The sequence below is a fragment of the Heptranchias perlo genome, chromosome 36 (assembly GCF_035084215.1).
Source record: "Heptranchias perlo isolate sHepPer1 chromosome 36, sHepPer1.hap1, whole genome shotgun sequence".
Classification (NCBI taxonomy): Eukaryota; Metazoa; Chordata; class Chondrichthyes; order Hexanchiformes; family Hexanchidae; genus Heptranchias; species Heptranchias perlo.
Genome location: NC_090360.1, coordinates 14,762,509 through 14,906,687, shown reverse-complemented (window position 1 = coordinate 14,906,687; position 144,179 = coordinate 14,762,509). Strand labels below are relative to the sequence as shown.

General features: G+C 40.2%; 3 protein-coding genes across 6 annotated transcripts in view; all 3 read right to left on the bottom strand.

The window, feature by feature from the left end:
- The window catches only part of drgx (dorsal root ganglia homeobox), a 12,119-nt gene extending 3,363 nt beyond the window's left edge, over positions 1-8,756 (bottom strand). The window contains exons 1-5 of the mRNA XM_067972366.1: positions 8,701-8,756; positions 7,123-7,210; positions 6,629-6,730; positions 4,510-4,682; positions 4,290-4,402 (exon numbers count right to left, since the gene is read on the bottom strand). Of these exons, the coding sequence (XP_067828467.1) occupies positions 4,290-4,402; positions 4,510-4,682; positions 6,629-6,730; positions 7,123-7,210; positions 8,701-8,756 (532 nt within the window). The remainder of the gene's footprint in view (positions 1-4,289; positions 4,403-4,509; positions 4,683-6,628; positions 6,731-7,122; positions 7,211-8,700) is intronic.
- Positions 8,757-38,973: 30,217 nt separating this feature from the next.
- Positions 38,974-46,260, bottom strand: LOC137303923 (bone morphogenetic protein 2-like). Its single transcript, XM_067972334.1, has 6 exons — positions 46,043-46,260; positions 41,573-41,802; positions 40,903-41,030; positions 40,666-40,776; positions 39,944-40,148; positions 38,974-39,425 (listed from the first exon to the last, which is right to left on the bottom strand). The coding sequence occupies exons 1-6, from the start codon at positions 46,258-46,260 to the stop codon at positions 38,974-38,976; spliced, it is 1,344 nt and encodes a 447-aa protein (XP_067828435.1).
- Positions 46,261-48,294: 2,034 nt separating this feature from the next.
- On the bottom strand, positions 48,295-103,234 carry ercc6 (excision repair cross-complementation group 6). Of its 4 annotated transcripts, none has more exons than XM_067972610.1 (21): positions 103,013-103,234; positions 99,550-99,990; positions 97,004-97,124; positions 95,170-95,275; positions 92,924-93,626; positions 78,919-79,053; positions 77,815-77,973; positions 76,888-77,023; positions 71,969-72,139; positions 68,458-68,634; positions 66,847-66,963; positions 63,038-63,133; positions 62,375-62,593; positions 61,545-61,655; positions 61,249-61,368; positions 60,360-60,454; positions 57,995-58,140; positions 56,591-57,400; positions 55,911-56,112; positions 53,649-53,727; positions 48,295-51,625 (listed from the first exon to the last, which is right to left on the bottom strand). In XM_067972610.1, the coding sequence occupies exons 2-21, from the start codon at positions 99,978-99,980 to the stop codon at positions 51,209-51,211; spliced, it is 4,551 nt and encodes a 1,516-aa protein (XP_067828711.1). In that variant the 5' UTR covers positions 99,981-99,990; positions 103,013-103,234; the 3' UTR covers positions 48,295-51,208. The 4 variants fall into 4 exon arrangements, with proteins under 4 accessions (XP_067828711.1, XP_067828712.1, XP_067828710.1 ...); XM_067972611.1 differs by having other exon boundaries at positions 103,078-103,234; XM_067972609.1 differs by having other exon boundaries at positions 103,104-103,234.
- Between the last annotated feature and the right edge of the window lie 40,945 nt (positions 103,235-144,179).

The following is a 144,179-nucleotide window of genomic DNA, read 5'->3' as shown; positions in this document are numbered from 1 at the left end:
GGGGCTGAGTGGCCTACTCCTGTTCCTATGTTCCTATCTTCTAGAGGTCAATTAAGTGCAGCAAAGTTAAGACAGGGAATTGTCATCTTTACTGAAAGAAAGACAGTATCCCTTTAAATGTCCTTAATCAAATAAGTTAAAACAAACATGACCTAACAGTGCCACTGTAAAAGATGTAACTTAGAAACTTATTATAAAGAATAGAACCATTCTCTTTAATACAATTAATGAAAATATTATTGAATTACAAACAAAATTAATTCAGATGTCACTAGTAAGATTATACTAGTGATAATTCTTTCTCCATTATGCAGAATTTTAATTACTGTATATATTTTAAATGCCATAGTGTCCAAGCTTTTGTCACTGTGGGCCTCTTAGATATATACCATGGAACTTTGCAGGCCACATATAAAGTTTAAATCAATGCCTCCCACTAATTTCCATTTATCTCAGATTGTGGTTACCAATATATGTTGGTGTTCTGATATATCCACCAATGAAGTAGCAGCCTAAAAATCTTCCTCAACATGTCTTACATTGTGGTGCTAAAATGCCACTTTGCTTGAACAGGTATGCAGGATATTATTCAACACAGAATATCTCTTGATCCCATAATTATCATTGCAAACCTACTCTTGACCAGTCAAACATTTTTATGAAACTACAACAATATGGCTCTTCTAATCTAAACTGATGTTGTTTGAAAGTGTCAATTTTACAAAATTCTCTATATTTAAACAGAACAATTCAGCAAGTATGAAATATAAACACAAATAGAACTGACTTGCCTAGGCTTCATGAATACACGTGGCCCATGCTCCACAGTTTGGACACCTCAACCATACCCAGTGCAAGTAAACATTTAGAATAATCAACAAGAGACAGACTCAAACTCAAATGTATGATTCATCACTTTCAAAAACAGCCACTAACCAGTGAACTACAAGACCTTGAATAGAAGTCCATGAGATGCTGAAAAGCAATATGGTCTTTGCAGTTCAATATGATCTTGTGTTTAGGGGGCATCTTTTAACAATGACCAGTAATCATTATATGATTAATTCCAAAATAAATGTGTTTGTTATCCAATGAATTGATGTCCTCCCTGTGGATAATCAGGTTTCATGCTATACTTAAATAATGCTCATTCTTTGTCAGAGATACAAGGGAGAGGAGTAATAACGTTACCAATCAGAATGGGAGTCAAAACCATACAAGGTGTGGATCCCCAAATATTCTTAGTCAATAGGCTGTTTATTGAAAATTACAGAGGATTAAACATCGACTTCCTTGGAATTGAATTATTTCCCACCTGTGCAGCACAGTTGGGAAATGCACAGCTAAACTCATTGTGGGACTATATGACCTGCTGAATATAACTTCGACCATCTCAGACCTCCAAAGCAGAACAGGGCTTCAACGCAACAATATTGTTATAGTTGGCCATTCAAGACTGAACTTCAAAACCTTTGGTAGAAAAACACTAAACTGCTACAAATGGTCATGTTTGAAAGAATCCCAGAATCTTGATCTAAAGCCATATCCATCTTTCCATTAAAAAAAATCCATTGTAGCAGAGTGCAAAAGTTGAATGATACAATCTGGGGATAATAGGGGTGTTGTGAACAGGGATTATTTTAAATTAAATATTCAGCCCCATTTTGGATAGATAATCCAACATTGGCACCAGAAATTTGGTGCCACTTATGTCGCTATTTTATTACCCAGTCTTCTCTTTTACTCCTTTCACTCCTGGTGGTGACCTGCACTAGTTACCCTGCCCCTTCACCTGGGCTTCTCAATGTTAAAAAATAAGCCTGCTCCTTCAATGTTCTCTCCTCTCTTTACCCCAGAGGACACATTTGGGCTTTTTCAGCACTGTTGTGTCGCCACATCCTATGTTTGGATTACACTGAGGGCTCTAATTATCAAAGGTCAGAGCAGAATGGCATTTTTCACCCCAAATTGGTCCACCTCCCAAAAATAGCCTTATTACATTGACTCCTAAATTAACCGGGTGACTTGTCACATTCTAAGTGCTATTCATTGGGTATAAAGTTCAGCTTTCAACAGTATGCGCATTTAACCAATTATTACTTATTTAACGTTGTTGATATTCTGCTCATTTTGTCAACTGTCCATCGTAGTTTGGTTCTGGGCATCAGCACCTTGCTAGGTTTGGCTCACTTAAAAACCTCTGAAGACACGATCACCCTTTCGGGGATGATCTGAATAGAAATGACAAAACGTCACATTATGCTCACTCCTACTTTTTCTTATTAACTGTCTGTGGTCCAAAGCGAACTTACTATTTCACCCACTTGCGGACTGTGTACCCTGCAACACAGTTGTTCATTAGCTACCACGGGTAACTAGAAAGAACAATGGCATTGTTATGAGCAACACATGGATTGTGTATATCAATTTTTCCGGTTGCAGCATCTGTGACAGATTACAGATCTGTTAGTAGTTTAGAGTAGTTTGGGGTTCAGAGTCTGCAGTGTATCTCCACACTAGAAACACGTCACTTGCAGTTAATGTGAAGCCAACATCAAACTTAATCCAATGGGGGAAAAAACTATTGTGGTTTGATTCACTCTGCAGCAGCTAACTGGAGCTGGATGACGAGACGCCGAGATTAACACAAGCTGTATCTAATTCTGCTTGTGATACCGTTTTTTAAAAAAACAATTACGCCTGTTTATTCTGATTTAAGTATATTTAAATATTTTGCTTTGACATTTTAAATGGTTCTCTTTTTCTAGTAAATCTTAATTCTTATATTTCAATGTATAAACGATTAAAGTAAAAACTAAAACTTATAAAAAGCGAATATAAATTCTGTTCTATTTTTGTTATCAAAGTCCAGGCTCATTCCAATTAGGAGATGTCACACTTACTTGATACAAACTCATAGTATATTCACAAATACTTTCTGAAATATAGTTTATTTGTTCTGCCCCACTGGTACTATTATCAATAGCTATGTGTATTTTGTTGATCTATGATGAAAGATAAATCGTGAGAGCATATGCTGACAATCAAATGCATTTTCCAAGTAACAGTGGGTCCGGAGCACATTATGTAACATAGCAACTCCGCCCTCACATCTCCATGTTCGAACTTTTTTTGAGGAGTAACAAGTCGCACGTGATTTTTAAAAAATGTTATCCCTGCCAGCATTCTACGTTTAAAATAACAGCGGGTCACAGATAGTCAGAACTCGGTGCTGCGTTCATAGCAAAAAAAACGCACTGCGTCCTACTGTCACGTTCTGTGTTTGTTTTGGGGGGAACTGTGAGCAGGTTGTGTTTATCACAACAGTAATGGATGGATCGGCGATCAATTTCGTTTACTCCAAGTGAATGATGTGATGACATTTCGGGCCCTCGATGGGGAAACAACAGATGTGAGAGAGAGCCACATAGGGGCGGGGAGACCACCCGTTATATTATCGTTTTATAAATTCCTATTATTAGAAAACCTGAATCACCATAATCGGAATTATGAAGCATTTCTATTCTACTTGAGATACTTTAGTCTAACCACTCCTCTCTCATTCTGCGGGCTGGCACACTCCCTCTTTTGTCAACTAATGATATTCAATGCATTCTATTTCTGCGCTCTTTCACAAATTTGCCTTAAACAGCGTCGGAAGAGATTCCAGTCCAGCCTTAAGGATGCGATTAATGTTCTGCTGAAGAAGAGGAAAATGCCAACCACATCGCATTATATCACATCACCAGGGCCTGGTGTATAAATACTTAATGTCATAAAGATAATATCAAATCTCCCCTTTATCGCTGACAGATTTAATTGACAAGAAAACTTGACATAACTTATTTAAATTGTGTGTATTTCAAACTCTTGGCTTTCAGACAAGAAAATGTCTCAAGCGGGTCAGTAGATCAAGGACAACGAAAGAGGTGCTGGCAGGTCAAACGTGTACTCCTACATGAGGCAAGTCACGGTATTCGCTTTCTTTCACACCAGTGTGCTGAATATCAGCACCCTTCACTAGGTATCTGGGCAGCCAGCGCACCATTGTACCAAATTGGCCTGTTCTGTCAGTATTGAAAGAGGCTCCGTCATACGTTTTTTTTTCTGGTTAATTAAGAGTTTGGTTCAGACTTTGGTGTTTCAATCTGCTCTTAAAGTTTATATCAATTGTTCTTTGATTAAAGTTTAATGTCACCCTCCTAGTTTTCCAACGGGGAGATGTCAATTTCTACCTGGTAATCTACCATACGGGCTGCAGACAAATAACGAAGAAAGACAAGACTCACCTTTTAACGTTGCAACTTGGGTTAGAGCTTGAGCATAAGTGGCATTATTGAGGAGAGTGCTAGGCAAGCAGGAAGGGAAGAAGGGAGCTGTGGGACCCACAGTCCTGCTGAGACTGAAAGACAAACGTAATATTAACGGGACGATTTTGAAAGAAACATATATCTCTATACACAGGCGTGTACATCCCGTGTGTGATGAATTATGATTTTTCCCTCTTACTTTTGTTGCATTTCCAAAGATTCTTTTTTGTTCCTCTGCTGCTCTATCTGGGAGGGGGAATTTAAGTTCCTCGTGGCCGGTGAGCCATCGGCTGCCGCCTCTTTCCCTCCTTCTTGGTCAGAATTCCCTCTCTCTGTTTTTCTCCATTTCGCCCTTCGGTTTTGGAACCACACCTGCCAAGTCAATGTTTAAAAGTCAAACCCAATCTCGCGGTGCCCATCCTCTGCTTTTTGTTTTATTTACTGCCTTTTCCCCGATACGACCTTAATAACCAAAGCTTAAGTCTGAAACAAAAGCCGATTCTCGTGGTGTCAGTTATCTTACGCCGACCCTAAACTTAGGCAAAAAAAAATAATCGCACTACCTCTGTGGGACACATCGGCCGTAAAGTTCTTTCAGTGCCTGTATGCAACGTTATTTGCGAATGTGTTCTCAATATTATGCATGAAATCGGCTATAAAAGTGTAAAATACAAGGGCCTTACTGGTGAGAATCAAAACTTTCTCCCTCCTTCCCACTGACAGTCACATCAATGTCACCAGATTGTTGAACCCAATCGAGTACTGTACAACCCTCTCCCTGATTTCAGATCATCAGAAAGACTCTGATTGGTCCGTTTTTAAAATTTTGTGACATTGACAAGAACGTGCAAGGGGAAAAGGTGACATCACCGAGTTAATAGCCACTAGATTCACGTTCTATCAAAAAGCAATAAATACATCTCAGATTCATAAGCATTAATTTAATCTGGTTTCCCTAAATTTTCCCAGATCCCATAGGGCTAAGGGCAGACCTCTCCCCTATATATGTGTGCAATTTAAATTGCAGTTGGCTTCACAAAGATATTAATGACTTTATAATCATGTAAACTTGGGTCAGTTAAGTGTGGACCAGATGCAGACAACTTCTTGCATCATAATTGAATGAAGGTCGTTGGCTATAACAACATTTAATTGAGCAATTTTTCATTATCATATTTTAATGACTTTCCACTGACAGTTAGCCTGCTACTGAGTAACATGCATGATGAAGTCGTTTATTTCCTATTTAGTGATTGTTTGACAACATCAGCTTCGATTAAGGCTAGGCTTTCTAACGCATTAATCATATTTTAGTGGCCTACAGATTCCGCACAGCGTTTTTTCTTGTTTTGTTTTGGTAGCTTCCCTTTTGTCTCAAAAAAAAATAAAATAAAATGACGATTCAAAAGACCATGCTTTAGTGTTTGCAGAATAATTGTCTCCATTTGCTATCTCACCCTTGCACCTTCCAGCACAAAGTCGTGATCTGCCCGTCCTGAATGTTCCCTAATTGCTACATTTATCTTAATTTGCAGTTTCTTCTTAGGCAGTGGGGACCAGGCGACGTTGAGTGAGCACTTAAAACATATCTAAAACAGGATTCCATTCGAAAATAATAATGCGCCTCCGTGTGAACGCCGATTCATGTCTAGATTTAATAAGCAGGATCCCTTAATCCGTTTATGGAAGAATAATGTGTTTACAATCCCTAATATAGAGCAATGAAATCCATTATCTCGCTGCATTCATTGGGTTTTAAACGATAGTACCATGACCCAGAGGGACTAGAGTCAAACTATTATAATTCTTACAATTACATTCACTCATAGATCTCACCTAGAGCAAATCTGAAAGCGTTCAGAAATGCTTTTGCTTGTGCAATTTCTTATTAAAAATGGTGTGTTCTTTTCTGTACAAATCAAAATGCATTTGTGTTCAAATGTTTGCAGCCAGATAGTTTAAGAACTCGATCTACGATACAGCTTCCTGCTCTTATTCAGCTAAACATGAAAATCAGTTTGGGTTCAAATTTTAAGAGGTAGTTTGGAGCTTTTTTCAAGGCAAGGAAATGGATGTGCATTGATGTAATTTAGTGCCTTAGAGACACGGACAAATTAGTGTAGAACATTATCACTAGTTAATTATGAATGACCGATTAATCAACCTAATCTAATATTCCACATTATGTTGACGTTATTAAAGTGCATCACATAAATGACAGATAGTCTTTCATTTATTTTATCTCCAGCCAAATGTGCACTTTGTACTGACAGTATCAAAAAGTCTGAGCGAGTAGCTCTTTTTAAAAACATGTTTACCTGAACTCTAGCTTCAGTGAGATTTATCTTCATTGCGAGCTCTTCCCTGGTGAATACGTCTGGGTAGTGCGTCTGTGCAAAAACGGCTTCTAGAGCTTCTAACTAGGGGAGGAGAGAGAGAATGCATCTTTTGAAAAAAAAACCATCTTTATATATATCACTAAAATCGTAAACAATGGTGATTCTAAATTTGCTGCGTTTAAGAGGCAATCTGCAATGTATTTGCAAAGTGTCATCAAATTCGCACACATTACAAATGTTCAGGTTTTTGCTAATAGTTACAATTGTTTTTAGATGGTTTGTTTTTAGTCTAAACCTCGGTGAAATATACGTTGCTAAATTTCACTGGGAATGGCAATCAACTCAATTCGCGAAATCCAAAAGTGAGTTTGATTTGTAGCAAACTCAGGGCTAGCGCGGGCCTCTTTAATATAGAGAGTTTGAATGTCACTTTAAATGTAGTTCGCGACAAGATCTATAGAAGCAGGACAAACCTGCTGAAGGGTAAATGTTGTCCTGTTCCGACGTTGTTTTCTACGGAGGAAGCCATCGTCGAAATCGCTGGTGCTGTGAGCACCAAAACTGCCGGAATTCACTGAGAAAGTGAAAGGAGAAACGTTTAATGACTTTGAAATTAAGGCAAAGTTGTTAGATCGGGCTTTTAAAGAGATAAAGTGTACTTTTTTCCCCCAAGATAAAGCAAGATTCGTTTTTTTTTAATAGAACTTCAATATTTGAACCATTAAATTGCAACTAGCCTTAGTTCTGTTCATCCTTAACTTCATTACAAACAGGATAAGTAAGCAACACAGGTCAATGGATGTGTCAGTTCGGTCAGTTCAAAGCTTCTTCAATGTTGTGCTTAATTTATAGTTTTAAAAGGATGGATTTTCACCAGAATACAACTACTGTTGTTAACTGGAAAAACGTCGCTTCTCTCAAAACAAATCCAGAAAATCCCCTCAGTATTTTTCTGCCCATTATCATCTGACCTCCAACTCCTGATAAATCTTCGTAACCTTTAAGAGCTCCGTCTGGCACACTAGGGCCGAGATGCGCATAGAGGCTGATGGTTTCCAATGGATCTCTCCCCCAACCCCCCCGCCCCCGCCCCCCCCCCCCCCCCACCTTGTTTATAATTTGTTTGCAAAATAGCATAAAAGATTCATGCAGGCCGTTTGGCGAAGGGAGGAGCGTGACCACGTTTTAAAGCGTTGATTAGAAGCATGACACCAAACATCTGCGATGGTAAAAGCCTACGTTAACCCTCAGGCAAAAATGAAGGGTTTTTTTTGTATCCACAGAGGGGGGAAGCAGGTGGCAAAACGCTGCTGGGACCGACCCTCTCCTATACAGACTTGTGCTAGTACCAATACACATCACAACATGGACTGTGAGAAGAGCACTCATCTCAAATGTATATCATTACTGACTGCATCAATAATTCTGCAGAATATAGAAACGATTTAAGACAAACCTTTAAGATTATGAATAGAATGCATAACAAACGCCAAGTCAGTTATATATGGGACGAGATCTTGGTACCGCATTTTCATAACCTATTCACACTACGTGTTAATAAACCGACATAAGCTGCAACATTTGGTGATTGTTTTCCGATTTAATATTTGATTAGACGAAAAAATATGTTGAATTTAGTCTGCTGATATACGCACAATGTAAAAAATGCAGTTGCATGTAGTTTTAAACAGTTACAATCCTGCTCTACGTACAAAAGGAAATAAAGAAAACGGCTACAGATATATGGAGATTGAAAAGTTCAGTTGTCATAAGGCGCGATGTGTATTTTAAATAATAATGTTTTAAAAAATCATACATATGTTGTAGGCAGGTTATGGTTTCTGGGACATCTAATGTATTTACTTAAATGCTTTTTGTCACCTAGGTTATCTGTTTATCATCTTCATTCATAAATATATGTATATGTGCATATATGTATGTATATTTATGTATTTATGCACGTGTGATATATTATAAATTATATACGTATACAGCATTGGCGGTTCAGGTGGAAGCATAGATAGTAGATTTATATCTAAATGTACTTACACGAATTTGTCCGACAACACTCCCCGTCTAACTGCGGAGGACAGTGAAAATAGAACATCGTAGAGTCTGCAACACCGGGAGGCTGGGAAAATGTGTGGTGTATCTGAAGAAAAAGAAAGAGCATACCTTCAGCTGGTTTTCACGCGAAGCACCGCTAAAGTTTACATCGCTGGGGCGGAGGGGGGGGGGTGGGGGGAAAGCGCCACGCAGTTCTATATCTGGCATTGGCTGTTTCTGCCACATTGGAGAAAGCACAAAATGAAGTGGTCCGTACCTGGGTATAAACTGAAGCTAAGCAAATAAATGAGGATGTATGTGGCTTTGGAGGAGGCTTCGAGCTCTTACTGGCAGGGATCGCCCAACCCCTCAGCGTGTAACTGACCAGATGTCTTTATCTGTCTGCAACATGCTCAGCCTCCCAGCAACTTGCCTTTATAATCTCACGCATAATTGGCTTTAATCTAATTATTTCCAGCATTGTCTTCTGTGAGTAACTTGGATAGGTCCTTTGGGTTTTGCCAAAATGCGCACGTGGTCCGGAACGTCATTTCTGAGCAAGCAGAGCAGACTTTACTTCCATTTAAAACAAAAAAGAAACATTCCTAATTGTCCTGTGATACTTGCACGTTTCCGAAACGTAAACACACGCTCTCTCTCGCGTTGAAACACTTTCCCTACAACTGAAGATAAAAAAAATTCTTTTGATACCCGTCCTGATTGCACCGAACTAGTTTCATATTTAAAATCAATGCATAATTACACAATGCTTTGGCGATGGGCTTACTGGGAGCCCACACCGCGCACAGGCGTTAGTTTGCGAGCTGTCATACCACCAAATTTTGATTTTGCTCACAGCAAGGGGTGCATCGATTTATGCCGCTTCCCTTCGTAAATGATGTGCAAGGGGACGCTAAAAATTACTTCTAAAACGCATTAGAGGCTGAGAGCAGACATCGCGGTTTCTCTGCCTGCTGCAAATTACGCTTTAAGTACTCGCTGAAATTTTCAAGTCAGGGCGCGGGATTGGGCTAAATCACATAAACTGCAAAAAAAAAAGCAAGTATAATGGTGCATAATTGGTTCTGTAATAGCATTACACAAGGATAATAGCCTGTTACGGCCCCCTGCACTATTAAGTGTTTCCCTAGCGTAAAGCCTTTATGATATTAGGGGGGGAATATAATGATATTTTGGTTATTAAATGCGTGTAATTAATTTATGCACCACTGAAAATAAAGTTGCTTTATGACCTCTGCAAGATGCTCAGATAGAGAACCTATGAGATGCAAGTCAGACAACTGTTGATCAGTCCTCCCCCCTCCTCGATGTTCCCCCTCCCCCCTTTGTATGTATTTTAAGGTTCATTAATAGAAAAATCAAATGATTTGTTCTCTATCTCACTATCGGAACAGTACAAGTGTACAATATAGAGCACAGTCTCCTCGTGGCCTGCAGGCATTACAGCGACGGGGCTAGTGTATCTGCTCATGAATCTTCACCTAATCCACACTATTATTGACTTACCAATCAGCGAGTTTTAACGAGAAGTATAGCATGATTTACGGCTCAATTTTGCTGGTCTAACGAAGAAAATGATGTTTCATCATGGAAGTGATAATTAAATAATAATAATGATTCGAGTGCCCCGGAATACACACTCAATGAATTGGCTCCTGGCCTCATTTTTCTCAGTATCCTGCACTCCAGAAGGCGAGGTGCAAGTTCAGCACTATTTGTGCAATGCTATATAGTCTTCAGGAAAGAAAGCAAGACTTTCTCTGCTGGTCACAGCAAAAAATGATAAATCACCCCTTGCAAACGCATTATTTTTGGTCGTGAAACATATTTAATAGGTGCCCTCATTTTAACAAAACAGCCGTGAAAATAAAATGCCTCTTGACATCAGGTGGATGCAAAAGTTGCCCGTCATGCAATAAACACCGAAATTGTCCCAACAATACTTAATTTCGGCGCGAAATATTTTAATTTTGCAAAACCAAGCCTCCCTTAACAAATGTTTTTTTTTCCCTTCACGTAAATGCCATATTAGTCAAGGTGACTGGCTTTAATTTCTCCTAACCTCTTTATTGTTGGTGCCCTCCAGACTCATAATGTTAATTGGCTTGGAGTACACGGATCAGCAGTTAACCTGAGCAAATAAATCCTCTGTTGCTTTTGTCGTGAAGAAAGTTAGTACAGTGTTGGAATTGTTATTTAATGTTATAATATTAAACCAGTGCCGGCAATGAAATGGCATTTTCCTGCCAACTTTCGAATATGGACAGCCTGGAATTGGTGCTTTGTAAAATGTGACTATTGATAATAAATGATGAAATAGAAACACAATAGTTTTGAAATGTTAGTCGTTTACTACCCTAGCTAATGGAAGCCGTTTGGCATGGCATTCGATTATCTGTGGATTTTATAAGGCAACATATACTTTTAGTTCAAACCAGCCATCAGCTGCAAGGAACCACTGGCGAAAAACTGCTTCTTCGGGGTAACTCACAAGGAAAGGGAACTTTTGTCAATTAAAAGGAATATGATTGTAATGAATTCTGAACATGTCACTAATTTAAATGCGACCAGTATCTTAGTGATTCCTTTTAAAGTGATTGCGCCATCAGCAAACCGTAATGCATTTTTTTTCCCTTTAAAATTATAAACTGATTTTCGATTTGTTTTTTTTAAAGACGAGGGATGACAATGCTTGAGATTGGTAGCTCTCTTCCCAGTGCTAATGTACTGTTGAGCTCTGCTGAATGAGCACAGTTCACATCAGTGGCAACCCTGGATTTCCTTTATATTTGCAATATAGCTTATCCTTCGCCATACCAATACAGTGTGTCATTTTCATTTGCCACTTGCAGCCAGAGCCGAAGTAGTGGAATTAATGGATGAACTGGGGTCAGATTTGCACTGCAGTTCCCGTTGCCACTGTCGACTAAATAAAAACTGGTAGGCTCCACCCAGTTACCTCGGACAATTGTGGGGAGACTTTTATTCTCATTCCTTAGGCTTTAATTCAGATTTGGGGCTGTTTAGATGAAGGGCAGTTCTATAAACAATATAATAATTCCTCATAGCTCATCCTAGACTTTCTGATGATATGGATCACATGAATGGTTGCGAGAGTCGATTCCATATTAGTAGTGCGTCAGAAAGACGATTTCACAAACATTGCTTGATAGTTTTGAAAGTATTTACATTCTGTTCTGCCACAGACTCAGTGTCGACTGCTTCATAGGAACACAGGAACAGGAGGAGGCCATTCAGCCCCTCGAGCCTGTTCCGCTATTCAATTAGATCATGGCTGATCTATATCTTAATTCCATCTACCCTTAATACCCTTGCCTAATAAAAATCTATCAATCTCAGTTTTGAAATGTCATTTATGTTATTGGGTTGTTTTAATAATATTGACGCTTTATGGCTGTGTCCACAAAACATAAATAACGATACTGTGATGTGTTGATCCAGTAGTTGAATTCTATTCTACTAAATAAATCATATAGTTTTTTGAAAGTATGAAATAATTAACTAGTGCTTCCCCCCGTTTATCTAACTCAAACACAAATCTAAAGCCCCTAGTGGTGAATTTCGGTCCATCCCCACGCTCAGGACCGGCTAATGCTCACAAAGCTTGTATTGATGTGCTTAAAACAAAAATAGTATTCTGCATTCTCTCCGAGTCTTTTTTTTTTAATTTGCAAAACTTTCCAATAATTAAATCACCAGAAAACTAAATCTTTGAGGCTATCAGGAAAAGCTTTTTTTTGTGAATAAAGATCTGAGTGTGTACAGTGCCTGCTATTCAATTGGAAAAGCCCGGAGTGAATCAGCGCCTTGGCTGCATATCAGAATGCTAAGTGATTCGCAATGACATCACCTGTCTATTAAAGATGACTGGAAAATAAGACGGTACAACCTGGCCGATTTGACAATGTTGAAGTGCATTAAGTAATCCATGCAACAAAAAAAAAGATGCTTCAAATATTTAAATGACCGCAGCTATATATAAAGTGGAGACACTGCTTCTAGTTTACACAGTCAGTAAAGTTACAGATCACAACAAAATTTCAACGAAGAATCGGCTTCAGGTGACTCCACGTTTTGCGCAATCCACTTCGGGTTCATCTCGTTCAGGATTTTATCTGGTGAGTTTGTACCAATATTGTTGGTATTTGTGGTAAAATTGTGTTTGAATAAAGCAATGTTAAACAAAACCACTTTTGTCCAAGAACGACCAATCTAGAGAAACGCATTCCCTGTAGAAAGATCCTTTGGATCCAATTATACATTCCCTTTTACCCACATAACTTTCTGTACATATTTCCAGGTTGAACTAATTCCCACGTGAAGTGAAAATGAGTTCATAATTATGGAAAGGCATTTCCATTGCTATTGCTGTATTTTGTGCAATTCTGTAATACTTTGATTTTATCATGATAAAATCAAAATATTACAGAATACAGCGTTGGATTTCAATAATAATGGGCAAGTGCTAAAACGAGACTCTTCTGGGCAATTGAAGATAGACAAGTTTATTGAAAGACAATGCTGCCATCAAGCCTTTCAGTGGATCTGTTATCATCAATTCCCCAGTATAGTGCATATCCCCATTATTACTATCCATTTTTATTTGTTTAGTGTGAGAAGATCATTACTAGTTTTGTAGGCGTCACAAACAAAAGCACATCGACTGCTCCTGCAGATTGTTAGTAGCAGTTTGAGCTAAGTAGAAGCTTTATTTCCAGTGTGTCTGATATATTCTCATGCATAAATGTACGTTTTCTAGGAGGTGTGTTTCTGTACCTTTTGTGCACAGAGTACTTCACTTGACAGAGTATGTCAAACACTCTGTCAGCCATTTTCATTGATGTTTAGGTTTTGAGCGATGGAATAAAGGCTGAATGATGCACACAAAAGTTTACATTTCTCTTATGCCTTTTAGTACATTGTAGAGTTCTTGGTTGATTCTCTGCTCTAAAGTGGAAACAGGACTTTGTATTAGTATAATGCCAGATCACAGAGTTACATCGAGCTACATCGAAACTACAGCACAAAAACAGGCCATTCGGCCCAACTGGTCTATGCCGACGTTTATGCTCCACATGAGCCTCCTCCCTCCCTACTTCATTTAACCCTTTCAGGATACCCTTCTATTCCTTTCTCCCTCGTGTGCTTATCAAGCTTCCCCTTAAATGCATCTATGCTATTTGCCTCAACTACTCCTTGTGCTGGGGTATTCGACATTGTTATCACTCTTTGGGTAAAGAAGTTTCTGCTGAATTCCCTGTTGGATTTATTAGTGATTATTTTATATTTATGACCTCTAGTTTTGGACTCTCCCACAAGTGGAAACATTTTCTCTAGTTCTACCCTACCAAACCCTACCTTTATCTTAAAGAGAGATCATATCTCTCAAAAATGTCCCAAAGCTCTTCACGTACATTTAATTATTTTGAATGCAGTCAGGATTGATGTGTTGGTAAACGTAGCAGTTATTTTGTTGCACAGCAAGATCGCACAAAAAGCAATGTGATGAATGACCAGTTAATCTGCTTCGTTGTTTTTCTTGCTGGTGTTGCTTGAAGAGAACAATGGTGATCAGAACACTGGAAGATTTCCCCACTGTTCTTCAAAATAATGCATGGGTTGTTTTTTACTTCAGGCCAACAGGGTCTTGATTCAGCATCTCCTCCTTAGGACGACATCTCCTACAATGCAGCAATCCCTTAGATTATGTGCACTATTCCTGTGGGACTTGAAGGTAAGAGTGCTGATACATACTGGAATATGGGGTACAGTTACACTGTCACTTTTATGTCCGTGCACTGCAGTTTTCAATGCCATTCAATTCAAAATAGCTGTACAACTCAGGAGTCAGGTTTGAATTTGATTCCTGATTTCTAAAACCAGGAGATCTGAAATCCCCTCAATCAGGCCATCTCACATCAATTTGCACCAGGAAGGGTATAACTCTAGTCCAAGCAATCCTTTGGATCACCTAGGTACTTTGTAAATTATAAATGTGCTTTTTGGTGGTTTTAGTGTTGGTAGATAGCAAACACTCCTATCTGCGTTGTCCTAACATGGTGGGGAGTGGAGCTCTGAGCAAATATCCAATCACATGTGTGCAAAGCGCCTTTGCAACTCACCTAATGTGAAGTATAATTAAATATTACATTCCACCAATACTGGTGGAAGACCAGTGGCTGCACTGTAACTGCAGCCTAACAGTTCAAGTGAGTTCAAACCAAATGATTTGAACAGTCCTAATTGGGGTTTTGAGCATTATAAGTTCCAGTTCAGGATTTCTTCCAATTGTTCTGTTTTGTGTTCATGGGAAAAAAGAAGTTTCCAAAACCAGACAGTTTCCTATATGCTGAAATTTGCACCATTGGATTTTAAAATTCTCATCCTTGTTTTCAAATCCCTCCATGGCCTTGCTCCTCCCTCTCTCTGTAATCTCCTCCAGCCCTACAACTCTCTGAGATCTCTGCGCTCCTCCAATTCTTGCCTCTTGCGCATCCCGATTTTCATTGCTCCACCATTGGGGGTCATGCCTTCAGCTGCCTAGGCCCTAAGCTCTGGAATTCTCTCCCTAAACCTCTCCACTTCTCTTCCTCTCTCTCCTCCTTTAAGACGCTCCTTAAAACCTACCTCTTTGACCAAGCTTTTGGTCATCTGTCCTAATACCTCCTTATATGGCTCATTGTTAAATTTTGTTTAATAACGTTCCTGTGAAGTGTCTTGGGACGTTTTATTAAGTTATAGGTGCTATATAAATGCAAGTTGTTGTTGTTGTGAGTGGGATAGAATGCCATGGGATTAACGATTAGCTTATCATATGGTATTGAACCCTGAAGATCACGTGGGATGCTTTCTCTACGATCTTTTTTCCTCCAAAGGGTGTAAAATACCACACTATCAGATCACTGTGTACAGGCTGAAACTAGTAGATTTATTTACAGATAGAGTAAAACACAGGAACGCTAACATACAGCAAAACATAGAGAAAACAATAAACGTAGCATCAGTCAACGGGGGCTTTAAATACCCTTTTTAGAAGTTTTGTATATACTTGCTGGTAAGTGACAGGATGTTTGGATGAGACAATCGTTGGTAGACCTTCGCCATGTGATGTTATACATTGGTGACAGAAACTTCCAGTCCCAACAACCCCCTCCCCCCCCACCACGGAGTTCATATCTCCAGCAACCCCACATGCGGGAAAGTTCTGCACAGATGCCTCATATTGCATTTAGTTGTGAGAGTTACTTTAACCTACATCCATAAGGACTGCAAGGCCATTCACGGCCATTGTGGCTTCATGGACTGCCACCCAAATGTCTAGATGTAGGGATATGACCAGATGTAATCTGAATTTAAGATATAAATCATGCTACTGGAATCCAGTTTAGAATGTTAATAACATCTTGAACATTTAAATGGTGGTTTCCAGGAGGGGATGAAATGATAATTCATCCGTTTCAAGTAATGGAAGAATTCCTCCAACTAACCAACTCATTTATGTTGGGAACTGTCGAGAGAAGTGCCTTACTTATACATGTTTATGTTTCTGCAGCAAGTGTAGGGCAGTATGGAGCTAAAGGGAAGTGACTAAAAATGAAAAAATGTGCACCAGATAAGTAGCAGCTAATTGCTGAAAATGTTTGCTTTCACAGGTCCAGATCTCAGTGCTGCTTGCCATTGCAGTGCATCAAACTACATACGTTCTTGCTAGGTCTTCAGAAAGCTACTAAGTCAAGTTCACATAGAAGGAGTGTATGTTATTTGAGCAAAGCAAATACATTATGTAATTTGTTTTCCCTTGAATCAAGGTGGTCCCTGTCAGCTAGCCATGGAACACTGATACTGGTGGTCAAAGGGATTTGTTGCCATGTCCATCTTAAAGCAGGTTGACTGAAAGTGGATTGAAAACAGGTGATCTGAGTTGAGGGTATCTTCGATGGTGATACACTTAAGTTGTTGTATTGGAATTACTAACATGTCATGACATGGACAGAAGTCTTTACATACAGAAAATAATATTAGAATCAACATTGTCAAACAGAAGGTACAAATGGACAGAAAAGTCCTTTGGCCTCATTCTTGAACTACCCAAGCTACCCTCAGTTTGGTAAGATAATATAATTACACATCTATTTGTGCTTAATTAATTATGGACATGACTAATCAAATCATTCTCTTTGAAAGGATAATTTATTCATGTCTATCTTATTTTTCATAAATTAAAGCTTTGTTGCACTGCTTGGTGACTATGGGAATAAAGAACTTATTGGGCCAGAATTTGCTGTCAAGATGACGGTGAGGTTAATGACGCTCGCCGTTATTTATGCACAAATCGCACCGCAACTTCAGGCGAGGGGAAGATGCGCGGTTAAACACGAATATCCAAGAGTTGCTGTCCGAGATGCGCCACTCCACCGTTAGCTTCACGAAAACGACACCGCCCTGTCTGCCTCACCATTGAAATGCATCGAATGGCGTGAAGTTGTTGTATTTGCGCGGTAGATACGAACTAAACTCGCCAGAGAAAGTTAACTCTTGTCATTTCAAGTCTAAGTACCATTTTAACAATATGATAATAGTTAATTACTGCCAGTCAACCTCTCTGGCACTGAAAATTAATTATTACAAGTGTGGAGTCTCATTCCTTCAGGTAGTAATTGTTGTTGTAGATTTTAAAATGTAAAATTTAAAATTTTTATTTTACTTTTCCTTTCTGTCTCTTTTTTCTCTCTCTCTTAATCCAATCTTTCTTTCCCTCTCTTTATTTTTCTTTCTGTACCTGATTTGACATTGAATTCACCCACTCTAATTTACACTTCCTTCTCAGTCCTTGCACAATTTATTTCACAATCGATCGATCTGATTGATTAAGGAGATACACAGTTGCTTGCCCCGTTCACTCGGGTCCCAGATACCCTGTTTCCCTCATTGCGATGTTATCAGCTCGCACTTTCAGCAACTTGCCACACAAAAATTTAAAAACCTAAACATGCAAGGGCAAATCTAATTAACAGCGGACACAGTTAGATGCCCTGCTGCAGCAAATTATGGCCCAATGTCAAAAGAGCATATCAGAAGTATGGGCTTTATCCATAAAGAGTGAAATGCTGTTTTAAACCATTTGATTCAACAAATGAGTCTGTGTTGCTAGTTAGTGAAAAGTTGATTCAAATCACAAACATAGATTGGAGAACTGAGGTCAAAGAAGAGGGAGGGGGGAAATGTATTTGTGTGCAGAACTGACTGAAATCTGGCTTTCTTGGCTTAATTTCCCAGATTCCAATTCATCACAAAAAGCTAAACCCTAGAAGAGCAGACAGACATGGACAAAATTACAATTGGAAATGACAGATCAAGAAACGGTAAAGATATTCAGGATTTCATCAAAAGAATATTATTGCTCAATAATAAATTTGCATGCGATCTTTATACGGAATGTGTTAGGTAGAAAATACTTCAAAAGGTAATTTATTAATTTAATTAACAGTAAGATATATTCATCTCATTTTCAACTAAATTGATACTGGATAATAACTGTATAATGACTGTACATTGTTCTTCACTGAAACTGTGGAAGGAATTTCTCTTAACTAATGTATTAGTCAGTAGTATGGACATAGTCTGTACTGCACAGATTTTTCTGTTGAGGCTTTTTTCAGCTTACTTTCATCATAAGAATTTAATGACAAGGCTGGACTAGTGCACATCTATAGTGAGATCTCACTCTGTGTCTCCCATTTACTCTCTCTGAAATGAAAGTAACTTTTTAAAAGATAAAACTGACCTAATATTTCCTCTTTTATTTTCTCCTTATTTCTCTGGCTATGTACTTTTCCATTTTATATTGGGTCAGCTCATTGACACAGGCACATCCACATTATCACCACTATTGTAACAACATTAGATGCAGGGAGGATGTTCCCGATGGCTTGGGAGTCCAGAACCAGGGGTCACAGTCTCAGGATACGGGGTATGCCATTTAGAACCGAGATGAGGAGAAATTTCTTCACTCAGAGGGTGGGAACCTGTGGAATTCTCTACCACTGAAGGCAGTGGAGGCTAAGTCATTGGATGTATTCAAGAAGGAGATAGATATGTTTCTTAATGCTAAAGAGATCAAGGGATATGGGGAAAAAGCGGGAACAGGGTACTGAGTTAGACGATCAGCCGTGATCATTTTGAATGGCGGAGCAGGCCCGAGGGGCAGAATGGCCTACTCTTGCTCCTATTTTCTATGTTTCTATGTTTTAACACAGCAGTAATGCTATTTCAGCTTTTGCCACTATAGTGCACATTCTAGAATCCTTATCAGTTTAAGTAAATAAGAACAGGACACTAATAGGGAGTTCCTAATTTTGAAGGATGATTCATTGTAGTAATTCCTAAAAAGCAAAGGATACTTCACACAAACAAATAAAGAGCGTCACAAATACTAACAATAGATAATTTCCTTCAGTAATGTTTCAATCAGAAGAATTAGCAGGCTAATTCCAGTCCCTTTAAGAACTTTAGTGGTCTTGAGTACTTCCATGGTAACTCATACCCATGTACACAGACTACCCTTTTGATGATGTAATTTCTAATTTGCAGCAAGGATGAGGTCAAAGTTTTTTGGGGGGAAATTCCCATGTGGTGAGTTATTCCACTGTTATGTAAAAAAGGATTTGAGCCCGCCAGTGGTCAGGAGAGGTATTTACACAAGAGTTTCCTGGGTCAGCTCACTTGCTTACTCATTGGAGTAGTGATTGGCGTCAATCCCATGTAAAACAAGCTTAAGTGCATGGAAACTGGGGTGCAGTCTTTAAAAAGACAGTTCAGCCCCAGATTACAGCAGCAGACTGGGGACAACCAGGTAAGGAAGGAGCAATGCTCATCTCTCTCACTTGACTCTCAGATAACTTCACTGCTTGTCTTAGCGATCCTTTTATCACACTTTTCAAGAATGTCTACAGCAGAAGTGAGCGGCCAAGCAAAGCAGCGGGGCGTGGTACCCAGGCACAGAAGAAGATTGTGCAGTTTTTCTGACTCAGACCTTCAAGTCCTCCTTGAGGAAATTGAATTAAAGAGGCACACACATCTGGGTATCCATGCCAGCAAACCTGCTAGGCAATGTCACTCATGCCACCTGAAGGGAAGTGGCACTGGCACCGAGTGCCAACTTTCTCCCCTCAGGACTGTCAACCAGTGATGCAAGAATTTCAGTGGCCTTACTAGGACAGGAAAGGACATGTTCCCTTTTCTTCTTTGGCCACCCTGGACACCAGTACACTCTTTAACCTCTAAAAGGAACACATGTACAACTAATCCTCAGTTCAGCAACATATACCTTCCTCTTCAGGTGCTAACAGGCTGCCCAGGAGCAAGCTGCCATGAGACAAGGGTCATCTCAGTGGCATGACCCTTTTGTACAGCATCAGCAGCCAACCACCTCCCATGATCCTGAGCCTCAGGTTGCACCTAGGAAAAGCACTAAAATAGGTGTAGGCATCCATGGTAGCACAGTGTTAGGAAAGACTAGGTTGGCTTGTGTTTGCTTTGGACTTCATTGTATTGAAAGCAAATGTGCACTGACATGGCACTTTGCTATTCATGTTACAGTCTCATGTTACAGGCAAAGCAGCCCGCTTGATTGGCACCCCATCCACCACCCTAAACATTCACTCCCTCCACCACCGGCGCACAGTGGCTGCAGTGTGTACCATCCACAGGATGCACTGCAGCAACTCACCAAGGCTTCTTCGACAGCACCTCCCAATCCCGCGACCTCTACCACCTATAAGGATAAGAGCAGCAGGCACATGGGGACACCACCACCTGCACATTCCCCTCCAAGTCACACACCATCCAAACTTGGAAATATATCGTCGTTCCTTCATCGTCGCTGGGTCAAAATCCTGGAACTCCCTTCCTAGCAGCATTGTGGGAGAACCTTCACCATATGGACTGCAGCAGTTCAAGAAGGCGGCTCACCACCACCTTCTCAAGGGCAATTAGGGATGGGCAATAAATGCCGGCCTCGCCAGCAACGCCCACATCCCATGAACAAATTTTTAAAAAGTCTCACAGGAAAGGGTGCATTTATTTGGTGCTAATTTATTACTCAGGTAATGATTATTGGCACACTGATGTGGGCAAAGAGGGCTGCTGTGTTGTCATGTTGCAGGATTGTCGGTGGATTAAGAGAATGCCCCTTGATTGGAAAGTGGAGAAAAATGAGGTAAGGCGGTGGTGTCAGATGCAGAGAAGGCTTGACTGATGAGATGTCCTCGAATGCCCCTTGTAGCCGACACACTTCTGGATCCAATGGAGATAGGGCCTCCTCTCCAGCAATGCAAAGTCTAGCCCTTCTTGAATGGCAAAGTTGTGAAGGAGACAGCAGGCTATAACTACTCATGACACACAATCTGCAGCATACTACAGGGCCCCTCCTGACTGTCCCAGGCAGTGAAGATGTGCCTTTAAGACCTGATGATCATCATGTAGAGACATGCGCCTCATTGTAGTGTTCCTCTGCTGCTGTTCAGATCTTATTGGGACCATTATCCATTGGGAGCAGAGGGTAGGCTTTGTCACCCAGAAAAGGTCAAGGAGGAATGAGTTTCGCAATGTCAAAGCATCATGACAACTTCCATACACGGTCATTGACATGGGGCGGGGGGGGGGGATCCTCCGCATGTTGTCATACACAATCTACACATCACAGGGAATGGAAGCCTCCCCCCCCTCCCCCACCCCTCCCATGTTGATGTAGTTGAGGGTTGTTTTAGGGGAACATATAAAACGTTGTGTATGTTATTAATTGTAGCCTGGACCTGGGGGAAGCCAGCAACACTGCAAAATGGATGTCCCTATCTCACTGCTACCTTGCTATAATGCCAACAATGATAAATTCCCCAGGTCTCATGTAAAGGGCGTCATTGACCTGATCAATGCATGCCCGTCCTGCTGCCTGGCTGATATTCCACAGATCAATCGTGACCTGCCTGAAATGACACTGTGCCATAAAGGTTGAGCATAGCTGTTACCTCCATAGCCACAGAGGGATCAATGTGTGGGCAGATGAGTGTGGCCACAGGTCCTCCTGCAGTAGATGACAGAGCTTCCCTATTGCCTCGTTGGTAAAGCAGTCTTCTCATGCACAACTCCTCAGAAAGGTCCTCATATGGCCTTTGCAGTCTGCATATTCTATGGGGGGCAATATCTGGTAGCCTGCGTCCTCCTTAAATGCTGCCCGAGTCTCCTTTGCTCCACCCTGTGCTGCTCCTCCTGGCATCTATAGGGAATGTCATACCTGCTCCTGAGACATCTTCAATGCGGGTAGGGGGTGGGGTTGCAAAAATCTCTCTATGGCCTGACTCTGCCTGAAGCAAGTGTAGGTGCCTGTCGGCAGAATGGCAACAAAAAAAATATATTTTCCAGCAGCAGAAATGCCTATATAAACTCTCCAGACTCTTCGGACTTACAAACTCCTTACTTCCGCCTGTATCAGCTGATCCTGGCAGCTGCTGCACCTCCTAAATCTCAGTCAAAGTTACCCCGAGTGCAGTAGGAGTGTAAAACCAGGAAACTCGGAGCTGCCGCACCACTAGGCCTTGTCTTGACATATGCAAACGAGATCAGTCGGGACTCAGCCAGTGGATGGCTGAGAAATGGTCAGGGTTGGCGAGCGAATGATGGAAATCGGGCAGAAACAGGTTCCATCTGATTTTTGTACCTGAAAAGTTTCCTGTGCTTTTTATACACCATGAATGCACCGAAAACATCAAGGAAATTCACCCCCTTGGACTCTATTTTAGGTGATTTTTTTTTGCTTATGTACATCCAGGTAAGGGATGACACCCAGTGTTAGTGACTATTTCCAACTCAATTTTAACATAGGCCTAATAGAGCGTAAAGCTTCTTCTAGTCTGTCCTCAACCTAGGAAGGACAACCAATGTCCCACCAGTCTGAATTTTTCACTTCACAAAACAGCCACTTTCTCTCTGGGACAGAGACGATTTAGTGGCTCTTTGTGCTGAATTATGGGCTGCTTTGTGCTTTGGATCCAAGCCAACTAGGAACTGGGTTCCAACTGCCCAAACACAATTCATGTACAATCCTTACAACCATGCGAGATATTTATCTCATCAATCTGAGAATTTGTACCCGAGTTGCAGAGATGAAAGGACAGTATGCTAGCCCATAATGTCGTCCACTTCCCTGACGATTAATTTAGCAACATGTTTGGTACAGCATAACTGCAGGGAATGAGCAAAAGCAATGTTTGAAATCAGTTCACCTTAAATGATAGTTTCAAATTCTGTGTGGACTGCAACAGCATCTTTCCATAATCAGATACCTAGAGCTCATATCTTTCATTTCTCTTCTGGTTATGTACCTTTGGTCACAGAGAACATTGCTTCAATTTCAATTGAAAAAAACAAGGAGGAGACTTGAGAGTCTCCTTGAAGTTACAGAATGCTCCACCAATTCCAGAATCAAGTCTTTTACAAAAGCAACAATGATGGAAGGATTTGGGCCAAGATTTCCTCATTCCTCTAGATATGCCTCAAATCATGAATCTGACTTGGCAGCATCAGTTGGAAAAGTTTCTCAACTTCCTTACTTGTGTTTGAGGGACACGTGTAATACCGCAAACATGGATGAACAAATCAGTACAAACACAGGTGAGGACCCCAGTGTTTCCAAAAACTTCCAGAACCTCAAAAATATAGATTGTTGTCAAAAGTAGGAAGGAATTTTTACAACCCAGATATTTCTATGACGACGAGAAAGGTAAGATGGGAATTAAACAGGAGATTTTGGAGCCTAACTCTCCTTCCTGTTCCCAATGTCTTATTTATAGGATGACTGGAACATTCACTTTTAACTCTCAAAGAGGGAACAGGCATAACAGCACAGTTTCCTTAACCTCCTTAAAGGCTCCACAAGGTAAGAGTTCCGATACATTAAATATTATATGAACTTCTGAAGAAATCTTTGGCAAACCCTATGCACATTTCAGCTCTTGCCCCCAATCAGGGACTGCAGGAGACGTTTGGGGGTCTTATTTATCTAATCCGTCAGTGTAAATTTATAATGGATGATAAACACAACTCGTAAATCACAACAAAGTTTAAGAAGTGAAGTATTAGCCAAGAAAGCATTTTTAAGCTGAATCATAAATAACTCAATGACTTGCTACCATTAACTAATTTTCGAGAAAGTACTTGGCTTTCTCTAGTGAGCATGAAGTCAAAGTTGTGGTTATTAGATACAGGTTCTGCAGCACAGGAACCGTGGTAGTATAGCCAAACCTGTGACAGAAGGAGAAATTGTTCCCCACTTAGAAACCTTAGACAAAAAATTCAATGTATTTCCTGTTGTATCGACAATCCTTCTTGTCCCAGTTTTCTTGTTTTTACCATTCCCCCACCTTTTAGATCAAATTTCCATTCAACAGAAGACAGATTTGTACATCATTATATCCAATGTATAGTAATGTTTAAATATCAGTGATTGTGTTTTTGGTTTGTTCCTTTCTCATGGAATTTACAACAATTAATGGATCCAAGCAATTGATCAAGAGCTCTTTGAATTGGAGAGATTTTGCTGCATATTGTCAACATTGCTTAAAATAAGGGATCATATAGGGGAAGAAGGGAGCTTTTGCTCCTAATATTGATGCAAGTTTATGCTAATGTTACAGTATGGTTCCTTTGGGGCACATAAGTATTTTAGTATCCTGGAATGCAATCATCCTATAGAGGGACTCTTATTATTACATAGGAATATAAAGTTCGGACAAGAAAAGGCCATTCAGCCCTCCAATCCTGCTCCATCCAGAGACCATGTATGATTATTCTATGATTGACTTCCCCACACACCATCTGTTCATTCCCTCCTTTAAGCAACACAATGCTTCTTTCACTGGGGGAAATTTTTTTTGGATAAGGGCCATTTTTGGGCGCGGGTAGCGTGATGCGCAGGCAGGACGCAAGTTTCAGCCAGCCAGAGGACTCACCTGCAATCAGCGTTCCATTCCGGTCCTTGCACTTGGAATCAATGCAATTCGCACTTTCCATCACCAGGGGGTATCCGATCTCTTAAAGGGAGAATGTTTCTTAGAAATCTCTTAAAGGTAGCTGGTACCTGTTATTTGCTGAAAATAACGGTCAACTGTCTGTACGGAGTCTGAACGGAGATCAGACATCGCACACGTAAAACACAGATGCATCCCTATGTTTACACACTGATGAGTTATGTTAAAACATTGAATAAAGGTTGCACATTACTAAATCCCACATCCTCCAATCTGCATGCCAGACCTCACCAATCTGCCGATCTGAGTTGGTACCAGGCCTGTGAGAGTGCGTGCACCAAGGTTCTCTGCTGATGCACTGGAGACCTTGGTGCGAGAGGTGGACAGAAGGAGGGACATCCTATATCTACAGTGTTGGGGGGGGGGGTGCAAGAGGCCCTCCAAACATATATCCAAAAGGTATTGGGAGGCAGCAGGGGTTGAAGTCAATGCAAGGCACACAGCATCAAGAATATGGATGCAGTGCAGGAAGAAGTTCAATGCTTTGACATGAGTGGTCAAGGTGAGTGAGGTCAACTGTCAAGTGGCATCTTCTACCAACTGCACCATGCACTACACCCCCATCACCCACATACCAACAAACTCACTCTTTCCATCAGTACTCAACTCTTCGAACCAGATGCTTCCTCTCACCCTCACACATTACCACTGTTTCAAGCCGCCCACCCACAACTCACAGGCCACACACACTGGCAGCTATTCAAACATGACAGGCACATCACCCAGACACACGTCCCACTTTCTTGCAGGAGAAGGTCAGGAGGCAGCAAGTGGCAGTGGCATTTAGCCCCTCGAGCCTGTTCCACCATTCAATGAGATCATGGTGGACCTGTGACCTAACTGCATATCCCTTAGCCCCATATCCCTTAATACCCTTGGTTCACAGAAATCTATCAGTCTCAGATTTAACATTCACAAGTGAGCTAGCATCAACTGCCATCTGCAGAAGAGCATTCCAAACGTCTCCCACCCTCTGTGTGTAGAAGCATTTTCTAACTTCACTCCTGCACGTCCTGGCTTTAAATGTTAGGCTATGTCCCCACGTACTAGTATTCAAATATAGGAGACCTCCAAAAACAGTTACAAATGTCTTGGCAGCCAGAAGCAATAATCCAGCCACTAACCTGTAATTCCTGCATGGTCCCTTTAAATAGCGCTGGTCCTCCAGGCACTCTGAGACATGTTCAGATAGTCGGGGTCAAGACTGTGCGTTAAGTTGAGCGTTAAGTCCCAAAATAGTGTCTATCACTTTAAATCTCCGTTGCACACTGATTGAAGCGATTTTCTCCCTACTTTACATGTTTTGAGCATTCATTATCTGCGCCTGTGCTAACTCCTATACCAAGATGGCGTCTGGCGCACGTTACGCTGGAAACGTGCATGTGCATCCAAGACGCCATCTTGGATGTCAGAGAGACCGTGTAGTGCCGAAACAATGGGTGCCCACTATCTCTGAAAAAAAAATCAAACTGGTGTCTACATCTATATAACCCTAAACCCTCCATCTCGACAGATATCAATCCAGGTCCTATTTGAAGATGTCGATTGACCCTGAATCAACTACCTTCTCTGGGAGCCTGGCCCATGTGTCCACAATCCTGTGGGGGGGAAAAAGAAGTTTTTTCTCGTTTCGAGGCTTGTGAAATGTGTACTTGTGTCTTCCAGTCCCATGCACAATTTAAATAACTTGCTAACTTCAATCTTATCCATACCTTTCATTATATTAAAGATGTGCATAATGTCCATCCTTGGTCTTCTTTTTGCTACCGAAAATAAGTTTAGTCTTTATGCCTTTTGTTCATAAGTTTTCCCCCTCCTCCACTCCCTTGGTTAAAATAATTTGGATCACTTTGCTCTCCATCCTTTTTAACATCAAAGAAGTACAAAGCAAGCAAACACTATGACCATAGCTCTAGGAGTAGCCCAAGTATTGTCATTACTCACCCCACCCCCCAGCCTAACTTAAAGAAGTACAACACAACCAGGCAACTGCTCCTCACAAAGCTTTATATTTAGGCACTTCTTGCAACAATGACCCATTATAGGCTCCAATTCTGGAATCCTTGAGTTGTTATGCACTTTCAATGATACTCTCAACGGTTTTTATGGATTCAAACTTCTGCAGTAGAATGGAATAACGCCCAGAGCACTGTGTTATTCAAACAGGCAAATGTTTTATTACTGATTTACTTAAATTAAATGAAAATATTCCAGCAATTCAATCATAGTCAATGAGCTTGACTCTTATGGGACCTCAGCAAATTCCTAAGCAAGCAGTTATGAAAATAGCCTTCATCGCTCTCTTTGTAGTCAAATTCCAGGCCCTCAGCCCAGCAGACTAATGTCTGAAATCTGTAACGAATGTCAAGAATATCCGCTTGACTCCCCAGTCTAAGAGAACTTCAGAAAATACTTCAGATTTCACAGTAGCAGAAACATACTATCAAAACAAGAAGCTCACAGCCAGCCTAAACCTTAGCAGTTGCCATATATTTGGTAGTAGTGACATCCCATGAAAGATTGTTGGTTACCATTATCTCCATATCTTGGTGATTGGTTGACTAAAGCATATACAGAGAGTACAGTAGGCCACAGGAGCAGTGGCACAAATTGTTACCCAAATTCTTCCAGTGGCAAACTAGAACATTATCCGAGTTAGTTCTTTCTGGAGGCCGGTAATTTGTACAGACCAGAAAATAGGATGACTATCCCTGTAATAGGAGAGGTCTTTGAAGATTAGAAAACTGTTGTATATATACAGACCAAAACCCACTGTCCTCGCAAGCCAGTACCAAAAAACCTTGCAGCAACTTAACCAGCATTTAATGTTAGGTGATAAGCTATGAATAGCCAGATGAACCACTTCTCACTGTGGCAAAAGTCAGACTAAATCAAACCTTACTTTAGGTGCATCTATGGTAGAGGGACAATGTGCTGTAAGGAATCAATTACTGTCAAACCCTTCACAGTTGCACTAACAATTGATGTGTACCTACATGGATTGAATGTCTATCTGGATATATTGACACATTGGTGTGGTTCCAAGATCAATCACAATAGCACAAAAGTAGTTGGAATGGGCTAGGCTAGCATTATATCACTACCTGCCATTGCATTTGATTGTTATGGTATAAATTTATGCAGCATAAATTTGGACTGAAAATATCATAGTAATCAAATCAAATGTTTCTCAGCTATACTGTTCACTTAACTTGAGTTGAATTTGTTACCCATGGAGAATGAGTTATTTATTCTTTCACAGGGCTTTCTCTCTCAGAGATGCAACAAATTTGCAGCCCATCAAACTTCAGATTGTAACTCAGCCATTGAATGAGATGGCAGAAAAATGATCAAAATGCAGAGTGAATGTCACCATCATGGCATTCACTCTGCATTTTGATCATTAAAAGGAAGAATTTTGCTTTATGAGACAATGACAGTATTCTGGATCTTCTTGTTTGAAAGCCAAATACGCTCATCCACAAATTTAGGCTAAATTTTCATTGGATTCTAGTTTATAACAATATATACCACTTCATTATGCTATACACAGACATGGTATTGGAATGGACTCAATGTTGTCTATGTCCATTAAATAATTTGAAAAGTCAAATGCTCTCACAGAGTAAATTAGCCTCTAAAAAGTGCTTGTCACAAGTCAGAAGTATAATGCAATTATCTGGTTTTATATGACAAAATAATGAGAATGTTCAGTCAAACTGTTATGTAGACTATACACAAGGTAACGCCTGTCCAATCTGAGATTAGTTGAGTGGATCCTGAAATGTAATCAGGTAACAATTAAACAACCAAAAGTAAGATGAATGATTGTTCCACAAAAGCAATAAAAATCACATGAACTACTTCTAAACATGTTCAGTTTCAGAACATTTGGAAGGTAATATGTGGAGTTACGTTCATATTTTTATATGAATATACAGAACTGGAGTGTGACAAGACAATCATATCTTCAGCAAAAGTCAAGAGGTCCCACTTCCTGAAGAGATACTAAGATGTACATACAGTTCATTGCATTTGCAAGAGATTGAACAAAAGGATCAAGGAAGATTGTTCAACACAAGTATTAGAATTTGTCATTTTTCAAAGGTTTTTGCCAACCCTTCCTCCTCTTGTAGCTCTATGGGGTTGTAGATTTGCATATTAGGGATTTTAATAAAAAATTCAAACATTAATTTGCATCAGGAGTGTAAGGCTATTTTCAAACATTTTTCTATTTAATAATAGTCTTATGTTTAGAAAGGATTGGCATTTATGTGGAAAGGGAGGGATAGAAATCACCATTTGGATACCTCAGGATGCCAAAACACTTCATGGCTGGTAATCTGACTTCTCACATTTGGAGTCTGGAATAATTCACTGTATATGAAGAAAATCACCAATTGATAGATGAATAGTCTTGCACCTACGATAAGCAATCATATATTTCATGTACTACATCACGCAAAACTGAGGATCAACCACAATAAAACTGATTTAAAGTTGATCTTTCATGATACCAACCTTTCAAAGCATCCAGTCACAACAGGTTGGACAGAGGCAGCTGAACATGAAACTTGACTTTTATAGAATGAAAATGATTGGAAACATTGGCTGCAATAAAACAAAATTAACGATTATTTCTGGCATTCACTTTATTCAATCTCTTTTCTGTAGCATTTACATAGTTTATTAAAGTAATTACACCATGTTATACAACCAATAACAATTACATTTTACCTTACACTCATTTTATGTTATTTTCTACTTGTTTTCAATGTTTCTTTCCCATCAGGTATCATACTTAACACTCCTAATTTTAACCTGGTAGAATCCAAATATGTCGATTCTGTTCCATTTTGTCATTTGTAAACTAGATTTTGAATGTATCAGCAGTTAAACTTTTAAGTCATGTTCTTCTTTGTGTCCTGACCTTTTCAAATCATTTGATGAATTTTATGAACACAGACTAAAAACTTGATGGTGTTGATTCTAAAATTCCTCTCAGAGTCCTCTCCACTTCAGCAAAGTTATCACAATTTTGACAACACCCAAAAAGGTCAAAGGATATACAGAGAAACCTACCTTAAAAAGCATCTGTATAGAGAAAGTTTCTGTCTAAACTCATTTCAGTTCCAACAATAAATCAAAGATTCACATTGGAGACTAATTGTATACAAGTACCACCTCAAATCGATAGAAAGACATCAACGTGTATTGCTATACAATGGACTAAATGGAGCAGTAGCACTGTTGTGGGGGAGGGAAAGATGGGAAGTTCTAAGGATAGATTAAAATGAATAGATTTGAATAATAAGTAAAAACAGCAAGAGACTAAGGACAATAAAACCAATGAAGATTGAATCAGTCCACAAGAGGTAAAAATACCTTTTTAGAACATAATTCTTACACAGTTGGATAAGCATTAAGACTTTTGGATGAAATAGTCTTGCTTAGAACTTCACAATGTAATGTTGCACATGGATAACATGAATTTCCAATCCATGGATTTGGGTCTCTAGCCAGAAGTAATGACATGAAAGAATTCTCCTGTACTTAAAGGCCTCTCAGGTCTGAGTTGCCTAATCATGCCTGATCAAAGACTTAATTATGCTATCTATTAGATAAGATGCTGATGGACAAGCATTTCCACTGCATCCCAGTCTCACACACATGGTAATGCTTTGGCACATATAATTTCAGAAACACCTAGAACAAAACATTTATATCCTGACCAATTTTCAGAACAAACAACCTGGCCTAAGTTCTCTGGACAATTTATCTCCAAGCTTCCATTTTAATCTAAATTTTTCAGAACTGTTTGATAAAATACTGGAATTCCCCTATTTCATCCCAGAGTTCAATCCTATGTTTTTCTACTCAATCCCGCCTGTCCCCGCTGGTCTTGCTCATCTTACACTGGAGCATAGTCATTCCTTCTGACCTAACTTTCCAGCCCAGGACCAACATCTGCCTGGGTTTAGAACATTATTCTACACCAAATGTAACTTAGTCTTTCAATACATTATAGTTGTAGTGCCCTGTCTTATGTAATAAATGTATTTTTGTTAACTGTTAATCCATATAATAATTCATATTTCTACTTTGTTAATCTTTATATGTCATTGCATCAGAAGAATGATAGTTTACATCTAATCATGGAAGTAAAAATCTATATATTCACAGGATGAAATCTTTAACCTATCTATGCAGTCCTTTCCAAATTCAAGCTTTTTTTGCTTCTGGTAATTGGCGGGGTCACCAGATCACAAGATAGATCCAGATGAGGAAGACAATCTTGCCCATCTTAGCTCATCTATACAGAAAGACCCTATAGTTTATCATGGCATCCAACTGTTGATTAAATGATTCCAGGGTTTTTGCCTGCACTACTCTACTCATTAGTCTATTCCATGTGTCAATCATTTTTGCATGAAGATTTTCCTGGCATCAATCTTAAATTTGCCTTTTACTCGTTTGAACCTATGTCCCCTTGTCCTACTGTCTCAGCTTAGTTTGAACTTGTATTTTGAATTTGCCTTTTCTACACCTTATACTATTTTATATACCTCTGTAAGGATGTGCTTTAGGACAACAACTAGCACTACTATTTCTGTAAAGTTGCCTTTATAGTTGCATATTGATTCATACAGTAATACAGCTCTTGATTCCAGTGTGGCAGACAGGTCTGTTTCTGCACTGGTCTAGCTAGAAATGTTGCAAGATATATCACAAGAAAATAAGACTGTGAAAGGCCAATTTTGCCCATCTACCTCAGCTTGTCATTTTGATCCAGGTACAGGACCTGCTCAGATAATTTTCACCTCCATCTTACCTAAGTTGCTAAGTTGGTATCCTTCTATTCTTTGAATCAGGAATAAGTCTACTTATTTTTGAATGTTTCAGCAAAGTCTACGTTCATCCTGTTAGGTGACAGTCCATTCCATGCATTAATAACCATAAGTACAAATTATGCTTAGTTAAAAGCTTCCTTTACTTCTAATTATGCTCCATAGTTATCTTCTCCTGATTACGTATAGTCAACTGATCCATTGATACCAACTGTAGAAAGGATACTGGATCATAACTGCGGTAGCACTCAGATCCTCCCCAACACCTATGTGAAGATCATAAGTCATAGTCAACGTTGCCCTTGAATAATATTTCCCCAGTCAGAAGTCAGTTCAAAGTTCTTTGGTCATTGAGGAATAAAAATATAAAATGATATTTGTAAGCTAAAACTCAAGATACTATCTCAAAGTAAGTCAGGAAAGTAGGAGATAAATTATTTAAATGAATGAGAACAGATGCGAGGAAGAACTCCTACACTCAAAGAGTGACAAATGTTCAGAATAATCTGCCAGGCATGCTAGTAGAGACAAAAATATTAGGGACATTGAAAATGGGAGAGTTAGAGTACTAGAGATAAGCATGGATGAGCCTAATGGCTTTTCTTATCCTTGACTTTTCTTGCGTTCCTTGTGCCTCACGACAGATTTCAGACAGATATATATGTCTACCTATAATTAGCTGGCTGGTGAGAGCCAGGTCATAGACCATCACCAAACTGTGTGTACTGTGCAATTACCGTGATCTAATGAATTCTTTGTGACAAATATTTCTGGAGTTCCTTCATCAGCTTTGTGTTCACACCCAAAGATTAATGGGACACTATGGGGTAGAAATTTGTTTTGAGCAGTCGTGCGACATGGCCGGTATTGCATCGGCCGACTGTTGCAAGCCCCGCCTGATATTGAAGGCGATGGAACCGAATGCCGGGAGGCTGATATGAAACCGTCCGTTTTGCTTTACCGTCTAAGATGGACTTACTACCCCTAAGAGTTCTGAGAAACAAAGCATTATCAGGGCTCCCCTGGCGATCCAACTGGCTACGGTACTGGCTAGCTAAACCTCACAGTCTATGTTAAATTAGTTCCCTTAGCCAGGGGGACGGTGGGGACATTATAATTAGCCTCAGTGTCCCTGGCTTATGGGAAATAATATCATCCACCATTCCCATTTCTGAATCATGTTTAAAAACCATTCCTGGAAAGGGTACTTGTGGATATTGGATGAGAACAGAATAGGTCTTAGCTGCGATGCCCCTCGTGGAAAAATTACCTACTACACTCATTCTCTAGGCTTATCATCAAAAATAACCATTTGGTTGAGGTACTAGAGATGAGTGGCACCTATAGTACTGTACTGCTTTCAGGAGAAGAGGAAGGGAGAAAATTGGTAGAAAAAAAACAATGGATTAGCTAGTGTCATGTGAGGGAGCATCCACTGCATTGCTTGGAATATTCTGTATACATTTAGTTTCATGGACAACACTACACAGAAGGTTCCCCATGAACATTTTGTTCCATACAGGTAGTCAAAAGAAACAATGGCTCAGGGTGCTCCCATTCTTAATGAACACATGCCAATAGTGGACACTGGAGTCCATTGATTCATACTGATATCAAAACAGGAGAATGGAGTTGATGGCTGTCTAACTACCCTCTCAATCCAATAGACTTGATCCACTGCAAAACTAACTCATCTCAGGTGCAGCCACAGTGCTACTATTGGCCTTCATACCCCTAGGCCGGGGAGAAAAAACGGCTCCCATGACCCTAGATGGACAATTGCTCATGTGGATGTCAGGTGAGCACTGGACAACGGTTGGCAGTGAGGTACCTGCACCTCTTGGTAAAATAGCCTTCCAAGACACACCAGCACGAAGAATGGTCACGAGGGTGAGGAGTCGGAGGGCTGCCAGCACATATATTGTGGCAAAAGCCAACAACTTCAGGTAAAAAAGTTTTGAACAAAACAAAGTCACAATGGACTATTTAAAGATTACCCCATTATCATATGTTTTGCCTCTTTTTGTTAATTATGAGGCATCATCCATATAAACAATATGATTTAAGAATTAGCTGCACCATATTTTCACAGGGAAAGTGGCACCTAAGTCATCATATTTTGGCATAGCATCTGGCCATACTATCAAAGAAATGGACCTTAATAGCAGACACCCATCCCAAAGGGATATGTCTGAAAGGATGCAGCTCTCATTCCTCACATCATAAATCTTGCAATTCTTCAATTTTGTGATTTATCTTTTACCTTTCACCAGATTTTCAAAGTTAAAAGGTTTACATCCAATCAGTTTACAAAGCAAGGTCCAAAGAAGATCTCGATGACATATTAATTCCATGTCTATTTATTCGTCTATTCTAGTCAAGTCCTGGAATTATGCTTCGCATAAAATAATCCAGTCATAACCCTGTAACCAGCATAGGGCTCAATGTTAGTCCCTTCGTAGTTGCCAGATAGTCCTTACCTCTTGGACAAGGTAAAAGAGACCATATTTCTCCCATGTGCGATTATCAGAAGCTGATTTAGTTAAAATAATCTTTTATCAGGCAAACCTTCTCTAATCTAAGCCTTTATTAGGAGTTATCCTCCATCACATCAATCACAAACCTGGACCTAGTCTTCAAGAACAAATTTTGTAGGAGTGTAATTATCAAGGTTTTAACCTTTCTACTCTAATGGAAACAGTTGTAAATTTCCTAATAAAGCAAGTTCGCTCTGGATCTTCATAAAGGAACAATGAATTCATACAAATCAACTTTATTCACAATTGTTGCATCAGTCTTCACCGGATCCCTCTTAAGTTCCGAGCTTCTGCTAGTCCATCCCATATGTAATCTTTAATTTAGCCAGATTTGAAAATACGTGCTCAGTTTCATGGAGATTAGACTGCAACATAAAGTCCTTTCTTAAGCTACTCTGCAACACCAGAATTTTTTTGTTCATTTCCCTCTCCCTAAGATGTTAATATTGTTAATGTGTGGTTTAAATAGACCTTAACATCACAAATACTCCAGTTGCTGAATACTTTAGTGAGAACAAACCAAGGCAGCATTTTTCAGAATACACTAGAGAAACCAACTCTTGCTCTGTGCTTCTTCAGAGAACGACTGACAAAAGAAATCTGACCAGACCTCAATCAACCATCTGGGTCCAATCCACTGGTCAGAGTTCGCAGGTGCTACTTAAAAGGGCTATGACTTAAAAGGGCTATACTGTTCTTCATTGCTTCAATTATCAGTGGCTGATGATGTGTACAGAACTAGGAAATGAGAACAAGATTATAAACTAAGAAAATAACAAGTTAAATAACAAACCGAGGAATATAATCATACTAATGGTGTCAACAGGCTGCCATACTAGCACAGTGAGCACTTACTTGAGAGAAAGTATTCAATAGGAAATGGACAGCTTCTTCATTTAACAACGGTAATAGCACTTTAATATAGAAAACATCCCATAATTCAACAGTAAAGGAAAACCTGCTTGTTGCTAAGGAAATACAGAAATTTAAAAGAACCAATTGGATCCTAAATGAACCAATAATCAATAAGGCAACCTGAGCATGCTAGAAGTTTCTTTCTACCTTATTTTCTTAGAGCCTTAGTTAGACTCCATGCTTTAAGCTAACAATTTTTAATCGCTTTGATCTAAAATCCACATTCCTGAAGCTGCCTCAAATAATTTAGAACATTAGCTGGACATTTCTACATCTACAACCATCTTAAACCGATTCCTACCCAATCAAAGGTTTAGCAAATAGCTGCTTATCTGCTCAGCAGATCCTAAGCACTGAAGAGATGAAAGTATCACAAGTTAAATCAATGATACTGAAAGCTCCAATGCTACCTCACAGTTTGGAATTCACTTTATCAAAGATGCTTCTGTTACCAAGACCATAACTATTGGATTGACTATCCATATGAAATTTGGACAGGATCTAAAACTTTTCACAAGCTTTACAGGAGCATTTTATTCCTGAGGAATCCTGTTTTTTTCCATTAGTAGTTATAAGGAACAGACCAAACATTTGCAACATCTTATTAAAATGTAATTTGTCGCTATAATTGTAAGAAAGAACTTGCATTTATATAGATCCTTATCACATCTCTCTGGACATCCCAAAACACTTTATATCCAATGAATAGCATTCTGAAGTGTTGTTATGCAAGTAAATGCAGCAGCCAAACTGTGCACAGCAAGGTCCCACAAGCAACAAATGAGAGGAAACGGAACCTCCAACTAGTGAAGGTTCGAGATCCTTGAGGAGGATGAAGGAGACAATGACGAGGAAGAGGAGGCGACATTGATGAGAAGAAGAAGGGAGACATACAAGGAGGAGGCAAGAATGATGAGGAGGAGGGGCTGACAATTATGAGGAGGAGATGTCAACAATAACGAGGATGAAGAGGGAGACAATGAGGAGGAGGAGGAAGAGGGAGACAATAACATTGAGGAGGAGGCCACCATAATGAGCTGGTTGAGAAGGTTTTACTAGAATGATTCCAGGGATGAGGGATTTTAGTTACGTGGATAGACTGGAGAAGCTGGGGTTGTTCTCATTGGAACAGAGGTGGTTGCGAGGACATTTGATAGAGGTATTCAAAATCATGAAGGGTATAAACAGAGTAGATAGAGAGAAACTGTTCCAATTGGCGGAAGGGTCAAGAACCAGAGGGCATAGATTTAAGGTGATTGGCAAAAGAAACAAAGGTGACATGAGGAAAAACTTTTTTTACACCGCGAGTGATTAGGATCTGGAATGCACTGCCCGAGGGGGTGGTGGAGGCAGATTCAATCATGGCCTTCAAAAGGGAACTGGATAAGTACTTGAAAGTAAAAAAAATGCAGGGCTAGGGGGAAAGGGCGGGGGAATGGGACTAGCTGGATTGCTCTTGCATCGAGCCGGCGCGGACTCGATAGGCTGAATGGCCTCCCTCCGTGCTGTACCCTTTCTATGATTCTATGATTCTAAATTACCAGATTTTTTTTGGGTGATATTTGTTAAAGGAGGAATATTGACCAGGACATCAAGAGAACCCCCTGCTTGTCTTCCAATCTTTACTGTCCACCTGAACCATTTGATCAGGCAGTTGGGCCTTCAGTTTAATGTATCATCCGAAGGGCAGCATTTCTGACAGTGCAGCATTCCCTTAGTATTTCATTGAAGTGTCAGTTAATGGAAATATACTATGAATATATGAACTTGTAAATTGTTTTTCATTTAATGCAATGGTAAACCATTATGACCAACCCTCCTCTCTATTTGTGACTCCTTCTGCCTTTTTCTCTCCTGGAAAGTATGTTGGTTCATGAAGTCCGTCCAAAATGTCCAAATATAAGATCAAAGTGCCCTTGGTGTAATCTATGACATAACTTCAAACTATTACTTTTGACTCAAACACTATCCACTAGAGTATTCCCTTCTTACATAGGCTATGTTGTTTATTGACATCCTCAACCAGCAATATTATTGCTGGAGAAGCAAATGTTATCTTTGGTTGAGTTGCTTGGTTAACATTCTGTCAGTGATTGACTCTTTTATTCACTTGAGTTTGTAGTGTGACCAGCTGCTCTGGGTTTTGTTGATAGACCCACAAGTCAGCGTTAAAGCATAAGGTTATACACTATAATGCCTTTTTAATAGGTGTGAGGTGATCTGAACTTTCATTCTTCACTGAAGTTTTGGGTTATGTGCATATAGATGCTGGTATTAAGTCAAATGATGATCCTCCGTCATACTTAGTGGAGAATAGTTAACCATTCCATAAATTCAAGGCAACCAAAACCATACATCTAGGTGACGCCCTCATTATGCACTTAACAGAAGAGACTTCAATAAAAATTAAATAAAAGCAGTATTAGTTTTAAAAACTCTATATATTTGAGAGGGATGCGCGTTTAACAATTATTGGCTTAAACTGAGTTGAAAGCATAACTCATTTGTAAGAAAATGTATGTGAGTTAAGTTGCTAAAATGTAAGACAGAACTGGTTACAGAAGCAATTAGGAATCGCCTGTGCAAATTCAGGAACGTCACTCCAACTATTTCCAATAAATCCCCACCAGCAATATTTCTGCGTGTATCTGGGAGGAACAACACAATCCAACGAGTTTTTGTACCGTACCTGTGAATAGTTAGGTAATGAACTATGAGTAACGAGCAAGCGAATCCGTTCCCTGCAGAAGTATGCAATCACATTATATATGTATTGTCAGTTGTGTGTTAACGTGACAATTCTGCAGGTGTAATACGGAAATACACTATTGTATTCATCAATACATTTGATTATATTGTGGTTAGTGATCATTTGATTTTCGTAAGTTCAGTAAAGATAGTTTTGGTACACATTTTATAACAGAGAACTTCAGAATTGTTATATAGTTTATTCGGGCTGTGCCCAATCATCCTGCAGGAAAAGACAAGGTCCAAACACATTGTAAGTTTAATTATTAGGTTTCTCTTTACAAATACAGTTTTGCCAATGTTCCTTGGGAAAATATAAATAAACAGCCAAAATAGATATACATTATTCCCGAAACTGAGTCGTTAACTTAATCTCGATTGCTAATTGTGATACAAAATATATCTTCTTTCTAACTTGTTCTTTCTTTTGTTTGTTTAAATTATCTCCCTAAGAAAGAATAGTCAAATGTAAAGCTCAAGACGAATACCTGACTGTTAAACAGTCTTTGGACGGAACCAGTGAGAGTGTTTCACTTTGTTTTTCACCTTATGCGAATTTAATCACAATTGGCCAAATTTTATAGCAGAGATGGTTTCCCTGCAAATTGCGCAAAATTAATATTAAGTTGCATAATGTATGTTAATTAACTGTATAAAGTATTAATTTAGCATGTGACAGATGTGACAATTAAGTAAATACAATACATATTCAGCCATTACATTATTAGCATTAAATACTGAGATGTGTGTACAAGTAACAATGATAAAATTAAGAAATTGTGGATGTATTCAGCTAATTAACAATAACTTGGCACATCATCTTACTTTACTTTGGCGGAAAGAAAAAACTTGCATTTATAACGCGTTTGATTGCATTTCGGGGTGTCTTAAAGCGCTCCACATCCAATGAATTAAGTTTGAAGTGTAGTGATTGTTGTTATGTATGTAACAACGACTTAAAAAAATCAACACTGTCTCATCCGATCAAAATCATTCCCTATCAAAAGAACATCCCAAATGAAACCAACTTTATTTACTGGTTCAATGGCTGCTATATTGCAAACACACCATGGGGCCAGAATGGTCAAACGGAAAGAAGCGCTCACTCAATGACATCCACAGCTGACAGCGACCATGTCACCGTACTGTTTAAGCACTACGTTTTCCTCATCGTCAAAATAGAGAAGGTTTATGGACTGCAATGTGTCTGGGACACAGCACGGGGTCCCCACCTCTTTGGAAAGTTTCAGTGCATTGACTATGGACTGTACGGTGGCGTGATTGGTGGCTCTAAAGCCTTGTCCCAAAGGGAATGGGCAGGAGCCTTTGCAGTAATAGGCGCTGTAGCCCCTTGGGGAAATGATCCATGTGGACCAGCCAATCATCTCGAAGTCTACGTAGAGAGTGTGTTTCTGGCAGGGCAGGAGACGACCCGCCGTAAGGACGGGAAGAGCGCGGATCCTTCTACTTATGGTCACCTGGGCTGATGAAGGAATGGCATTTTCACCTGGTAATGCGGAAACAATCGGGTCCTTCTCCTTTGGCAATGTGTTGTCTTCTAAATAAATAAGAACCATTGGCTTTATTACAACACCTCCAACTCACACACAAAAACATACACAATACTAGGAGGGCCAGAGACCAACTCATTAGGAAGGGCCAGAGTTAATCTACCTATTTTCCAGTTATGAACTGTGATTCAGTATATATTATATATAAGACAATGGTTAACGTTAACAGCTCTCTGTATTAAACATTTATCACTATCCACGAACACGTTAGCATTTTAAACGTAAATAGCTGCTTACTACAAAAATAATGTGTTTATTATCACAGCTAAATATTCTTAATTTTAACGTAAATCTGTTAACAGAAACATCAATGCTGACAGTGTCGATGAGTTAAAAAGAATTGAACTGGGGCATTTAAAGCTCGTCAAAAAAGACTTTCTTAGAAAACTCTTGTGCAAATTGCCACTTGCTTTAATCGAGAAAGTTGTAATCACAAAATGAATGGATTAATAATGCACGAGTCTGGAATACTCAGCACTACACCGTGATTGAACCGACTCTTCACCTGTTAGAATACGTGCCATGGAGTTCTCTCGGGACCCTCGCCTTCTGTCATCGGTGAAGAGCACCAGGAAGGGGTGGGAATCGTCCTGATGGTCGCTACTCTTCGCAAACCTGACAGGGCCCAATTCCAGGGAGTTTCCGGACGGGGTACTGGCGATGATCATGAATCCATGGTTCGAGCTACTATTCCTAACCCACTTCCATACCTGGTGAAAATTTGAACAAATCAGTACCAATCACTGTTGCCCCTTCACGTTGCTACAGAAGGTTTCCCACCCCAAACCCTCAGCTCAAAGACTGGGCCTTAGAACATCCCACTATAGACAACACCAACACACGGGGATCCTACAAAACCACCTGCATATATTGCATTCTATACCTGCAAATGTGCAGAGCTAATTGTCTCAAACCTTTGATTCTAAACGCATTGATCGATGTTAAAAATGAGATAAATAAAACTGAGTGGAGGAATAGTAATATTGGATTTCTTTTGTTAAAAGTATTAACCTTGCGTGTTCCGTGTTTCGAATAGGATAATTACACATATAATGTAATTGTATTAATAGACGGCTCTATATGACTGAATCAATGTTTGCAGTAGGCACGTGTTCCCTGGTTATCAGGAAAGAATGAATTCTGTGGTGCGTGATGGTTTCATTAATATTTCGAACAGTGAAAGCTAATCATAAAAGAGACCTGCACGGTGCTGATCCCAATACTCACAGTCTGAGTGACAGTGAATACTTCCCATCCTTCGGTGTACAGAGGGATCATTTTGGAAGAAATCGGGCTGGCTCGAACTCCATTGCCGTCCAGTAACTCGCAAAGGTCGACCTGTGAATTGGAAATAAAAGCAGACATGGAACTCATCGCCCACTCGAGGCTGACAATCGGGATACAATCTATTATAAAATGATCAAGCTGAACAATAACAAAACAAAAGTCGGTGAAGGCGCTCACCCTGCAAAAGTAAGGAGCGTGCTGAGAATGTTCTTTTAACTTAAAGAGCCTCAGCTCAGCCTTGAGGAGCTGCTCGTCCCTTCCGACTGAAGTTACATTGAAATAAAAGTAGGCCTGGTCACCATGAACTAAAGGAAAAGAAAGACATTGGAGTATCAGTGCATCTGCCTGAGTTAGTTTTAAATGACAATTACATTTAAAACCACATTTGCTGTCACGCTGCACACGAAGAATACCGAAAACACTAGCGTCCAGATGTTTACAATTTTAGGGCTGCTCTTCCAGATGTACATCCTACCAGCACCTAGCTAGTGGGCCCCACTGTGTGACACCGCCAAAATATGCACAAGCCACTTACCTACATTTACAAAAATGAAAGATAAACATTTCAGATTAATGTTATTAAAATTTTCATTGATTATGGACTAGGTTGACATTATATGTCGCGCACACCTATATTTTATTCACCCATATTTCAATTTGCCGTGACATAAAAGCCCCAATCACTGTAAAAACCGTTTAAACGTGCTTTCGATAATCTAACGTCTCATTATCCGCTTCCTAGATCAGGAATTTTATTCCATATTCATGAAACTGACCTGAAATTGCCGTTGAAAAATAGTAACTTGAATTATTATTGTGTTTTTTTTACAATGCATATTTTACAAACCTTTATCCTCAAAGCTTCGCACAATGTTTCCTTCCAACAATCCGGGAGTCTTAGTTATGCCATTGACATCTGCAACTGCATTAAAGAGATCCAGCATGTACTGGGGAGGTCTCCTGCGCGGGCCAGCTTTCTGTGGGAATTCTCCCATCTCAAACACCTCATGAAGCCTCCGGATCGCCTCCGAAACTACTTTATCCTTGATCCCTTCTCTCTTCTTCTCCAGTGAGACCCTGAAGGGGAGAATCGATAGCGGCGAGAGCAATGCAATCCAGGGCCAAATAAAGCGCGCTAACATCCTCGGGTTTGGCCGGGCCGATGTTATGGGGAATTCAGAGATAAATGCTGTACCCCAGCCTTTCTGAAACACATCACAGCGCACATCAGTTTCAGAGCAGTGGTTAATATCTTCTCCCCAGTTACACCAGCTAGCTCCATATAAAGCGTTTGGGTAGTAAAAGTGTGTAGGAGCATTGCGTTATTCAGTGTTTTGACGACATCGAAGAAATGAACAAAACATAAAGAACTCTGCAAGCTTTGAGTAAACAGTGTTAATGGATTACATTATTATTGATTAATTGAGGGACTTTGTGTGGGAGGTTTGAAGACCTGTTTTTTAATCACGACAGGAATGGGAATTCGTCCAGTTTAGAATTTCATTTTTTAATCTTAAAAAAAAAGTTTTGTTAACCAAGCGCAATTCATTTTGCAAAATCTCAGCAGCCAATGTTTGTGTCTTAAACAGGGACCTTTACTTTTGATATTTTAGTGACACTGTTCAAATCAATCTCCTGTTTCGTTAAAGTCTTTAGCAGAGAAGTTCTGTTGATTTAGGTTTGCCTTTTATGAACTAAACATTCACTCTGATAAGAAGGTACATTAGCAAGCTATTAATACAGACACTGAGTTTCTTGTCCAACTTATTTAAAAACTCATTTTAACCTGCTGTAGGACAGAAGTGAATTAAATAGACTATTTGGAGCAAAATCCCAGATTGCATCCTGTCCTAGTAAATGTGTAACATTTCCTGCATACGGTCCTTCTCCAGTTTCAAAATACACGTGCAGTATTTATAGAATAATTGTACTATATAAAAGCAATATAAGGTTCATTTGTAGTAGGAACTGTATTGAATTTAATGCGCAATGAATGGATCTTTGTTCCTGTTGCAATTTGTTATGACTCATTTCTGTGGAAGAGAAATAATGCATTTAATCCTTGCTTCATTACAGTGTAACTTTAGCACACGATTTGTGTTGGGGTATTGCTTTGCATTAAAAAATATTCACAAAATATTATCCAGCGTTGCGCTTTGTGCTGACCTTTACAGCATACGTATGTGCTCAATATTGTGTTTGCAACAATCTTTCAAACTGTAGTGATCTTACTGTACCCAGGCCAGATATTATAATGTGTAATCTATTGCAGTGTTATAGCAGACTGTTACACCAAGGATCTATCATGAATTGTACACGAGGAAAATGATAAAGGTAAATGGTTGGTGTAATTGTCAAAGAGGTTGTTAAAGACACTTTTCCTGTTGGGATACACATGCCCTGGTTAATTTCTGTTCATCTCGTTTCCCAGGGAACCTTGTAGTGTTATCTGTGAGCTGCCAGCCCGGTCTTCTAAGAGAAAGCAAACGAAAGAGGCTGATCATTGACGCAAATGAAAACCTGATGTTTGTTGCCATTCTTTCCATCCAGCGTTAGAAAATAATTCTGCAATTTCACGTCAGTTTGCCAATATGTTTCCATTTCTAGTAATTGCATTGATCAGGAAGTAATTTACACGATGAAATTGAGCGAGCTCCTCATCAATATTTCTTGGTGATCAGATTTAAAGGATCGGCTGTACTAAAGTCCTGGATAATATCCAGATCAATTCATTCAATCATTATTTAAACAGATTTGGGGGAATCAAAGGGATCACCATTAATCTTAGTTTGGATAGTGAATATATTATCCTTAGGCAGAGAAAACAGTTCTAAATTTTATCCTATCTTTACGCAAATATGTTTAAATGCAAAAATCCACAAAAATGTACTTTTACAGTATTGTGCCTTATTACTTTAATAACGGTAACTGGGAAACCAAACAATAGCTGAAAGGATAATAAGGAGTCAAAGTGAGAGATCTGTGACAAATTATGTCAACTCTTCAGCGAGGTATTTGGAGTTACACCTGCATTATTTCTCTCTCGAGTGAGAACAGGATTCCATCAACTGACATGGCAAGTTGTAGGTTTAGCACGTTCTGTAACAGCATGTGGAGACATACGGGAATGTGAAAAGACCAACTTTATTTTTCTTGAAAAAAATCTAATTTTGTTTTATATCGTTGTAAAAGTTCTCACATTCGAGACAAAATCAAGACATCAGGGAAAACTCAAATACAGAGATGAAAAGACAAAACTAGCCAGATTAGGCAAACTAAACAACATAAATACAGCACCGAGATGGTACATTTGAGGTTTTTTTACTTGAAGACATGCTTTGAAAATACAATCAGATATTATTGATTCAGGAAAAATGTTTATTTTACGGATTAGAAAACAAAGGAAACAAAAGATTATCCAAACTAATCACAATGCATTAACCTAGCCGTATGATAAAGCTGGTTCTTATTGTTAGGGGCAAGAATGTTTTGTTGATGTTTCTGAAGATACAGGAGGATTCTGAGCAAATCACTTGGATACTTGTTAATTGGGAAATGATCCAAACTACCCTAAGGATATAATTTTTGCGGTGCATTTATTAACTGTGTTTTTTCGCCTTAAAACAAAATAGTTTAAAAGCGATGACGATGTTAGAATGGAAATAATAAGATGTACCAGAGATTAAATATTTGTTATTGGTGTCCAGTTTTCTTTAAAGGTTATTTACCCTCAGTCACGTTGCTGTTTAATTTTTGCCCAGGAAAAAATGTGTATTTTCAAACTCTGTAGAACAATTTAAACTGTGATAGATTTCTCTTTTTGATTTTCTCTTCAGTACGTTTTGCCATTTGTGTTTAAATCACCTAATGTGTAAATTCAAAAGCCAAAGTAAAGCAAATTTAATTTTGTGTTAAACTTTTCTTTCGGAACAGATTCATTAACTAAAGGGCCCATTATATGATTATAAAGCATTATTTAATGTGTGTGTGGCGTGGGGAGAGTAATAAAGGCTCATATTTTCATTAGTACGTTCTCACGAGGCAAACCTAGAAGAGCCTCATAGGCGTGTTGTTGTTGTTTTTCATTAGTATATAACAATTCCGCTGACATAGTTATCTAATCCAATTCCTATTCTATCTCCTAGGTTTCAGAAGCATTTAAAGGTTAGATCTTGGCGGTGTAATCAGTAAAATGTAATTGATAAATAGAAGGTAGTTCAGCAAAATGTAATTACATAGATTGATATTAATGCATCTATTTTGTTGCAGGACCCCAGCAGATAATTCGGATTGTAAATGGCTCACTGAGTCTCGAAATCAAGGTCGAGCTCCATTTCTGTATTGACTTTGTTGTGGTTTTATATGATGCAGACTGGAGAGCGACGATCTGCACTTTATGAACGTTCAATTCGATTTGGCTCTCTGATCCTGTTCAGTACTTGTTCCTGAAATCGATCAATGCAAGTGGAACGAGGAACTGTGCAATGTAAGGAACCTTAGAAATAGATGAATGCTTCTGGTGTTTATGCAAATAAAATAAACTTTAGGTACTACGGCCAGTCTATATTCAATGTACTACTCTGAACCCAGCCAATTAAAGCGGAAGTGTATTTGTCAGTGAAGGAGAAAGAACTTTAAACGTTAAAGAAAGGGCCATCCTTCATGAACAATCTGTACTATCAGGGAATCTCCAAAACCTGCTTTCTTGTCAGACTCCATCCCTTCCCTGATTGCTCATTCAGGCTGTGCCAGACTACGCACAGCCTTGGTGACCTGTTGGACGTAGAGCTGAGCTTCAAACCTCATATCTTATCCATCGCCGGGACTATACACTTCCACTTCTAGTTCAGCCCTTCCTCCACTAATTATCCATGATCGTTGCCACCATACTGGATTTCTCCAATGTGCTCTTTGTCATCCTCCCAATCAACACCTTCCAGAAAAGAATAAAAGAAAGAAATGCAAGCTTGCTCTTCTTTCCAGAAACTCCAACTTGTCCAGAACTCAGCTATCTGCATCCTGCCCAGCAGTAAACCTCACACGCCCATTATCCCATTCATGCAGACCTAGACTGGCTCCCTGTTCCATAAAGCATTATATTTAAAATACTCATCTTCATCTACAAATTTCTCCAGGGCCTCACCCCACCCTACCCTCCATCAGCCTAACATCCCCTCCCATGTCCCCTTTCCCTCTCCTGCACCATTGGTGGTATAACTTTCAGCTCTCTTGGCCCTACTCTCTGGAACTGCCTCTCTGCTTCTCTCCTCCCTCCCTACACAAGCCTTCTCAGAACCCATCTCTTTTGACAAATTACATCAACCATGATGCATTATCCCTCCTTGCCTTCCTCAATCTCTCTGCAACGTCTTCCATTGCTTCTCCTCCATTACCCTGTTCTATGAGACTGCCCTTGAGTGGCCACACTCTCTCCTGTCCAAAAACAGCCATATCTCCAGCAACGGCTTCACTTCCCATTCCCACACAGTCACCCTCAGAGTCCCAAAAGGATTTATCCTTGCCCTTTTTCCTCATCTACATACTGTCCCACAAGTGACATCCTCCTGCAGAAACAGGGTCAGCTTCCATATACGCACTGAGCACACCTAAGATCTACTTCTCCACTACTTCTCTTGGCCCCACAGCCACCTTTATGTTGTCAAACTGCCTGTTTGACATTGTCATGGATTAATCGTAACTTCCTCTAACCAAACATCAGGAAGATCAAAGCCATCATTCTCAGCCTGCGCCACAAACTGTTCCCATGCCACTGACTCCTCCCCTGTCTACACATACAGGCTAAACCAAACTGTGTGAAACCTTGCCATCCTGTTCAACCCAGAGTTGAACTTCAAACCTCACATCTTACCCATCACCAAGACTGCTTATTTTTACCTTCAAGACATTGCCCATTACCATCCTCGGTCACGAGACCCTTTTCCAGTTTTTACCAACCTAGATTTCATTTCTCTAATATCCTTCTCACTGACCTCCCATTCTCCACACCCCATAAGCTCCAATTGGTTTAAAACTCAGTTACCTGTATCCCTGTCTCATACAAAGTCCCCTTACCCCAATCCTGATGGATCAACATTGGCTTCTAGTCCTAATTCATTAAATTTAAAATCCTTGTCTTTAAATCCCCTCATGGCTGCGCTGCAAGCTCTACTCATATCCCCTCTCACACCTTTCAGTCCTCTGACTCTTTGTGCATTCTGCCCTCCCTTCAATCCATCATCATCTTCACTGGAAAGTCCAACTGGTTCTATCCTATTCTGTGGGATTCATAAACTCCTCTGCCTCTCCTCTTCAACATTAAAGACCTTCTCAAAACCTATCTTTTCAACCAAGATTTCGGTCACCCTTACTAATCCCTCCCTCCATAGTTTGATGTTTATTCTCTTATCTATTTCTATTTACTTTTTTCTCTCTCCCTTTCTCCCCTATTAAGTGGGTGGGAGCATTTTCTATGTTGAAGATGTTATATAAATGCACCTTGTTGCTTCTGAAGAAATTTGTTTAGAATTCTTGCAAGAAAACTTCATGCTTCAAATTTTATCCAACACTTTAATATCCACCTTTTGTGGCTAATTAGCAAATCTTTTCAACGAACATGTTTTAAAGTGGGCATCTTCCACTTATCTGGCAGTAGTCAAATGATGTCAGAACCACATCCTGTTGATTAAACTGCATGGGGAACCAAAGGTTTCAAAGGAAGAATTTTAAAAATTAGATTTAATTCCAAAAAAATCCCCTTGTATTTAAAGCGATTGTCATTGTGTTAATAATCATTCTACACTATCTGGTCAACCTTATTCGGACACAGATGCTCTACTTTCCAATATTTAGCTAGTAACAGTGGCTGTTCTGTATATTAATAATGCTAATGGAAATTCTAATTATTAAATGTGCTTGGAAATCAATATGAAAACATTTTAAATGCATTGTTATAGTGATAAACGCATCTCCCCTCAATTATATTAAGTACAGAAATTGAAATTTAATTTAATTCACACATAAAACAGAGTAGTGATTTCATGAAATCTTGTTTGTGGGTCAATAAAAGTCTGTACATCTAATATTCTAAATTTACAGAAATATGTTCAGATATTGTACCCTAATTGTTGGTTTTTCTTGGTGGCAGCATGGAGCAATCAAACTTTCCCCATATTGTTAAACCTGAAGAAATTAAACTGACTTGGCATTTTCAGAATCCATTTCCTTTACCACCTCCTCAAAACCCTTCTTTTTGACAAAGCTTTCAGTTGCCCCTCCTAGTCTCTTCCTCTATGGTTCAATGTTTGTTCCCTTATCTATTTCTATTAACTTTTTTCTCTCTCCCCCGACCCCATAAAACACCTTTGGGTATTTTATACATTAGAGGCATTATATAAATGCACGTCTAAACCCCAAAAAACATATTGACTTCATAAAGACAATTATTTCTGATTCAGACTACTGCAGTGACAACTTTCCCCTCAAACATTTGAAGGTTAGTGTCACGTGAATCTTCCCCTCCCGAAAATGATAGAGACAGCTTTTTGTTTCCGCAAATATGAGAGCGAGCCATTGTATTTTAAATTGCATTACTGCATTTTAATGTTTTGAAAATGCAATTAAAATGTGCAAAAAAACTTTTTCATTGACATTTTACCACATTAATACTGACTGACAATTCAGATATCAGTCTTCTGATAAACCTGGAGCTCTCTTCTGCCAGCAGCACAGCTTGGTTATTACATCAGGGAATTATTTTAATGTAGAGGACACAGTAAAAAGTGCTCACTCTTCACAGCTACATTTTTAATCCAAAAGCAGCAAAATCAACATCCCGTTACTCTTCACTTGCTAAAAGATTTTGATTTAGAGCAAATGGACAAATTCAGGCACTTTTGGAATAAAGTAAAAGGAGTGGGACAGGGAGCTAGTGAAAAATTTGGAGTAACAAATGAATAGGAGGGAATAGGTTAAACAACATACTATGGTCAATTCGAAAAGACCCTGAAGCTTAAAAAGTAACACAAATAAACAGCCAACAATCTCATCATGAACAATGATCAAATTACAACCTTTGCTTTCATTCTGGTGATATCTGTAATTGGGCACAAAATTGTGTTCACCTGTCAAAAATGCTCAACAGATATTCATACTGAAATTATTAGTTCTGTAAAAACCTTTCTGCAATACCCAAATGTTTTTGTGTAAATTGGACAGTGATTATTGTACTTTTATATAGTCATGAATAGTAGCACTTGGAACTGCGGTCAACATTCATTCGGATGTCGAATGTGAGTGTGTGTAGCTTGAGGTCAACATGGGTAAAATTCCTCCTGCTGATAATTTAGTGAAAAAGTTCTAAATGGGCGATTCCAGTTTTCACCTTCCTCTCTCTCATGGATTAGCAACCTGGGTCCTCAAATATATTTATTTACGTAGATATGTTATTGGTTTAGATAATGATTTGTGTTATCTAACTTTTCATTTGAAGGCAAAGGATACTAAAACAAACTGAGGATAATCAGTAGGCAACTATGCAATAAATTCTCTATACAACAGCTTACACTGCAAGAATAAAACAAAAAGTTTGAAAGAACTTAAATCTACAATGAAGATTTTGATAAACATAAAGGGGAGTTTAAAGCTCACAATGCTGTGTGAGCTGTCTCTTAATTGTTTCCAGAATTCAGCTTTAAAGTACTCTTAGCAGGGAGGAAGAACTAAATTCATAAAGCAGCTTGGAAGAGATTGGAACACTGAATCACAAGTATAGGATGAGATTTCATCGTTGTCAGTCAATGTAAGGAGTAAAACACTTGTTCAAATTGTAATTTAATCATCATACATAAGTTCTGTTCAGCATTGAAACATCAATCTATAAAGATATATATATTTTTTAATCCACTCAAAAATTGAAAAAACTAATTATCACTTTTGATGATAATATCTGAAGAAATTGAATGCGCTGTTAAGATTTAATGTCAGTTTTCATTTTTAATGTAAACCAGGTTTTGCATTTTAAATAAAACTTTTCTTACAGTAACTAAATATAGCATATTCTGAACTAGCTTGCTCAGTTAATAACACATATTCTGCCTGAGTCAGATGATTGTGGGTTTAAGCCCCATTACAGACTTTTAACATGATCTAGGTTGACACTGCACTGCAGTACTGAGGGAGTGCTGTATTGTCAGAGGTGTTGAGACGTTAAACCGAAGCCCTGCTTGCCTGCTCAAGTGGACGTAAAAGATCCCATGACACCATTCAAAGAAGTGTAGGAAGTTCTCCCAATGTTCTAGCCAACATTCCTCCCTCTTCCAACACCATCAAAAACAAATTATCTGATCATTGATTCATTTAATGTTGACGGACTCTTGCTGTGCGCTTACATTGGCTGCTGTGTCTGTCCACATAATGGTGACTTCAAAAAGTAAATCACTGGTTGTAAAGCACTTTCAAATGTCCTGAGGGTCTGATAATGTGTTACATAAATTCAAGTTCTTCATTTTTCCCATGCTGCTACTGGGATCTCAGAATAGCATAATGTTGGGGGCTATGACATTTTCGTGCAATGCCCATTTGAACCGTGAAGAAATATCAAGCAGCATAAGCGAAGAGCACTTTTAGCAATATATCAGGATGAAGTACAGGTGGCGGAGCAATGCTAAACGATAAATTAACACAAGACGCATATTAGCATAACATTAAATCTTATTGCCTTATATTGGATTTTTCTACAGCCTATAACCAAAACAAGTGTTAATTTAACTGGAAGGACCAGCGTCCCAAGTTTAAAATCTGTAATTTGAATTTACGTTCTGATTACATTCATTCATTCCCCTAAAACAAATTCAATGTAATGAAAGTACATTTTAAACAAAAAAAATCTACTTTGGCTTATTTAGGATGTTTGTATACATCTAGTTATTAATTATTATTTACAGAAGTATTAATTATTAATAGTAGTTATTAATTGGGCTGTATTAGTTAAACACTCCCCAGCCAGGCAAACAGATCTGTTTCCAAAGAAATCAGATGATCCATGTGAAGATTTTCAAATATCTTGGGATCAAGATTAAATATAGTCATTTTCAAGGAATGGAAGTAGTTACGTGCATTGAAATCTCAGATTTAAACTTGACACACTGCAGTTTTAAAGGTCTTTTCTTCATATGTGAGGTAGGAAGCAACATTTTCTCAACATTAAATCTCCAAGAAACACAACACAAGTTAAAGATCTTTCTTTTAAGTTTATGTCACTGGCTTAAAAGGTATACATTTCAAGTAATTTCTTCAGTATTAAATTTTACTCCTGAACAGGAGCAAATTGAAAGCAGTACGGCATCTTCAAGTTTTTTTGTTCACCTTCTAAAATTTCCCACGGATAATTGAACCTTTTCTATTAAAATTATTGCATTACTTAGCAGCAATTAAACCAAGAGCTCAGTCACACTGCTGACATGATTGACAGCACCACCAGGAATGTTCAGCGAAATTCTGATTTCAGTTTCCAGATTCCGTCCCCAGATGCGTTTCTGTGGAAAGTGCACAAGTTCCTGAGAAGTTCTCGGAAAACAACGGTCTGTGCGGCTGATAGCTTGGACTGGAACTCTTGTAATAGCTCTGCAGTTGTGGCTTGCCCATCGCTACTAGCCTGGAATGCAATGAAGTTCCGCATTTCCACCAACAGGTCATCATGCTCGGTTGGAACCGGGGGTGGCACTGCTGTGGGCTCGGAGCTCTCGTCGCTTTCGAGCCTTTGGAAGAGAGTCAGGTGGTTCCTCGCTCGCATTTTGGCCAGCAGCGAGGAGGAAGATGGAAGTACACGATTCACCTCCTCTTCCGTCGCAACACCACTGAAATGAGATCGGGCAACTTTGTCCTTTTCAATGACAGCAGCATCCTAACCGGAAAAAGTAAATCAAAATAAAAGATCTTCTCGTTCAAATAATTCGCCGCACTCTTGGTCATTAAAGAAAGATATTACATAGAGCGAAGCTTATTTAAGAAAACAAAATAGCAAGTCAAATCTTTCTAAATCCTTGTAGCAGCTATCACAAGAGCTAATGAAATGAGATATTTCTGATATGATCAGACACCGCACTTTCAACTAAAATGTTACGCTGATTCATAGTTTTTAATTCTAGTGACTCATAAATTATCCAAAAAATATTCAGTGTCAGTATTAGTAAAAGTACAGCTCATGTTATGGTTAAAATACTCTTATCACTAGGCTTCACTAGCTATGTGTATTAACGACATCCAGTGGCCTAACATTTAATGCTGTTGAAACTTTTCACTCTGCTGCATAACAGAGCAATGTACAATACGGTCAGTTTAATCAAATACCCCATTTCTAATAGTTTAATCAGAAGTTAAATCAAACCAATAGTGCTTGGTGAAGGTACGCTGGCTACTTCAAGCTACTGACTTGCAGATATCCTGGCATGCTATTTGTCTTAAATAAGGTTAGATCAAGTATCTGTTATTATATAAACTTACTTGCTTTAACTGCTAGCTGAACTATCTGTTTCTTCAATACCCTCAGCAGGTTCCCACATACTACACCGTAGCATAGCTAAATGCAGCTGACTAATTAACACACTGGTCGCCAGTTGTTCAACAAGATACTAACAGTTTAGGGTCAAAGGACACAAATAATTTCAGCACCAGTCTGATATAAGTAACTACACACCCATCTTATCGGCCATTTAATGGAAGCAACATTCTTTCTCAAGACTTCCATGCAGGATAGGCATGGGTATAGAATTTCTGCATCTATACTCAATCTGAAGTAAGATACCTCTGTCCCTACAGCATGGAGCTCATTCAAACTTAGCCTAGGGCTAAATCACCAATGTTTTCCAAATAGGAATTTAAGGGATGTTGGGTCCAATAACAACAATTTACATTTATATATCATCTTTAACAAAAAAAAATGCCCCAAGGCACATCACAAACAGGTATAAGTAAAAACGATAAAATAGGTGTGTAGTTACATATATCAGACTGGTGCTGAAATTATGTGTGTCCTTTGACCCTAAACTGTTAGTCTTGTCGAACAACTGGCGACCAGTGTGTTAACTGGTCAGCTGCATTTAGCTATGCTACGGTGTAGTATGTGGGAACCTGCTGAGGGTATTGAAGAAACAAATAATTCAGCTAGCAGCTAAAGCAAGTAAGTTTATATAAGATGCCAAGCCAAGAAGCAACGGCTGAGGAAGTATGTACTGGGTAATGTGGAGGTAGAAGTGTTTTTGATGATGGGTCGGATGTGGGGTTTCAAGCTCAGCTCAAAATTGAACAGAACAAATGGTGTTGGGTGTCACTTGGAGGTTAATTTGGTCCCCTTAATAGCACAGTAGACAGCCAAAGTCTATCTGGGGCTGGTTGCCAATATTCTCAGTCTAGGGAGGGAAAGAGGTATGTCTTCAGGATGGTTGATATACCTGGATGGCACTGCTAATAAAGGGGTGGGAGAATAACCTCTGTCCCTTTCCTCTGACCTTCAACAGAACCTTTAGGGCAAAGTAGAACTTAAGAAAAAGCAAACAGCTGCTTGTATAAGATTCTGAAAATGTTCCTTTTACTTTTTATTATGCTACCATAACAGTGTATGGTTGTGTTTTTGTGTTTGTATTTTTTTTAAACTGGACACTGAATTTTGTACGTTACTAATTTTACAGTATTATGGTTCCACAAATTTAATTTCATGTCTTGTTATGAGCCCAATGTCTATAATATCCCTGAATTTTTGGCTACTCAAGTCCCAACAACAACCAATTGCACTTTGGGACAATGAACACTGGTTAAAGTGATTGTTATAAATTACTTGCTTTTCACATTACCTCAATTAAATAACATCCTTGTAATAACTTACAAGTATTCTATTATTAAGTGATTAGTCAAAATCACGTCAACTATACCTTGCATTTGTCTGGAATGGATTTGGAAGAAGGGCTGCTAATTGGAATCAGTGGGTTTTTCTTCTGACCAAATCGCAGCCTAGGACATGAGAAAATTGTACAAGATTTTGAACTTTCAACATACATTTGGTACAAATGGTAGCCTGCATAATGCTCACACAGTATGTTTCTAGTTTTACTATGATATTACTCTTTCAGTTCATAAGAATACTGTTTACACAGGGACGTTGTACTGTACTTTCAATTCCATAAGTCCTCTCATCCTAATCAAATTGGTGTTGAAATTACAACATTGCAAAGTAAACAATGTATAAGAAGGAAATATGTAATCAAGAGGATCAGATGACACATAAATGTATAAGCAAAACTCAATAGTTTGTTATCCAAACCTGACCACTTTTTTTCTTACAAAAATACATACTTGTCAATTCATAGGGACAATTTTAATTTGGATCTATTTCACCAGGGTGACTTCAAAGAAACCCAAGAGCGGCTCTGGGATTGTCGGACCTCAGGAAACCCTACTTATATCCAATATAGATTTCCCAAATGCAGCTTTTCCTCCGTCAGGTAGCTTCATAGTATCTTTTGGGTGGGTCTGAAGTCATGGCCCTCACTGTTTGCTATGGCACCACTCCAGGACATGGAGGGATGCTTTCTAGTGATGTCACCAGAGTGCCTTAATAGATCAGGAGACTTGACTCAATGTGTTGTATGCCACAATAAAATTGATTCCTTGACAAGTCTCATTTTCTCCATGAAGCTTGCTACAATTTTGGCTACTTCCCATTACATTTACCCTTGCTCAACACAAAAGTCAGTGTCCATTGGGCATGTATGCACTTCCCATGAGCCAAAATGTGACCGTAAGAACAAAGTAATTGTGATAGTGAACCGTAAGGTGAACGTTGAGCCCCTTTTCTGTTGGGGTATGCACGGAAATGATTTGGGCTGCACACCATCTCTTCCTGATCTCTCTGAATCAGCAAAAGACCACACTAACAGACCATATAGCTCAGGCTAACAACTATAAATCAGGTAAACGTACACAGAAACAAAGGCAAAAGAGTTGGTTAGATAGAGTATAGTATCATACTTCACTTAACTTTATCCTATGTTTCAAAACAATAATTTTCAATGTCTTAGCAGTTCTATTCAGTGACTTTCAACTATGAGCCCCCTGTGAAAAGCTTTACACGAGAAATAACATCACTAAATTCTTGATTAAGCCCCCAACCTGTATAATGGCACAGCAAAATAGGAAACTGAAAAACATGGTCATCAGTCTGGTTATAGCTTTTTTTCCATTTGATATAATAGAAGAGAAAAAGATATCCATCGCAATTAACCAAGACTGTCAATTAAAATAGATTTCAAAGGTATCAATGCTGCCAATCAAAACCAGCATCAAAAACACCTCTGGTACCACCGGGACCAAATACAGATCCACACCTCTCTCAGCCTTGCACATTCAATTAATACATTACAGATTAGCCTAGAGATAACTCTGTAACCTGTGAAGCACCTGGCTTGCATCTTACATGACACTAAAAATGATTTGGTGCCAATGCTAAACTCGAGCAAAAAGTCCTAAAATAAAGTACAACAAAATGCATAATCACTGTAAAAGAATTAAATTATTAAGACTGTAAAGTTTTTCTTGTCGACACGCCTTGGTTGAAGCCAAAATCCATGAATTCATATTTTGTACTGTGGCAGCATTCTTTACTTTAGTTATTGTTTTAAAATAGTTCCTGTAACACTGATGGAAGAGCAGGTGGATAAATTCTTAAAAGTGCTGCTGGCCTGCATTAATTGGAAGTTTAGTAAAATACACTGTTTCTGACCTTTTACTATGCAGGGCAAAAATAAAAGATAATGTAGTTTACAAGTTAAGCTGGTATCAGTAAAAGTAACCAATGTCATCAAAATCCAATTGGTTCACTAAAGTACCTTTAGGAAAGGGAACCTGCCGTCCTTACCCGATCTGGGCCTATATATGACCCGAGTCCCACACCAATATGGTTGACTTTTAACTGCCCTCTGAAATGGCCTACCAAGCCACTCAGTTGTATCAAACTGCTTTCAAGAAGGCGCCTACCACCATCTTCTCAGGGCAACCAGGGATAGGCAATAAATGCTGGCCTTGCCAGCATGCCCACATCCAGAGAACAAATTTTTTAAAAATTAAAAAACAAGTTAAACTAAAATAAAAACTACAAATCCTCCTGTGGAAGAATTATGCAATTGCCAATATCTTACTTTATGCCAGCTGCTGCTCCTGACAGTTGACTGCCGTAGATCCTGGTTGGCGTGCCAGATGATACACCCAGGCAACGCTGTCTTGAGGCCTTTAGTGCTTTCAAAGCCTCCTGTGCAACTCGATTAGCTTCTGCTTCGACTAATACATAATCAGGGTTGGATGACTCCATAATAACATCATGCTTCATCACACTGTGGATTCCTTTATAAACCAGAAACCAAATTAACACCATCATTTTCACAATGGCTACCAACTTTACTGCATTTATGCCATGGATTAAGCTGAACTGTGCAGTGCTAATTATGATTTGTTTAGCCTCACACTTATAAACTTCTAATACATGAAATTAAATGCTATAAAAGGTAAAAATAAAGGTGCACTATGTTACAATACAAATCATCCAGCATCAGGTTCATTCTAATGCACAAATTATATGCTCTCCTGCCCAACTGTGATTTACAAAATCTAACCACAGTGCTAAGTAGCATAATTACATATCTAACAGTGAGCATACCTGACCTACATTTGGAACATTTGATTCAATGCTATCATGTAATGCAAATCTTACTGTCAGACGGCAATATTTTCTCCTTTTTAATAAAACACCAAGAATTATCTTACAACATAAATGTAAATAATAATGTAAACACGTGCACGATAAATATATGACCGGAATTACCAGACTTTTTGAAGAGTTTTTCCAACACATAATCGTCACTCTGCCGGCGGAGTTCCTTCCTTTTCTGCTCTTCCTCGTGTTCCTCCTTTTTCATTTTCCGCCTCTTTACCAAGTGTGGAATGCGCTCACCTTCAAAATATGCATCTTTGTGATGCTTGTGTTTTTTGTGTTTATCTTTGTGTCTGTAGAGTGAAAGGGCTCTATCCTGCTCACCCTCAGTTACCTGATGTTTTGTTTTAGACTGGTGTTTATGATAAAGTCTATGACTCTTGCCAGTTTCAACCAAAGCAGCGCCAGTTGTATTTTGCAATGTTTCTGAATTCAGAGCACAGTGTTTTCTGTCCTCCTCCGTTACAATGTGTCCTAGTTCGTGGTCATGATCAGATAGTCCAGCTTTATTGGTGGATGTAGATTGCATCAAGGTTTTACATTCTGCATTATTAGAATTGCTGTTAGCTTCCTTACACACTGAATCGGTGAGCTGACCACTGCCCAAGTTAATGTTCAAGCCATGATATTCTGTTTGTGAACTAATTGGAAGTTCAGCACCTTTCATTTCTAGTTTTACCTGAGTAACATTTTCACAACTGCTAAAAATATTGTCCTCTTTCGCTTCATTTTGTGAGCCGATAGAAAATCCTCCTGACTGGCTTTCCTCCGAATAGCACTGGATAGGCAAATCATGCGGTAACTTTAAACGCTTGGTGGACTCTTGGTCTGATGGCAAGATTTTTCTTTTCTGTGGAGAACTGGAGGTTCTCCCAGTTTTCTTTCTGTGAGTGGTTGGCACGTGAACATCTGAACCTGTGCCTGACCGAGAACAAACATATGTACTGCCAGTTAATGAAGAGCATGTTAAATAAAATATTCATTACAATATTTGAGATGTGCACTAATACAACCCTCTGCCTCTGTGACTACACTTCAAAAGTAATTAAACGGCTGTAAAACGCTTTGGGACATCCTGAGGTCATGAAACGCACGATGTAAATGCAAGCTCTTTCTTTCTGAGCAAACTTGTGATAATGTTGCCAACAGTTTCTGCCGCCTGGAACAGCCCTCGAGCACAGCCGGAATCTGCTGTTGTAGTCACCCTGTTGCCAACACATTGTGCTTCCTTAACCAACTGATTGTTCAGTTCAATTCCCCCCCAATCTCTCCCATCAAGCACACTGCTGCTGCCCATCACCCACCAGCTCATGGAGCAAATTAACAAGCCACGACTCACGAGTCAACACCGTCCATGCCAATCCTCCTCAAGTCTGTATGGGGATCCACTAAGCACATTCTCCCCTTAAAAAGCCAGATGAGGGACGGCAAGTGTGGTGAATTATGATCACGTTCCTGGTACTCTTATTTCACAATGCACTGGATTCAATTTGTTAACTTTAAATTGGATAATACCTGCAAAAATTGCACTTGTTTCTGTTCCCTGAGAACCATCTGGACTGCTGAGTGTGAAGAGCTCAATAAGATCATTAGATTTGAAAAACCGTCTCTGTTTTGGGTCCTTCAATACGCGATTAGTCAGGAACTGCTTGAAAATTTGCCTGTAACGAAGTGAGAATTACATAATTCATTTAAAGAAACCACAAATGAAAAGATTTACAACTTCCTATAATTAATTTAGTAATAAAAAAGGAAAATTAAAATCACATGCCTCTTAAGTTATACTGCAGTTTTCTTATGAACTATATTGCACTAGAACAAACTAAATGTATTACATGCATTTTAAATGTAGCCACATAACCTTTCCACAACTCATGAACTTCACACTAGTGTGAATTTATAGCATTTTTAAAATGTTCATCTCCCAAAGCTAATACAATATTAATCTCAGACAAAATATTTAAATACGTAGAAAATTACTAAATAATTACATGCAAGAAGTTTCAATTTCCCCCAGTCTACCACCAATTTAACATGGGTCTCTTTTATAAACATTATGCTTTAAATCATATTGTAGGTTGGTTCTAACAGGTGTTCATTTCTCCTATTATTTAGCGTGAGAACTATTCTTTCTACTCAGAAGAGTAGTGTAAATAAGACAAACTTGTTAGTGGCGCGTTATGAGAAAACAAACCACCTGTAATAGCACCATTGCTTTATACGTTGCAATGGTTTATTATTCATTAATTTTATAAACTGAACTCATTTGCGCTTAGCCTTCATTTTGGTTTATTTTACATGAAGGGAACCAAACTGCAAAAAATAAAGAATGATTGCAGGAAAACAGAAATACTGGAAATGTACAGCTGACAACTGAAAAAGAAAGACAGGTTAATGTTTCAAGCGGGTTCCTCAAACAGAACTCCCGATGAAAGGGGATTGGCAGGTGCAGTGGGTAAAGACATTGGCCTTTCATGTCTGGGTCCTGGGTTCAAATAAAACCTCGATTAATGGATGAAAATTTCCACTTCCTGCTGTTTTTAAGGGTCATAAGTTAAATGTGTTAAACCAGACTTAATTTAGGTGTTAGTGAGCACAGACCCACAACACAAAACCATGCCTAATTCAGCACTAATTGGCAATGTCACTCAGAAATGCTATAGGATGGCCGAAATAGGACATGAAAAACTGTCACACTATCATAATAGGTTATTCTTTTCTGGCTGGGCTGAGGCACATTGTTAATCAGAGAATGCTCGATGCTAACAGAGAGCGACTGAAAGGTATGAGTTCCTGGTGAAATAGATCCAAATTAAAATTGTCCCTATGAATTGACAAGTATGTATTTTTGTAAGAAAAAAAGTGGTCAGGTTTGGATAACAAACTAGTTGAGTTTTGCTTATACATTTATGTGTCATCTGATCCTCTTGATTACATATTTCCTTCTTATACATTGTTTACTTTGCAATGTTGTAATTTCAACACCAATTGATTAGGATGAGAGGACTTATGGAATTGAAAGTACAGTACAACGTCCCTGTGTAAACAGTATTCTTATGAACTGAAAGAGTAATATCATAGTAAAACTAGAAACATACTGTGTGAGCATTATGCAGGCTACCATTTTGTAAAATGTATGTTGAAAGTTCAAAATCTTGTACAATTTTCTCATGTCCTAGGCTGAGATTTGGTCAGAAGAAAAACCCACTGATTCCAATTAGCAGCCCTTCTTCCAAATCCATTCCAGAAAAATGCAAGGTATAGTTGACGTGATTTTGACTAATCATTTAATAATATAGAATAATAGAATACTTGTAAGTTATTACAAGGATGTTATTTAATTGAGGTAATGTGAAAAGCAAGTAATTTATAACAATCACTTTAACCAGTGTTCATTGTCCCAAAGTGCAATTGGTTGATTTTGGGACTTGAGTAGCCAAATATACAGGGATATTATAGACATTGGGCTCATAACAAGACAGCTGGGGATTGGAACTCATGTTTTTAGGGGTCCCAACTGAATTATTAATCTACCCATCTCTTCCGGATGCTGATTTACTTGCTGAGCATTTCCAGCGTTTTCTCGTTTTCCTTGCATGTGTGTTTTTCTTTTTATATCGCTGCATGGATGAATGCAGAAAAATACAATTGTATTTATAATTGAAGAATACTTGGGGGAAAATTGAGAGTCAATGTCTTAGTGGTCACCAATGTGAAATTAAAGTTGTTTTGCTAATGCTTGCTAAACCATTAAAAATAAAACAAAATAGATCCTGGGCTAATTTGCAACTTCTACAAAATCAACTGACAGTTTACAAAGTCTAACGTGGCAGGAAATACTCGGCAAGTCACAAAAAGATGTTCCCAGTTGACGACAGACCTGTGGTAGATCTTTTCTTCAATCGTTCCGGCTGTCAGTAACCTGTAAACAGTAACTTGTTTCTTTTGGCCTATCCTCCAGGCACGTTCTCGGGCCTAAAAGAATGAGTATTTAGTGGTCATCATCCACCCCTACCCAGCATTGAGTGAAGAACATCAGAATCTAATGGCAAACATGCAGAGCGCAGGCACAACTCATTTCTTTAAACAGTTATAGTTCCAAGTTATACATTTTTATTGCTGAAACGATGAGCCTTTATTGCAGGGAAACAGTCTACAAGTAGGGCAAAGGTTTACAGTCACATTATAGTTTAGTAATAATTTGTTATAGCTCCACCTGCACAAAGCAGTCATATTGCTACAATTCCAGCAGTTTTTAATTAAGTTTTCTACAAGCTTTATACCGGCTCTAATTGCTGACAGGTGAACAACCATGCCGCATACACCCAACCAAATGTGAATCAGGCAAACTTGTAGGCAACATTTTAATCTACAATACTCTTAACAACAGCGCTAAGTGAGCTGTTTAGTGTCAGCATCAGGTCAGACATTTCAAAGAAATTCAGATTATTTCAGTATGTACTGTTCTTTCCCAGGCATGAAATCTATCACAATCCCTGCCCCAACCAGAACACTAGTTAAAAAGGTGGACAATTGAAAACAGCAATGCCACCAGAGTATTACACGAGGTAATAAAATGCACAGACTGCAGATTTTAGTTGCTGTTCTCAATGTAACACACTTAGCTTGCACTTGTGAACACATACTTGCTTAATAACTGCCCTAAATGCACATGCATGTTTGTGGCATTACGTGGACCACAGATGAGAGATGAAAGCACAGTAAAGCTTCAGTGTTGTTTGCTTTGACACAAAGTGAAAAGGGCCCACCTGTATGTCAGTACTTGGATTCCAGTCAGGGTCGAAGATAATAACTCGGTTTGCTCCTGTCAAGTTAACTCCCAAACCACCAACTCTAGTGGTAAGGAGGAAGACAAATATGGAGGAATTCTAGAACGTGGAAACAGATTTTTGTTTTTAAAATAGTCTTTCGGAAAAAAATGAAAGGCACAATTCATCATCAGAAAAGCAAATGCAAACTCTACATGCATTAACAAGTAGCAAGAACAAAAAGCATTAATGCAGCATAGAATCAAGTCTGCAACATTTTTATAAATAGTTTCTACCTTATTGTATCTAGAAATGAGCGGCTGTCTAGAAGCTATTGTAGTCGATCCATCCATTTTAAAATAAGAATAGCCTAGATTTCGTACAAACACCTCCAGGATGTCCAGCATCTAGTGTAAAGAAGGAAGAAAAAAAACAAACCATTGTGTTTATCTGGTTCATGGAAGTATATCTTTATGAAGTATACATCCATCTTCAAAACAAAATTGAAAATAACAGTGCACATTTTTAATATAGTGCCTGCTCTAAAATTGTCGTATATATTGGGTGCAGAATACAAAATTCACTGTTTGAAACAGGGATACAGATCTGACAGTATATTGTAATGATAGCAATATGGTAAATGTAATAGTTTTGTATAAGATGTCTTTTATTCTTAAAGCTGCTTTCAGTTAAAACCCAAATGAAATGACAAGAATCTGAATATTGATCAATTAAATCCCAGTTGAAAATGTTCCAAAGCTCTTTTTAAGCAACCAGACCTGGCATTCTGTCAACTCTTGCACTGCTATATGGGCAAAGTGTTTGGCGAATATTCAAAAGACACCATGTCCTGACATATAAATGCAACTATGTACTATTTTAAAGAATCTATAGAGGGTACAGTTTGTACACAAACACAGGCAGAGGGGAAGGATTAGCTTCAACTGTAAGTAATGTAAAGCAACTCTCCCAAAGAGAGGGAGTGGATTTTAAAATAGAATCAAAATAATAGGTATAATAGACATCTAATACTTTCTTTTGTTCAGCAGGGAAGAGGCATTAATAAGTGAATTTGTTCTGCACGTAATTGTCAAAACATCCTCGGATCTCCGTTTAACGTGCTGACCTGTCGTGATTGAGAAAAAAGCAACACTCGGTGTCCCTGCTTGTACCACAGTTTTAGCAAGGCATCGACTACGATCATCTTTCCAGACCGCTTCCAATACCCAAAGTGCTCTTCTTCAGTCAGCTGCTCATCAGGCACCCCCTTCAGGATCTTGGGGCCGCCTGAAAAGAGGTCGGGGTGATTGCAGATCTTCCTGAGAGCTATCAGGCCGGAGAATACCTATGTTTTGGGGGACGGGAGGACGGGGGGGAAGGAGAGAGACACTAATCAGCATCTTGACTGTTTGCTCCACTATCTAAACATCGATGTGTCTACGTAAGGACATAAGAACATGCGCGCAAGAGACCTCTGTACACAACATTGGACTATGCAAGTGGGAGGATGCAGTGTGTTTAGACTACACATGTGTCCATTACTGATAATGAACAGCTTCTACGTCAGAGCACTGAATGGAATCCCTTAATTATTTATCAAACACTCGAAGCTCCATTTGTTATCCTCTGTAAGCACTCAGGGATTCATATTAAAGTTAAAGAAGAGCCTGTCATTGCTTCAGCCGTAGACAAAGAGGAAGGTTTCCACCTCACCATTCTTACTCCCCACCCCCCTGTTGAAGTAGGATCAAGCTTCCTTGTTGAATATATTTTAGCAGCAATACCAGACCTGCGTTTCTCTGTTGAGAATCTGATAGACCTCCTTGGAATCTATAAAGGATTGGTAGACTTGGCGTTGTTCTTCTGTTAAGCGACAAAACAGCACCTACAAACAAGGTTAGACAGTCAGTTTGCACAGTTTCCCTTTCAGTGCTCAATAGGACAACCTTGTAATTCGGGGGTTAATGTTTTAGTACAAAAGGCTCTGTGACATGCACTGATTTTCTGTTAGTACCGCTACTTTAATTTCTTCATGAAATCAATAAAATGTCATATTTGCATGATGTAAAGTGCAGATTGGAAAAATGTTGTTCAATCCAAAACTTAATAGAATACTAACATTAGCAGTAAATTAACAGATTAAAAAAGTCAAAAAAGACAAGCAACACAAATTTAGAGCTAGGTGCAACACTGAGAGCTTCTATATGTTCAATAAAAAAGTGATCTATATGACCAGTGCCTTTCAAATCAACCAGTCCTGCCCCACGGATTAAACAACTTAATGCCAAACTGTTTAGATCACATTCCATCAATTGGAATGCCTCTTTGACCATGTTAAACCAGCAAGATTCACAGAAAATTAATGCAGATCAACATGTAACTAAACGCAGTAATACAAAATATGTTTTGTTTGAGGTCTCTCCCACTCCTAAAAGGTTTCTTTTCCCGAGATGTCACTTACTCAAGGAAAAGCAAACAGCTCAAAGTAAAAGAAGCAGACAGTACACTGGAAACGGCTGTTTTGTTTTAATAACTTTCTTTTTCCATTTTTCTGATTATGCATGCAAAAAATGCTTGCATTGCATTAAATAGTGAATAACCACTCAACAGGCAGCAAGGTATGCAGGATGAACCCAACTAAGGTGCAGTGGCTGTAATCTTAAAATAAGATCCAGCTCATTAAATTATAAGAAGTGAATAAAATTATGAGGGGCCTTCATAGGTGCATAAAATTATGAGGGGCCTATTTCTGTTAGTAGAGACATCAATAACCAGGGGGCATAGATTTAAAGTAATTGGTAGAAGGATTAGAGGGGAGCTGAGGAGAAATGTTTCCACCCAGACGGGGGTGGGGGTCTGGAACTTGAAAGGGTGGTAGAGGCAGAAACCCCCATTACATTTAAGAAGTACTTTAATATGCACTTGAAGTGCCATAACCTACAAGACTATGGGCCAAGTGCTGGAAAGATTAGGCTGGATAGCTCTTTTTCGGCCGGCACAGAAACAATGGGCCGAATGGCCTCCTTCTGTGCCGTAACTTATTAGGAGAAGAACTAACCATTCAAGCAGCAGAAGGAAAACCCAAAAGCAATGCAATGGGGCAAGGCTATGAGATCCCCAATACTTCCACCCGGTAATCAATCCTCCCATAAATCCAGAACACAGTAATCACACTAGTGTGTTAGCTCCTGAAATAGTTTCTGGCAATGGAGCAGGAAAGGACTGGAATGGGGAGGGGAGGAGGCGGTGTGCAAACCCCTAGGAAATTTTCTAGGCGCATTTGGGCAGTACAGAATCCTCTCCAATTGCACCATCCTCCATTAAGTAAGGATCAAGACATATCACAGGAATCAGCTGCATGTTGCAAGCAGATGATCTAAAAGCCAATCCATTGGCCAATCAATAGGCTATAAACCTGTAGACTCATAAAATATTGCTGTGGATCCACTATAAAAGAAGTAAGAGCAATCCTTTTAGTCACATGGTGAATTACCTCCCAATACTAAGAGACTCTCGAATTTGTTTACTCAGTTGACAATCCACGCACCTGCCAATAGTCATGCGGGACCACAAAACATTACCCATGAAGTTTTATAAACACAAAGCAAATCTGGTGAAGTTGCCCCTTTTGCAGCCAACTACAGTTAGAAATAGGAGCAGAACAGATGTCCTCCCATTCATTCCTTGAAATATTAATGTTTAAATTCTGCCCCAAGCCCTCTCCCAGGGCTAGGGCTTACTGGATAGCAAAACTGACTAAAAGATGGAGCCTTCCTTTGTCTCTATAGAGGAAGGGAGGTGGGGGGGGGGGGGGGAAGGGGGAAAGAAAAATGCATCAAATGAAAAGCAATCTGCACCGAGATTTGGGATCTTCAATGCAGTGCATTCTTCTGATGGTTTTAAAAAACATTACCAATAAAAAAAATTACCAAATTCCTGCTATAGCCAGTAATGTAATTGGATCCCCCCTCCACTCCTAGCTCCCCAAATCTTCACAATCTACAACATATACCTAAATCCTTTTACCAAATTTCTATAAGCATACAGAAAGCCAGTATTTGAAATACTTGAGTGCAATTTAGGACTATTTATTTAGAATGTGATTGGCAGTAATTAATTCTTGGGATGTGGGCGTCACTGGCAAGGCCAGCATTTACAGTCCATCCCTAGCTGCCCTGAGGTAGTGGTGATACAACTGAGTGGCTTGCTAGGCCACTTCAAACAGAGTTAAGAGTCAACCACATTGGAGTTACATACAGCCCAGCTAACGATGGCAGGTTTCCTTCACTAAAGGACATTAATGAACTAGTTGGGTTTTTATGACAATTAATCAGTTTTGTGCTCATATTTACTGATAGTAGCTTTTTTATTTCCAGATTTTTTTCAAAACTGAATTCAAATTCTGAAACTACCATGGTGGGATTTGAACTCACGTTCTCTGGATTACTAGTCCAGTAACATAGCTGGACCGCACAACACACTTCAGGAAATATTTATATCTTTTTATAAAGTGATGAATTTTATATCCATGGTATAATGCAACAGCATTACTGAATGAAGTGTTGTGCATTATTGATGAACATTCCACTTTGTGATTAGTTCAGTCTTTAGCTTCTGCTTTTAAACTAATCACTAGCTGTTCTATGCAACAAACACCTTTGCTGGGATACATTACTGCCAACTCTTCTTAACAAAAAACTTTTTTTTTAAATAAAAAAATATTAAACTGCACTAATCTTACAGTTTGTGCAGTGTGTTTGATAATGAAATACAAGATAGACTGCTAATTAAAGCATTAACACTCAATTACAAAAAGAACAAGGCTATTAAAGTTATTGGGAAAAAATTAAAAATGATACACTTCCTTTTTAATTCAACTTTAACTGATACAGGCAATTAAAAATTCACAGTGCACAATTTTAAAAATATAATCAGCATTTGTGCTTGCAGATGTAAAGTGCTCTTATTTTAGCAGGATCGAAATCTTTGTTATTTTGCATTCAGTTTTCCCTGCTGTGCTTCACGATGGTATTTAAATATTTAATGCAACTACTGTCACACCAAGCTCCAAGAGAGTTCTGAATGACCCCCAGTGAAGTTCTGGAGGTCATTCCTCCTAATGTTTTGTTCATCTATTTTTTTAAGCAAACCAGTCATCATCTGGGACTCTTGTCCCACCTTGAACAACAGTTCTTTTAAATTAGATTAGCTTTTAATTTTAAATTTAAGATGGCGCAGCCCTTACTACTATACCCCCAAAAGTAATGCAAACAGAATCAACTTTTTCATTCTGAAATGCACAAATCACAATAACACAGATGGTAAATGCACATAAAGTGTGCTTTAACGAATCAGCAACATCCTAGGTGCATTCCCTGAACTGTGCTATCAAATAATTCCAACCAATGCAGTAATTGGCCAGCACTCCCTGCTAAGGGCAGGAAAATTCAGTTTCTGGACAAACAATTTTGTTTTTGCAATGGGGTCAGAGTGTAGAGTGCCCTCATTATGCTACAATATGATAATACTTGGATAACAAACTAGGGACAGCCTGGCACAAATTTACTTTAAGTCGTAAAACTCCCTTATTTTACTCACCTGTTCGTTCTTGTCTGGTAATGCCAGATTCATTTTTACATCTGCTTTTAATCTTCGCAGCAAATATGGATTTATGGTGTCCCGTAAAACACAAGCACATTTATAGGCTGTTTGCACCTGAGAATATTTTAGAATAACCTTTTAGAAAGATACACATGCAGGTCCCAATAATAATAAATTGGCAGGCACGCATTTACAAAGTGTAGTTAAAGCAAAATGTGCTCTAAGAAAACCTAAATCACCATTTAACAGAGTCCTTAGACATAATACATACAGTAAATACATTTTAAGGACACATAATGAAGACATTTTATAAGGCACAATAATAACAAACATAACATCAATCCTGCCTCATGCATGTTTATTTAGCCAAATTAAATTGAGAAATAATGCAGGTCAGGTAATTAATACTGCAATATTACTATTAACTACAATAATCTTCAAGCAGTACTGATACTTCTAGTGGCAAACGTGGCTTTTATGTTTAATTCTTAATGGTACCAGTTCTCCGTTATACTAATGTTTGGTTCTACGTATAATGGTTTAGACTCAACAATAGACTATAGTTCAGAGCTCTCAGGAGGACATGAAATGGAAGTTTTATTAGCTGTGCAAGTCTTACCCTCAGGGACATGGCCCTTTCATCACGGTACGTTATCTTTGTGTCTAATCCTATATCAGCCCAAATGCCATTTATCACTAATCTGAGTGGTCTAAAGATCAAAAGGAAATCTGCAGGAGGCCTACAAGATGCTACACAATACAGAAAGATTAGTGGCCACTTGACGTTACAAAAGTAGGCTTAAGGAAGAAAAAAGATCATTACACGAACAGAAGGTTGTTTTTAGTTTAAAGAACATATGGCAAAGTAATGGATCAGTTGTACAAAGAAGGCAGGTATTAGTACACATGATTCAGGTACCTACTCAATTAACTCAAGAGTATTAACATAAACAATACTTCTATTACTCAAACAAAAACTAATATACCATACCAAAACAAAATGCAACATCAATGTAGGTACAATTACTGAAATACTGGCAAGGTAAAAAAAAAAGCTGCATATTCTGAACAGCAGCCATTAGCATTTAAATATCTGCTGTAATGGAAAGAAAAGAGTTACAGTCAGCATTTCAGAATGGAGACTCTTTAGCAGCCATTATTGAAACCACCAATTCTGCCGAGGGAAGGTAAAGACTACCTATCTACCATCCTTCCCTTCTCTCTCCCCTTGTTTCCAATTTGATACTGGTATTTCCTTCTCTGTTTCCATCTTTTGTCCACTCTCTTTTAAGCCTCATCTTCCAATTTTGCACATATTTTTCCACTTGTACTACTCTGTGCAGCATCCAAAAGATATACGTGAGTTGATAACATGCTTCCTTTCCATTCATATAGTAAAGACTAAAAGTGTGAATGATGGAAATCTAAAACAGAAAAGGTTTGAAATGCACAGCAGATTGGCTAGCATCTGAAATACCCAAAACATGAACCCATCTTATTCTTTTTATTCATTCTATTGCTGGCACACAATAATTGACATTTGATATATGCTAATATATTTTTAAACTCTACACGTGTATAGAATGCATCATTTTCTCTGCCTCGTACCTGGACAGGGGAGGCATTTTGATAGCCTCCCATTGTGATCGGAACAGAAAACTGTTCCATAAAGACTAGCAATGTTCCCAGCTTTCCTGGAAAAACAAAGTCAAACAAGGACCAGAGCTCCTTCAGGTTATTCTGCATTGGTGAGCCGGACAGGATAATGCGATGTGGTGTGCGGAACTGCAAAGAGAATTTTAAAAAATATTTATGAAATCGCCACTTGGCTGCAAAATGCCCACAAGCCTAGAACTTCTGTTTATATAAATGTGCACGGTTTACATTGTTTTGTGCATTCCCCGTTACTTCACCCCATCATCAGTGACCGTGCCTTCAGCCTCCTCTGCCTCATGCTCTGGAATGCCCTCACTCTAAACACTTCCGCCTCTCCACTTCCCTCTCCTCCTTTTAAGACCTCCTTAAAACCCACCTCGTAGATCTTTAGTGCAGCATTAATTTTTCCCTTGCCCCCACGAAGCACTTTGGGACATTTTTCTATGATAAAGGCACTACGCAAGTTGTTGTTATTGTAAATACTAATGTTAAATAATCCCAACAAATCTTTTTCAAAATATTAAATGTTTCCTGCAGTACACTGCATTTTTAAACTTTACCAACACAAACTGGAATGAGTATCCATATCCCATAACAATAGCCCCCAAAAAACAGTTTTAACAAAAAAAATTACACATATCCCATAAACACTGGAAATGCAGTGACTTTTGTATGGTAGGGTTACACATGGGACAGTTTCAATGTACTGGAATCCAACCAATAAACTTTTGTTAGGGTCTCAATAATGGACAATGCGATCAGGTGTGGGTTGATTTACGAGTCGAAGAGTAATCGTATACTTAAAGCCAGTTCCTAAAGAGGCGTGGCCACCCGCCACTTTGCTGTTGCAGGTGATTTTTTTTCCAAAGTTAGACGTCAGCATTTTGCAACAGCCACAAATACAGGACATTTAAAAATACCCAATTCTGTGCCATTTTGAAATCTATCCACACTAAACGTGTTGCTGTTGATTCGCTTTGCTCTCCATCAAATAATAAAATTTACAGCACTGCAGTACAGAAATACTGTGACTGTACCTTTTAATTTTTGCTACTCTCAGGCAAGTAGTATGCATTAACAGCACTGAGTGCAAGATCATTGTGAAACTCACATTAAATAAATCTCTTTAAATATTTATCTACATTAAAACCTATTATGATTCAATACAGCAGTGCCAAAATTAAGTTCATAAAAATACTTTTAAGAAAGAGGTATCAGGATAGGTCAAATAATGGTATATAACCAGATTCATCCATTTGCAAACAGTGACTTAAAGAGGGGACGCTCACCACCTTTTAAATATCAAACTATTATGAAAAGTTGTGATTACCTTTACTATGCATTAATTTTCTTTCCTATAAATTTTATTTGTCCTTTTGTAAATGTTTCTTTATATGGGTAATTAGCTCATAAAAATTTAATGCACTACTTGCTGGAAAGGCACTAGGTATTTCTGAAGTAAAGTTCTGTTGTGTCAGTGGCTGGTTCTTTTAATCCCTCTTCCTGGAATTTCTAGGGGTCAGCAGCAGTGATAAAAAGCTAATACCTCTCCAAATCAGGAACCAAAAAAGAGCAGGATCATTAGGCCAAATGCCATTTTCCTGTTCCTAATATTTCCTATGTTCTTAACTACTATCAACGGTTACGTGATAAATCATTTACTTGAACCATTCAACATGTCGATGAAAAGATAAAAATAAATTACTAGGAGCCATCCAGTGGAGCAGTGTTCTACATATTAACATAAATCTTTACACGTTACAGTGTGTGTTATTACACTAAAAAGGTATGTATCAGCTTTTTTTTTAAAAAAGAAAATGGATCCTAAAGTGATTCTTCCATCTTATGTAAACTTAGAAGATAGGTGTAAAATTCAGCTGTGCAATGTAGGTGAATGAACATTTTATGAAAGTTTCTGAATACATAGGAGTGTTATATGTAAAGATTTCCATTGGTGATGGTTGTTTTGACTCTACTTTAAATAGAAAATATGGCATGTTGCTCAGATAGATTTAAGTGTAGCCAGTAAAAATAACGAACAAATGTACAGGGTAATTTTGTAAATTAAATATATCTAAAGTAAAGGAATGGAATTTTTTTGGTAACATTTTAATAGCTTTCTATCAATGTATACTTAAGCCCTTTCTAAATTTCAAATTTAATGAATCAGGCCATGCAAATCTTCAGTGTCTTATTACACCCAAGGCTGAGCTTTAAACGCCACACCCTATCCATCAACAAGAACACTGGCTTCCACCTTCATTAAAATAGCCTGCCTCTGCCCTTATCTCACCAGCACCAATGAAGCCCTTATGGACACTTTTATCACCTCTAGACTTGATTTTGCCAATGTAATTTCATCCGTCATTCTCCATAACTCCTAACTTGACAAAAATTCAGCTACCTCTCCCCTGTCCGACACTAAGTTCTGCTCGCCCGTTCCCCCCATCGTCAATAACCTTTACTGGCGCCCCAACCCCCTGAATTTAAAATCTTTGTCCTCACATTCAAATCGCTCCGATGTCTCAGCCTAACCTCCATGTACAACCTCTTCCAGCTTTATATCCCCTGCTGCACCCTTCAGTCCCCAGAATCTCATCTGTGTATCTCCCCCTCCCATCACCCCATCATTGGTAACAATTTTACAACACCAAGTTATAGTCCAACAATTTTATTTGAAATTCACAAGCTTTCGGAGGCTTCCTCCTTCCTCAGGTGAATGTTATGGAAATTCACCTGAGGAAGGAGGAAGCCTCCGAAAGCTTGTGAATTTCAAATAAAATTGTTGGACTATAACTTGGTGTTGTAAAATTGTTTACAATTGTCAACCCCAGTCCATCACCGACATCTCCACATCATGCCCATCATTGGTGGCAAAGGGCTACCTCAGCCCTACTCTCTAGAACTCCCTCCCTAAACTACCTCCTTACTCTCGCTTCACATTTAAAATCTTCCTTAAAACCTGTCATTTTGACTAACTTTTCAGTCATCTCTTGACTCTCCCACCATGCTTTGTAAAGCACATTGGGATGCTTTCTACATTAAAAGTGCTATATAAATCTAAGTTGTTGTTGTTGGTTTAATACTGACTGAAGCTTTTATTTCTATTCCTCCTCACACAACCAAGAGGTCAGGCAAGCAATCTGGCCCCAAGCACATTTCAAAATCATTCTGTAGCTGGCCAGTAGGAGGCATTCATCTGTAGACAGCCGACAGAACATTGCCTCCCTGTGGGATGGCATTCGGGAGTCCTCTTGACATCTCTGTTAATGGCCTGCAGGTTTGGCCTACAAGTGATTATAGTCAACATGATGTGGTTGATTCTTAATGACATCTGAAGTGGCTTAGCAAGTCACTTAGTTGTAAACACAATCACTCAGGGATGAGCAACTAATCTGGTCTTACCTGTGCTGCCCACACCTCAAGAACAAATGAAAAGAGGAGAAAAATATTACGAGGATACCTGTTTACATGCAACAGTAATTGCAGCAGTTGGGTTTCGGATTTTGTGCCCTTCATCTAGAATTATATAATGCCAGTTGTAGTGTGCAATAGATTCCTGCATAATCCGGACGTAGGAATAAGAGGTGATCAGAATACCATTACATGCTGCAATTTCTCGAATGAGCCTCTCCTGCAAGATCAAAAGACACTGTGTTGTAATTGCAATAAAACAAGAGATATGTTCATGTAATTCTCACTGTTTTGTATGCACAGAGTGATCACAAAAATCATTATAAAGTGTACCAAGACCTCCATCAGCAGATGTAATACTCAAATCATCTCCCGCGATTTCAAATTAAGTGCTTGTAAAATATGTAACCTCTCCCAGTTTTTGCAATTAATAAGGGACGTCTGCAATTAGCCTAACTCGATGAACACAGTTCTGCTATCATTAAAAGACATTTTGTGAAAGTGCTGCTGTTATTATTGATGCTCTGGAGACCAATCCCTCCTAGAGGGCAAACAGTGGACTGTTAGAAAACAACAGCCATAAATCACACTGTCAGGTACCAGCAAAACAGGACTTAAATGCAGGCACATGAAGGCCATTCACAGCAAACAGAGCATTGGAGGTTCACAGTCATGAATTGCTGAACCTGTAATTAATTTAAACTTCCTTCAAGCAAAATTTTAAATAAACAATGCCTTGTGCTGAAGGAAGAAAACAGGAGTGAGGAAGCTCCGTGCCAAAATAAAAAGGAAGCTGGTCTTTGTAAAACCTTTTAATAATGCACACAACAAATAAAACAAACCCTTTGTTTCATTTTCTGCACTGCTTAACCCTCTAAAGCTGGAGACAATGTTTTTCCATCATAACGGAAAATACAAAAGTGGGTTTATTTCAAGGATTACTTAGAAAGATATGATTAGCATGCTACTCAGTACATTACCTCATTCTAGTTATTTATATTTAAAATCAATTGCATTGGCATATGATAGGAGCTGATCCATATATACACATATACATGGACAGAGTTAGATCAGCAAAACCTAGTGAATATTTCACTGGCAGAAGTATCTGCTTCACAGAATTGTTTTTTACAGAACTCAGATTTCTTCAGCTAAACTCATGCTACTAAAAGCTATTTGAATTGCAGGAGTCCAGCGAATTGAAGCTGGATTCTGTACTTAATCATTGTTGACATCAACTTGAAAACAGAAACACTTCTAAAGAAATTAAATGTTCAAGCAGTCTTTCTGCAGCAAAAATTTTGCCAGGTCAAATAGTACTAACATGCAGAATAATGGATAGCTGGGAACGATTACAAGGCAGTAATCTCATCAATGCAATCAGATGATGTATTAAATCACCATCTGAATATAGAAGCATGAGAAAAGATTTGGAAAATAGTGACCAGGACAATTCCAGGCCCAAGAGGACTACGGTATGAAGAAAGGCTCAAATGATTGAACTTATTTTCACTGTGCAATAGAAGCAAGAGGGAAGACATGATGCAGGTTTTCAGCACAATGTAAGGCATGGATGAAGTGGAAGTAAACTGATCTTGAACAATAAGCATAGGACTACAGGACAGAAGTACAAAATTCACAAGCTTGAAGCAAGATTATAGATCAGAAAAAAAACTTTCCCCCCTCCACAAAGGATAGTGATAATGTGGAACAGCTCCCAGAGAAGGTAGTTGATTTGGGGTCAATTGTCATTTTTAGAAAGGAGCTGGATCAATATCTGAGAAGTGGGATCGAGGGTTAGAGACAACACTATTTGATTTTTTTTCAGGGGTGGTCGGGAAGCAAATTAGTGTTTCCCGAAGTATGGGATCAATAAGTGGTGCAGGAGAAAGGACCATGAGAGAATATCAATTGCACAGGGACTCTGGATGAAGCGGGCTTGATAGGCTAAATGGCCTTTTCTTGCTCTGGATTTTTAAAATCTTTCTCTGAGATGCGATTACAGCCTCATAACTTCTCCCATATATCCATTTAAACAAAAACTTGATCAATTCATAAGGGAGATTCTAGTTTTCTGTTTATGGCCCATTTCACTGTTGTCAGAAAAAATCTCGACATTTGCTGACAGTATGTGTAATCAGTGTCAATGATACCAAAGGGTTAATGATTCAAGTAATGATCAGAATCTTATCAAGTGATAATTAACAGCTAATTACAAGGAAGTAGGGTGAATGTATATTACACAGAAATAATCAACTATATATGGTCAAAAATTAATGGTGCAGGATAAACAAAGGTCTTTTTCACAAGGAGAATGAATTTAATATTCCACTGTTCCCCACCGTGTATCCTGGTTAGATCAGAAGTACATATCTGCATAAACCATTTTAAAACGTGTTCCAAAGTTAGATTTTTGAGTAGCGATAATCAACACTTTGTGATGTCAGTGGAAGCTGCTGCAACAAGCAGTATTTGTGACATAAAGCAGTATTCATTCAGAATGCATTTTGTTACTTTTACCGGGTGGAAAAAGCATAATTGTCACAAAAATGTAATTCCCAGGGCTCCCTGAAGGCTCCCTTTGATCCTTAGTTTGTATTGAGCAAGCTAATTTAAGTCTGAGCAGCAAAAGGGGCATTAGAATTAGCGCAGAGCCCGAGAAAGGGAGGGGCAAATCGGTCGCAGTTACCACCCTCACTGGAAATCCTCATGTGGGCGTCAGGTGAGGACAGGATTGGGCTCGGTTGCCCAGCTCTTGATGGTTACCAAGGCTCACTGATGAGTGAGGTACCAGGGAACAGCTGGTGCCTATGGCACTTTACCTCAGGAAGGAAGTCAACACTTTCAGGAGAGGTGCTGAGAGAAGAAAACTGGGTAGAAAAAAAATTAAAAGGAAGTATCATTTCCTTAACATTTATAAGGCCTGGCTCATTTTATGAAAAGATTTTTTAAATGACTTCAGAAGTTAGCTAAAGAACAACAATTCTCCACTGCACAAGTCAACATATCAGCTCTGATGAAAGGTAACCGACCTGGAACGTTAACTCTCCACGGATGCTGCCTGACCTGCTGAGTGTTTCCAGCATTATCTGTTTTTATTTCAGATTTCCAGCATCCGCAGTATTTTGCTTTTGTTTCTACATACCTTTTATTTGGTTCAGCTACTATTGGAATGACATTTAAAAGATAAACTGCCATAAGGAATACAGTTCCTACCAGTGATTATTCCTGTCGCTGAACGACTGTCACGTGTTAAGAGCCCCATAGGATCAACAATGGAACAGCCAACCCAGCAGGTCAAAGAGCTTAAAACCAAATTCTGCTGGTACTGCAGAAACTATGTTCCACCATTTTAAACTTCAGGACTGAGTGTACAATTGATCACTGGATTCCATACACCTTTTTTGAACGATTGATCCCAATTCTTACAGACAGCAATTAAAAAACTGGCTTCCTAAAAATTACATACTAGTGGAGTGCATTTAAAATAATGGACACAGCAAAGAGAAATTCAAGCAAATGTTTCTGCTGGTATTATAAAGGAAGATGAAATCTTTCAACGTTAGCAAAACGTGAATCTGAAGTACAGCACTTAATTATTTCCGTAGAACTCCACGTTATTTTATACGTCAACTACAATTCTGGAAACTGTGCTGCACTAACACTCACGGCTGGTTTCAACAGTCATGAAACTGGCCAGCACATGATCCATACAGGTGTAAGATGGCTGATTTTAAAAGTGATTTGAAAGGTTGCTTAGGTCTTTTTAAAACAAAAAAAATAAACTTTGGAAGATGCGAATAAAAACATTTTACTGAATAGGAACTGTGAGATGAGATCCAGCATGCACACTTCTCCATTTTAACCCTCTCCTTACACAGCTCAAACTGCACCAGAATGCTTATTTTGCAGTTAATGATGGATTTTAACTGGTCTCTAATCAATAAATGGTTAAACATTCTGATGGATGTAACTCATGTAGCATATATTTACATTGTCCAGTAAATTGGAAATACAGCAGTAAAACATACTGTTATTCGGTATCCCAAATCACTGCCAATTGGATACCAGCAAATGAACATACCAGGTGAAACTAGAATGTTCCCTACTAATCCTTTTACTTCAAGTTGTTTCAAGAATCTCATTGACTTTAGTTGGACTGCCACTGACAAAAGAAAGGGAAAACTCATCAATAAAAAGGCAATTTAATAAGTGCAGTTGTTGGGGTCAGAGCCATTCTGTGCTGAGGGACCTACAAGTCTTCAGATAAGGACTTCCATGTTTAACGAAACTATAGGATGTTATTAACATTTATTGTCCAATACAGCTATTTTTTTGTTAAATCAGACAGCAAAACAATGAAAGTTGTACATCGTGATAAACCAAAATTAACTCTAAATGTACAAGTACAATTTCATGGTCACACCTTTGTGTTGTATTTGAATGTTTTTTAGTCTCCAAATCCAAAAGAGTTACGCAAGACGACAATCATAAAATTGTGGGTAGCACAATACATTATAAACATGATATTTACTCAGTCCCATGCTCATTACAAGTCTGACAAGTTTACTCTATTCCAAGATCACCATAATTTGTACAGTGTACCATCATTAAATTGTTAGTGATGAAGTATTTTACAAATAATTGCAATGTGTGCATGCGCCCTTGTAGATTACTTTATTTTGAGACTGACCTCCAATGTATACTTAAGTTTCCAGACTTCAGTGATCCCTGAATAGGTTTGCATGATTTTGATATTGAAGTAAATACATTAATGAGCAGACTTACATCAGCGTGCCTGGGGCTAGGGTAAGATTACGCATTTCATAAATATCATGTTGTACAAAAGGCTACTGTAATATTCTTATCAAAATTAGGCAATGATCTTCCTACATTTATGAACATCTCAAAGCATTTTGTTGCCTTGTATTAAACACTATCGTGATGCCAGCCTCCAAAAATACCAACCTTCCTGCTGGTGAAGGAACCTGTCTCATGAAGAATCGCCACTCTGAATGATGGCCACCATGTGTGGAATTCTTTCACCCACTGGTGCATCACTGTTGCCGGGCAGACAATAACCACAGGTCCCAAGCCCTCGTACCTTAAATTTAAAAGAAACAACTAAGAAACAGCAACTTTAATATGTTCATATTTCACTAATTCAATATGACAACTTTTTAAAAAATCAGTCTCCTAAATTAAGACACACCGTATTTACTCGATGGTCATACTCAACTATAAATATCACTAGGCTCTGGTACAGGCAAAGGTCACTGCCCTGCAAAAGACCCTGGGATTCTCCAGGGCACAGCGGAGTTATATCCTTACGTAAACCAACAGCTTGCAGAAGAAAAACAAAGAGGTGCAAGTCTGCGGGGGCAGTAAAGTACATCTGCATAATGCAGTCTTTTTAAGCACTGACTGACGGCATCCAAAGATATTCATTATTGTGTAAAAGCTGTGGACATGGTGTGCTGCCAAAGGAGATTTTAATGCAAGATTTAATAAACTAAGCTAACTATTTATATACGCAATTTAAAATTCTGTTTACATAGACTATTGATATTGAGGCATAAGTGAGTTTGCATACAAACCCTATTGCGAAGGGTAACCTTATGCAACTTATCGACCCAGGGTATCACATGTTTCTCTGCTGTAAAGCTAAGTTTTCAATGTTTTGCCATTCATTAAATGTGTTACATGTTTAATTTCCCTTGCCCTTCAGCTCCTACATCTCGTAAAAATTCCCTTTGATGGTCCTACTAAAAGAATTAAAGGAATATTGTAATTGAAATGTCATTAAAAATTCACGAGTCCCTCCTACAACAGCAATACAACTGATGAAATATTAATTGAGCTACACAGACTGACAGTCTGCAGAGGGGCACTTGCCTGTAATTTGAGCCTCGTGTCCTTATCTTGCTGTAGCTTAGGCCTGCCAAGAAGGCAATTATCTCAATGGTCTTGCCCAGTCCCATTTCGTCTCCCAGAATTCCCCCTGCCTGCTGGCAGTGCAATTCCCATAGCCACCTAACACCTGTCTGTTGATACCTGGAAACAGCAAAATGAGATTTGTTTTTACAAAACATAATGGAAAGCATTCATAAATGAATTAACTGTTGTATAATCTCTAATTCAATTCAAAAACAGAAATAATAACATGCTGCAAGCCTGCCGTACCCTAGCAATATTTAGCTCATCATGAAATTTTGATGCAGTGAGACAAAGTAAACAGCTTTTTTTTTGGAAATAAAAAAATACTTGAAAGCGCAATTCATTTGATAGAACACATTACAGAGTACTCTTTGTTCTGTACCCTTTCCATTTTATAGTTTATTTTGTCAATATCGCAAAGTAAATGATGAATCCCGTAATGTTTTATGAAAATATATTACATATTTCTTCAGACTTTATATTTCTTAATAGATTTTAAAAGTGGGCATTGAATTTTTCAACTGAATGCTGCATGATCCATTTCTATTCCACTCAGAAATTGTTATTAATTGTTTCAGTGGTCAATAAAATGAACGAGGAAAATACAGAAGTCTGCATTACTCTTTCCTACAGTTACACAAACTGACAGTATTGAAAACTGCCCACCCTAAGATTGAGATTTATGTATCCGTTTGTCTCACCACTTGACCAAAGCCAATAGAAAATAAATGCATATGCAAACCAATTATCTCAAATAAAATTCAATGGCATTGGCTCTATAACTCCCACTAAGTAAAGATGTAGTATTCAAGGATTAACAATTCATTTGTTTTGCATAACCGAATACATTCCCATGTTAGCCAAGAGCTCAGCCTGACGGCACCATTTACTTTTACTGCTGCTGGTGCTTCTGACCCACAGGCAGAGGAAGAACCCACCCTGTGAGGTGGCACTTCCCGTTCTAGATCGATGCATCCTCTCCCCCCACATTTATATTATAGTATTGCCTCCAGGAATATATATATACATGGGGGAAGTCATCCTTTTCATGTTTGTACATACTTGTATAGCTTTCTCCAAAGGAAACCCGGCACCTTGAACCCCTCATCAAACTCTGCATCACTTTCATCAGACGCAGCACCTTCTCCGTTGGCTGGGCGCTCTTCCTTTTCCAGCAGTCGCTTCCTTTTCCATTTCCTACGTGATGACGAGTTAGGCTATGTTAACATAGAAATAGTGTGGAATCTAACAGTATAGCAATGCCGTTTTCAGTTCATGGCATGTCACACGCTGCTGAAATTAACGACATTGTCCTTCACCCTCACCAGACCGGGAGTAACGAGCTGACCATGGCGCCTCCAAAGTTTTGAGAGCTGCTTTGTTTTACAGGCCAATATTTATCCCTCAACCAACATCACTAAAACAAATTGACTGGTCATTATCACATTGTTTGTGGGAGCTTGCTGTGCACAAATTGGCTGCCACGTTTCCTACATTACAACATTGACCACACTTCAAAAGTACTTCATTGGTTGTAAAGCGCTTTGGGACTTCCTGAGGGCATGAAAGGCGGTATATAAATGCAAGTCTTTCTTTCTTCTTTCTAACAGGAGGCTCACATCCACTTGGACAGATCACTGCTAACTCTATCCTTTAGTAAATGAAGCCATTTACTTTTATGTAACAAAAAAATATTTCCACCATTAAAAACTGATAATTTTTGTGCAGTTCTACGCAGCTTCTACAGCAGTTTAAAAGACACCTCCAATGCTGACTACAGGCTCCATTTCAAAGCTCACAGTGTCCTGGCAATTTCAGATGATCTATTCCAAAGTTAATGCCTCATAAACAGGCTGCACACTGCTGTACAAAACATTAACAGTGCTATTTAACAGGTTCGAAATTTTTTTACTAATGACTTCAGGGCTTCCTTCTGAGTACTGTGTCAGGAAATGTTTCTAATATCTACAAGCGGGAAATGGTGAAAGACAAAGCAGTACACATTCCGACATCTGAGAAGAAATCTCAGCACATCAACAAGTTGGGTTTATATAGCCTTGCAAGGGCTCTAACAGCAATTTATAGACAGCACTGAACAAACAGTTGTGTACCTTGGCATCCCAAAGGGTGCTAATCTGCATTATTTTCCTATAGAGCAGATCCTGTTGCTCCCTGCTGGATATGGAGACCCAAAATGATTTCTCACTGCGGAAGCTGGAAGATACAGTCCTAATAAGGAAGGAGGCGTATTTATTTTAACTTTACCTAAATTGTGCTAGCTGGGGGAAGAGGTGGGGGGAGAAGAGACAGGATGATTACCTTACACTGAACTGACCCTCCCATTCCTACTTTACTTTCTCCTTTTGAGTAAAGGTTACTGTGTGTGATACCGTAGTTTTGTGGAGGAAGTCCGAGATCTTATTTGCATTATACTGTACGCATAAATTCTGTAAGGAATCTTACAACACCAGGTTATAGTCCAACAAATTTATTTTAAAATCACAAGCTTTCGGAGATTATCCCCTTCATCAGGTGAATGAGTGTAATTGACACAATGTATATCCAGTGTACTGGGACGTGCTGTTCTCCGTGACTGGCCTGTTTGAATAACAACGACACCTTTTGATTGGTGTGATGCTGTCCCAGCCTAGTATAAGATGTGCGATTTGAGAACCTTTTCACTCATTCAACTGACGAAGGGGATAATCTCCAAAAGCTTGTGATTTTAAAATAAATTTGTTGGACTATAACCTGGTGTTGTAAGATTCCTTACATTTGTCCACCCCAGTCCATCACCGGCATCTCCACATCATGGCATAAATTCTGAGTTGGGGAGCATGCAGTTTTTGTGAAGATTTAATTTTCAATTGTTTTAGTAAGGTAAAAGACTATGATAAAAACTTGTGAAAATTCAATAGTACAGAACCAATTATGACGGATGAGAAATAACACAGGAGACTTACATGAGAGTAGTATGGAGACACAGCGAACGCAGAGATAAATAGGAGGAGAAAACGGACAGCCAGGAAGAGAGACTGACAGGCAAAACGCAAAAATAAGCAGACTAGGAACAGAGCTACAATAGAGAAACATATAGCTCATGGTATCTTAAAACTCACTGGGGCAGCGCTAATAAAAAAAAAACACACTGAACACATACAGCCACACTAGATTTTCAACACTAGTGCAAAAAACAATCATGGGCGGCAGCAACCATGTAGTCTGATTTTTTTAAAAAGACACCCATAATAAACAGCGAATAGAAAGAGCTCAAACAGCTGAAGTTAGGTTTATAGAATGCAACAGCCCAGAGTTATAATCAAGACAGTGAAAAGCTCAGCTTAGCAATCTCAGCCCACCTAACCTGTAGAACGACTGCTATGCAAACTTATAAAAAGTTATACCAAGAAGCGCTGGCAACTTAAGAGATGTCACAAAATAAAACGGAAAAATAAAATCAGAGGGATTCAGAAATTGTTTTGAGCTAGATACATAAAATGGATAGATGGATGGATGTAGAGCTTGTTATCTAATTGTATACATAAACTAAAAATAATTTCTTTGTGCTCCTACTGAACTTGATCTCTCGGAGGTTTTCTCCTGTATAGGATTTGACAATTATGAATTTTATGTTTGGGTTCTTGTTGCTTTAGGTTTATTTTTAAATCTAGATTTCTCCTCCTTCCAGGTTGTCACACAGTAAGCATCTGCGCATTACCTGCCCAAGATTTTAAGCTTGTGAAGATGGACCAACTTGGGGAGGAGAATGCATTTAAGGGGATGCTAGATAAGTATATGAAGGAGAAAAAAACTGAATGATATGCTGACAGGGTTAGATGAAGTAGGGTAGCAGGAGGCTCGTGTGGAGCATAAACACCAGAATGGACCAGTTGGGCTGAATGGCCTGTTTCTGTGCTGTACATTCTGTGCAATACTTTACCCTACCCCATGAAAATAAATTTCTATACAGTAGTTCAGTCTCAATTTTGCTATTCTCCAGCTACAATCTCCATCGGATTGGAGATTGTAGGCAGTACCAATCAAAGGAAGTGCTTTAAGTTACCACAGACTTTGTCCGAAGGCTAAACAATGTTTAGTTGCAGATCATTTAAACAGCTCTGAACTGCAGAGTTTGATTCTTCCATATCTGTTATGTTTGTAATATGGAAATGGGGGATTGGGTTTCTGTCACCTTTTCATTTCCGGTTTGTATTTATCACCAAGACCGCCTACTTCCACCTCCGTAACATTGCCCATTTTCGCCCCTCCCTCAGCTCATCTGCTGCTTAAACCCTCATCCATGCCTTTGTTACCTCCAAACTGGACTATTCCAATGGTCTCCTGGCTGGCCTCCCATCTTCCACCCTCCATAAACTTGAGCTCATCCAAAACGCTGCTGCCCGTATCCTAACTCGCACCAAGTCCTGTTCTCCCATCAACCCTGTGCTTGCTGATCTACATTGGCTCCCAGTCCGGGAATGCCTGGATTTTAAAATTCTCATCCTTATTTTCATTCCCTCCATGGCCTCGCCCCCTATCTCTGAAACCTCCTCCAGCCCTACAACCCTCCAAAATCTCTGCGCTCCTCAATTTCTTGCCTCTTGCACATCCCCGATTTTAATCGCTCCACTATTGGCGCCATGCCTTCAGCTGCCTAGGCCCTAAGCTCTGGAATTCCCTCCCTAAACCTCTCTCCCTCTCTCTCCTCCTTTAAGATGCTCCTTAAAACCTACCTCTTTGACCAAACCTGCCCTAATATCTCCTTATATGGTTTGGTGTCAAATTTTGTTTGATAATGCTCTTGTGAAGTGCCTTGGGATGTTTTATTAAAGGTGCTATATAAATGCAAGTTGTTGTTGTTGTGTCAGGTTGGTATGAAGGATAAGTGGCAGTGTTCTCAATATGTAATCAACTATTTATAGTTGACACTATAAATTTAATTTATGAACAAAAATAATAGAGGTGAACAAAAATCATGAATTATGGAAACCTGAATTAAAAACAGAATATGTTACAAATAGATGGCAAGCCTGTCAGCAGCTGAAGAGGGAGAAGAGACTTTTGCTTTGGGAAAAAGATAGACGAGACCTTTATCAAACTGATGAAAGCAATGAGAGGAGAAAGAAGGTGAAGGTCATAACCACATTGATACTTATATTACAAAGGGACAGCTAATGGTCTAACAGTCTATAAACAGATTTTCTTAAAGAGATAAAAAATGCTGGATGATATGATATCCCCTCAGTCAAGCTGTGATAGGCATTAGAATGACAAAAAGGGAATAAAACAGTTCCAACATGGGGTGGAACTTCGTGAAATATGAATGAGAGAAAATAGCAGAAAAATGGGAGAGGCTTGAAGCTGCTAAGGGCAGAAAATGCTGGCAAAGCACAGCCTCAGAAAAGAGAAAACCGAATCTGAAAAGTGTCTCTTCCCGCAGAAAAGGAGCTGTGACCATATGAGGACTTTTTTGAGAGGGAGGCCAAGACAGATTTAAAACTGAACAGCAATCGAGCTTTCTGAAAGGAAGTGATGGAAAGAAAGTCCCTGGACATATTCTTTCTATTTTAAATGCCATTTCTGACCCTGGCAATATTGCTCACCTGGACACTAAGGACACCAGTAAGTTTGTCACCTTCCAATCGGTGAACAACCAGCATGGTGCAGTTGTCCATTAACATTTACAACTTGCTTTTCCTACAATACATTGAAAAGAATAGGACTTTGCAAAGATGTATCATAACAATTTAATAAAATTAGAGTGACCATCATGGCTCTAGCAGTAGAGTGTTTAATTCTTAACCTAATTGCTTCCTAGTACAAATCCCAGCCTTGAATATCTATCGTGAGTGTCAGAGACAATTAGATGCACTTCTGGAGGTGAGAGGTGATTGAGAGTATCGTGAGAAAGCCAATACATGGGGTTGATCTATCAAGAAAGGGATGGTTTGTTGAGCCTAATGGTGTTTTTCATTTCTTAAATGTCTTATTTTTGTAGAATGAAAGTTTCACCCATTCTCAGGATTGTGGGCTTGCTGAATAGGGAAAGAGAAGCAAAGCTGGCAAGGAACAGTCCCATTCTGCAAAGAAAACTTTGTCACTTGCTCAAGGTACAGCATTCACATTCCGTAGAGAAACTGTTTACAACTGGACTCTCAACTGAAGGAGGAAAAATGGCTGTGAGCTGCAGCAATGAAGAACTAAACACAAATGGATAGGAAATAAATGTGCCACTCAGATTTTTTTTTACAATACTTTGTTACCGATCGTAATGAAAAAGCTTGTATTTTTTATATAAATGGTGCGAAACATTTTCTAGTCCTCGAAGACCAATAAGGGGAGACTTTAGAGCAGTGAAGGCAGTCATATTGTTTCATTTGCATGTACTGTTCCTTTTAAGAGTATAATATTCTAACATTCATAAGCAGAAACTGCTCCACTATAAAAGGATAATAAGAACTGGAATTTGATTTCTTAAGTATTACATTTGCTGGCTTCATACTGTGTTTTTAATATTGTTAGCATGTTTAGGCAATATCTCATCCATTTAAAACAACACAGCATTCTCAACTGACTTCTCTAATTCAGTATATTAGGATAGTCAATGCAATTGTGTCTCCATCTTACTTTTATGGCATATCTGAGTGGATTTAATTGATGTGTCTTAACTGCCATAATACATGCATCTATTGGCACTTGCATCATCTAGCAAATTAAGATTGATAAAGCTAATTATACACTTGAGTAAGAAATTAAAGGTGTGCACAGAGAGTTTAAGGTAGCTTCCCTCGTCCAATTCCCAGTTAGGCCATTTTAACAAAAGTGCACCCTCACTATTTTTATGCCTCTGCAAAAACTTGCTGCATAATTATTTTCTGAGATAAAAAATAAACTTCAAATAAAAGGAATGTATATTAAAAAAAAATCAGAAAGCTGAAAATGTAGATTGAACTAGTCACTCAAGAGTGGCACAAGCTTGAAAGACCCAAAACTTAGACCTCCCATAACTGAAGTTTTTCTCATGGGTAGAACAAAGGGTACAGCTAATTCCTCTATGTGTTAACACTTCCAAGGGAACGGTGAATCTTTGAATGCTGTTTCAATCTGTTCAGAAACCTTACAACTGCTAAGTAAGAATTTTAGTTGAATCAATTCTATCCCATCTGGGTGGTAAGAGTAAAGTCCACTTCTAAAGGAGAATGATGTGGCATGTATGCATATTAACAGAATATATATAAAATAATGGAATATACATGTACATCAATGGCATATACACGTATGTGTGCATCAATGGCATATACATGAATGTGTGCATCAACGGCATACACATGTATATCAATGACTTATTATGTATATTAATGGCATTGCTGTTTGGCTTCTGTCAGTATATGGGGAAAACTATACTTTTTGTTGCAGACACATCATTAGGCAAGAACAGCAAATGAGATTTGGGGATTTCAATCGATATAACCATACCGCATTGACCAAGTTGGATCTGGCCCTCATATCGCATCTGATAACAAAATCCATCTCTACATCAAATGTTGCGCAGTGTCAGAGACAAGAATTTAATAACTCATGGAAATGGAAAAAAATACATGAACAAATCAACTTTTTTTGTGTGCCTTTAATTCAATATATTTGTCACCGTCCATTGTAAAGCTATTGCTTAAAAATGTTTCTATTTTTGTGGCAAAGCACCTCTCAGTTTATCCAATCCTGCCTGTTCCTGTGCCGGTCTAGGACTAGCTGCAGATATGATGGCATCATATCGAGCTGTATACAATACTCTAGGAAACAAAATGGTGTCTGCAGGAAAGCAGACACAGCCTTAATCAACTTACATATTATGTTTTCTTCTTAAAAGGCAAGGTTTCTATTTTATATATACGAAATGGAAGAAAAGACAGCTGCTTTAAATGAGAAGTTCTAGTAGAAATGGGAATTCTACTTCCACCCATCAACGCTGTTGAAAAAAACGGTTAAAAAATTGCTCAGGATCACAAACTATGGTCTTTGAAGCTATTTTTATACATATAATAAAATTCATTATGATAATTATTGCCATGAGCTATCATTTATCCATAACTAAAGATGCACACTGTGCACAATAAGTACACTATACACAAGGAAGACTTCTGGGAGCACTGTGTGTACTCCATCACTAGAAGGCACTGCTGCCTAATATTAAATTCCTTTTTCAATCTGCAGCCCTCCTATAACAGATGTCATCCAGATTTGATTTTTCCTCTTTTAAAAAAAAACAGCTCTTATAATTGTCATACCACTTGTACTAAAGAGGCAGCTGAACTGGGAAGCAATCCAAATGGCATATCAACTATCAGAAATGTGATGTTGCGAATCAGCATGTTAACTACATAACTAATCATACACTTTAGTTTTCAAGAATAGTTATTTCAAACAATTGATAGAAACTTTAAAACACATGACAGAACTTTAGGACACGGGGTTACAAACTGGGGACCAGGGGGTCTTTGGAGTTATCAGATTTCCATCTTTGCGAGCACTGTCTCTCATGAATTTGGATTTCTATTTGTTTAATTAGCACACTATTTCTGTTTATTGTATACTATTGTAACATAGCACCGTTTTCCTTTGGGTGCCTGACATGGTCTTTTGGATGTTGGGACAGGAATGTGTTGATATTTACAGGCGGTCTCTCACACAGAAAAGTTTGAAAACCATTTCTTTAGGTCACTAATTCACAAACGTCTGAGTTTATATACATGGTATTTGGTTTCTCGGAAGGTCAAAAACTTATTATTTTTCTTTCTCCCAGTTACTAAAGACAGCAACTTTTATTTAAAATGGTTACTAATGTTTTTATTTAATGTCTATTCTGCCTGTGAACTTAATTTAAAATTTGAAAGTCAGTGTTACAGAAGATAGTCAATATCCAGTATACAGCTCCAAGCTTAAAGAGTCAGTAAAAAATATATAATTAATATGCTATTATAAAATAGGAAGCATCAACATATAGTCTTATACTCTTAATTCAAAGTTGCTTAATTCAAATTGTCAATTCTAGTTGAAATTGTGCAAAAAAAGCACCTTGTGCTGTTTTATTCAAATTGCTTAATTTGAACTACTGGATAATTTGAATTTTTTCTGCAAAAACAATCTGAATTAACAGGGGTAGACTGTAGTTGCTACATTATCATAATTGAACTTTCAAAATTAATTGAAAAGTTAAAACTGAAACCCATTTCTAATCCATTACATTCCTTGACTTTGTGCGCTCTTAATGGATAAACAAAGTCTTAATTACAATGCACGAAGCAAAGTAACAGCTGAAACTTCGCATTTTATTCAGACTGACAGTATTTACCAACAGACTTTCAATGTAACTCCACTTTCTAAAGTACATTAGGTTACATTTAGCGTGCTTTTGCCTATTACTTTACTGATCTGTTAAAGCCACTTTGTATCATGGGCACTGATGAGTTTGCTTCATTCTTTCACGGGGATATTTCACAACAGTGGAAAAAAAATCATCTTTTGCATCTCTTATTTTAAAAATGTCACAAATTTCAGGAAAATTGTATGTTATATTTTTGTAAAGTGCTGCAAAAATAAAGTGATTGTATAGCAGCACATGTCATTCACTTATAAAAATCTCAGGTAATTGGACTTTAAAGTGAACTTACTTTTTAACGTGAAATGTACCCAATTCTATTTCTCTAATATCTTAAAATCTGTCTAAAAATCTAAAAATTAGTCTGAATGTGCTACCTGTCTACAAATTCTTAGTTCCTGTTGTCATGTTTTTGTCACACTTTTGTGTTAACTTTTCTATTCTAAATTTCTATGTCCACAATTAGAATGGAACTGCCTATGTAAACTTGTCATGCTGTAATTACACCCTCCCACCAGTGGTCATGCTGTAGTTCCTCAGTTTTGCATCTTCCAACTCCTCAGCCTGTACTGTGCTCCTATGTTCTGCTTCATTAATCGCCATACGTGTATCTATAAATAATACTATAAAATCAAATATATTGTATAAAAATAGGCAGAATGTATGGCTTTAAGATGGGGACTAATCACATCTACATACCCTGGTCCAATTATCTCCACCCTCTCTTCACAATTCACCCAAAAACTACACTTAGTCTTCACTCATTGTGTACAATGACACAGGAGATTGACTAGTAGTATATAATAAATACCTGGAGTGGGGAAATGGCTATAATTCAATCTCAGGTTTTGATAAAACTCAAACCATTTATGCTTTACTCTCATCAAAGTCTTACAATTCCTTCCCACTGCAAAGTCAGTTGTTAATCTCCATTTCACTATAGAAACTGTTACTGCAAACAGTGACTCACCTTTTACACCACAATTTCATTAGAATAGCAGCCTAATTTTGAATGGTTTGAACAATGATCATTTCCTTATCTCACAAAACCTATTTTTGCACATCGCTAAATGGCAAAAGTCTGTTCGAAAGAACTTGCATTATGTGAAACCTCCTTACACCTTCAGAACACCTCAAAGCACTTCACAACCAGTGGATTACTGTAACAGTTACTGTTATGTAGGCGAACGCAGCAACTAATTGCACACAGCAAGTCCCATAAACACCAAATAAGACAAATAATTCAGCAAATCTTTCATGCTAAAATTGGCATTTCACATGACTAAGTAATGGCCACCGAGAAGGCCTTAAAATCCATGTTAAGTTAAAGAAATCCTAATTAACACGCTGGGGATTATCATTACTTAATCAACAATAGACCAGTAGGGATCAGACACATTTCAAGCATCCCCTTCCGGCCAAATAGACCAGTAAAACTGCTAAAAACAATGGGTACATGCCTAAATCACAGAAAATAGATAGATTTTCAAATAGGCTATGTGGTCAATTCCAGCTTCTTCCATGACTTTCACTGCTTCGTTATATTGTGTGACATGCCACAGCCAAAATGGGATACCACCACTAGTTTCTCTCCTTTTTGTACAGAACCCATTTAAATTGCAAGCATTAATAAAACCAGGTCCACGTCAAGTGTTTTAAACAAGAATCCATTCCTACAATTTAAGCAATTTTGTGCATCTATACAAGCACAACATTTTTTTCAGTGCTCATTCAGTTGAAAATAAAATAAAATTACAGAAAATCTCTTTTCATGCAGTCTTCAGAACTGAAACTCTAATCTTCCCATTTTTGGGAAACTCAGAAAGCAACATTTTTTTTCCAATAGGATTACTCCACTGGTTTGCAATTATAGTTATGTAGTAAATAGGCAGAAGTGTAACAGATGAAGTCAGTGTTCAATCAATATCAATGTTGTGACTGGTTATCCATTACAAGCCTCCTCTATATTCAGTCAGAATCTTGATTTTAGAACTATAATTTCAACCTTAGAATACATCTACATAAAGAGTTTGTGACAGCTGATGCAAGTAACGGCAATTGTAATTGGAAACTGTTTGACATCCACTTTAATCAGGATATTTTATTTAAGTACATTTAAACAAAAAAAATGGTTCTTGTTTGAAAACATTAAACTCTGGTATGTGCATGCCAAAAGAGGCATGCGGGTGATGATTTAGGCCCAAAGGAAAGTCAAGTATGAAATAGTTAGTTATATGACAAGCCAGATGTGCACACACCTTCTCAAGTCCATTATGTTAATTAAAGGCTCTACCACCCGGACACATCTGCAATCTTGTATTCACAAGATCGCAAGATAATTAAGGATGAGGAAGTCCAATCAGCCCTTTTTAATTCATCCATCCAAAAAGATCTACAGTCCCTCTGTTTCAGCATCCCATTGTTTCTCAAGCAATTCCAGGGTTTTTGCTTCCACTGCTCCATCTGGGAGTCCATTCCATGTGTTAATCAATCTCTGTGTGAAGAAGAACTTCCAAACAGGGACATAGGAATTGCTAGACGGAAAAAGACCAAGCTCTATCTAGCTCACCTTCTATCCTGGTAGTCGTATGATACAACAATAAAGGAGTTGTTGAGTAATCACAGTAATCAATCTCTATCAATTAGTCTATAACAGACCCAGACTTGATGTGAGGAAAACACCAGTGGTGGACAGCTTTGGGAACCATAGGTCCAAAGTCACCTTTTTCATGCCTCATGTATAAGTCCTAAATTTACCTTTCACTCATTTCAACCTATGTCTGTTGTCCTACTCTCACAATTTGAAGTAATATTCCAGATTCACCATTTCCAAACTCTTAACTATCATGTATCTCCAGAAAATCACCATGCCTCCTTTCCAGACTGAAAAGCCGAATTTTTTTTCCAGTCTTTCCTCATAACTCAATCCTTTGACACTAGGGGCTCGATTTTACCACCCGCTATCGGGTGCGTTCTCGGCGGGGGGGCCCCGAAAATCGGGAAATCCAGGAGTGGGACCGGATCCCGCCTCGATCCCGCCCACTTCCGGGTTCCCCGCTGACGTGCCGGCGTGCGCGCGCAGCCCCCGCTGGTGGGAGTCCCGCAGGCAATTAAAGCCAGCGGGATGCCACTTGACAATATTTAGTTAGGTATTTCAGGTCATTAACTGACCTGATTAAGGGACTATGTGGGATTTTAGAACAACATGGGACTGTTTCCCACACTGGGGGAAACACTCCCAGCTCGAATGGACGTGTTGCAGCTGTCAGCCTGTGGCAGCTGCAAAGGTCCATTTGACAGGTGGGGGGGGTGGGGGGAGACCCTCACCCATTGCAGGAGGCCACTCTGTCACTTGGGACAAAGTTTGGCCTCCACCACCCTCCTCCTGACAGTCAAAGTCACCAACCTGCACACTTACCCCGGGGTCCGGAGACATGTACCTACCTTGCGGACCCCCTCAGATGTACATCTTGCGGATGGGGGCCGCCGTAGCTGCAGTCATGACCTCCTCGGAGGGCGAACCGCATCACCAACCTCACCAGCCTCGCCGTCCACCTCCGACATGTGGAGCTCCACAACAGAGTGCTGTGACACATCCACCTGTACAGCAGGAGGGCTACCGCAGAGATGCGTCGCAGAGGGCACTACCCTCGCCACACGTTCCACAGACCGAGGCTCAGCCTCCTGGACCTCTCTGAGCAGCAGTGCACACGGAGGCTCAGAGTCACTCGACATGTAGCCGTGGACATCTGCAGCCTCTTTCATGCCGAGCTGCTCCTAGCTGGCCCGTGCACCATCTTCCTACCTGTCCCTGTCAAAGTCACCACTGCCCTCCCGAACTTCTCCTCCGCAGCCTTCCAGGGTGCAACCGGGGACATCGCCGATGTCTCTCAGTCGTCTGCGCAGAAGAGCCCTGCAAATACACCCACAACCACTCTGCAGTGACACAATGGGTGGCATCAGTGGTGGGTCCTCATAGTGATACCCAGGAGCGGGCATTATTGCACAAACCGGACAGGATTCACGAAGACATGGCAGTAGTGGTGCCAATATAATGTGTGATGTGAGTTGTTCTGAAATTCAATATAAGTAACAACCATGACAAACCCTCAAACACCCTTGTGCATCCCCTTCATGCTCACGACACGTTTGCCTTACGCTGCCTACTGCCCATATGTGATGCATGCCCTGTGGCTGCAGCACAGGTGGTAGCAGGTTGAGTGAGGCTGGCCGTGAGAGAGATGCACGAGAGGGTGAGTATGGGACAGAGCCATGAGATTGTATGAGGATTGGGTTGCGTGGTAGTGGCGGGGTGAGTACTGGCGAGGTGAGTAGGTGCAGGTAAGATGAGGATGGGGTTTGAGTGGGTATGAGGGGTGATGTGACAGTGTAGTGTTGGCAGTGCCGAAGGAGATGTGGGGTGGGGGCAGTGATGTGGCAGACGGAGTGTAGGGGAAAGACTACGTGTACTCACTGTGGCTGACCTACTGAGGTCATTGGACCGCCTCCTGCACTGTGTGCAGGTGGGCGATATGTTGGTGGCGCAGGTGACCCCCTCTGCCACCTCAAGCCAGGCCTCCCTGGTGGCGGAGGCGGGCCGCTTCCTCCCACCCGCCAGGTGGAAGATCTCTGTCCTCCCCCTCCTCCTCACCCCATGCATTGATACCTGGGGTGAGGCATCATTAAACTGGGAGCAGCCTTCCCCCTGGGCTGCTCCATGCAGTCATCTTTGCTATTTGTTGCAGCATCTGTCAGTGGAGGACTGCCCCTTTAAATAGAGCGCCTCCAGCTGACAGATCTTACTGCGCATGTGCAGCCTGCCCGATGCGCAGATCAGCAGCGGGGGACCCGGAGGAGCAGGTAAGTGGATCCAATTAGTGGTTTGCCTGCTACGATCGCGTGGGAAACCCACTAATTTCACCGGGCGCGTTACCCACGCACCCGCTAGCCCATCCGCCGAGAACCCGCAGGCCTGCTAAAATCGGGCCCTAGGGATCAGTTTAGGAATCCTGTTCAACAAAAGATCAGTGACACTGTAGATACCAACATTGATTAGTTGGACAGAAGATATATGTGTGGAATGATAAAACATAAGCTGAACAAGCTGGATTCAATGTAATATTAACATCTTCTCTTGCATTCAGTGCTTATAATAGGACTAATATCATTTCTATGATGTTTTAAAGAGACAAAATACTGTGGGTGTGGCAGGAAATACCTTTAACCTGGGGTGAAAAAAAAATATTTAACCTATCATACATTTGAAGAGAAATTTCACATATTGAGAGTTGAATCCCGGCTGGCAAATAATGCTTACTGCTGTTGGAAATGCCAGGCTAGACATCTGGGATCAGGAAAGATTCAGACATCTGTTCAACACAATGTGACCTGGCTTCTACCGTATAACATTGGTAAAATGATTCAGTTCTGCCTGGCAGGTTGCCTGCCCCAACAATTCTCATAGTATGGAATTTCTCCTTACAAGATACGAGAAATTAAAAACTTTGTTTTTGTAATAACCTGTATTTGGGATCGGGAGGAGTCCTTTAGATTGAAATCACTTCCCCCAATTTGCTTCTCTTTAATATATTCACATTTTTAATCAATCACGTCAGTCATTAAATCAACATTTAATTCTGAAATATATTTGCTGGAATAGCCCCCTTCATTATAAAATTAAATTCCATTCACCTTAATCTTTTCCTGTATAGCTCCTCATTTCCGTCATCCTTGTGTTTTTTAATTTTGTGTTTTGATTCATCTTCTCCTGAGCTTGGTGAGAAATCCTCATCCGAGCGTCTCGGTTTTTGCCTTTTCTGTTGCACTTTCTTAAGCCGATCATTATCCAATAACTCATCATCGTCGTCATACTCGATTTCATCTGGGTCAAGCAGCTCCTCGTCAGGCACGTACAGCGACTCTTCACTCTCTGAGCCATTGTCTTCTCGCCCTTTCTCTGGCCATTGAGGGGAAGTCTTCTCTGGAACTCTGGCTTTAAACTTGTTCACAAGAGCTCTGCTCTGCAGTTTCTGCAAATGTTTTTTCAGCTTTCGATCAGTTCTCGACATGGCGCCATTTTTCTTGCAGCCACTTTTTAGATTTTGCGCTTTGCCATCTGAAGTCTCGGCTTTGGCCTGAATAGTAGCAGCTGCTTTTTTCTTCTTGGTTCCTTTTTTAAAAGATTTTCTTCGTATTTCACACATCTTTGCCTGGTCAGCCAGATACTTCTCAAAATCTGACGCTTCGTTCAGCATGATCTTGCGAGGTTCATTTTTCTTTTCTTTTTGAGGTATTTTAGTGCCAAAAGGCGTCATCTGTCCCGTACGGATTAAATGCTCCCATTCTGTTTCCTGCACTGGCATCAACATACTTCCCAATGATGAAGGGCCTGGTTCTATCAAGGAAGCCATTAGGAAACCATCAAATCCAACAAGAATTCACCAACTTTTGACAGTATCATTTCTTGCATAGTGCACATTGTTAAAATGTGAGATTTTAAAAAAGTTATAAAGCAAGTATCAACTATAATTTCAAATAATATGCTCTGGGGATACTCTCAACTATCTGTTTACATATGCACATACAGCTCACACTTCATGTAATCATATCACCCATAAATGTGAATGTGTAGAATGTAAAATCTTCAGGCTGCGTTCCCCATTTCAGTCATTCACAGTCACTTGCAATTAGCAGTTCATCCATACATTATATTTTTGTTTTATTGTGAGATGTCAGTTTTGGAAATGGAACATTTTTTCACTCTTTGAATAGAGTGTCAGCAACAATACACCTTAGGTGCAAGTTAAAGGCCCCTCTACACTGCTCTAATGATAACCTCGAAGTCAGCACACCATTTCCTACTGGAAGAGGATACAGTTGTATCTATGCCTATTTAAGATGGGTAATTTGGAGCCGAGTTGTTGCCAGTTGTTATTACAATAACAAGTCATCAATTGCAATTACAGTGGAAACTCCAACATCTGTCATAACAGAGGGGACTTCCCCTGATGGACAATGGGTCCCCAAATTTTGGTCTTGCATGTAAAGTACAGGAATGAAAACCAGTACAGTACAGATAACAAAAGAAACATTATGTGGTTTTATGCATTGAGAAAAAATTGAATAGAAATGAGAGGATGTCACTGATAGTACAACAAAAAATGTCACCTTATGTGTTAAAACTAATAACTCGTAAAAGAGTAAATAATGTAAATTTCAGGCATTATATTATTCTACAGAATGTGATATTTAATTAGAAACTAAATTTTGGCCACTTACCTAATATGTAACTAGCTAGAGAGAGACGGCCCTCAGTGGTGTTGTAATGTTCACCTTTATACATGGGTCATCTTATATACAAGTATGTATGATATGTGGAATAGTGGTCTGATCTTTTAACCCATTGTAAACCAGCACTGCCAGTCATTAACTTTGTGATGCTATTTTTAACAAGTGTCTTAGTATGATAGCTGGAGTGTTTCAGTATTTGCTTCAACAATTTTGTACTTTTGAGATTAATTGTTGAAATTAGCAAGACAAAACCAAATTCCAAAATAAACAAGCATGTTCAAAACATCACAGTCCACAGCGGGATCTCTGTTATATAATACGATATTTTAGTATATATAATTGTGGATGTTACAAGAATTTGCGATACCATCCAACAACACAAGACACTTGAAGTACATGGAAGTAAGCAATCATCTGAAATCACAATTCGCTTTTGTCAGCTACAGTGCAGTCCCCAGGCAACTGCGAAGAGTTAAATGTCAAACATGCAATGGGTTAAATATCAGATATGCAATGGATTTAAATGTCAGCTACACAACTCATTGATCTATTTTTAAAAAATTAGTAGACCTGATGAAAAATTGATAGGTCATAAACTTTACAACAGAGCGATTAAATTTAAGCATCGAGACCGGCCTTCATATTACCTTCATCACAAGATTCGAATTCAGCTTCAAGCTTCTGAATGTCAGCACCACTGAGTACCGCCTGGAGGCGTTTCTGTTTGGCCACTATCTTCTTCAACTGTTTCTCCTTAGGAACAGGAACAAAATAAATGTGAAATTCACCAACGAGAATAATATTCACCCCCCCCCCCCCACCCCAAACAAGGCTATTCTTCAAAAACCCTGGCCAGGTGAAATCAGAGAAATTAAACACACTAAGAGAATTTATGGTGAATGGGCAAGCCTGCAGTACCTTTGGAGTTTACGCCCTAATCTCTATAGGGGTGCATACATATATTGCTCTAGATTAGATGCTCTGATCACAAGTAAGATATGTTGTTTTCTTATTGCTATTTATTTTGTTTTCCGATTTCCCATCTTGTCATTTTCTTATGCCTATTTAATCTTTTGAGCTTATATTTTTCTTCTCTATCTATTTCTATATCCATCCTTTGTATCAATTATCATCTCTTTAGATCAATAATTTTAAAATCTTGACTATAGTTTTTTTTAAACTTAATGAAATTCTGACCAAATTACATCTTCATTTTCTCAACTAACCCTCAATTAGATAGCCCTGGTACACTGGACTCGAGAATATTTTCTGTTGATTAAAAGTTTCTTAGCCCCAGACTGCAGACCAAGGGATTTTTTTGTTCTTGCCCTATGAAGATTTCTTTCCCCATCTCAGAAAATTAACTTCACTTCAGAAACAGTTCATTATAATAGTGTATTATCTACAGTTTTAGAGTTCATATTTAACTGATTAAAAAATCAAATTGCAAAAATGCCATATACAATGGATACAGTCAGCAAAATGTTTTGCTGCTGGGCAGGTAGACAACTATGGCATAGCATAAAGTCCCTTTTTTTGACAGACCAAGGAATGTTAAAGTCATATTTGGAGGTAAGAAAGAAGGAGGAGCCTTGACAAGATAGGACTCATATTTGAAAAAAAAGTTATGTTAAAGTACAGTTCAACAGGCCTGCTTCATTCAGTTGGTAGCATTCTCATTTCTTGTTCAGTAAGTGGGATCAGACTCCACATCCAAGTTTTAAGCTCACAATCTAAGTCTACACTCCTGATGAAAAAGGACTCTTTCATCAGAAGTGTCACCAACACCACCCAAAAGAGTTTAACTGGCCACTCGATTAGAATGGCATAGAATGGCTGCCACATTTCCCTATCTGATGTTCAAAAATAATTCATTGTGTGAAGTACTTTGAGATGTCTCAACATATTATGGAGCTATATTAATGCCAGTCAATTAAATGGCCATATAGCTCAAGTAGTTAAGTGCTCAACTTCTAAACACTGGATTGAGAGACCTGCCTATCACTCAAATTTACTTACATCAGCTATAAGAGCATAAAAATATAGAAGGTAAATTAGGCCCTATTGTGCATCAAGCCTGTGTCTTCCACAGTTTTTCTCAGCTTGAACTCTACCCAACTTATTTAATCTTTTGAGGGCCTGTTCTGAAAAGCTTTTCTTTGCTTCCTCCAAAAGATATAATGAAACTCAAAAATGTCTCTCAAACCTTGCAACTTACATCAAGTTTCATCAATGAGACAAGATGCAGATGCATTGCCTGGGGGTACCAAGTGGAAGCAGCTGGTTACAGAGTGGCATTGGCAGAGATTTGGGAATTTATTAACCTCCTTAATACTGAGGAATCAAAACAGGGGGAGGGGGGAAAGACTTTTGACTAAAAATAATGGAATAAGCAACATTATTTCCAATCTCTAGAAAATACTGAAATCCTCAAAGAATCATGATGTCTAGAGTGTGATGGGAAGCAGAGAAGGGCAGCACCTTGTTTTCTTTCTGTCTTTTCACAGACTCCAGCTTTCTGTTCACTTCTTTATTTATAGCAGCATGAGGAGTCAACTGCTCAATGATCTTATTTGTATGTTTCAGACATGCCGCAGTGGACCTAAATCAAAGATAAATGTATGAATAACTCATGTCTCACAAAATAGAAATGCTTTGTACCAGAAAATGCCCCCTGTTCTACTTTGGTTGACTGCTAGAAGTATTCTATAAGAACTGTAACGAACAATGTCTTTGAATCCTTGGCGATCAATGTCCAAATCTAGTAAATGAAGAGTTGAAAACTGATCGTTGTCAACAATTGAGGATGGATGGATTTATAATGGCAGTAAAATTGGCTTATGCAGTTTAAATCATAATCTGATCATTGAATTCTAAAACACCAAACTATATCTTAGCTCATTTCCATATAATTTCTCTTAGTCGACATCCTAGACTAATGTGAAATCACTTGGGCCTCGTGTTACAGTAAGCTGCATTAATAAATTATTTCAGTCACTCCTTCACACCTGCATAATATCATTTATACAACTCCCATTTATTTATTTTACCATCTAATAGCACACTTGTATTTTACTTTCTTCTCTATCCTTTTTATTAGTCTTGCAGTTATATTTAATTTTATAAGCCTGCTTAATTGAAAAAGACTTAGTGAGCTGGGATGTATTATAATAAATATAATTAATATGACATAGGTTTAAAAATACAGAACACACTAAGTGCAACATTTTGTTCTTTACACATTCCACCAATGTCAATTTTAATTTAGTAAACACTTAAATGATTAATTTTTCTGTCATTTAGAGCATTTATGCAGTGACGGGGCAGTGACAGGCCAACATGACCCAAAGAAATCAGTGAAGATGTTTATAACACGCTTCTGTGGCTAGGTTCTGGTACTAAATTTGTCAAATTGTATATATGTTGTAATTCCACAAGCTTCATGTTCAGACTGATGGGTGGAAAATAATAAAAATGGTATACATCATGCACATCAGCTCAGTATTTGATTTGTAAGCATTTTGATTTAAAACTAATTTTCTGCCTAAATTCTTTTCTGGTGAGAAACCAGAGGGTGATGTCTCTCCTTCCTTGCAAAACTGGGATGGACATATTATTCCAAAGTCTTGGAAGCATAATAGTATGGGGGCAATACAAAAAGGGAATACTGGGTTCACAAGATTATTCCACCCATGAGGAAAACCCCATAACTTATCCCATGAGTGAAACTGTTACCAACTACTACCCACTGTACATGTTCTATTTATACACATTTAAACAAAAAATAAAAGTAGCTTTCAGATTTATTTTTGGATTGTGTTGTTCTAAGACTGTGCTGTCAGCAACCATCCATCTTTGGATTCATTTACCTTAAAATATGTACAAATTAAACTGTGACTACAATTTTCTTTTCCTTTCTTATGACAAGTGGGCCTTTGTGGTCCTGATTCAAAAATATTGACAGATCCAATGAAATGTCATATAAAACACTTAGAGCATTTTGTTTAACATGAAACACGTATGGATAAGAAATATGTGGAGTGAATTTTTAATGCTGGAATTCAAATAACCTGAATTAGTAATATAAACAGTAAGGACAATTCTACATGGCATCTCAACCCCCAGATCTGAATTAGTCTTTTAATCACTCCCAGCTATTTTGTTTGTGTGTACTACATTTGTCATTTTGATGTACTTTAATTTGCAATATTGATAGGATCTGGTACTATGACTGTTTATTGTGGCATTTAACTGGACAGGAAAAGGGGCTCTGCTTCCACTGCTGAAAGTGCAAGGTCCCGACTCTGATCCCGTCCTGAATCCTGGAGTCAGGGTTCCTTACATAGAGGCAGCAGGCTCCAGCGCCATTTCCGGGGGGGGGGGGGGGGGGGGGGGGGGGGGGTAGGAATTTCCCAGCGGCACCTTGGTGCTCCATTACGGGATGAGCCATTCTGGCCAAAACAAGTTCTGAAATGTCAAAATCAAGGTTTCCATTTTTTTTCCCCAATGGCAATCGACCACAGATCAGCTCCTTTGGGCCCCATTTCCGCTAGGATCTGATTTCTGGCACAAGTGCAGATGGGAACTGGCAGGACACCTGACCAATAGCATCATCCCATCAGTTCTGCCGCTGCTTTTGATCTCCATATGGGGGGGGGGGGCGGGAGGGGCCAGCGTCATTATTCCGGCAGAGTTTCCCGTGCCAGAAAAAAGAGACAGAGACCAAAGGAAAGGAGTCCCAGCCTAAATTCCAGCCACCCCCAAATTGCACTGCCACAATGCCCTCTAGACCCATAAATATTGGTCACCATCCTGTCCAAAGGGCCTGCAGTGCCAAGGGGTTACTGAAGTGTATTGATTTATGATCTATCCTAGTGTGTAATATATCTAATTTATATTGTGGAATCATTAAATTGATATAAAGACTACTTTAATTTGAATATAAGCAATAGTATACTTTATAAATCTTTATCAAAAACTGTTAATTCCAATTGTTTTATTCCAGTATCATTTAAAAACTTCAGTACCTTAGTTCATCTAAAACGGAATGGTATTCTTTCTCTGCCTCAGCTCTTTTAGCTGCCTGACTGGCTTCATTAATAGCTCTGTCCACTTGTTGTAGAACTCCTTGCTCCAGCACATCTTGGTCATAGACATCTACTCCCAAACCTCGCAACTCCATAGCCTGGGCACTCTGTTCAACAGCCTGGATCTGTTGCCGGTCAATGTGGAGAACCTTCTGACCACTCCGTGTGTCGGCAGGAAGGAGAGTGGCGGAAGTGCATGGTGTGCTGTCACAGGTGTCAGAACTAACAGAAGCGTCCGGACAATTAGTAGGGAATCCATTTTCTTGAAGAGTCTCCGGAGCAGTCGATGTGGCAACAGCTGGCAAATCTGCCACACCTGGACTGCGCCAATCTGCTGAAATGTCAACTGAGGGAACTCCTTCTTCAGGCATTGTATGTAATCTATTAACAGGAAACAGAGTAAATTGCAAGATTCTAGCTCAGGTTACAATGTTTACAATAGTCGAACTGCATAAAAGAACATAGGAATGTACCAGACGGGACTAGACTGTAGTCCATCTGGCCTGTCCCAGTGTCTAGGAATCATACCCCACCGTACCTCTCTTGCACCTCTGCAGATTTTTCTCCACTTATTTATCCAATTTCCTCTTGTTTTTGCTGATACAATCAGCCTTCACTGCTTGCAATGGGAGTCCATTCCAAAAATTCATCACCTTCTGTGTAAAGTAATTAAAACTAAACTGTTGTTTCTAAGCTCAACCTTTTATGTTGAGTCTGTAGCTATGTTAAATACATTTATTTTCTCCATGCTCTTTAGAATTTTCTCCCATGTAAACAGTCCCAGCTCTTCAGCTTCTCTTCATAACTGAGGTGCCTAATCCCAGCTATCAATTTAGGTGCCCTATTTGAGATAGACCACTAGCAACAATCCAGAGATACAAAATAAAAATATTTTTCAACCTATTTTTGAATTTTTTAATCCTTGCGTCCATACAAATTTTTATATACTTAAGCCATTATATACCTTTTGATTAAAATGCTAAGAATAATTGGCTTAAGAGCTGTCAAGCATGAGGAAACAGTTTACACATATACCTGCTGAGTAATATCAGACAGCAACTTAATAGAAACCGGTGATTGCTAGATCACAACTCACAGGCTGTGACTGCACTGTATTTAGTCTCTGTGTACAAATAAAACAAATATTTGGAACAATTGAGGCAAACTGCCTCATTGCCTCAGGTATTTACCAGAGTGAAAAATACTGTGCTAAATCTATTGTTTGGGCATCACAGTGCACTGCAGTCAGTAGTTTAGTGCATTAACTGTCATCTATGTCTGTATACAATTTATGCCCATTTAAAGTTTTCAAATCATTATGTTTACCAATTGATTCATTAAATCATATTTACCAAAATAGTCCCAACACTGAATGACGACATAATTCTCAAAGTTTTAAAGATTTAACCAAATGAAACATCATTTCTATATACATTATCTTTTGCCAAAACAGTTTATATACAATTGAAAAGGAACAAATCTGTAAAGGCCAGAAATCGAAAGCGAAAACACATAAATGCCTGTTGCTGTTTAACCCTATTTCATAACGGTACCCGGACTGGTCAGTGTTTGGCCCTGCTTAATATCTGTACCCGAACAGGTTCACATCTGGTCCAGTTTATTATCTGTACGCGGACCCAGTTCGTGTCTGACCCAGTTTAATACCTGTACCCGGACCGGTTCGTATTTGGTCCAGTCTAATATCTGTACCCGGATCGTTTCGTATTTGGTCCAGTTTAATAACTGTACCCGGACCTGTTCGTATTTGGCTCAGTTTAATAACTGTACCCGGACCGTTTCGTATTTGGTCTAGTTTAATAACTGTACCCGGACCGTTTCGTATTTGGTCCAGTTTAATAACTGTACCCGGACCGGTTCGTATTTGGTCCAGTTTAATAACTGTACCCGGACCGTTTCGTATTTGGTCCAGTTTAATAACTGTACCCGGACCGGTTCGTATTTGGTCCAGTCTAATATCTGTACCTGGACCGGTTCGTATTTGGTCCAGTTTAATATCTGTACCCGGACTGGTTCGTATTTGGTCCAGTCTAATATCTGTACCTGGACCGGTTCGTATTTGGTCCAGTTTAATATCTGTACCCGGACCGTTTCGTATTTGGTCCAGTTTAATACCTGTACCCGGACCGGTTCATATTTGGTCCAGTTTAATATCTGTACCCGGACCGTTTCGTATTTGGTCCAGTTTAATACCTGTACCCAGACCGGTTCGTACTTGGTCCAGTTTAATAACTGTACCCGGACCGGTTCGTATTTGGTCAAGTTTAATATCTGTACCCGGACCGGTTCGTATTTGGTCCAGTTTAATATCTGTACCCGGACCGGTTCGTACTTGGTCCAGTTTAATAACTGTACCCGGACCGGTTCGTATTTGGTCAAGTTTAATAACTGTACCCGGACCGGTTCGTATTTGGTCCAGTTTAATATCTGTACCCGGACCGGTTCGTATTTGGTCCAGTTTAATAACTGTACCCGGACCGGTTCGTATTTGGTCCAGTTTAATATCTGTACCCGGACCGGTTCGTATTTGGTCCAGTTTAATAACTGTACCCGGACCGGTTCGTATTTGGTCCAGTTTAATAACTGTACCCGGACCGGTTCGTACTTGGTCAAGTTTAATAACTGTACCCGGACCGGTTCGTATTTGGTCCAGTTTAATAGCTGTACCCGGACCGGTTCGTATTTGGTCCAGTTTAATATCTGTACCTGGACCGGTTCGTATTTGGTCCAGTTTAATATCTGTACCCGGACCGGTTCGTATTTGGTCCAGTTTAATATCTGTACCTGGACCGGTTCGTATTTGGTCCAGTTTAATAACTGTACCCGGACCGGTTCGTATTTGGTCCAGTTTAATATCTGTACCCGGACCGGTTCGTATTTGGTCCAGTTTAATATCTGTACCCGGACCGGTTCGTATTTGGTCCAGTTTAATAACTGTACCCGGACCGGTTCGTATTTGGTCCAGTTTAATAACTGTACCTGGACCGGTTCGTATTTGGTCCAGTCTAATATCTGTACCCGGACCGGTTCGTATTTGGTCCAGTCTAATATCTGTACCCGGACCGGTTCGTATTTGGTCCAGTCTAATAACTGTACCCGGACCGGTTCGTACTTGGCCCAGTTTAATAACTGTACCTGGACCGGTTCGTATTTGGTCCAGTCTAATATCTGTACCCGGACCGGTTCGTATTTGGTCCAGTTTAATAACTGTACCTGGACCGGTTCGTATTTGGTCCAGTCTAATAACTGTACCCGGACCGGTTCGTACTTGGTCCAGTTTAATAACTGTACCTGGACCGGTTCGTATTTGGTCCAGTCTAATATCTGTACCCGGACCGGTTCGTATTTGATCCAGTTTAATAACTGTACCCGGACCGGTTCGTACTTGGCCCAGTTCGCGGAATCAGTGCTCAGCCCCGGGCCGGTTTGCAGGGGGCTGGCCCCGCTCACCGCCTCCAGCAGGCCCCGCCGGGTACCTCATACACCGGGATCGAGCTCGGCCTGAACCCTCACACCGGAGAGGCGCGAAATCCCCGTCGGGGTCACCGATGATTTCCGATCGACAGCCCTCCTCACGCAGGCTCAGCGGCTTCCAGCATCACCACAGCGGCCTCGGCCCCGACACCCTGCACTCCCACCGCAGCGACACCGACAGGCGGGGAGGACAATCCGCAGCCACAGCGCCACCGACAGGCGGGGAGGACAATCCGCAGCCACAGCGACACCGACAGGCGGGGAGGACGATCCGCAGCCACAGCGACACCGACAGGCGGGGAGGACAATCCGCAGCTACAGCGACACCGACAGGCGGGGAGGACAATCCGCAGCTACAGCGACACCGACAGGCGGGGAGGACAATCCGCAGTAAACAAATATTAAGGGAAAGGGGTTTCCCCTAATGATTGATTCCAATCTGTCGAGAATGTCACTCATTCCAAAGTAAAAAACCATCCATTCGGTTTAAAAATGACATATTTTGATAGGGTTCTGAGGGGGCTTGACAGGGTAGAGGCTGAGAGGTTGTCTCCCCTGGATGGAGAGTCTAGAACTGGGGGACATAGTCTCAGGATAAGGGGTCGGCCATTTAAGACTGAGATGAGGAGGAATTTCTTCACTCAGAGGGTTGTGAGTCTTTGGAATTCTCTACCCCAGAGGGCTGTGGATGTTCAGTCGTTGAGTATATTCAAGGCTGAGATAGACACATTTTTGGACTCTAGGGGAATCAGGGGATATGGGGATTGGGCGGGAAAGTGGAGTTGAGGTTGAAGATCAGCTGTGATCTGATTGAATGGCGGAGCAGGCTCGAGGGGCCGTATGGCCTGCTCCTGCTCCTATTTCTTGTGTTCTTATATATGCCACTTGTAAAAAAGATCTCCACTTGTTTAAATGAGATTCCAGCCTTCCTCACTCTTTGTGGACACAAAACTGACTCCTAATATTTCCTGGATATTGACAGATCTGAGACTTTAGTTCTAAGTTTAGGGCAGTGGCAATTTTTAGAAATAAGACTCTGAAATCTCTATTCCCTGCTCCCTTTGTTCTGTCCCTGTATAGATCTTATTGGGTCATAGTGGGATTGACCTGGAGTCTCCAGGAATTGAAGGTTAATCTTTTGGACACTGCTTCAAGCAATCGGGGAGAAAAATCATCAGGGCATTTCTGATTAGGCTGTTTGATTGAGAGCCAAGAATCATCAAATTGGGTAACTAAGAGTTTATTCGCTTTCCAATTGGCATGGAGAGCGGGGCCCTGTGAGGGTGGACGTGTTGGGCAACCAATGGCGGGAGTATGGGGGCGGGGTGGTTGGAGGCAGGAGGTCATGTGATGAAACCTCCAGGAACTTGTCCAACCAGAGTTGGGGCCAGGATTGGGTGGGCAGATAACCAATTCCTAACCCTACTCTAATTTCATTTTTCAGCATGTTACAAAGACGTGTTCAATATAACACAGCTAACACACCAGGCCAGAACTTGTACAGAACAGTGTAGCAATGACTGCTGCAGCTCCTGCGTATTAAATTAACAAATGTACTTACTGCGGGCTCTGTGGCGTCGACTTGCGTGATTTTGAACTTTAAAAAAATCGTGTGCTATCAACTCAGCCTCTGAGTAGCGTAGGTTGATGTGCATGGAATAGTCTGTGAGACTAGAAGTGATGCCCACAAGCAGACTTCATTCATTTAAAGTTAGTATTCTGGAAGTCATTGTAAATAAAAATTTAACATTTTTTTAATAAAAAGCCAAAGAAATAATTGAATGACATTAAAGAGACAGAAGGGAAAAGTATAAAAGCATTTAATTGTTTAATTTTTTTTTAAATGATCAAAAACTATTAAAATAAAGAGTAAAATGAGATTCCACATTTTTAAAATTTAATTTTTAGTTGTTTGGCAGTCATTAAGACTAACTGCGTAAAACTTAGTTTAGACCTTATAGTTTTAAACGTACCTTTGGGTGGCTTAATTAGTTACGTTCCAGCTGAGCGAACGAGCACGTTTGCGATTTTTCAGTGAGTTCTATGATTGTAGAGTGCGATGGCCCTTTAATTTGCAGCTGTCAAATCACCGGCAAACCAATAGCAGCAAATTAACGATTTCCGCGTTTTGGTGCGCAGGTGCAAATGCAGAAAAAACGCTCCTTCAATTCGCCACTCAAGACGGAGAGTGCTGTTGAACTCCTCCGTTATTTCTGGAGCAAGTTCTGTCCCCTTAATTCTAATTTTCTATCCCCCTCCTGTGGGAGGCAGCTGAAAAGTCTCCTCTCTATGATCACTGTAAGCGTTCCCTAAGCACCAAGTTTGAGGAGTCCAAACTCAGTTCATAAGTTCTCAGCACAAAACTGCTCATAATCCAACATTAATTGGCAATAAATTTATACTCTCCAATTACCAAATATGGCTGGCACGGGAAGTGGAAAAATTCAAACCGGTGGAGTAAATAGGGGAATCATCTTCTGGGTTTAGGCTTATTACAAGAGCAAACGGCAGGGAAATTTACTTTGGATTTGGCCTACACTATGCCTGATCCTGACATTGGGTATCCAAAATGTAAAGGAGCTCTGTTACACGGCACCGACACTCTTCTTGATAAGGCAAAAAGTCGCCAAAAATTCAAATTAAAAAAAAAGGAAAATGTTTATTATCTCTTTGTGGAATATTTCCTCAGGTCAACTCTGCCAGTTTATTGACCTTGGCACAATTAAGACGAAGTTACGGTGTAGTTAATATGTCTGTATGTAGCTATACACTATACAGTCTTTATCAATCTTGTCAGTATTAGGGTAATATGGTGCATCTGGTGCTCCCAGTTAAAAGCAGTGCTTGCTTCTCAGGAATTTGCAGGCACGCTGCCGGTAATGTTCCATCCATTTCCTGAGCTGCAGTCTCTAGGAGCATTGTTCTCCACTGGGAGTGCGGGATCGCAAAACCGCCCCTATTGTCAATGCTTATTCCTGCCGCTGATGACGACTCATTTCCTTTTCACAGTCATTCTTTTCCTTCCACTGTCAGCATCCAATGTCCTTCCAACAGCATCTCATCCTTGTGCTCGCTACTCACTTGCTCTGGTACCTCGACCACTTGTCTGCTACTCTTACTTCTTTGCTGTATGTCTCCCTGAGGCAACTTAAATATTATTTTAAATATTATCTGCCTGCTCTCCATTGACATTTCTCCAACTCCCCTCTTGTTCTGACAGATCCTCTACTGTTTAATCTTTCATTTTTAATTCCACAACACCACCTGCACGTTCCCCTCCAAGTCACACACCATCCCGACTTGGAAATGCATCGCCGTTCCTTCATCGTCGCTGGGTCAAAATCCTGGAACTCCCTTCCCAACAGCACTGTGGGAGAACCTTCACCACACGGACTGCAGCGGTTCAAGAAGGCGGCTCACCACCACCTTCTCAAGGGCAATTAGGGATGGGCAATAAATGCCGGCCTTGCCAGGGCCGCCCACGTCCCATGAACAAATAAAAAAAACTCTCTGTCTCATGTGTTTACCCTAGAATAACTTTTTCTAGGATTTTAATTGTTCATGGTGTTGTGCATTCCTGATTCCCATTTTTCTCATGGGTTGTTATTTGTTGTCCTTGCTGTCAACCATTCACAATCTTTTATACTAATGCTGCACATCCTCAAACTTCCCAATGCTTATGAATTCTGCAATGTTTCTAGCTATTGCAGTCTTCATTAAAACAATCCACCCCTCCCCCACGCATATGTGCAACCTCATCGTTAATTACATCTTGTACTTATGGACCTATGAAAATGACAGACAGGAAAAGGCCTACTGGTCCATCCAGCCTGTCCCACACAGTTGCGATGCCACTCCCCGCTCCACCCAGAGCCATGTAATCTCCTGGGAAAGGCAAAGAGCCAAATTTTTAAACTCCAGGCCAATTAAGAAAAGAAAAAGTGGAAAATTCCTCTCCCCCCCCAAGTTTAGGCGATCAAAACTAGTTCAGGAGACCACATTGACCCTGATTTATATTACAGGATACCTACCTCCTGTACAAGGTGATCTCCAGCCCAGTTAGAAATGGGTCCAGCTCTCGCTTAAAGGAATTCAGCAAATCAGCGTTCACTGCATGAACCAGCAGTCTGGCCCACAGGTCCACTATTCCCTTGAGCATTAAAGCACGATAGAGCTTCATTCTACAACACTATAGACCATGCAAGGAATTTGTTTCTCAATAACTGTTGTTCTATTTGAGTGGAAAGCTGCAAACATTATTTGTTATATTATTTAACCTGCCGTGTAACTGTTACTCAGTCCATTCAGTTTATTGAATGCGTTGTGATATTACAGGACAATAAGCTTAACATGGTTACATCAATTGCAAGGTGACAATTTGCATTCTGCTGCCCTCTATTGTCACTTATTGAAACTTACATCCTTTCAAGTGCTCAGGTTTTATTCTGTATGTGTGACTGTATTTCTGTTGATTGCAAACTAGGCGTTTTGAAAAATTTGGCATGTGACCATTCAGGGAAAATATTTTATCCATTTTACAGAAAATGATTGATGTCTAGAGGTCACCCATTGTCATAATCAATAATCAGTTGTCTATTATCTCGATGATTTCACCATTTGATCTAATGCTTACATTGGTACATTAAGAGAGAGGGAATAGCCTTGCATGAAATAATCTTGTAACATAGAAACGTCAAGGAGCAGTCTGTATCTCAATTTTGAAACATATTCATAACTGTTATTAAATGAAAATGAAAGTAAATGAATAGTAGATGCTGTACCTGAGAGCACAGCATTGATTCCGTGGAGAGTTTACAAAGCAGTGCAGGTTCAGTAAGTTGACTCTGATTTTTTTTCAATGATTCTACATTCTTTGGTAACATTTTCTTTTTCACAACTTAAAGATACTCAACATAAACTTCACAAAGGCTCAGTGGGTAACTGAATAACACCATATGATACTGAGCTGTACAGATCAGGGGGGTCCTCAAGAAAGAAAGACCTGCATTTATATAGCGCCTTTCATGACCTCAGGACATCGCAAAGTGCTTTACTGCCACTGAAGTACTTTTGAAGTGTAGTCACTGTTGTAATGTGGGAAACACGGCAGCCAATTTGTGCACAGCAAGATCCCACAAACATCAATGTGGTGAATGACCAGATAATCTCTTTTAGTGACATTGGTTGATGGATAAATATTGGCCAGGACACTGGGGCAAACTCCCCTGCTCTTCTTCGAAATAGTGCCATGGGATCTTTTAGGTCCACCTGAGAGGGCAGACAGGGCCTCAGTTAAACATCTCCTCCAAAAGACAGCACCTCTGACAATGCAGCACTCCCTCAGTACCACACTAGATTTGTGACAGCCTAGATTTTGTGTTCAAGTCTCTGGAGTGGGACTTAAACCCACAACCTTCTGACTCAGAGGCACGCGTGCTACTAACTGAGCCACAGTTGACACCTCTTAATAGATTTAATGTATATTATCGTGAAAGTTTGAAAGAATATAAATAATCTCATTTATCCTCAGAACATCACAAAGCACTCCAGAGCCATTGAATTACTTTTGAAGGGTCGTCACTGTTGTTATGTAGGCAAATGCAGCAGCCAATTTGCGCACAGCAAGATCCCTCAAACTGCAAATGAGTTGTGACCAGTTAAATTGTTTTGATACCGGATTGTAATCAACACATAAGCCAGCTTCCATAAATTTCTAAACAGGTTAGTGCGCCAAACTGATTTACCTCACTACGAGCGAGTTTTATTTTAGTAATTTTGGGTCATCCAGCTCTTGGAATAATTCATGTGAACGTGATGCAATCAGAAACAGACTGAGGGAAGCAATAAAATTGGGTTATGAAATATATAAATCGGGCTATGGAATGTAATTAAATTAGTCATGGGAATGTCATAAAATTAGGCTGTAAAATAAAATAAAACTGAGCTGTGAGAAGTAATGAAAACTGGGTAGTGAAATATATTAAAATCAGGCTGTAAAATAAAGTCGATCTGAGAGGATTAATGCAATCTAGCAGCAGAGAGATGAGAAAATTGGCATAAAATAAAATCAGGTTGCCAGTTTATAAATAACGTGGACTGGATTTGGAAATTACAAAATAATCTGTAAACTTGACAACAAAGATCAACACCCACACTTTTCTCAGTAATTGAGCATTATTTATAGCCTGATTAAATTGTAGCAATCACGTCACTCTCCTTAGTTCCTCGTGTGGATAACACGGAGTGATTGGCCATCAGGATGCACATTGAAAGCCAAAATACTCAATTAAACCATCTCATAGAGTCTACCGTAGGAAATATTTTTTAAAGATTAGATTTAAAGGTTCAGACCACAGTTACAAACTGCTCGAACTTTGCTCTTGTGGTTTAATGTGTCACTCAAGCTTCTCAGATCCGATTGCTGTGTTACAATATATATTGACTATATTATACCCTGGTAATTAATTATATGTTGATTACCACACAATAAATCTGTACTGAGTAGTTCACAGTTGTTAATTTTTCATCTGTGTGGACATCATTATGGCGGAATAAAATGGAGCACTTTGACTGTCAGCCTCAGCACTGACAGTTGTTTCTGGCGAAAAGTAGCATGTCCTAAAACATTTAAGACCACTCCAGAAAGCTCAAAGTCTATACGATTGCAAAAAGCTGGTTATCCTGCAGCGACTCCTGGGGCCGTAGTTCATCATGTCATGTAAACCTCTCGACATAGCAACTTGTGGATCAATTAATTATTATTCTCCGTGCAACCACCCCGGATGTGCTTTACTTTCCATAAAATAATAATGTCATTTTAAGCATTGATTTTGATGTATATTTAACAGTAATTGTTTCATTTAAATAAAAAACTACTAGTCTTCTCACTGCAGCAAAATGTAAGGAGTCTTACAACACCAGGTTATAGTCCAACAGTTTTATAACCTGGTGTTGTAAGACTCCTTACATTTGTCCACCCCAGTCCATCACCGGCATCTCCACATCGTAGCAAAATGCAATGGGGAAAATAGTTGGAAAAACATGTTGCAGGAGCCAAGACAATGTACATACGTTTAAGATATATCTTTTGGCACATGTGTACAGATTTCATTTCTATTTCTTTTAAGCTCTACTTACTTCCTTTTGGACCTTAAGAAAGCACGGAAAAAGAAAATATAATTTCATCCATCAAATCCATGCCTTGTTCAGATCATATACAGCCTAATCTGTCATCGACTCAAATCAATTTATACCGAATTTTTCCCTCAGGAGATTATGTAAGTATTCCCAGGTGTGAAAAGGAAATCATGGAACAGTCCCAGAATATCAATCCTCACATTTTCCATTTTCAGTTCTCATCTGCTGTGCTCCACAAACAATACCCTCCGTCCCCCAACCTATACTAGTCTCAGCAATATTTAATCGGTTCCATTTATACAAAAAATTGCCAATTTTTTTTCAGCTGCATGTTAGTATATTGTACGGAATCTTACAACACCAGGTTATAGTCCAACAGTTTTATTTGAAAATCACAAGTTCCGCAACCATGACGACGGCCTCAACCGGGATCTTGGGTTCATGTCACGCTACACGTAACCCCACCAGCGAAAAAAGAGTTATCTGTTTTTAATACAACCGATCATTCTCTCTCTTTCTCTTCCTTTCGGATGTTTCTCTCTCTCTCTCTCTCTCTCTCTGTCTGTCTTTGGGTTCTGACCGTTTGTATATTCAGTAGTCCTGTATGTAATGTCTCTCTGTCTGAACACTATTCGACTCCTTTGATTGCCTTGACAACGGGTAGTTGGAAAGATTATCTGTAATCACCAGGCATTGTTCTCTGACTATATATGCGGTACCTTCCATGGAATCCCACACTCACTTGACGAAGGAGAAAGCCTCCGAAAGCTTGTGATTTTCAAATAAAACTGTTGGACTATAACCTGGTGTTGTAAGATTCCTTACATTTGTCCTCCCCAGTCCATCACTGGCATCTTCACATCATGTTAGTATATTGAGCAGAGGAACTTGATTCAAGATAAGTACAGCAAAAAAAAACATTGAAATGAGGTTGGGAAGATAGCATTAGAGTGGGGCCAGGTGGGCAGGTAATGATCATGTGCCTTTAGCACCGTGACCAATTCCCAAGCCCAACCCTCTTCTCATGAAACTACCCTGCAATATTAATGAGTAGAAAATAGGTCAGTTTTGCATTAGGCGAGATCACCCAACATCGAGACTCTCAGACCCCGATAATAACCAGGAGGCGGTGAGGGAGCAGGGGGGAGGTTTAGTGGACGGGAAACCCGGAAATCCAGGAGGTCCTGGCGAATTTAGTGGCAGGCCCTGATTTAAATTTTTTGAATTGGTTTCCTGGACGCAGCCAGCCACACCGAGAGGCCGGCTGACTGTCGGGCGGGTAGGCCTGTGGTTCCAGGCCGCAGCCGGGGAGCGGAGAGGAGGGGGTGGTGAGTCGGACATCAGAGGGGGTGGGAGGGGGGGGGGGGGGTAGTTGCACATCTCAGGGGGAGATTACAGGGTGGACCTCGGGGGTCGGTCAGGAGTCGGATATGGGAGTCGCACATGCGAGGGGGGTTCGATCGCGGGGGGATATACAGGTTAGCTTGGTGGGCCGGGGGGCGGGGGAAAGCACTCCTGCTCCTCCTGGCCCACGAACAGTACTGGAAAGGCACGTACCTGTTCCATCCAGCCGTTCTCGCCTCCCTTCAGCTGTCGGGTTTCCCAAGGCCTGGGAAACCTGGCCAGCCAGCGTTAAATCTGAAAGAGAGATAAAATCCGAAGGCAGCAGCCTCATTCAAATATTTTAATGATGGGCCCACCTCTGGAGAACAGTTTAATCTCCCCCCCCCGCCAACAACCCGCCTCCGTTTAAACCAGAAGTGGAGGCGGGTTTCACATTTTTTTTTCTTTTTGAGCAGGACCGTTCCACTGGGCCCCACAAGGAAAGTTTGGGCTTCCCTTGCTGTGGATTCACCCGCTCTCCCTGATGGCGGGGACCACCATGGAACGGTCTGGCAGTAGATTCAGCCGCTTACCTGGTCTCAGTAGATGACCTCCAGGCTGTGTGAATATCCACTGCTTCCTGCCCACTTCCCACCCCGGCCTCTTTTTTGCGACAATGGGTGAGTTTTGAACTGACACCAAAACTTATCCGCTGAAAACTGACCCACCGTTAAAATCAGGGCACAAGTGTAGCATTCAAGTAGAATGGGTTAGAGGACATGGAGTAAACTTGTTAACGTAATGTTACAGCCTGAGGTGCTAGGAGATGCAAAACTGAAATATTACGCAGCCACTACTAGCAGAAGGGTATAATTACAGTGTGACAAGTTTACATAGTTTTCATTATGGCTGCGTTTAGTGACACCACCCCGGTGTAATTAACAAGATTAGTAGTTGCACCAGCAGGAAGTGGGAGGACAATAATCATCCAACACTTTGCCTGGAATGGGCTGCGTTAGTTACACCACCGGTACAATTAGTGAAGAAGTGTAAAGTGTAATTTGACGCAGCCGGGCTGCAGACTGCATTGAAGTTCTCTATATGGTTAAGAGCAGAATTCAACAATGTTTAGCACTTCACCACAGCACTAACACTCGGGCTGGATTTGAGCGACTGAGCAATGTCACGAGCATGCACATCATCAGTCTCACGGTGGTGTCAATATTCACTCCGTTTCATCATGCCTGTGGAACTAGGAATTTATATGGGAAAAGCTGACACAAAAGTGTGACAAAAGCATGGCAAAAGGAAATAGGGTTTTGTAGGCAGGAAGTGCATGGAAATATAAGATTTAAAATAATTATGGATAATCTTCAGAAACAAATGAAGTGGGAATTATGAATCCTATTACATCTAGCAAGGAGGAAGATTAAAACAATGTGAACAGACTTAATGGAAGGTGTGTGTTATGCGCTGTTTGCTTTTCTCACTGTAATTTCATGTCCAAAGGGATGTGAAGTAGAAAGTGACTTAAATTTACTGACCTATATTGTAGTTATTATGGTGACAGAAAAACGTGAAGACTATACTGGAAAATATCCTGAATGTTGTTCATTTTAGAAAACAAATCCAAGATAAAATACACTTCTGAAAGGTCAGATGACTTGAAGCTTTTTGGAATTAGAATCAAATGTGACAAACATCTCATTCCACGTTTCTATTTGGTTTTTAATTATTCACAGCCAATTTCAAAAGCAAGTGAGATTTTGACAGTATTGACTAGAAATTAATGTTGTCGATATTAGCGGTGAAATGTTTAACATTTATAACATTCTAATAGAGTCATACAGCATGAGAAAAAGCCATTCGGCCCATCGTGCCTGTGCCGGCTCTTTGAAAGAGCTATCCAATTAGTCCCACTCCCCTGCTCTTTCCCCATAGCCCTGCAAATGTTTCCTTTTCAAGTATTTATCCAATTCCCTTTTGAAAGTTGCTACTGAATCTGCTTCCACCACCCTTTCAGGCAGTGCATTCCAAACCATAAAAGCTCGCCATGTAAAAACATTTCTCCTCATCTCCCCCCGAGTTCTTTGCCAATTATCTTAAATCTGTGTCCTGTGGTTACCGACCCTCTTGCCAGTTCAAACAGTGTCTCCCCATCCATCAAAACTCTTCATAATTTTGAACGCTTTTAAATCTCCCCTTAATGTTCTCTGCTCTAAGGAGAACAATCCCAGCTTCTCCAGTCTCTCCACATAACTGAAGTCCCTCATCCCTGGTACCATTCTAGTAAATCCCTAAACTCTTCTGTCCACCATTTTAAGAGTGATGGTAACCTCAATTAAAAGTAATGTGAAATTCAATGATGGTGAGAAAAAATCTTCTGCCGCATCCTGGCAAGAGCGTAAACATTATTTAACACAAAATAAAATGTGATGAATGTTATATTTATAAGTGTGAGTGTAAAGTCAATAGAATATATTTTTGCCATCCAGTATTTAACAGTAATGTCTAAACTGTACCATGAATTCCTGATAACACTGCACCTTTCAACGCCTCAGTACACCTCAAGTATATCAGAGTAATAGATCATAGTTATTGCTGAGAGTGCCCAAATTAATTTCACTTAGGATACTTCACAATTGCCAGAGTCAGCAGACTCTCATTCCATCTCTTTGGATAGATGAAAGGACAATGCTGTCGCAAACATATGCACATAGTCCACAGGTGATTCATCACCCCACCTTGGTCCTCGAAATGTTCTCTTATTAGTTGTGCCACCATTGAACTGATATTACATTATTGACAGACTAAATCGTGTTTATTCCAAGATTAGGATTTGAAGATTGAGACAAGATAGTTGGATTTGGATTTGAGTTTGAATGTGGAGTTTGACTCTTTTTGCTGGTTTTCAGGAATCTGATTTTGGATTCTGATTTCAAGCTTTCTTTCACTTAATCTTGGATTCCGATCTCAGTGTTCTGAATTTGGATTAGATTCTAAACTTTGGTTTTCAATTATATGAATTCAGATTTCAGTCTCTAACCTTTGGTGATTTGGAGCTACGATGTGGCACAAGTGAGGACTAAAAGAGTCACGAAGAGCTTTAAGTGTCACAACAGGGTTGATGATCATTAGACCTGAGGACGGGGCCTTATAATAAGCAAAATACTTGTGATCTGCTACATGCTTCACAATATCCTTTATAAAGGCACAACACTACATTTGATGAGGAGATTGCTGAATCAGCATTGGTAAATCCCTTTACAATGTCACGACCTACAGCCTCTGAGCGTTCACCTGTGTTAATTCTTGCAGGGTGTGATGTGGTCACCATGGGATGTGGTGGAAGATCCGGTTACAGCATCCTTACAGCATTTCTATGCTAACTAAAGGGAGCACAGAATGAGTACATACGCAGGTTGATCTAAATGCCTACAATTTAGCTAATTATCACCACTGGTGCTCAATACGTGTTTGATAAGCTCCCAATTGTGACGTACGTTGCAGCATGCGCCAAACCAAAGATTAGTGCCATCCTTCAACCTCTGGCTCACCCATTCCATCCAGGGCCATCAACAGGTGGTCGTAGATGCTGCTGCCCAATGCCATCTCCAAGCTGCTTTTTATATAATTGAAAAGCAGCTTCTCCTACACAGAGAGGAAGAGTAATTTCTTATTATGTATTCAGCAAGCCAGCATGGCCTTACTGTTGTGCCTGAGGCAACATGGCTGTTCCTCTGCGCTTGTTCTTATCTTACAGCCCATCATTAGCACCAAAGTCCTGTCTAGTTTCCCCTTCTCAATAGTTTCTCTGCATTCTGAAAGCCTTGGGATCACTGCAAGGACCATGTAGTTTCCATGTATGCTTAGAGATGGTGCATGCTAGCAAGTCTCAGAGGAAACACCTGCGCTTTGTTTCGCTTACTACTTGAAGCTAGACACTTATGATGTCATTTACACTCTGACCTCACTAAGGTTCTTTAACAACGTTCTATGTTGGCTACTTGCTCTGAATTCAGCAATCCCTCATGACCCTTCATGGCCCATAGATACTTGTCATCATCACCGTGTGGTGCTGTCATATGGTTGAGCACTCAAAACTGCTCCTTCGGTGCTCTGTAACGTTTGCTACAAATGCCTGAGGGGCATCATCGGAGAAGGGCACTTTACACTGTTGTCTAGCACTTGCCATTTTAGAACAATATTTGTCACTCCTCAGGGATATCACAAAATTTCCAGCATTAACTACCTGTAAGGTGTCTCATTATTAGATTTTCAAGTAGTTACAGTAATTTATTGTAGCCATGCTTAGATTGGTTGTTCAGAATTCTGTGACCAGTAACAGAAACATTTGAGCTGGAAGCATTATAAGCAAACTTGGAATGAACTAATACATTATTAACTGGGTCATGGGTTCAATCTGCAGTGAAGAACTTGAGCACATAATCCAGGCTAACATTTTGGCGCAGTACTGAGGGAGTGCTGCATTGTCAAGAGTGCTATCTTTCATGTGAGATGTTAAACTGAGGCCCCATCTGCTTGTTCAGATGGATGTAAAAGATGCCATGGCATTATTCAAAGATGATCAGGGGATTTTTCCTGCTATCCTGTACAACATTTATCTGTCAACCAACACCATGAAAATATATTAACTGGTCATTTGTCTCATTTGCTATTTGTAGGGCCCTGTGTGCCTACAAAACAACGATGACTACTCTTCAGAAGCAATTTATCAGCTGCAAAGCACTTTGGGATGTTCTGAGGATGTGAAAGACGCTATATAGATGCACATTCTTTCTTCCTTTCACTAAACCAAGTGTAAGAAACCCAGGAATGGGTTCTGCCCATTTTTAAAAAATTAATTTTTTTCTTAATTCTCAGGATGTAGGTGTCGCTGGCAAGGCCGACATTTATTGCCCATCCCTTGTTGCCCTGAGGAGGTGATGGTTGGCCTGCTTATTAAACTACTGATAGTGGTCTGATACAACTGAGTGGCTTGCTAGGCCAATTCAGAGGGCAGTTAAGAATTAATCATGTTGGTGTGGGACTGGAGACACATATAGGCCCGACTGGGTAAAGATTGTAGGTTTCCTTCCCTAAAGAAAATTGGTGAAGCATTTTACAATAATCTGGTCGCTTTTACTGATACCAGCTTTTTATTTCCAGGTTTATTTTAAAATCTTAATTAAAATTCTCCAGCCATGATGATAAGGGCAATTTCCATTTCCTGGTCTCTTGTTTTCTATGGCCCCCACCGCGATTCTGATATCTGGATTTCAGTCATCTGAATTTGAACCTTACTCTCTGATTTTGGTACTCTGTATATATCCATGTTTGATTTTTCACACTCTTTCAGATGTTTTGTGATTTGCTGTTGCTTTAGTCTGGATTGGGTAAAGGTGTCACCCAGTTTCCAAACTGATCTGAACTGAACCAAGTCAGATAAATCTGAGTAGGTGATAATTAGCATAATTCAGATTGGGAAATGTCTTCAGAGCCCTTCTGTTTTATTAAGAGCTCTTTATTGATCCTAATTACCATGCTCCCATATTAGACTCAAACACTGTCTGACACAAACCTTCATCCCACTTATCTAGTTTTAATAACACAATTTGTACTCCTGATTTACAAATAAGTTATCCCATATGTTGCTTTCCCTAGATTGCAAAATGTATTCCATACTGCTATCAAACTGTTAATATTCTTGATAGTAGCACTAGGGGGAGTTAGTGACTGTGAAAAAACACTCATAACTGAAAATGAATAGTTATCCCAGGAGACACAAAAAAAATATATAGCTTACCAGCACTACGTTGTGAACCATACGAAATCTCAAAATATTGGCGAGCTGAAGTTTCTCTCTCAGCAGAGTTCCTGAGTTGTGTTGACATCATTTTAATTAGTGCATGATGGAATAAATTTGAGAGGTTTAATTAAAACTAATGAATGAGCATGCGGAGCGTTTGTGCTCCTAACAATTAAAAAACATCAGAGGAAATAACCCATACAAATGGAGGAGGAAGTGGTTAGGTCGGCTGTCTCTGGTTCGACATGGCTATATTCCTTATCATGAAATTCAATGCTGCTAAAATAAATTCTCATCAAAGCAGATTGTACTAAATTCCGATCAAACTGCATGTGACAAAATGATGGGTGAGGATTTTACCTTTGTCGGAACTACCCGGAGAAATAGATCACCATTTAAATCGTGGGAAAGAGAAAAGGGGAGAATATTTACTATGTTTGCTTGGGAAAACAATTTAACAGATTAAGAATAATTAAAAATAATTTGTTTAATCTCATTTAAAGAGGAGAAAAACAAATTCTTTATGTCACTGAAGCTTTAGCATATCAGCCCCTTGGTGTCGCTTGAGAGAAATTAATGCAGGGGGCCAAAGAGGTACTAGCTGCAGAATGCATTGCCCAAGAGGCACAGATCACAGTGTTGTTCCTAGCTCAGCAGAAATGAATGTTCTTGGCAAATCTTAAAGGGACAATTAAGGCACATATGAATAATCATGATTAATCAGTGATCTGAACACTCTCCTCTAAATGTCATTCTCCGACAAAATTGAATGCCCGCAGTTCAGGCCGTGGTCATGGGGAAGGAGAAAGAAGTAAACACTCAGAGATGCCACTCATTATATTGCAAGATATTCAGCAATAACATTGGTGCATGGAAATTAATGCCTGGTAAAATTTTGCCCGGGAGAATTAAAGTGAGTTTTATTGTGTTGCTTGGCAGTTTTATGGTCCCTGAAGGATTAGATCAGAATGAAAATACGAGACAATGAATTCTCCAACAAAGATTTTATTCCAGTTATAGGTAGAACAAAACTTCAGCGATTCTGTTTGGAAGGATAAACTGGAGGAACCGCCCTTCTGTGGGGTATGCTGTGGTCAGGAATATGATATAATATACAATAAGGGTGGGTTGTGTTGCTCACCATATTACTGATGAGAAGCTCCTGGTACCTGCTGTCCACTTAGCACAGATTCAAATCTGTGCTAATCTGTTGTCTAATGACCAACTACTGGGAGGAACTAGGCAAGGCCTCCTTGAGGTCATCCTTTGCAGTCTATGGCACAACCCTCTACTGCTTCCAGTTATACCTGCCACAACAAAGACATTACATTACCTCCAGTGTATCTGCTCCATCCTTAATCCTTGATCTTCACCATTTATATGCCACTCCTCAGGATATCATCCAGAAGTGGTCAACCTATCTGCCTTCACGATTGATCCCAAGGTTGTTGTTACAATCTCCATCTAACGTTAAGTCCCAGATTAGTCAAAATTTCCTACAGCTTAATGTCAGCAAGCCCAAAGCCATCCATTGTCAGGAGCTGGGAATTCTGCTTGATCCCAAGCTGTGCTTTATCCCTCACACCCATTCCATCCATGACCAAAAACGCTTTCTCCTATCTCCGTAGCACAGTCTTCCTCCTTCTCCCCATCCCCTCAACCGGTGCTGCACAAACCTAGTCTGTTCTTTTATCAATTTGAGGCTCAATGTATCGTCTCCTAGCCACCTCTACCCTCTATCAGAAAAGATTTGTAAAAGAAAAGACTAAGAGAAGACCTGATAGACGTCTTTAAAATCATGAAGGGGTTTCATAAGGTGGAGACACTGGTTTCACCTGTGGGTGAGCTCAGAACAAGGCAGCATAAATATAAGATAGCCACTAATAAATCAAGTAAAGAATTTAGGAGGAATTTCTTTACATTTCTAGGTGATAAAAGACCAAGGTGCATTTAGTTTGCCTTCTATCATCCTGGAATCAATTATAGAATTTATTCCTAGCAAAATGATTTGTAGTGTATAACTTAATTTAAGATAACTATGTTGTATATGGCACCTGGTTGTGGCCAGTTTTCTTTAAATAGGCCGCACTTCATTGACCAGCTTATAGCTACAAACAAAGTAAAGCACGCAGAAGGTATGAAGTGTACACACGTGAAATGCTATGGCCAATTGGTTTTGATAACCGTTGCCCATTGCAGCCTGTAAAAACCGCCATCTTGTGATTCCATCTCTGGAAATGCAGTAACCATGACAGAGGGCTAGGTGGCGCAACGTATTAAGACATAAATCTCAGTCACTGATTCGAGACCCTGGAGAAAAGTCTGAACCAAAAGATGACGTTGACTGGTTGCATGAGGGATGAAGCAGTTTGTTGTTTGCAACAAAACTGCAGTGGAACACGCAGCCCTACAATAATTTAAAAGGATCGTAACACTTGGAGCTGCAATACAAGTGAATCAGAGCAGCTCCTCTTCCCGAATCTACGTGCGCTGACCGAAAGATGTAAGTACATGAAATTAGATGGGTTGGCACGGCAACCAAAGAAGCATAAATGATGTTATGCCCATGAAAGGCGGGTATGGGTAATAGGTATGGGAAGTGGTAGAGGGGTGCACATTTCTACTGAAAGAATCCAGAAAGATGCTTATCAGAGATCTTCCCAGAGGCTGTGACATTAGCATATTTTTAATTGGTTCGTGGAAAATAAATAAATTGGTCTAGTTTTCTGGCCCGGCCTAGTGCTGATTTTTTGCTAGATCTGGGGCAGGTAGAGGTGGATACTCAGGGATGTGCTCTGCCATGTCCCCACTTCCCGCTGCATGCCCCCTTCATTTACTGCTACTGGACCGAGCATTGTTCAGTAGGCACACCCATATATTGGCCATCGTATTAAAATGACATGCAAATGAGGAAATATGCCTGCCAACATATTTCCCTCTATTTGCACCATTTGAATGCTGGATGCAAGGGACACCTGTAAGGCCTGGGTGTCCAACGTTCTAAGGTTGGCGGTGGAGGCCCAGAAAATTGTTGGTCAGCCAGGACCTGTAGAAGCACTCACAGAGTGTTGTTTTGCACAGGCACATACTGAGGCCTGCTGGCGCAAAGCTTTGCCCCCAATCGACTACCCGACAGAGGCCTGTCAGCACGGTTCCACAATCACATGCTCAAGGGGTAAGGAACACATGTATGGCGGGCAGAAATTCTGCCTCCCCACCAGAGATGCACCAAATCAGAGAGCAGAAGCTCCTACCCTTAATATTTTCCTCACCCACTACAGCCAGATAAATACTTATTCACCTCACTGTGCTGTGTTTTCTCACATAGCACAGTTACGTAAATGAATAAATCTCTGTATGCAATATGGGGGAGTCTGTTTATGATGAAGGCTTTTAAACGACCAAATTAAATAAAGCTTTAGAAATTATTTCCCTTTTTACCAAATATCTTTGCAGCAATGCTTAGTGTTACCAAAAGTAAATTAGTTAAATTTAGTACTTTTATTCAGTCCTCCCTCCAAACTGGAATAATGGTACAGTCTTTCGAGAAGTTGAAAGAAAGAAAGAATCATATAGTCATACAGCGAAGGAGGCCATTTGGACAATTGTGCCCATGCCGACTCTTTGAAGAGCTATCCAATTAATCTCACTCCCCTGCTCTTTCCCCGGAGCCTTGCAAATTTTTCCCTTTCAAGTATTTATGCGATTCCCTTTTGAAAGTTGCTATTGAATCTGCTTCCACCACCCTTTCAGGCAGTGAATTCCAGACTTGGATTAATAAAGTGCCTTTCACAACCTCAGAACATCCCAAAAGGGCTTTACAACCAATGAAGTACCTTTGAAATGTAGTCACTGTTGTAATGTGGAAAAAAGTTACTGCTGTTTATATGGTTGTTCATAATAATGAGTATAAATATAAACATAAATGAAAGAAACACAGCTGTTTTAACCATTTAGAATACATTACAAAATATTTTAAAAATTTCAAATTGTTCCTCCCTAAATCTTTCCTCACTTGATGATTTGATAGTCATCTGTATCTCTATTCAGCTGATATACAGCTTGCAGGAGATGAGCTCGCATGATTTGTTGCAGGAGATGAGCTCGCATGTTTTGTTGCAGGAGATGAGCTCGCATGATTTGTTGCAGGAGATGAGCTCGCATGTTTTGTTGCAGGAGATGAGCTCGCATGTTTCGTTGCAGGAGATGAGCTCGCATGATTTGTTGCAGGAGATGAACTCGCATGATTTGTTGCAGGAGATGAGCTCGCATGATTTGTTGCAGGAGATGAACTCGCATGTTTTGTTGCAGGAGATGAACTCGCATGATTTGTTGCAGGAGATGAACTCGCATGATTTGTTGCAGGAGATGAGCTCGCATGTTTTGTTGCAGGAGATGAGCTCGCATGATTTGTTGCAGGAGATGAGCTCGCATGATTTGTTGCAGGAGATGAACTCGCATGATTTGTTGCAGGAGATGAGCTCGCATGTTTTGTTGCAGGAGATGAACTCGCATGATTTGTTGCAGGAGATGGGCTCGCATGATTTGTTGCAGGAGATGAGCTCGCATGTTTTGTTGCAGGAGATGAGCTCGCATGTTTTGTTGCAGGAATCAGTTGGAAATTTCCTTCTATACTTTAAAATGTATAGTTGTTATGTTGCTATGGAGGCGTTGAGACTTAACAGTAAAACTAATAAACGATAGTGCTGCTTTTCAAGCTCACACCAGTGAGAGTCAGAATGGACCTTTTTAAGTTATTATGATTATGAGTAAGTGAATATTATCATGAATATTAAATTATCACAGCCATTTGGCTACCTTCTATCCATCTGTGTACTTTTTCCCTCAGTCAGGCGACTATGCTCAGAAAAAAAAATACAATTTATATCACAACAAACATGTAAAATGTAAAATATTTGTAAATATGTTTCAACTTTCCCAAAATATTGCCCAGCTCCTGTCCTATATTAGGTTTTGCCCCTTGTGTCCTAAGCTCTGAAAGTGGCTGGAGTTTGAGTTCACTTCAGTCTGAAATTAGCAGCAATACTGCTGTTAAATACAGAAATGCACAGTACTCATCAATCACTCCTGCGTACTGTTCAGAGTACAACTGTGTAGAAACGGTGAGAGACTAGGGGCTTTTAAGGAGGAAAGATGCTTAGTGATATCCGTGAACTGCTTACTGGGTTGGCACCGAGCTGAAATAATACAGGGCAGCATGCAAAGATATGTGGCTTCAAAGCAAAAAATCAGTGGCAAGTCTACAGAGGTCACAATCTATGGAGACAGCAGCAGGAGAGCTAAGAAGAACTCTTGGGATTGGAACATAGGAACAGGAGTGGGCCATTCAGCCCCTCAAGCCTGTTGAGAGGAAAAGTAGTGGGCCCAGAGTTGTGGTAGGAGAAGTAGACTAACTTGGGCTTCTTCAAGGATTATGCACCTACTTTTCTATTCCCTCCGATAGCTCCCCCATCCTGATCTTTTCCGAGTGTATTTAACGATTTATTGTCTATTGATGTTAGGAGAAAGACCGTATCCATTGCCAATTTGTCTTCTTGTAAAATCAGAAGACGTAAGCATCCCTAACTGTCTGGTTTCTGACCCAGTGATCATGGGACCGGGCGCTGCTGCATCCCTCAATATAAGAGCTCCGTGGTAGCTTGCAAAAAGCCAGGATTCACACAGCTGTTTTTTGTTGATGGGCTTCAACTTGAGGAATGAGAGGATGTGGAGCTTTGGCATGTGCAGACACTGTACTGGGACTATTCAATGTTTGAGAAGACTAGCATCTGGTTTGCCACAGTTCATATCAAATAAGCAGTCTACCAGGGACATTTATCACAAATGTGCTAGTATCCATGGGTCAACAGAGTATGTACTCCAAACCTGTCAGCACTGTCATTAATGTGTATGCAGCCAACAAAAGAAAAAACAAACAAACTTGCATTTATATAGCACTTATTACATCCATAGAACATCCCAATGTTGCATTTATAAAATACCTTATCGCATCTTCACCAAGCACTTCACCTGCAATGAGTTACTTTTGAAGTATAGTCCTTGTTATTATGTAGGCAAATACAGTAGTCAATTTGCACACAGTAAATGAGAAGATTTAGGTTTTGTAGGTTTTGGGGGGTTAATAAAATTAAAAGGCTAATATATATTAACATAAAATGGCTAAATACATTGACATACAACGGCTGATATAATATACATTATGGAAACAGAAGCTAGTCTGAATTAAAAAGACAGGGGCCTAGAAATTGGGCCATTTAGCACCCATTTTTCAGGCGCTACGCAGCCCCGTAAGTCCCCAAAATGGCGGGTAGGGAGCGCACGCACATTTCTGACTGGAAGTGCGCCACCCGCCATATTGGATAAGGACAAACACGAGGCGTCCTTTACCCATGCCTGAAGCAGGCATTAGGCCCTTTGCATAGGCAACACTAATAAGACAGTCTTATGGTCAGCTAACTGGAAAACTTTAAAGATATAAGGAAAAGAACAGGGCATTGTCCGTTATTAACGACAATATAAGTTTAAGCCAGAGTGATGATACAATAGAATAGATTATAATGTGTGACGTTTATACCTATGATTGTGATACTATAAGAAATAACATAATTAACAGTAGGCAAGTTAGTTTAGGGATAATCAGAAAATTACTGAAGATAACCAACTGAAGGCTGTTAGGTACCAAGGAACATGTCCCTGTGAAGCATAAATGAGAAAGGGCCGAGTAGCAGTTGTTGTTTTCCGCTGTAAACAAGCATGAAGTCAGGAGTCTGCCAGGTGACATGGATTGTTCACTAAAGAGTGTAAAAAGTGAGAGAGCATCCTTGTGTAAGGGGGCAGCTCGAACTTAAAACACCAAGGGCCCGATATAAGGAGGGAGGCGGGTTGGCAGCAGGGGTCGACTGGGCACGTGGGTAATGCGCCCAGTGAAATCGGTGGGTTTGACACGCGATCGTAAGTAAATTGAAGCCACTTACCTTGGCTTCCGGGTTTCGCGCTGGAAAACTGCGCAGCGGGCGGACTGCGCACCCACATCATAGGCTGTCAGCTGGAGGAGCCCTATTTAAAGGGGCAATCCTCCACTGACTGATGCTGCAGAAAATAGGCATGGAGCAGCTCAGGGGGAAGGCTGCTTCCAGGTTTAATGATGCCTCATTCCAGGTCTTAGTGGATGGGGTGAGGAGGAGGAGGAGGAGGAGGAGGAGGGAGATCTTCCACCTGGCGGACGGGAGGAAGTGGCCTGCCTCTGCCACGAAGGCCTGGCTCAAGGTGGCAGAGGAGGTCACCAGCACCACCAACATAACACACACCTGCATACAGTGCAGGAGGCGCTTCAATGACCTAAGTAGGTCAGCCGAAGTGAGTACACTTGCTCATTCCCCTACACTCCGTCTGCCACATCACTGCCCCATCCCACAATTCCTTCTGCACGGCCAACACTACTCTATCACAACACTCCTCATACCCACTCAAAGCTCATCCTCATCTTACCTGCACTTCCTCACCTCGCCAGTACTCATCCCACCACTGCCACTCAACCCAATCCTCATACAATCTCATGGCTCTATCTCATACTCACCCTCTCATGCATCTCTTTCACGGTCAGCCTCACCCAACCTGCCACGACCTGTGCTGCAGCCACAGGGCATGCATCACATATGTGTCGTAGGAAGCATAAGGCAAACGTGTCGTGAGCATGAAGGGGATGCACAAGGGTGTTTGAGGGTTTGTCATGGTTTTTACTTATATTTGATTTCTGATCAACTCACATGACATATTATATTGTCACCACTACTGCCATGTCTTGGCCATTCTTGACTGGCTTGTGCAATAATGCCCTTTCATGAGGTTCTCCATGAACACCCTTGATGCCACCCATTGGGTCACCCTACAGTGGGTGTATGTGTAGTTGCACGACTACTTTGTGCAGGTGCTTGTTACGCAGCTCTATGTTGTGTAGCTCCCCGTGGCGGAGGTGGACGGCGTGCCTAGTGAGGCTGGTAATGTTGTTCGTCCTCCAATGGAGTGATGAATGCAGCAATGGAACCCCCCCTCCCAATCCTGACAGTGTGAGTGTGAGGGGGTCCACAAAGTAGGTAAATGTGTTTGGACAGCAGAGTTTAGGGTATGGTGTAATAATTTTGAGAGTGGAGACAACGATGTGGCAGGCAAAACTTTGTCTGAGGTGACAGAGTGCCCTGCTGCAATGAATGAGGGTTTACCCCGCACCTGTTAAATGGACCTTTGCAGCTGCCACTGGCTGCTGGCTGCAACACGTCTGTTTAAACAGGGAGTGTTTCCTCCAGCATGGGAAACATGCTCTGGGTAGTCCAAAATCCGAATCCTCCTAAAACCTCCAACTAACGAGGTCTGTAAACGACCTCAAGTACCCAGATAATGATCTAAAGTGGGATCCCGCCGGCTTTGATTGCCGATGGGAGTCCCGCATGCGGGGGCTGCGCGCGCACCGATTCGCGTCATTGGGGAACCCGGAAGTGGGCAGGTTGGAGCCGGGCTCCGGACCCGCTCCTGGATTCCCCAATTTTATGAACCCCCCCGCCATGAACGCACCCACTCGGCCATCCAAAAATTGACCCCCCCAAGGGTCCATCCAGCGAGCTGACCTGATGTAAATTAATGTGGACACGTGGGACTTGCATGTTTATTATGATTGATGTATAAATATAAGATATAGCTTATATTTCTCAATAAAGTATTAAAGTTGCTGACACTAGACTCTCAGACCTATTAATTAGTAAGACAAGTCAGCTAGAATCTTACACCGAATCTTACAAGGACAATAAGTGAACTCCCTGCTATGTAATCTTTTAAATTCACCTAAACAGGCAGAGGGGGCATCAGTTTAATGTCCTATCTGAAAGATGCTACCTTTTATAATGCAGACTCTCTTAGAACTATAATGAAGTGTTGACCTTAATTAGTCTCATAGTGGAGTTTGAATCTGCAATCTTCTGACTCAGGGTGCTACCAAACAAGCTAAACTGACACTCCTTAAAAGGTACTGAACACCAATGAACTACCTGATTCAGAAGTTGGGTAGGGGCATTGCCTGGTGCGATGGCTGTGCATACTCTCCGGTCATCTCTGGGACACAGGTTTGAATCGAACCGCAATTGATGGGATAAATATATCAGTTGGCTTAATGGGTCTTGTGCTGCAATATTAACCATATTAATTTGGGGAACTTCAACCTAGTTTCTAATGTCATAGTTCAACAGAAATTGGCAATATCACTCTGAGAATCGAAGGATGGCTGGTGTGGGGAGCTTAAAAGTTCAAACCACTGCAGTTGGGGGTGTTCCCTGAGGTTGGAGGTCAGGGTTACATTGTTGGGGCAAAGCTTTATTCTGCATCTGGCTGTACTATACCCAACCAGGGAGCACCTGAGGCTGACATTGGGTAACAAAAGTGGATAAAGTGTTCCATTCCCTAGCACTAGAATCCCGGACCTCATGAAATCAAAACAAAGATCCATAACTTAAAAATTACCATTTGCAATAATACTGGTGAAATGCCTAAAGCCTTCAAATAACATTCTTCCTTCCACTATTCTAGTTGAGCAGTTAAACCATTTAAAATAAACAGGTTAACTCATCTGTTAGAGGGATATTCACCCAAATACACTAAAGAGGTAATTTTTTGACTTCACACTCCTCGTGGGAAATCTCTCCCCTCAGAAATTCCGGTGCAACCATGATTTTCCAAACATTTTCGATTTTCACTTCCGGTCGATGAGGTTCCCTGTTGGGAGCACGAAGTTGGAAAATTGCCCCTTAAGTTTAAAGCCCCTAATATGACAAACAGTAACTTTTGGTTTTTTTTCTAGAAGGGCGTGGATTAGTAAGTACTTAAAATACACAAATTAAGCTTTTCAGAATATCAGAACTAATGTATCAACTGGTAGGGATTATGAGCTTGTTGATATCAAATATTCGTGGTTAATAAATTATTAGAAATTATATTGAAAGCAGCACAAATAATTCAAGTCAGAAAGGTGCTGAGATATGGACTGGAAAGTATGTTCCAGTCTGGATAGGGACTTGGGTGGTTTCCATTCCAGACTGAATGGCTCCCTGAATCACTGCCAAATTGGAACACACGGTTTCAGATACTTCCTTTCTGATGTCCAGGGACGTGCTGGAGGAGAAGTTCAGTGTTCGAGCCTTGGCATCTCAAGGTGTTTTTGTTTATGGAGAGGTCTGTTGCACATTTCCCTTCTGGTTTGGGGCTGAGCTTCCGCTGCCTGTCACATAGACCAAGTTAGAGTGTTGAAAATCAGCTGAAGAGGGCTGTGATGGAAAGAGGGGAAATTCATGTGGGGACAGCCAGCTTCTATTCGGCCCATTTCTAGGTAAAGCCAAACTTTTATTGGCATTGCTGTGTGCCCCTTTTTACCTGGGAAACAGCATTGATTTTGATTGCTATATCGTCGCCAGTGTCTTTTTCTCTGTGGAGAGACAGATTGAAGAAAGACTTGCATTTATATTGCGTCTTTCATGACCTCAGGACATTTCAAACCAATGGAGTACTTTTGAAGTGAAGGTCCCACAAACAGAAATGATAATCTGTTATAGCAATTTTGGTTGCGGGATCAATATTGGCCAAGACATCAGGAGAACTCCCCTGCTCTTCTTCCAATAGCGTCATGGATCTTTTATGTCCACCTGAGAGGGTAGACGGGGCCTCAATCTAACTTCTTATCCGATAAACAGCACCTCGGTTTAACATCTCATCTGAAAGAGTGACAATGCTCCTGTAGTATTCCACTGATGTGTCAGCCTAGAGTATGTGCTCAAGGCTCTGGAGTGGGACTTGAACCCACAACCTTCTGACTCAAAGGCAAGTGTGCTACCACTGAGCCAAGGCTGATACATTAGTTTGAAATATAATCCCAAATAAGAATTTTTCTGGACTTCTCTCAGAGAATCCATCTCATAATTCCTAAGACACCTCCTGCATTGTCTGCCAGTTTTTCTGGCTACGTCTGCACTATCTTTGGTATTTTCTCTCTAGCTCTGCCATTGTGACTCATTTTTCTAACTTCACCTGTGGCATTTGAACGCGGTTTCTCTGCATCTGGTGCTCATTTACAAACAGTATTTAAAAATTCTTGGCTCACGTTAACATCCCAAGATGTTCAAAATTAGGAGGGAAAAATAATAACTTATTAATAATAATAATAACTTCCATGGTGGAAACTCCCTGTAATAATAATTGTGTTTGAACCAAGATCAATTCTAACACAAGGGAGGCGGCGAGAATACCTGGGGAAAGGATATAAAAACCAAAATCAGTGCAATATGTTTTAGCCAATTGACTGTTGGGAGTACGGTCTTTTTTAAGCAAGTGTTAAATGTTTCTCAACCTTTAATAGCGGGAAAATTGTAAAATACAGCCTTTACTTGTGGGAGAAGGGTCATTATTTTGTTAGCTGTGTGTTACATGAGTAATGAAAAATGTATAAGACATAATGGTTCCTAATAGTAGCACCATATACCAGAGGAATAGATCATGGACGCCAACCTGAAATGTTTCACTTTTATCTTTCATACACCAAAGTGCAGCAGTGACAGTTCCACATATCCCCATTTCATTCTACTGATAATACATATCACAGTAACTAGCGCTGCCTCATAAACCAAATTCAGATTTTGCCCTGCGACCACCATGTACAGTGTAAAATGGGAAAATGGAAATTAAGCCTTGTCTCTGCTGCTGCTATTTAATGTACTTCTGTCCCCTTTAGTGAGGCTGCTACTCTCAGCTGTCTTCTCAAAGTCTGCCTCATATGAAAGGCGCCAGCAAAACACAATCCTTCCACCGCTGCTACCATAACCATTTCTCATCATTCTCACCCATCCACCAGGCACAAAAAAAAATAACCATTAATATTTGGGAAGCTTCAAACCAACTTTACATCCCATAAAACTGCATCAAGGTGGTGATGAGGATGATCTGGGTTAGCACGAAAGCTCTGAAAATGACATGGACCTATTTCTGACTGGGACGGAGATCATATAAATCAGTCATATAAATCAAGGTCAATGTGATTGCCTGGACTAGTTTCGATTGCCTAAAATTTCCAGATTTTTTTCTCTCAGATTGGCCTGGGTTTTTAATCTGGTTTTTCACCTCTTCCAGGAGATTACATGACTCCGGGAGAGTAGGGAGTATCTGTATCATGATGCAAAAGGCATCATGACTTTATGGGACAGGCTAGATGGACCAGTGGGTCTTTCCCTGTCCATCATTTTCAGATGTTCATATTACAACACATGGTGTTAATTGTATCCATATGATTTATATCAATTAGTGTTAATTGTATTCAGGTGGTGTGTATCAAATGGGGACTCTCTTGTATCCATTTATAAGAGAGCTGCTCTAGGGTGTGGTGTGTGTGGTAATGTTGATCTCTGTAAATAAAGGCTTGGAAGCAACTGAAGACCAGGCTCCAGTGTTCTATCCTTCACCACCTGGCTATCCAATTTATTACACATGGGGTATATTTTCTTCTGTATGTAAAAAGATTTGGTACCCCAAATTTCTGTTTAGCATTTGTCAATTTAACAGATGCTCCCTCCTTTCTGTATTTCCATGCTACACAAGTTCGCCAATATCATCAGTCAGAAACCAGCCAGCCGGCGTGAACCTGCCATGATGGTCAGTTTCATACCGCACAAGTAGCTAACGAGCTGCTTAACAAGTAGTACGTCCAGTTATTCAGTGCGGGATTGTAGTAGTTTTATCAATGGCTGCCTGAAATGTTCTTAAACCTAAGTTGCTCTTAGATCTGACCTGGCCCCACTCTCAGACCTGACCCTTGCACCCACTGTCAAATATGGCCCCTATTGGGAGACCTGACCTCTGCTCCGATACATTACCATCACTCCACGCCCCCCCCAACCTGTTCCGAGATCTGACCTCTGCTCCAGCTTCGTAGCTGACCTGGCTGACCCAGGTTAGCTGAACTACTGCTAGATATGAACTATAGGATACACTGTATAGTATTTTCATTGCAGCCCCAATTGTCCACATTTGTCAAATCTCTGCGGGGAACACACGCACTGTAAATCAAATGGTTGAGCAAATAAATTGCCATTTCCTGCTTCTACAATCTACAGCACAAAGACATGGTGTTACAAAGAAATGTCCACTTCAATAATTAAATGCGCACCTGAACTCTGGCCTTGCCATTCACTCATTTCTTGGGAGCCCCGGCCTTCATTTTAATCATGAGAACTGTTAAAAGCCGTGTAACCTGTGTATATATGTGTGTACACCATCCAAATGAAGAGAGTGCAACTTCAACACATGAACTTGAAGGATTGATTGATTAATGTGTGAATTAAATACTCTCATACTCATTCCATTGACAGTATTTCATTCAAAACATTAATCAAATGTCACTTCTAAATTCAAGTCAGCCTCTTTCCATTTGGACTCCATAAACATATCAGGGACGATTTTCCAATTGGACATTCTTACCCAGCATGAGCACGTATCAGGTACCATTATAGTGTGACTCAGGTGACTGGTTTTATGCAGGAGATACCTGAGCCAGGTTAATAACCTTGTATTATTCCAAGATTAAAGGTCTTGCTGGGTATAATATTCAAGAGAACCAGGAATCAGGTTATTCCAAAGGACCATTTGTGCGATTTCCAATAATTGTGACCCCTTTGGTCAAGACACCTCTCAACTGTACACAGCTTCAGTATATGCAAAGCACTCATACCAAGAAAACAGATCAAATTCCTGCTAGGGCAACAGTGGAAAGTTTTTCTGAACAACTTATGGCAGTTAGTGCTATCGTCTGAAAATAAAAGTCTGTTTTTATAATGCTCCAGATAGATTATGAGTATAAAAATATAATATTCCAAAATACTGTTTGCAAAGGGTTAAGAGTTTAATTACTGGCAAAGAATGGCAGAGAATGAGTGTGATGCTTTGCAAACTAACTGTGGCTAGTGACTTAATTGTAATGGAAGGGATGTCAAGTGGCTTTTCATTATTTTGGCAATTCTGTCTTACAGTTACCCTTAGAATTGACCTCTCCATCCCCACAATAGTATCCCAGTCCCCCCCTCATTGGTATAGTTGTACATTAGATTTGTCCGCTGTGGGAAGGGTGCCTCATTGGAGACACCACTCTGATAGTTTGATTGACAAAGAATCTTTTGGTTTCAGACCTTCTAGAAGAAGAGGCCAGGCAGAGTGCTAACTCCTATAGGGGTGATCTTTTGATTCAGTCCTCCCCACCAGAAATCATCCCAATTGTCTCTCTTTCTCCCCAGACTGTCCCCCTTTCTCACTTGTCAACTTTCTCTTCTCTTTTTTCAGCCTCTAATTGTCGTTCTCATTTTCGTATTGTAACTTTTCAGCTAATACTAGTAATTAGTTAGAATGTGGTGGTTTCAGGCTGGAGTCTTATCTGGATACCAATCCAGAAATATGTGGTTTCTGTCATGCATTATATCTAATTAAGGGAGGGGAGGGAGTTTTGCGAGGGTCTCGCAGGAGGAAAGAGGGGAGTCTGCGGCAGGGAAAGTGGTGACTTTCCCTGTGCTCCTCAGGGCTCCACAAAGTGTTGCGGGCAAAATTTATCTTTCAACCAGCATCACGAAAACAGATTATTTGGTCATTGATTTCATTGTTGTTTGTGGGACCTTGCTGTGTGCAAAATGGCTGCCACGTTTCCCTACATTATAACACCAATTCACTTCAAAAGTACTTAATTGACTGTGAAGCGCTTTGGGATGTCCTGAGGATGTGAAAGGTGCTATAATAATGCAAAGTTTGTTCTTTTTTTCTTCAATACAGGGGTCTTAAGAAGCTGAGGTTAGTAATACCTGGTTACATTTTATTCTAGATTTCAAATCATCACCAGAAAGAATTTGATCAATTCACATCTATGGAAGCCTGAGTAAAACCACGCAGCAAATGCATTTTCTACTTAGCCTGTGGTTGGTTTGATTGCACCTTATTTGAATAGCAGTTAAGTGTAAAACTATCATACTGTACCGCACTTGCAGCAATAAATTTGGTTGGGTAATTGATATTGTTGCACCTTATTAGTCCAGATCTGGACTAAATGACAATGTGATCCTCAAACCAGTCTGCACCCACTCAGTAATTACTGTGAGGTTAACCTGTTCAGTCATGGCCCTGAGTTGGTGGCTTCAGCTTCGACATATGTTGATTTAATCACATCGCAAGGGAGGTGGGCCTCACAGCTCTGGAGCTAGGTGGTCCCTCTTAACAAACATGTCAGTTCCGAATTTTTACTTTATTAATTTATCTTGGCAATTGAGATTGATTAACAGGGGACAGGAAATATCGACCAACTGAGAAAGTGGGAAACATTGTACCTTCACAAAACAGCAACATAGCCGGTAGCTGATGTCTGGAGAAATGGGAGAAGGCGCCACCCTGTAAACAGTATTACATGTTAGAGGGGATTTACTGCTTTGGTGCTCCTGCCATACCCTGGGAGTGCATACTGGGAAATTGAAAGCCACAAGCCTGTGATTTTCCATCCATTAAAATTAACAGACATCAAATCATGGGCTGAGGGTTGCTTATTCTCCCAATAATCTCTTCCCTGGTATGCGCTGGTAGCACTGAAGGGAAAAGTTCCCGATTATGTCCAGAGAGGTAGTAGAAACCATTGATAATCCTGTTATCAGTCAAACTCTAAGAGCAACTTGCTGAGCACGTGTTGCCTGGGGAACCTCCTCACACCCGGGAATCTGGGGTGCACTGCCTGCCATTTGCTGATATGGATGGCCGACAGCCTAGGCAACTAGGTAACATGTACATGGTAAATTAGGCCCATACTATTTACGTTTGGTCACTAAGCCTAACAAAATAACTTGTTTATTAGTTGTGCCTCATTAATACTGATCAAGTCCATTCTTTCACCCCTTCTATTTATGCGTTTGGTTTTATATATACATATTATTATGATAAATACGATATATTAACATCAAACTTCTTTTTTTCTCTTTTTCAGCTGCAGTGACAGTTGTTTGCCTGTAAGCCCTGGAATTATGTGATTCCTTCTTGGCACAGTGAGGAGCTTTAAAGGACATTTCTATATAGGTGGCATAGTCCCCCTCCCAGCTAAGTCCCTGTGGGGTTTATTCATGGTGATGGCTTGCAATACGCCTTCATCCGCTAGTGTTATACTTACATGGGGATTGTTTCTGGTTCAACTATCAGTTGTTGACAGCAGGCCAGCAACAGTGACCAGAACATCTGTCTTCATTATAATAACTCAATAACCAGCCAAACATTCAGAAATCAAATCTGTCTACTGGCAAGGGAACAGAACGAGGAATTCCACATCTTGTGAGGTAACCTCAGAACTGTACATATGAAGTCAGAAGGTGCAGGTGCTACAAAATAAATCAGATTTAGAAATAGGCAATTATTTGATCTAAAATTCTCAAATTTGCAGTTATTTATAAGTAAATCATAAAAGTCAAACGTAGTTTTCTTCCAATCCCTATCGGGAGGAGGCTAAAGTATCTACATATTGAAAAATGTTGTTTTTGGCAACAATTAACAGAATTCCTTGTAGACCTTTGAAAAACTAGAGGCTAGAGGAAGGATAAATATATTTAAGTGAGCAAAAACTTTGTTCTTGTACTCTTAAAATCGCAGTTAGAAATCCCGACAGGGGTAAAAGAAGAGGTAACAAGTAACAAAACATATAACAAGAAAGCTTTGTAAAAGTGAGAATGTGGTTGAGCACAAATCAAATGGCACTTGGTTTTGACTACATTTGATTTGTGCATCATGAAAATGATTGAAACAGCCCTCCCGATATCTTTGCACCGAAATGCACTGCCATACAAACAAGGAAGGTCTCGAGTTCGATTGTGTTGAGTTGGCTGATGTTGACTGAGGTAGCAATAGGAATGCTACAGTTGGCTTCCACATCTCTGGGCTAGGGTTAGAGAAAAATAAGACAGGCTTCCCAGTCTTTTTGGTCAATGTGCATGTATGGACATTGGGTGAGAACAGAATTGGGCTTGGATGTGGATTCCCCAATGGCCAAATAATCTGCTGACACTCACTGTCTTGTCTCACATAAGAAGCATGGCCACTTGAACAAGGCACCAGAGGGCTGTTGGCATCTGCGGGTAAGCCTAATTTTAACTTTGTGAGTCGGTGTCAGACAGCAGCTGTGTCAAGAGCAACAGTAGCACAGGGGAAAAGAAGATAACAAAGAATTGATATACCAGCACTGTGATAATGAAGACATAACAGTTTAACATATTGATGGTGATTTACAGTCCCGTAATTCAACAGAGAGGACCTGATGGCATTCTAAAACACAAAAGCAAAGTTCAGCAATTTATAAATGTCAGCAGTAAACTACAATGAATGGTAGCCTAAAGAGCTCATGACCAAATACCTGTTATTCCATAATGCCATAGAATAAAGTACATGTTAAATAGTCTACTAACTTTTCTCCCCTCCCGTTATTAAGTGGCAGGTCTGAGATAATGTAATGTAGCTGAAAGAGTAATAAAAATGATTGTGACCTTTGACTGGAAAGTATATCACACAGTATGATGGGGATTAGGGGATTAGTAGGTTACTAACTGATCAATTAGTCAATATATATTATTATTCGAGCGTGTTGCGACAGCATTACTGTTTGAAGCGTGACCGTTATTAATGGGTTTAAGGCTCTTGCATGCTGTGCACCACCAACGCACTTCTGATCTATCGCTAGTAAAACCAAAGTGTTGGAGGAAAGAAGACATGGGTTTTCTGCGATAGACATTGTATAATTAATAATTGGAATGCACATATGACAAAAGAGGGATAATTGGATCCAGTCTGGTACAAGATTCCAGCCTGGTGAAAGTTCAACATGTGTCACACAAATGAACGGCTCGTTCATCAAACTTAAAATAAAAGTACATAACTACAAATATCCTTTTAAATAAGATTATTTTTGTGAATGGGCACAGTTGGAATATAACGTTGAAATAAAATAATAGTTTAGTCACTCAATGAACCAAGATGAAATAAAAACTATCATTTCCCTCACACATTCTGAAACATAAAACTTTATAATAATCATCATCATCAATGTTTTTTTTAATACATACTGACTATGAAACACATAACTGCCTCTGGGAAAGCCAGGCTCTACATGACCAATTATCACAGTTTCGATAGGCTGCATTCCTCACACACCAGCCCGTCTCATGCGATTTGTTACCGCTTTTTAAGGCACAAAAAGCTTGATTCCAGCAACAGATTGTATGCTAAAGATTTCCAGGTGGCCTTGTCTCCCAGAACTGACCTCATTTATATGCTATAAATGTAGTGACAAATTCACACTGGTAACGGTTTTATAGCATAAAACTGCCAGAACGTCACTGTTGGTATCACTGGCCAGATCCATAGAAAGCATCGATCTGACTGCAGATTCACTTGTGTCAGCTCACAAGGAGCTGATACAACACCTCAGGACCTAACGTGGATCGCAGTGTTGCAGCTTCATAAGAAACCAGCCTAGCTATGTATTGGCACGTGTCCAATTGCGCTCAAGTCCCTGAACTTGTTTTACACTAAAATAAAGTGCCATTGACAACAGACGCGCGTTACTCTCACAGTTGATAATCTTGATGTGGAGATGCCGGTGATGGACTGGGGTTGACAATTGTAAACAATTTTACAACACCAAGTTATAGTCCAGCAATTTTATTTTAAATTCACAAGCTTTCGGAGATTTTCTCCTTCCTCAGGCAAATGTTTCAAGATCTCCTTGAAGCCTACGCATTTATACATATTGAACAATACATGGTGTTTACAGACTGCCCCTGCAACTGCAACTGCAGTTGCAGGGGCAGTCTGTAAACACCATGTATTGTTCAATATGTATAAATGCGTAGGCTTCAAGGAGATCTTGAAACATTTGCCTGAGGAAGGAGAAAATCTCCGAAAGCTTGTGAATTTAAAATAAAATTGCTGGACTATAACTTGGTGTTGTAAAATTGTTTACAGTTGATAATCTGTCATATAAACGGCCTCAGGATCCAAGGCCTGATGGCATTGGACACCTACATTTTCATGGGCTGCCACCAGATCTCAGGAAGTTCACAGGACTCTGAGCACCACTCCCACAGGACAACCTTATATAACATTAAAAGTTTATGCAGCATGGGCCACACGTGCTAGACGATAGTTTCACCATGGCTAGGCACAGTATTCATAGTTACCTGTACAGGGATATTGATGCTCCATGTTTTGATGGAAATCAGAACAGCTTCACTCCCTGCTGGAGTACATGAGACAACACTGTTTAATGTGTCCCAGTGTACAGGAATGCCCGTTAGTATAGCAGCTACATTAAATCAATTTGAGTTCCCGACCTGGATCCACGCTACTAGTTACTGTGATGCATTGTGAAAAAGACCAACTTGACAGTTATGTGCTATGTGCCCAGACCATGAGCTGACACATTGCAAAATCAGTCTACTTTTAGTTAAAAAATGAATTTGATCAGAACATTTGAGATGAGAGCAGCAACCAATACGTGCACTGGGAGTTTTAAAAAAAATAAAAACCATAGGAAATGTACAATATCACATTAATTAATGTTTTCAAAATTAACGCAGGCCTGATAGGTTTTTTTTATAACCACAAGAGAATCAGCGTCAAAAGAACAAATAGGTTTTAAAATAAAAGTAGAATCAAATTCCCGTTGGCAAGTGCTTGGCCATTGCAGGAAATTTCACTTAAAGAAAAATTTTAATAAAAGATTAAGATACTCTGTTTTTCTGCCCCTGTTGAGGTTTTGTGTTTGTTTGATTGCCAACAGTTTGCCAAAAAACACAAAAATTGTGAACAGTAAGCATTTCAGACTCAAACAGTGTGCATGCCAACACTATTAGTCCTGAAAATAGAGCTATTCCATTGGGGACTTTTTATCCTTTAATTTGCCTGGTGTTTGAACTACCGAAAGGAGAGGCAGTCCCAGAAAATAGAAAAAAGTCCTGTCCAGTGAAAGCACTCTGGGGAGTTCCAAGAATGCAGAACAGAAAACAGATTTCCGTGCAGAATGCCTGAGAATATTCGTTACTGGGTAATCCATTCTCCTCATTTTTGTTTGACCCCCACCCCCCCTAAATGTCTGCCCTCCTGTCTTAGAAACCCAGTCTCGCCCCCCCTGCTTGTCCCACTTGCCTCCCCACACCTCCCCACAATGCCCCACTTCCCACTCCCTCCCACACACCTCTCTCCCCTCCCACGCCCCTCTCCCCTCCACATGCCCCACTCCTGCCGCCCACTCCCCACTCCCTCCCTCCCGCACACCTCACTCCCCCCGTAAACGCTCCACTCCCGCTCCCCTCACGCCCCACTCCCCACGCCCCCCTGCACACCCCACTCCCCCCGTAAACGCTCCACTCCCGCTCCCCTCTCGCCCCACTCCCCATGCCCCCACGCCCCCCTGCACACCCCACTCCCCCCCACGCCCCACTCCTTCTCCCCTCTCGCCCCACTCCCCATGCCCCCATGCCCCCCTGCACACCCCACTCCCTCCCACACCCCACTCCCCCCCCAAACCCCACTCCCCCCCACATGCCCCACTCCACATCCCTCCCTCCCACACACCTCACTCCCCCCTGCACACGCTCCACTCCTGCTCCCCCCACGCCCCACTCCCCCCCACATGCCCCACTTCTGCTCCCCCACGCCCCACTCCCTCCCGCCCACCGCCCCACTCCCCCCAACACCCCACCCCCCCACACCTCACTCCCCCCCCCCCCCCCCCCCACACGCCCCATTACCCACTTTCCACTCCCCCCCCACACCCCCACTCCCCACTCCCTCCCTTTCTCACACTCCACTCTCCCTATGCCCCACCCCCCCCCCCCAACACATACCCCACTCCAGGGGGCGAGTGTTTGCGTCTGGGAAACCCGGAAATGCCGGGAACGCGGCGGTCCGGCCGAATTTAACGGCAGGATCTCATTAGCATTTTGTTACTCCATTTCCCACCTAGCGGCCGGCCAGATTGAGAGGCTGACCGGCTGCCGGGCAGGAAAGCCTGCAGTAGAAGGCCGCAGCCGGGGACCGCTAGGGACCGTCTCCGGCAATTGGAGAAGATCGGGGGTTGGTGGTGGGGGCGGGGGGCCTGGAGCACAGCAGGGGGAAGGGAGGGAGAAGGAGATCATGGGTGGAGAGATAGAGATTGCAGAGGGGAGAGGTAGAGGTTCTGGGGGGCAGATTGCGGCAGGTTTGCTGGGGGGTGGGGGCAGTGGGAAGCACTCCTGCTCCTTCTGGCCCACAAACAGTGTTGGAAAAGCACTTACCTGTTGAATTCGACATCTCACTTTCACTGCTGGGTTTCCCGAGCCCTGGGAATCCCGGCCCACAGCCATTAAATTTAAACGCCTGTCAAAATCTGAGGAACGCAGCCTCATTTAAATATTATAATCACTGAGACGCCTCTCCAGAGCAGGTTACTCAGTCGCCCCCCCCAACCCTCCTCTGCAAAACCGGAAGTAGGCCCGTCCACGGTGGGTTGGTGTCGAGTTTAACATTTTTAACAATTTAACTCCCCCCGCCCCATCCAGACCCTCTCCCGCCCGTCATTGGGGGTTAAATTTACCCCCATAGTCAATTCTAAAACAAATTCAAATCCATTCACAAGGACTGCAGATAAATATCTTAATAGGGCTGGCACAAAGCTATTTCCGCACTGGACAATATGCACATTGTGCTATTTATTATCTTTCGCTGTAAAACTTCATCAGAAAACTTTCTTTTAATATTTGGTTACATAACACTGTGGACTTTTTTTGAACATGACTGTACATAACAGAAGTGAACTGTTGACATCTGCCCAATGATGGAGATGCTTTTAAAGAAAATGTCCAGTCTCCAAATAGTTTATACTCAAAGGGGAATTGGATACATACTTGAAAAGGAAAAATTTGCAGGGCTATGGGAAAGGAGCAAGGGAGTGGAACTAATTGGATAGCTCTTTCAAAGAGCCAGCACGGACATGATGGGCTAAATGGCCTCCTCTGTGCCGTCCCTTCCAGCCTCCAGATCCCAATTTTAATCCATTTTCAGAAATTCCATTACACAGACAAATTACATTGTCCGTGTGCTCCATCTGCCTTCATTCCACCATTGATGGCCATACCTTCAGCTGCCTATGTGTCACCCTCTGGAATTCCTCTTTGGCCATCTTTTGCTCACTGCTCCTAATATCTCTTTCTTTAGCTTGATGTCCATTTTCCTCAGGCCTCACCTTGGGATGTTTTTTCTATATTAAAGGCGCTATATAAATGCAAGTTGTTGCAAAATTTACACACTTTCTCAGGTCATGTTACGTCACAGAGGACATGATACTTGCAGATAGGAACATTGAGGGTTTTATACAGTTATATACAGATCTGTGCATTGGGATAATATTTCTCATTGACATAAGTGGGGTCATTCTTTAGGTTGGGTGAAGCAGATGGGATGCTCAGTATGCATTAGGTTTGGGTGGGTTTTGATCCCTGAGGGAGTGAGGTGTTGGTTTCTGCTTGATCATTGGCAGCTCCTAGGCCAGGTTCTTTTAAGATATGGAATTGGGAGGTAGACTAGAGTGCTTTCCCAAATCCAGGCATAGTCTGGGTATCATCTGCTTTTACTGACAAGTGTCCCACCCCTGCATGTTTGCCAGCGATTGATATCAACCTTATGTGACCAGATGATGCAATCAAATTGTTTGATCTTGACTGATGTACATGGAAATGTCGTTAAGTTGCTTTCCTTCAAGTTATTATTTTTAATCACTTCTAAAAATCTACTTTACGATATCTGCCAAATAAAAAAGCCCTCCTGTTTTGTTGTTTGTAGTATCCTCACAAACTTAATCAGCAGCATGACATCATCATTTGGCAACAAGGTCACCAAAATATAATCCCCATGACATCATCACCTGGCGACAAGGTCACCAAAATATGATCTCACCCAGTAAATTTGCTGTAGGGACCAAATTTATTGCTAAAATCTAGATATTTAAGAGATAGATCTCTTAAGAGATGTGTATGTTAAACACAGGTGATTTGAAATCTGAAAGTTCCCGTCTGATACATTAAGATATCAGCCATTATATATGAGGCCCTGTGCTGTAGATCTGAACAAATGAAGGGCAGTGGAAGTGGTTTAAAGCAACTGAGTAACTGCACTTTAACTTTTAAACCATTGGCAAGTTGTCATCTGGCTATTATTTACCCGTTGAGGAGTATATAAGATGCTGGATGAGCAATAGAATTGGCAAGCCTGAAATCAGGGAAGAGTTTAAATAGTGTTGCACGCAGATGGAATAAAGTTTTACCAAGTTGAAAGAAGCTTTCAACTTGAACATTCTTACTGCTACAATTCGGCATTTAAATGAGCAAATGGTTTGGATATTTCCCACTGGTTAAAGTCTCTTCACGTTACATATGAAATCTACATCTGTCCATCCTTTCAGTTTGCCAAATGGCAGCATAAAATTATATATTGTTAATAAATGTTAAACATGACTGTGAAATCTTATCTCTCTTTTAAGTTGGGTGCAGCAAATATTACACAAATCAGTTGCACTTTCTCATTTAAGGAGATTCAGGAGACCAATGGCATGCGTTACAGAGAGAGAGAGAGGGGTAGGTTGTGAGAGAGAGGAGTCGTTTGTGAGAGAGAGGGGTAGGTTGTGAGAGAGAGGAGCAGCTTGTGAGAGAAAGGGGTATGTTGTGAGAGAGGAGTCGTTTGTGAGAGAGAGGGATAGGTTGTGAGAGAGAGGAGTAGGATGTGAGAGAGAGAGGGGTATGTTATGAGAGAGAAGTCAGTTGTGAGAGAGAGGGGTAGGTTGTGAATGGGATAGGTTGTGAGAGAGAGGGGTAGGCTGTGGGAGAGAGGGGTAGGTTGTGAGAGAGAGGGGTAGGCTGTGAGAGAGGGGTAGGCTGTGGGAGAGAGGGGTAGGTTGTGGGAGAGAGGGGTAGGTTGTGGGAGAGAGGGGTAGGCTGTGAGAGAGAGGGGTAGGCTGTGGGAGAGAGGGGTAGGTTGTGAGAGAGAGGGGTAGGTTGTGAGAGAGAGGGGTAGGCTGTGAGAGAGGGGTAGGCTGTGGGAGAGAGGGGTAGGTTGTGAGAGAGAGGGGTAGGTTGTGAGAGAGGGGGTAGGTTGTGGGAGAGAGGGGTAGGCTGTGAGAGAGGGGTAGGTTGTGAGAGAGAGGGGTAGGCTGTGGGAGAGGGGGTAGGTTGTGAGAGAGAGGGGTAGGCTGTGAGAGAGGGGTAGGTTGTGAGAGAGAGGGGTAGGTTGTGAGAGAGGGGGTAGGTTGTGAGAGAGAGGGGTAGGTTGTGAGAGAGGGGGTAGGTTGTGGGAGAGAGGGGTAGGCTGTGGGAGAGAGGGGTAGGCTGTGGGAGAGAGGGGTAGGTTGTGAGAGAGAGGGGTAGGCTGTGAGAGAGGGGTAGGTTGTGAGAGAGAGGGGTAGGTTGTGAGAGAGAGGGGTAGGTTGTGAGAGAGGGGGTAGGTTGTGGGAGAGAGGGGTAGGCTGTGGGAGAGAGGGGTAGGCTGTGGGAGAGAGGGGTAGGTTGTGGGAGAGAGGGGTAGGCTGTGAGAGAGAGGGGTAGGTTGTGAGAGAGAGGGGTAGGTTGTGAGAGAGAGGGGTAGGCTGTGAGAGAGGGGTAGGTTGTGAGAGAGAGGGGTAGGCTGTGAGAGAGGGGTAGGTTGTGAGAGAGAGGGGTAGGTTGTGAGAGAGGGGGTAGGTTGTGGGAGAGAGGGGTAGGCTGTGAGAGAGAGGGGTAGGTTGTGAGAGAGGGGGTAGGCTGTGGGAGAGAGGGGTAGGCTGTGAGAGAGAGGGGGTAGGTTGTGAGAGAGAGGGGTAGGCTGTGAGAGAGGGGTAGGTTGTGAGAGAGAGGGGTAGGTTGTGAGAGAGGGGGTAGGTTGTGGGAGAGAGGGGTAGGCTGTGGGAGAGAGGGGTAGGTTGAGAGAGAGAGGGTAGGTTGTGGGAGAGAGGGGTAGGCTGTGGGAGAGAGGGGTAGGTTGTGAGAGAGAGGGGTCCACTGATCAGCTGTTTAGGGGGATGGAGGAGTTTATTTTACGGCATTCCTTACACACTGTTATTTTTCAAATCTTTCATCATGTTGAGGACAGTTCAATAAAAGACTTGAAAAGAAAGAAAGGCAGGGAGAGCTATGTTGAAGAGGCACCTCTGCTCTGCTGACCAACTGATCAGTTTTCTCTCATGCTGGTTCTAACATCCTTTCCCTCCAGCAACCTCTCTTAACAACTGCCATTATTCTCCAATCCCTTCTTCACGTGCCTCTGCTTACATTCTATGGGGCTCATTTTGACTTTTGGTCGTGGTATAAAATGGATGATATCGGATTGGCCAACTGTTATACATCTCTCCTGATTTTCCTTTCTAGTGAAGTGAATGGAAGTGAAAATCTGCAGAGGTGTTTAATGAGCAGCTGGTCTGACATTGCCCGTTTTACACTATTGCCCAAAGTTAAAATTACCTCCTATTTCTTTTCACATTTTTTTCAGCTCAGGAATAACTCAATAAAAGATATGAAATGAAACAGGATATAATGATTGCCATATACAGGAGGCTTCTCTACTCTGCCTGAGCTGTGCTCAGTTAGCTCGAACCTCAATTATCCACCAGTTTCTATTTCCAGTGACTTAATCAAATAGGGAAAATTACTATATTATATTTTTATATGACCCTAGACTCTGTTAATTATATTAACAAAAATCTGGCTTCAGCTAACTTTAAAAAAAATAATTCTCAGGATGTGGGCGTCGCTGGCAAAGCCGACGTTTATTGCCCATTCCTAGTTGCCCTTGAGAAGGTGGTGGTGAGCCGCCTTCTTAAACCGCTGTAGTCCATTTGGTGAAGGTGCTCCCACAGTGCTGTCAGGTAGGGAGTTCCAGGATTTTGACCCTGCAGCGAAGTAGGAACTGTATCTTCAAAAGGCTTTCTTTTGTCTCTCTCTTAGAGGTGTGGCCAGTAAACAAGACTGTCCTGATGATCTCCATGTTCAGTGTCTGTGAGGTTGTTTGACCTGTAGATTAGCCAGAATGCAGAAACTTGATTCTAGGAGCAAATCCAAATATTGGCCCTTTGAAGAAGAATGGGAATTTTATTTTTGGTTCTTGCCAGTCAGACATCAAGAGCACTAGCTCCATGAAAGGTTCAAAAAGGAACATTCTGTAAAATATTAACAAGCCGTGCATAAAACAGTAGATGTATCTCAAATCTACAAGAAATGAAATTTATAAAGAAAGAAGAAAAGACTTGCATTCATACAACACCTTTCATGACCTCAGGACATCCCAAAACACTTTACAGCCAATGAATTACTTATGAAATGTAATCACTGTTATAATGTAGGGAAATGCAGTGGCCATTTTGTACACAGCAAGGTCCCACAAACAGCAATACGATAATGACCAGGTAATCTGTTTTAGTGATCTTGGTTGCGGGAACTCCCCTGCTCTTCTTCGAAATAGTGCCATGGGATCTTTTAGTCCACCTGAGAGGGCAGCTAGGGCCTCAGTTTAACACCTCATCCGAAAGATGGCACCTCTGACAGTGCAGCACTCCCTCAATACTGCACTGGGAGTTTCAGCTTAGATTATGCGCTCAAGCCTCTGGAGTGGGACTTGAACCCACAACCGTCTGACCCAGAGGAGAGAGAGTCACCACTGAGCCATGGAAGCTGCCTCCTTGCTGTGAATACAAGTTAAGAGTGTA

Excerpts from the sequence above, each read along its gene's own strand:
- ercc6 (XM_067972609.1), bottom strand. Across the intron at positions 68,635-71,968 it reads TTACTGTTGCATGTAAACAG|TTCCGCACACCACATCGCAT; the intron begins GTATCCTCGTAA and ends TTCTCTTTGCAG. Across the intron at positions 63,134-66,846 it reads TACCAGACAAGAACGAACAG|GTGCTGTTTTGTCGCTTAAC; the intron begins GTGAGTAAAATA and ends CCTTGTTTGTAG.
- LOC137303923 (XM_067972334.1), bottom strand. The coding sequence starts at position 46,260 with ATGAGGAAAAAGGGCAAGGATAAATCCTTTTGGGACTCTGAGGGTGAC. Across the intron at positions 40,149-40,665 it reads TATTCACTGTCACTCAGACT|GTATGGAAGTGGGTTAGGAA; the intron begins GTGAGTATTGGG and ends AATTTTCACCAG. Across the intron at positions 39,426-39,943 it reads CATGGCACGTATTCTAACAG|AAGACAACACATTGCCAAAG; the intron begins GTGAAGAGTCGG and ends TTATTTATTTAG.